The sequence below is a fragment of the Stegodyphus dumicola genome, chromosome 2 (genome assembly GCF_044657685.1).
Source record: "Stegodyphus dumicola isolate Sdum_Otavi_A_Nest chromosome 2, ASM4465768v1".
NCBI lineage: Eukaryota > Metazoa > Arthropoda > Arachnida > Araneae > Eresidae > Stegodyphus > Stegodyphus dumicola.
Genome location: NC_140769.1, coordinates 178,643,135 through 178,787,313, shown reverse-complemented (window position 1 = coordinate 178,787,313; position 144,179 = coordinate 178,643,135).

Genomic DNA, 144,179 nt, shown 5'->3' with positions numbered 1-144,179 from the left:
CAAGGACATTAGTTAAAAGCGTTTGATTTTAGGTCTTTTAGTTTAGCTTCAGGAAGGGCAATTAATGCCCGTCAGACAATTCATTCCGTCAAGAGTTATCTTTCTTAGGAAAAACATCTTCGCGAAGAAGATTTAAAGAGAACTGGTTCGTATTTTCGTTACACCTGGCGAAAAACGTCAAAACACTCAAATGAGCAGATCATTCAAACGCTCAAAGCTGGATCTAAGACACATATCGAGGAATACAGAAGCCAACCGTTGGTTAGTTTATCCATTTTGCTACCACAAACACCAAATTTATCTTTTAAAATGAATACTTATTAGTGCTTAAGTTTTATTGGAGCCACTAAAGTCCTGCTGGTGTAACTTCTAGTTTTCTGATAGAAAGTGCACCAGATAAAATAATCTCCGATGATTTAAGATAACTGAACCGTAATATTAATATGAAAATTCTGTTATTGATGCAGTATTTCTTTTAGCAGTAAGTAAAACTGGTAAGGATATTAGCTATATATATATCCTCTTTCAGCAAACTAAGCAGGAATCTTTAGGTAAAATCCTATGTCGATATGCGATCTTTTAAGGAATTGGAATATTTAGCGTCTGTATTCCTGCTGTCAAGAAAACTTTAAACAAATTAGAAGCGATGATAAAAGGAATAACTTTATCAAATCGCGAAGAAAATGTAACGCACAAAACATTAAAAAAAGTCCCTTTGGGCGTAATATAAAATGTGAAAGCTTTCAGATATTTTTCCATTTTTTTTATTCCCTTTCATTTGTTTTATTATTTAAGTTTTAAAGGTATTTTAATTTAATTTATGATCCGAATATGTGTCATTAATTTAACTTGCCTTAAAAATATTTTTATCCATCTCTTTAGGTTTTATTAATTGCTTATTTTTTATTTGTATATTATTAGTTTTACTCATGTAATTTGGTTACTATTTCTCGCAGGTTTTCATCCGACTTCAGTATTTCTGCTTTTACAAATTAAAGCTGGATGTTTCTAAATATTCCTCTTCTTATAACTATATATTCTCTATCTTCCTAAACGTAAACCAATAATAAATATAACTCTTTCAAAGAGTATATTAAAAAGCACTCTAAGGTACTTAGAAGTTACTGCTGCTAACTGTCGATCATTGCATGAAAAGGAAAGGTGCAACAGACTGGCAACAATCAGAATTCTGCAAGTAAGATCAACAGCCAGAAGTAGCCAAAATCGCAAGAAGCCTGGAAAAATGGCAACCCTTCGCGTATTGTTGTGAGTCTATAGGCGAAGCACATGATACGTTATGGAGCCGCTCAGTAAAGGGTCGAAGAGAATTCTATCTCCAGACCAAAGGGGAGGAGAAGAGATAAAAAAGGAAGGAATTTTTCACCTCACACTTTCTTGATGTTCTCGATAGCAATCAAAAGGATGTAGCTTTCATTGTTGTGAGGAAAAACCCATTTCTTTCCATCAGTCGTTGGGCAATATACCAGAAAGTAAGCTTCTTCGACGTTACTCTAGTATCCCAAAGGAACTCAGAAATGAAAAAGTCCCAGTAAGCATTTCTGGTACGATTTCCTTCTATTTCTTCAATGACACATCGATAAAATGTTTCAACTGATAGCATTCGTTATTTGACATTAATTGCTTCCGGGTACACAAATCCCAAGACAGAACTAATAATGAACGAAGCTTTTCTATAGGAACTGAAAGATAGACCGTTGTGAATGATCGTAATGGATAATTCAAAAGCAAATAAATGTGAAATTCTTTATTCGTAGTACAAAGAATAAAACATGTATTTTAATAACTCAATGCTTACCATCTTGTATCAATGCTTGGTATGTTTACCTGTATCTTGTTTCTTCGATATTTAATTAACATTTTTAACATGAAACAATTTCTCGAATATTAGAAAGTTACCTAAACAACAGAGTAGCTGCAATGTTACAAACATCGTTAAAATAGCATTTTAATAAATACTAAAAAAATCTGAAAACTTTCAGATTTTATATTACGTCCCAAAATGGCATTTTTTAACGTTTTGTGTGTTACCTTTATTTGTTAAATATAATGTAAATTATAATAATATAAACCATAAAATTCAATTCAACAGGAATATCACACAATAATTTATAAAGAGTATACCTTTAGAATTTCTGATACATAGTCTCTTGCGCTGGAGATACAAATGCTTTTCTTTTCGTGCAGTGTTGCCACTGCTCGCTTTGAAATAGTTGAGTTTGTTAATCAAAAATTCGATAAAGGTTTACAAAGTATTAAATAGATAACAAAACAAATTCTAAATTTGGGTTTCCAGATGCCCATATTCGAGCGGAGGACTTCGTTATTCAAAATTTGATGGCTCTGGGTACCGTTGCTGTACAGTGCGAGAAAGATTCAGACATTCATGCAGATCCTTCATTATTTACCGCATTTGCCGGAGTATAAGACGCACCCCCTATTTATACGCATTTCTGAAAGATAAAACTTTATTACTGATCATTATAATGAATTTACAATATTTTAAATATAAAGTAATACAAATACAAAGTAATACGTTTTGTAAATACCCAATCTATGAGTTGCTTTTTTAGATCTTCTTTCTGATTCCACTAAGTTCTTATCATCTTCTCAGTTGAGAGTGGCTCGAAATGGCTTCTTTGCAGCCCTGTTACCATGTTCTTTAGCATACGCAATCACAAGTAGCTTGTATGTTACGTTATAGGAATGCCGAAGTTGTTTCTGAGCCATAACTTGCCAACAAATTTAAGAAAAACTGAGCAGTAGAAATTTCACACACTTAAAAGTCGTTCACAAAAACTGGAAAGTTTAAAGGAACTCATTTGTGATCGTCCATTACAGCGCATGCGCATTCACTAAACTCTACATAACTGTAATATTCCCACACTCTGCAAGGAAAAAATAAAAAAAATCGCGTATAATAAAAAACTGAGTATCGACGCATAATAAGACTCATCCCGGTTTTAAGACTTATTTTCAAAGGAAAAAAGTGCGTCTTATACGCCGGCAAATACGGTAATTCAAGGCTCTAATATTTGGTGGCAACAATTTGAAAACTGAAACATCATTTATAGTGAATCAACGAAAAATGCCAAAAACGAAATTAATAGCCCTTCTGAGTAAATTGCCCCTTTGGGCTAAAAATATTTTCAACGCATATAATGAAACATGATTTCTGCTATAACTATTGCTGATTCGAAACATAGAGTTCCTTAATCGAAAGCGAGATAAAAATTCTACAGAAGCAATTCAACTACCACTAAATATTTCAAAAAGAGAAAAAAATAGTTGTGAATATATATATAGGCATACTAGTTTAAGAATAAGTCTCCTAACAATTGAAATATGTAGAATACAAAATCTTACATTTAAAATGAACTAGTTCAAAATCATAAAACCAAATGATAGGAAAAAACTGGTATGATATTATTTCGTCACGCATTAACGACACGTAAAGACTTGTTAAATAAAGAAAAGCTTATTTATTCAAAACTTAAGTATATATTTATTTCTCTGGAAATGCCAATTTTTGTGCATATCAAAAGAATGAAAATAGATTTCTTGAAAACACAATGTTAGTATGATATCCTAAGATAGAAAATGGTATTTCACACACCTCTGCGAAGCATTGAGAGAATCATTTGAACACACAACCTTCTGATCTGGAGTAAAATCCGTTAGATTGATCTGGATCACGTCCATGTTGATCTGGATTGCGTCCGTGTCACCAATTTTGTGGTCACCAAATAATGATGACACACAAAATATAAAACAATGTTGATACTAATGGAACAATTTTATTAAAGTAAATATCTACAATTATTTACTGTTTTCGAGGAATTTAACATATTTTAAATCCATCCATGAACTACGCTTCTTATAAACAATGTCGTTCTTTTTTTTTAATTGTCACCACAGCAACCGTTTGAAACTAAAATTAAGATAATGATATTTTCGTTTAGTTAAATTTTAAATATGATTTTTTACGAGGGTTGGGGCAAAAGTCATGGCAACTACTTTTTTCTTGTAGATATGTGAACGGATCACAAAACGTATATGTGTCGTGTGGAAGTTCCGCAGGCATAGTGTGTATGTAAAACAAAAGATGGCTCTGTGGTAGCGAGGGCTCTAAAATCAGTCAGTTAGTGAGTGTCGTGCGAGATGGAAGTAACCCGTGTTGAGCAGTGCTCTTACATCAAAATAGCCGTTCTCCGAGGGAGAAATGCGTGCGATGGAATGTCACAGTGAATTAGTAGAACCCCTTGGGAATTGTTAAGTCATTAAGACTATTTAACTGTAAGATTACGTCATTTTTCTCTTCTTGGCGCCTTGCATGGCGCAGATGTTCATTACAGCAACCCTGTAAACGCTTACTCAGTTTTATTTTTTATTGCTGTTGTTGTTAGTAGTAAGTCATCGCTTGAAAGATGGCACGCATTTGATTAAAGTTGTCGAATAAAATATTTAGTACAGTCCACTTCTAGTTAATTTGAAATTGTTGTATAACAACACACGCATCGCATGAACACTTTATGGCCCGTCGAGCCACAGGTAAAAGACATTGTTGCTAAAATTAACTTTTTACAACATTTAGAATACTTTCGTTTGGTTGTATTACGCATAACTTCATATAGAGTGTTTGGAATGCTTTCGTTTTCGTGTGGATTACGCAATTAAGATTGAATACTGTGTCATCGTTCATTTCCGGTGTTGCTGTCGAGAAATCTGCAATCACGGTAAGTGATAAATTATTTATTTGTTCATGATGAGTGAATTGAAAGCAATTAAAGCTAACAAAAAGAGTTTAAAATGCAGTATCAGAAAGTTTGAAAATAAGGTAAATTCTACAGTGGATGAAGCAGATATTTCCTTATTGGAGTTATACGAATCAAAAATATTAGAATTTAAAAAGGAATTAAGTAACATTTTCGATTCTTTATTTGCACATTGTGAAGAAAAGGACACTGACGAATTCATTAAGGAAAAGGAAAATGTAGTAGATAATCTCGATGAAATTCATTTGAAAATTAAAAGAAAAATTTCTGAGATCCGTTCTCAAAGGAATAGCTGCTCAAATGAAAACGGTTCGAGTAAAGACATAATTGTTTCGGATATAAAATTGCCTAAATTGTCTCTTCCAATATTTAGTGGGAAAATCGAAGAATGGATTGAATTTGAGGATTTATTTTCCGCAGCTGTGCATAAAAATAGCAAATTAACTAATGCGCAAAAATTGCAATATTTAAAGAGTTCGTGTAAGGCAGACGCTTTAAATATTATTCAGTCCATTCCAATTTCAGATTCGAATTATGACATAGCATGGAATCTGTTGGTTGAGCGCTATAGCAACAAAAAAGATTTGATCAATTCTATCATAAAGAAATTAATTTCTATACCTCAAACGAGTGATTCTACTTCGTCGCTTTTAAAATTTATCGATAAGGTGCATGAATGTTTACGATCCTTGGAAGCATTGGAGCAAAAGGTGGAAGAATTTTCAGACACGTTAATTGTTTATTTATTAGTTGAAAAGTTGGATAGAAATACTCGGTGTTGGTGGGAAAGGTCACTTAAAAAAGACGAGATAGGAACGGTTAAACAACTGACATGTTTTTTGAAGGAACACGCTCGCACCCTATCACATTACAAACCTCCGCATGGGGAATCGAAACGTTCATTTAATACCAAGGCTCTTACATCACTTTCTGAAAATTCAAAAAATTGTCCTTATTGTAAAGCTGATCATTTATTGTTGAAATGTGCGCAATTCTTAAATCTAACAGTCAAGAAACGATTTGAATTTGTAAAGACAAAAAAACTATCTTCGGTCCACACAATCAAGGACTGTAAAAGTTCTAATACATGTAGAAAATGTCAGAAATTTCACAATTCGCTCTTACATTTTGATCGAAATGAAGAAAATTTCGATAGAGCAAACGGCACATCGAATCAAATCACAAACAAGACTAATAAATTTAGCAGTAATCTTTCTCCAAATGCTGATACATTTACTCCAATGGCAAGCAGCCAAAAGGTTAGTGACACTAATGAAACCAACCAAACAAAGTCCATTAACGGTACTGCGCTGAATATTTCCAGTTCTTTTAATAAACAAGTTCTACTTTCAACTGCAATTATTTTCGTTAAGGGTAATGATGGAAAATTTATCTCGTTGAGAGCCTTGCTGGATTCCGGTTCTCAAAATAATTTCATTACTAAAGAAGGTGCTGAGTTATTGAATTTGAAGAAAAGAAAAATAAACGCTTCTATTTCAGGTATCAATGGTACAGTTATGGGTGTTAAGGAAAAAGCTATAGCAACCATCGCTAACGCTACTAGAGATTTTATTCGTACCTTACAATTTTTTTTTGTTCCAAAAATAACTCGGGTAACGCCTGCTAGATATATAAACATTTCTGATGTTAAGCAGTTGCAACTCATTGGTTTAGCTGATCCAGAGTTTTATAAACCTGGTGAAATACATGTTTTATTATCTAACGAAATATTTTTTGATTTACTGGGAACAAATAGAATAAATATGCAAGACCTGATTCTCCATCAGTCAGTTTTTGGATACATCGTTAGCGGGTCAGTGCGCATGCCGCAGCAAGGCAGTGTTGATAATTTTTGTGGGTTTGTGGAAAATGGGGATAATTTATCTGACAACATGAGAAGGTTTTGGGAGATTGAAGGTATTAATGAAGCAAAAAAAGTGAAAAGTCAGGAAGAGGAATTTTGTGAACAGCACTTTCTTCGTACACACGCGAGGCAAGATGATGGCAGATATGTAGTGGAAATGCCAATTAAGGAGGAAGGACTTAGCCTTTTAGGGGAATCGAGAGAAAACGCTAGCAAAAGACTGAATTATCTACTTAAACGCTTCACTCGCAATCCCGCAATGAAACACTTATACGAAGATTTCATTAAGGAATATAATAAATTAGGCCATTCCGAAGAAATTGATGAAGGGGATAGCTCTAGTTTCTCATATTATCTTCCTCACCATGGGGTTTTCAGACCCGAGAAACCTAGCACTAAACTTAGGGTAGTGTTCGATGCCACTGCTCCTACGACTACTGGAATTTCGTTAAACGATATTCTGCTGAATGGAGGGTTAGTTCAAGACGAACTATTTGATATTATTTGCAGATTTCGAACGCATAAAATTGCCTTCACAGCAGACATTGTAAAAATGTATCGTCAGATTTTGATTAAAGAACATCAAAGAGATTTATTACGCATCTTATGGAAGAGTAGTGAAGAAGAACCAGTTAAGGTCTATAGACTGAAGACTATAACTTACGGTACTTCCAACGCACCATATCTAGCAACACGCACACTTAATCAATTAGCAGAAGACGAGAAAAATAATTTTTCGTTAGCAGCGCCAATAGTACAAAGGGATTTTTATGTCGATGACGTACTCACAGGAGCCCATACTCTAATAGAGGCTAAAGAATTACAGTCGCAATTGATTAACCTATTATCACGTGGAGGAATGCGTCTGCACAGATGGTGTGCTAATCATCCTGATCTTTTGCAGTTTCCGGATGGACAAGAGGAATATTCTTTCAGTAATTTCGATGACGATCAGAGCATCAAAACTTTAGGATTATTATGGAATCCAAAGATAGATTGTTTTTCGTACAAATCAACCATCAAGAAACCAAATACTTACACAAAGAGAACAGTGTTGTCTGATATTGCTCGCATTTATGATCCATTAGGACTGCTTGGTCCAGGGATAACAAAAGCAAAAATCTTCATCCAAAGACTTTGGTTATTGAAGCTTGATTGGAACGATCCGCTACCCGAAAGGATAATTAAGGATTGGCAACTTTTTATTGATTCAATGCAATCTATCAACAATTTGAAAGTCAGTAGATATGTTTTACAGGATAGTTTTTCTGATATACAAATTCATGGATTTTCAGATGCATCAGAACACGCATACGGAGTAGCCATCTATTTACGCTGTAGAAGTGACAATAATTTATCTTCACATTTGCTTTGCAACAAGTCCAGAGTAGCTCCACTAAAACCGCTGACAGTACCTCGACTGGAACTCTGCGCAGCTGTACTGCTAGCACAGCTTGTTGCAAAGGTGGTGCCTTTATTGAAATTGGACATCAGTAAAATATGTCTGTGGTGTGACTCAACCATAGTGTTAGCATGGCTTCAGAATACCCCGCATGTACTAAAAACTTTTGTTGCTAATCGAGTGTTGCAGATCCAAGAGCTAACACATACACGCCAGTGGAATTATGTGCGTTCAGAGGAGAACCCAGCAGACCTTATTTCCCGAGGACTGAGTTTTGACAAGCTGCATGATGCTGATCTGTGGTGGAAAGGTCCTCCATTCTTGAGTGAGGGTGTCATACCTAACAAGAACATTGACTTTGAACAATTAGAAAAAACAGAGACATTTTCTAATGAACTGAGAAAAAGAACTGACATTGCTTGTTTATGCACTTTGCCTTCAAAATTTATTGATAATGTCCTAGATATCACTAACAATTATTTAAAATTATTACGTATTGTTAGTTATATTTTCAGGTTCATTTGGAACTCTAGGTGTGCAAAACAGAAAAGAGCACAGAGAAGAACAGGAGGAGTAAGTTCAAAGGAGTTAAATGAGGCAGAATCCTTTTTAGTAAGAGAGGTTCAAAAATGTAGTTTTTATTCAGATTATAACTCCCTCGCACAAGGTAAACTCATTAATAATAAAAGTAATTTACTTTCTTTGAACCCTTTTTTAGATGCAAATAATGTAATGAGAGTAGGAGGCCGATTACAAGGGGCCAATGTAATGTTTTCACAAAAACATCAAATAATTTTGCCTGTTAAAGGCAAACTAACTAAGCTGATTGCTGAGCATTATCATCAGAAATATTTACACGTAGGTTCGCAAGCATTATTGTGTTTTATGAGACAGAAATTTTGGCCATTACAAGGTAGGAATTTAACTAGAAAGATTACCCATGAATGTATAATTTGTAGTAAAAATAAACCAGTCACTATCGAACAAATTATGGGGTCATTACCTGCAGAACGCGTAAATCCAAGCTCACCCTTTAATCATGTCGGCACCGATTTTTGCGGTCCATTTTTTATTAGGTACAAGGGACAGAGGAAAGGAACTCTTCATAAGGTATATTTAGCTCTTTTCATTTGCCTTATAACAAAGGCAGTGCATCTCGAACTAGTGAGTGATCTCACCACTGACGCATTTATTGCCACCTTAAAGAGATTTATTGCTAGGCGCGGAAAATGCTCAATCATTTTCTCAGACAACGCAAAAAACTTCGTTGGCGCAAATGCCGAATTGCAAAGAATTAACAATTTAATTAGAAATCCTGACAAAAAATTAGCAGATTATTTAGGTGAAGAAGGAATAGTATGGAAGTTTATTCCCCCACGGACACCTAATTTTGGTGGACTATGGGAATCTGGAATAAAATCTGTGAAATATCACTTAAAGCGGATTGTAGGTAATGCAAGGTTGACTTTCGAGGAGTTATTAACTGTAGTAACTCAGATAGAGTCTGTTTTAAATTCTCGCCCTATTACTACCTTATCTTCCGATGTAAATGATTTAGAGGCATTAACACCAGGCCATTTTCTCATTGGAAGACCCTTGAATGCTATAGTAGAACCCGAATTAATTGATATACCTGAAAACAGACTCTCAAGATGGAAACGAACTACCAGATTTGTCCAGTTGATATGGAATCGTTGGCATAGGGACTATTTAAACACACTACAACAGCGTTCAAAATGGAAGGTAGAACAAACGAATATTAAAATAGGTATGCTAGTACTAGTTAAGGAGGATGAGCTTCCTGTCTGTAGATGGGTGTTAGGGCGCATTACAAGAATTTTTCCTGGAGTTGACGGTAAGGTTAGAGTAGTAGAAATACAGACAGCAAAGGGCATCATTAAGCGTGGAATTACAAAAATTGCAATTTTACCCCAAGAAGAAGCTTCCTAAGTTAGTTAAGTGTTAGCTTATTATTATAAAACTTGTATTGTAAATTGTATTGTGTATAAAATTTTGTATTGAAAATTGAATATTATTATATTGAATTAAGAGATGTTATTCGTATTGCATTATTGTATAAGGTAGTAATTGTACAATTTTGTAGGTTATTATGAGTATTATCGTACGAAATTATTGAAGTAACCCTTCAATGCCGGGGGGTATGTTAAGTCATTAAGACTATTTAACTGTAAGATTACGTCATTTTTTCTCTTCTTGGCGCCTTGCATGGCGCAGATGTTCATTACAGCAACCCTGTAAACGCTTACTCAGTTTTATTTTTTATTGCTGTTGTTGTTAGTAGTAAGTCATCGCTTGAAAGATGGCACGCATTTGATTAAAGTTGTCGAATAAAATATTTAGTACAGTCCACTTCTACTTAATTTGAAATTGTTGTATAACAACGCACGCATCGCATGAACAGGAATAATGCCCTACCATATTGTACAGTAGCACGGTGAGTAGGAAAGCTTCAGCAAGGACGTGTGTCAACCAGTGATGAGCAACGTTCGAGACGACCGGTGAGTGTGTAGACCGACTTGCACCTGCCGTCATCGAGCACCTCATGGATGAAGACAGACTATGGACGTTACTGGAATTAGAGAGGGCAAGTGGCATCGAAGAACGCACCGTCCGCAGGATATTGCGTAATGAGCTAGCGTCAGTATCCTTCCCCAGTCAAATTGATGGTGATCGTCGCGTATGACGTCAGGGGTGTCATTGTTTGCCACTTTGTTCCTCATGGCAGAACAGTGACCGCAGAGTACTACAAGGACTTCCTGGTGCGACAGGTACGACGTGGCGTTCGGGATAAACGTCCGGATCTTGTGAACAGTGCAATAATTCTGCGCGACAATGCAAGACCACATAAAGCAGAGTGCGTATGGCAGCTACTCCGACGTTGGGAATGGGAAGAATTGAAGCACCCATCGGTACTCTCCTGACCTTTCGCCCTGTGACTTTGATCTCATTCCCAAGATTAAAGAACTAATACGAGGTAGGCGGTTTGCAACACGAGAGGACATTGCTCATGCTGTGCGCCAACAGATGACCGATTCACACATGGTGCGGCAAATGCTAAGGTTGATGCTATTCAACGCCTCCCACATCATTGGCAGCGTGTGGTGACAATAGAAGAAAACTACATTAAGGGTCTTTAGGCCCAGATTTGTCATGTCAACTTTATGTGTATTGTGTTATCATTCTTTTGCACGGTGAAGGCCATATTGCCCTGTATACTACCGTAATAAATTCGTGTGTTACGATATTTCAGTGCTATTCACTGTCCTCACATATAGTTAAGACCTTGTCCTTTCGTCTGTATATGTCACATTTTCCAACCGGACTGGTATCTTCAAGAAAAAAAATAGTTGCCATGAGTTTTGCCCCAACCTACGTAAGTAAGTATAAATTTAAATGATTGTTTTTAATATTACTGTTAGATAATATTATTAATATTTACTACACATCTATATGAGTTTTCTCTCCTTGCAAACGATAAAAGCTACGAATCTGATGAAGGCTTGTTAGTCAGACATCAGATTAATCAATAAAAAACATAGAATGTATGATGGCCTTCTTTTCTCCAACTAAATCACCATACGATAGTATTACCTTTATTCCTGTATTAATATAGTTCATAGGAAAACATGCAACCCGCGTGAAACTTTCAAAGCAGTTAGCGTACTCTGCACTGAAAAAAGTATGAAGTAACACCATCTGAGGAAAGTATGAAGAAACACCATCTAGGAGAAGTATGAAAGAACACCATCTGAGAAAAGTACTGTCTGTCTACGAGAAGAACAGCTTCCGCCACAACGTCTGGTTAGTGGCTGTCGCTATAGCAACATGGCTAGTATATTTCAAATAGGAAGGAACCAAGAGTTGCCAATTCATCTTTAAATGCAGCAAGATGGCAAACTGAAAAGTGAATCTTCAAGACACTCCTACGGAAAATGGGCCAAGGCTCATTTCTATGGCAACAGACAGCAGCAGACTAACAGGCGAGAGCTTTTCACTCCTACGAAAAATGGACCAAGGCTCATTTCTATGGCAACAGACAGCAGCAGACTAACAGGCGAGGGCTTTTCTTATGATAGACAGACTGTATGAAGTAACACTATCTGAGAAAAGTATGAAGGAACACCATCTGAAAAAATGCAGTATTAGTTCTGTCAGGTGTGAATGGACTTAATGACTTTTATGCCTTAAATCACAAAGTTTTATTACGACTAAAGGTCGTCTGAAGGGATCCTTTGAGGAAAGATTCAAAATGTAAGAAATTGGTACTATCACTCAGTTAAGTATAGTTAGCTCTCTCTAAAATGTCCACTCACGATTGTAAATAATTTTGATCTTCTGTAGAGACGGTTGTTGACTTCCTTATGCGAGGTAAAGGCAATATTCTAATAGCGAAAAAGTTCGGGTATCATATTTTAAGGGAAATTTATTCCATGTTGACCGATCCTGAATTTGTTTGGACGAATTGTTTGAGTGACTTCTTATTCACATAATAAAGCACTTTTGTTTTTCAAAATGAATTATAATGCATTCAAAGGGGATTTTTTTCGTATACGTATGTATGTATATATATCTCGCATAACTCAATTAACCGAAGAACGCTGCAAATTTGTATTGATGACATCGAATCAGGGCAAACAAGAAACTTGAAACAATTGGCGGAATGTTCAAAAATCTATTCAGTATTAATTTTTAAGATATAAAAATGGATGTGTTTCACTGCAGTTGTAAGACATCTAAAAAAAGTGAGTTTCATAACACGAAATGGGGAACAAATTTTTATCAAATCGAAATCCCCTTGTGTTGCCGATGATGAAAAAAATAAAATGCAGCCATACCAATGATGAAAAGTAAAATGCAGTACACATTTCCAAAGCTTTATTCCTGTAAGCTTTGACGCTGTGAAAAAGGAATCCTTTTCCCCCGCTGCATATCGCATATAAAAAAATAGAGCAGATCCTTCTTAAGAAATATTGTCCTGTTCTTCCAAAACTTTACATTGCACACACATACGCACACAAAATATGATTAATGACATCCAGAAGAAAAATGACACCCGGGTCCAACAAGATGAAGGGGTAAATAAAAGCATGTCTCGGGGAGCGGAACTGACACTTTTGTCGAAAGCGACATCCCCCCTTTCTTACGGCCTCCCCCCACTTTTTTTTTACCGCCTTTTTCTCTTTTTCTCTTTTTTTTTTTTTTTTTTCTCTCTTTTTTTTTTTTTTTTTTTGTCATCGTGTACTTCGGCGGAGGTTTCTTTTCATAATATTTACTGCTAGTGTCCTTTTCAAGCGCTTAAATATATTTCGCAAATAATAGCTTTTCACTTAGCGGTTGATGATGAAATGATTCCAGCATTGGGAAAAAAAAATAATTTTTTTCCCTTTTTTGGTTCAAAATTACTTTAAAGCAAAACAAACAATTTGAAGGCTATAAGGGTGATAAAGAATTAAAATTTTTAGTGAAAAAATTATTATTCTTGTTAGACCAAAGGGGCTTTGTCCCTGAAGGGCTATTGTTTTCGTTTTGCGATTTTACGTTGAAAACTTTAAAAGGCTGTATCACTTTTTAAATCGTTGCCACCAAATACTATCGCCCTGTATTATATTTCAAGAAATTAGATAATGAAGAATGTGCATAAATGTATGTAGGTTTCTCGTATTGTGATAAAACAACGGTACCTAGGGCCATCCAGTTTTGAAAGATGTAATCTCCTGCGAATATGGGCATCTGAAAGCCCAAATTTGAAATTTGGAATTTGCTTTATTATGGAGATCATATTTTGTTAAACTTTAACAAATTTTTGATTAACAAAGTCAATGATTTAAAAGCGATCAATGGCAACACTCTACGGAGGAAAAAAAAAAAAAAAAAACCTTTTTATCTCAAGCGCGCGGAACTGTGCCTCGGAAATTCTAAAGATATGCTCCTTTTAAAATTATTTTGCGATATTGCTATTGAACTGAATTTTATGGTTTAAGTGCAAAGAACATGAAATTTAATAAATAAAGGTAACACACAAAACGTTAAAAAACGCCCCTTTGGACGTAATTTAAAATCTGAAACTTTCAGATTTTTTATTTATCTCTTTATTTATTTATTTTTCAAACTGAGGGCAACAAGCTCATACAAGTCCTAGATAGTTTAAAAGGTCATAATCAGTAAAAGCTTGGAAAGAAATATGAATAGTAAGACATGCACTCCATTCAAACATACTATTCAAAGATGGAATAAGCTATCTTCACAAAAACTACTATAAAAATAAAAAATCCATGAATCGATCTGTTTAAAATAAATACCTGCAATAAAGTTTACGAAAGCTAAACTGAAATTTTCATTTTTATATTTTATATCAGCATGAAGGAAAAAAGGACGTGAAACTTGTTCAGAGTTTTTAATCAATTCACAGATATAAGCTACAAGAATACTCTTTATATCAAGTTTAAATTTGAAAAATCATACAGGAGTTTTTTAATGAAAAGAAAATTAGAATCTGTACATTGGCGGATTTAATGAAGTGAAGGCCCGATGTGACCTACACTTTTGGGACTCCTTGGACATTTTAACTAGTCTAAATTAATTAATAATTTGGAGGCTAGTTTTGAACACAAGAGTCCTCTCGAATGCGGTTTCGTATCGACTCTGAGTGTATACCGTTTATTTGTAATACAAGTATAAGAAAAGTATAAAAGTGAATTTGAGAAAAATATACAACATTCATGTTTGATTTCCATCTTTTCCATTTGAGATTCGAACCTGGCGGAAAATACATCTAATTTCGAATCTCAGACGGAAACTCCCTTAGCGAATGGGTACAAACTGAGCTATTTTAAGACACTGAAAAACAGGTTTTTGTGAATTTCTATTTAACTGTGAGTCTTGCAAAATTTCACCACGCTGGAAGTGATTTGATTACAAATTTCTCAGCTGTGTCCTTGAAGAAAACCCTGCCTCTTTATTCGCGACAGGACATATTCCAATAAAGTTCGACTACGAAGAAGGGACTCCTCCATTCTTCAAGAGGTTTTTTTTTTTTTTTTTTTTTGCCTAAATGGGGGCCACTGCAATGATAGGAACTTCGAGCTGGGACTCGAATCCAGAACTTCCTCTCAACAAAAAGTGCTTTTGCCTTGTGAGCTACAGTAGTGATTAATCAGTCAAGTATATTCAGTAGTTTATTAGTTAAGTAATATGAGTTTGTAGAGTGATTAGTCTACTGATTTGTTTGTAGAGTCTCCGGGATTCGAACCTGGACCCATCGAATACTCGCCGAGTAAGCTACCGTTACACTACGAAGACATGCACAAAGGAGGAAGAAAATACCTTTATATTCTTCGCCTTTTAAAGGGCGACTAGTGATTAGGGGACCCAATCGCTAATCCTGGTATTTGAAGAATCATCATCCGCCCCCTTTTGGTTCGGGAGCCACTGTAAAGTTGTTAGGTTATTTTAAACCACGAAAGGTGAAAAATGAGCAATGTCCTCGCCGAGACTCGAACTTGGACCTCTTGAATATGCACCAAATGCGCTACCGTTACACCACGAAGACATGCAGAAAAGAGGGAGAAAATACCTTATAACTTGACTGACTCCTTTGATCACAGTATGATAGGATGTGCCTTTCATACGTTGATTAAAATCAAATTTCAATTTTACAAAATCGAAAAGGCCTATTGCATCGCTTTATAACCGGATTCGCTTTGTAGCGGATCGTATTATAAAAGGTTTAAGCTCTAACCTTGAATATCTCTCACACTGAAACAGAATTTAGGCAAACAAAATCTCAGAACCAAAAAGCGAAACAGAAACGGAAACACCAGCAGCTCAGAAACTCATCACTGACGCATCCATCAACTGAATGAAAACTGATCAATCCTTCTCCTGCAAGAAGATCCCTTACGCGGGCCTCTAATTGCAAACGCTGCTCAGTAGATGACTACAGAATGCGAGTTAAGTTCCTTGTTACCATGAAAAGCATTTAAATAAAATCTTTCGCCCAGAAAAAAAGGTAAAAGGCCATAATGAGATCGCAGCATCCTCCACGGTAGCAACCTCTCTTCTCTAAAGAACTTCCCCATTACCACACACACTGCTCTTTAATGGTTGCGGTCCCCTGTAATTCCTCTAGCAGACGATATTTCACGGAGGACAAAATATCGTCTGCACTTTTAACTGCTGTCACCGCTCTTTTTATTCTCATTTGTCGCTTGCCGCTTTTCTCTTCTAATCCGAAAGTTAAGAATCCGTCTTTCAGCAATATTTTTTTATGTTGTTATTATTATTATTCCGCTTATTTGTTCGTAATATCGAATGTGCGTGGACCGACTCTTCGCTAATGGCGGTCACAGTGATGAGTCGCAGAAAGAGAAAAACAAACTAAACGATTCGTGATTTCGAAAAGTGGGAAGACAGGGGGAGGAGAAGGGAAGCAGAACCACCCGGACTTCTTTTTAATGAGCGAAACAAGCGCCGCAGCAAAGAGGGCTTGACGAATGTTCGAGACTTCGTTTCTTAATTCTTGGGTATGGACATAGATTTTTCTTCTTTGGAATTTCAACAAAAGGCTTTTTTGGCGACCGAAAAGGAAAATCGCACATTAGGCTGAGCTTTAAAGTAACAGAAGAGGAATAGTCTCTTAAAGTATAATTATGATAAATTAAAAGCAACACTATAAAATGCCATTATTTTCGATGAAAACTTGATGAATTAAGTTTCTTTGAAAGTTTTCGTAGTAAAAATCTCCCTCATTAGAAATTGATTTAAATTTCAATCCAACGATTAAAATTTTTAAGTGCTTCAATTTTTTATTTACCCTGACACGAGGCATTCAGTATTATCTCCATCATTTTTGGCGTCTTGATTTCCCTGCATTTCTACTGAACAAATATTAGTTTCTCTTCCGAAACCTGAAGCAGGTCTATCAGTTTTTATGACGTGACGTTTTCGATGTTCGAAATGTCCTTATCGAAGTTTATTCAAAATTTTTAGGCCGTCATATTACCATGGATATAACAGCCAGTTACCCTGGGAAATGTTGCCACCGAGAGAAACATAATAAGATTCTTTATTTATCGAATTTAATCAACCTTAATTAATAAATTGAGAAATTAGAAATCAATAAACAGACTTCTTAAATGCATAAAACTTTAATTTATTGGCATTAGAAACGTCTTTAGTAGAGCAATTCTAAATTTTTTTAAGCGTTAAGTTATGCTAACAAGTGAAGTTACGATAATCCACTGCTTCGGTATTTCCACAACAGCAACATAACACCCAGATTCTCCAATTTAATTTTAATTTAATACTGTATCCAAATTTACCGCCCCATACTGGTGATCCGCTGGTTGAATCTAAGTGACTCTGAACTTGAAGGTCATCGGCTACTTCGATAGGCATTGGTGAACCACAACCATTACGGGCACCAGTGTCCTTCGATTTCATTTTAATTGAAATATCTGTTTGAGTTGCCCAATAAATGTCACCTATAGGTTGACCCCAGCTGAATCTCTACCTATATGTCACAGTGACCAATAACCTTAAAAAGCATTAATATTCTCCTATTTAATTTTAAGATATATCCAAATTTGTTGCAGAGTTGCTGGCCCACTGGATGACTCTAGGTACTCCTCAAGCTGCAGGTCACCATATAAGGTATTTATGTCAATTAAGCAATTTTTTACGATTTAAATATTTACTATAATTTCTCCTTACCGTTAATCGTTGCCAGGATGCAAACGAGGTTTTGAAAAGGTGAAGATTTTGAATGTTTTGGATATAGAACTTTCGGCAGTGGCTATTGCAGCTCTATTTCCTACCCCCCCCAGTTCTGCCTATGAATATTTCGGAGTTAGTCACTTTGGCAGCCGACGTTAAAATGCACCATAAAAGTTCTGAGCCAGCTTAGGCCAAATTGGTGTAGTCTCTGGCTACAGTACTTTTAATTTGTAATTTCAACTTCGTTATTTTACTATCCCAAGTGCTGGAGTTTTGTTTGTATGTACGAGGGATGCCTTCGGCTAAATAAAAAAACGTTATTTAAAATCTTCATAGGACTTCATAGGAGTTACATTCACATTAGATGGAGTGATAAATCCATTGTCAGTCTACCAGGGTTTGAATAACATTTTAATTAATATTACATAATTAAGACCCTTTAACCAATGACCAATCCCACCACTTGATCAACAGCATTGATGTATAGAGATATGTATCGATTTAATTTTAAATTTGAATTAATTTATCATATTGCCCTATATTGGTGATGTACGAATAGTGGCACATTAATAAATACCAAGATTGCAAATGCTAATTGAAGTTTATGTGCCTTTCGGGAAATATTTATCAGAGTACAACTTGAAAGATAATGAGAAATGCTTTACAAGGAAAGCGATGAATGAGATAATAACAAATACTTTAATACTAATAAAAACTAATCGTGTTGCTTACTTACGTGCACATGGCAAATGATGTCAAAAAATTCTTATTACTTACCTAGAAGAGAAAAAAAACAAAAAATATTAATTTATTCATTTTAAACATTTAGAGTAGAATAAATATTTTCTTGGAAGAAGTAATGTTTACCGTATTATCAAATTAAAGTTTGCTTTATTATTCAACATAAAATAAAATTCAAAAAATAAGAAGGTATCAAAATTTAAGTTCACAAGAGCACATATTGTTGAAAGTTCAATGTATAATAATTCAACTGGGAAAGCAGAAAATCGTTGCGTTTCAAATCTATTTCGAAAATTAATCAGCAAATTTGTATTTAAAATGCAATTTTGCTTATTTATATCTTATTTACACTGGAAATTAGCTTGATTCGAACATCAAAACCTCCGTTCTCTTTTTCAACAGTTCGCATCCTGCTTTCCACTTAATGCCGCTTCTCGAAAATAAATCGTAGAAAAAAGAAAAGCAGGCTTTCGCAAGCAAGCGCTCGCATCATATATCATCAAATTGCGACCAGTAACATAACAGAAATATTCGTTCGAGTACCGTTTTCCATTTCCGAATATCAACAACAGAAGCCAAAAGCCAAATATTGTCCGGATGAAATAAAATCAAGTAATATAATTGATTTGGTTAATAAACTAATAATTAATAATTCCATTTAATGAATACAATATTTCATTAGAAGAGAACTGTTAACATTTTAGAAACAGAATAATTTATAAACTCATTCGAAATATTATCATCTTATTTTCGATTTCTTAAGCTGCATACCATGAAAGTGTAACAATATTATTAATTCCTGCCTAGTTTGATTTCGTATGCACGTTTACTCGAGGAGAAGTAAGTTAGCTATGAAGAAGAAAAGGTTAAAAAGGGCTATAAATACAACAAGTTTAAATAAGAAATAAAATAAAACCTGAAAGCTTTCAGATTTTACATTACGCCCGAAGGGGCATTTTTATTTAACGTTTTCTGTGTTACCTTGATTTATTAAATATCATGTTCTTCGCACGAAAAACCATAAAATTCAATTCAACAGAAATATCGCAAACTAATTTTAAAATGAGCTTATGTTTAGAATTTCCGATTACACAGTCTAGCGCGCTGGAGATAATTTTTTAAATTTTTTTCCCCCTCGTACAGTGTTGCCATTGCTCGCTTTGAAATCGTTAGTTTGTTAATCAAAAATTCGTTAAAGGTTTATAAAATATGAAAAAGATAATAAAACAAATTGCAAATTCCAAATTTGGGCTTCCAGATGCCCATATTCGCAGTAGGATTACCTCCTTCAAAACTGGATGGCTCTAGGTACCCCTTGTTTTATCACAATGCGAGAAACATGCACACATTTATGCAGATTCTTCATTATTTAATTTCTTCAAATGTAATACAGGGGGATAATATTTGGTGGCAACAGTCTGAAAAGTGAAACGGACATTCAGAGTGATTCGACGCAAAATCGCAAAACGAAAACAATAGTCCCTCATGGACAAAGCCCCTTTGGAACTAACAAAGAAATTTTATGCCCCTGAATGAAAATAAATCTCTGGGGCACAAAAGTTTTGACCTTGCACACAATTTTTTCCATATCTGATGCATTAAAATGCATTTTCTTTTGGACTTTTACATGAATAATGAAAGCTGTTTTCCTTACTTGAATGGCATTACTAAGGCGAAACAAAAAACTGCACATATCTCCGCGCCCTCTCTCACTCGAGCGTTAGTTGTTTACGCACGCTTTTGAACAAACAGTCTCGTGGAATATTCGTTTAGTCCCTTGAAATGTAAAGAACATATCATGCCCTCTTTGTACATCCGAGTCTCCAACAGAAACGGAACTCCCAACGATCTTGCAGCAGTCACGCCCTTTTTAAACAGGCATTAGAACTTTCAAACTGGAATATTTGACAAAGGGAATTAATACATTTGGAATAGGTTTATCACATTTGACATCTTCACTCCTTGGTCTTGTGTCAAGCAGGAGGGGCTTGATATAAGAGTAAGGAATCAAGATAAATGCAACGACAGGATTCAACAGCCGAGAAGTTAAACCAAGCTGACCGGACACCCCCTCCCCACTGGTGCAAAGTTATGCTAAATTCTGTTAAGTTTTGTAGTCAGAAGTCACGGTGATAAAGAATTAGTTGGTTAGTAATTGCTAATCAACTAATTCTTTAATTAATTAACTATGTTCTTAAATTCTTACTTTAATTAGCTTGCAGAGACATTAGGTTTATTTTGATGCAGGAGAGTTGAAAAACTGGCAATGCCCTCGCCGGGACTCGAGTGAGTGAGTGAGTGAGAGATTATGGCGCAAAACCAAAGATGATTATAGTGCGCCATCGCCGGGACTCGAACCACGGACCTCTGGAATACACGCCGAGTGTGCTGATCACAACACCACAAAGACATGCTAAGAAGGCGAGAGGAGTACCTTACCAGGCAATATTTCAAAGACTTTGCTTATAACTTGTCATTACAGGCCGTTACGTTCAAATTATTTGGCCATTACGTTTATGCAATTTAAATCTGGATGTTATAAAGCTATCAGACATTCATTTAAATTAGTTTTAAGAACTAGAAAACTGTGCTTATTTGTAACTGTTTTTAGAATTTAATTATTTAATTGCGAAACCGGGAATTTAAATTGAAGATTCCTTTGGAACCCCGTAGACAGAATTTGTGCAACATTATCCCTCTTTAAAGGTAAAGAATGGCATCGATTTCAAATAAAAATTCTTCACGCATTTATCCGCAACAATATTTCTTTGCTTTGCCGGAAGACTTTTCTGCCAAGACGGCAGAGAAAAAAAAAAGAAAGCCTCTTATGAGAGGCAATCTCGTGAGTTTTTAAAGGGATTTCTAGGCGATATTTAGTGTTTAAAAGTTTCAAACATGTGGTGCCTATAAGAAAAAAAAAAAAAATAAATAAAGAAGAAGAAGAAGAAAAGAAAAAGAAGTATTGCAGGCACACACAGAGTAGAAAAGGAAAACAAGTAAATAACTCTGCCCAAAAATAAAAATAAATAAATAAAAAGCGCGAAAAAGCAGCATATCCCTAAAAAAATAAACAAAAAGAAAGAAAACGAAAACCCAACATTCTGTTCACGTGGTCAATTCTAGCGAGGAAAAGATTTATCATTGCACGTGTGAACATCGAACTTAAGAACCTGCGATGCTGTTCTTCATTTCTTATTTTTTAGCCGCCTTCCACCGCAGACGAATTTTAGACATTTTTTTTTCTTTCGCTTTGGTTATATTTTTGGAGTTATTATCGTTATCATTCGAGAGCGTTTCGAGTTTGGGTCTTCCCCCCCTTTTTAGTTCTACCTGTGGTTGCGACGTTTTTTGCTCGATAAGCCTTTAATTGTCGGCCTATATTTATTCCGTCTAGCGAGGCACGTGGAATTGCAACTCACCCAGAGTTCGATTCCTAATAAGCACCTTGGCCTCTATTAATACGCAAGACGCGTGTTGAAGTATTTCTATTTAATATCAGGGTGTGAAAGGGAATAACATATCAATGCGTTTTAAAGAGGAAACCGATACATTTTCTTTTCGACCCATCATCAAATTCGATTTGAATAGACTACTATTACACTCTGCACGTATATCTGATATCGCTGAACCGTGACATTCTCTGAATGGTTCAAATCGTCATTGAAATCAGCAGCCCGATTTCGTTTGCCAACAAAATGTAAGATGTTAATAGATAACAGGGGATTCATAAAAATTTTAATAGTTTTTGCTTGGTATATGACGTAGTTGAGCTAAGACATACGTCATCATTTCTCGAAATAACTGCGTAGGGTTCCGCGCTTTAATTAGTTTAATTTGGTCTCTGTTTAGACTGTCGGTGACTTTTCACCCCGTTTATGGAAATAAAAATTGAATTAGAAGATTTTAACAACATTTAATTTAACAGATACATGGCTTACTTTTTAAATCTCAGCAGCTTGTTTGATTTTAGGTGAAATACAATGTGAATTAAACTCAAAGAAAAATTAATCCTTGTGATTCAAAGTGCAAACGGCTAATAAGCATTGGCTCAGTTCTACCTAATGCATGACTCATGAAATGCAGCCAAAAATGTGTATAGTGTAATAGGCCGTACAAGGAAGCCAATGCAGTGTCCACGTCAGATATTTTATAATCATAATATATAAATAATTTCTCATAAATAACTTAAAGATAAAATTTGGAATAAGAATATGAGAAAAATTATTTTTAAATTTAAATGAAATATTACAGTAAAGTTATAGAAAAGATTGAAATTATAAATAACTGATTAATTAACATAAAATTCGCTACAAATGGAATCCTGTTGAAAAAATGGTTTGTTAGATTTATGTTTAATTATCTACTGTATTATTAATTTTTTAATTTTAAAAATATTAACAAATTTTCAGGAAAAATTATATATTCTAATTTCACAGAATTTCGATTTTCATTAATGTGATGGCTGCGCTTGACGTGTTGATGTAATTATTTTAATACTTTGTATAAAACTGCTTAATTTTTAAATGAATGTCGCTCAAAAATATTCAGCCTTTTCTTATTTTCCATTCCAGTTTTGCGTTCTCGTATTTTTTCATTGTGCGTTTTTGTGTTTTAACACTTTCATTTTTTATAATGTACTTACTGCATAAAGCATTTATATTCTTTTAAATATATTTATATATTTATAAAATATAATTTTCAAATCTATTAAATAATTTTAATGTATTTTTCTCTTATATTTATTTTTATATTATTGATTTTTTTCCTTCCCATATGATACAGCATTATATCAATCACCAATTAGTTATTAGTTTTTTAATATTCTTTTCTGTAAGCAAAGCATAAGGGTTTACTTGATCTGGCAATGCTAATTAATCCAAAAACCCTAACAGACGTGAAGCGAATTATCGCTACGTCTGAAACAACTACAGAAATAATTAAAAATAACCCTTTTATTTTAATTTTAAGCGAATTATCGCTACGTCTGAAACAACTACAGAAATAATTAAAAATAACCCTTTTATTTAAACAAAATTTAGAATACAAAGGCTGTCTCTTGAGCCACAATATAACCATAGCTCATGGTGATACAACTGCACAGAACAGTCAAATTTAAGTTAAACGTGGAACAGTAGTCAAAGGCTACAATTTCAGTTACTGTGCTAGAAGCTGGTTCATTACACTGCTAGAGCGTCAAAATTAAAATGTCAGCAGCGACAAAACGCAAAACCGAATAACTGCAACTATCAGAGCTGGCAGGAAACTAACACGTAGCGTGCGCGCACGATGCCAGAAAACACGCTCTTTCTCAAAATCCAAAAACCTGAGCTAGCTACTCATTTGAATTTTAGTGAGAAATATTACAGTAAAGTTATAGAAAAGATTGAAATTATAAATAACTGATTAATTAACATAAAATTCGCTACAAATGGAAATCTGTTGCTGACAATTGATTGCCAATGCATATGCAGCTTTCGAACCTCAATCGACCGCTAAATCATCAATGACTCCCCTCAAAATTTCATCGACCCGGATCAATACCAACCCCGGAATCCCTATTTTATACCCTTGATTACATTTTCCTACTTATACTTACCCTGTTTTATTACTCTGTTACCTATTTAGATTTACTTAATATTCTAAGCGTTGATAATGTGTATTATAGTGTTTATAATGTGTGTTATAGTGTATATTTATAATGTGTGTTTTAAGTGTTGATAGTGTGTGTTATACTGTTTATAATGTGTGTTATAGTGTATATTTATAATATGTAATAGGACACAACAACAACAAGTGTTTATAGTTTTCTTGTATTACAGTGTTTTATAGAATTTCATTTAATCCACAGTAAAAGGTAGGACAGTAAGTCTAGGCGTTTAAATAAGTGTTTAGTTTAAATCAAACTGAGTTTAATCTTATACAAACTATAATGTCTTATGGCATTATGACATAATTATATTATTAATTCAAACTATAATGTCTTATAGCATATTGTTATGTCTCCTATAATCCCAAACTTAGCAGTAATCCTGTCTTATAAAACACTGCTATTGCCATACATGTCACACATGAAGTACTGCCTATGTTGCACGATAAAGAACAAAGTATTAACGACACATTGTAAGTAAAAGGCCGGAATCATGAAATAAACACATAAACAAAATTGTTTATTTTGCTATCACGAAGCCTAAAGTAAGAAATTTTTAGTTTCCCTATTTCAGTGCTACTATGCGTATTCTTATTTACTGTGGTTTTGGGAAAGCTTCATTTAAGCAATTACAAAACCGGAAAATGAAAAATACAATGATGCAAAATTTCACATCATTGCCACCTTATTTCATTATTTTTAGTCCAAAGGGATTTGAGTCCTGAAGGACTATTACTTTCATTTTGGCATGTTGCGTCGGACTCGTATAAATGTCGGCGCACTTTTCAAACTGTTGCCATAAAATGGTAGAGTTCTGCATTATATTTCAAGAAATTAAATAATGAAAAATCTGCATAAATGTATGTTTATTTCTCGTATTGTGATAAAACAACGGTATCTGGAGCCATCCAATTTTGAATGACGTAATCTTACTGCGAATATGGGCATCTGAAATCCCAAATTTGAAATTTGTTTTATTATCGATTTCATATTTTGTAAAACTGTAAAGAATTTTTGAGTAACAAACTCAACGATTTAAAAGCGAGCAATGGCAACACTCTACGGGTGGGGGAACCTTTTTATCTCCAGGGCGTCGAACTGTGTATCGGAAATTCTAAAGATATGCTCATTTTAAAATTATTTTGTGACATTGCTATTGAATTAAATCTTGTAGTCTAAGTGCAAAGAACATGATATTTAATAAATAAAGGTAACACACATAACGTTAAAAAAACGCCCCTTTGGACGTAATTTAAAATCTGAAACATTTCAGTTTTTTTGTTTTTGTTAATAATTTTAGTATCCTTTTCCTTCCAAAGCCTATCATTCCTTAGCTTAGCCGCTCAGATAACACTGAATATCGGTTCGATCAGGTAAATCCGAAATAATGATACGGGTTTTAATTTAGATCTTCAACACAATATAAAATATCTTATCTACTTCTTTCAACAACAATTCAAAACATTCTTCATATTGATGCCATTCTCTGCTAGCTAAATTTTTACAAAGCAGTCTCTTAATCATTACAGTTTTGTTCTACTCAGTAATTTTACCCCACAAGCAAAAATGGGTAATTGTGTAACAGTTTGATTTTTCAAAAATCTTTGTCTTTGCACAAAATACTAATCATGCCCATTACAATACAAATCTAAATACCTAATTATACGATTCCCTTTGTCGTTTATATTTTAACTGAAGTTACCTTCGCCGTCTTCATACACAGTGGTTCATTGTTAACAACGTATTCAGCGACGGGTGTTCTAAAAATGTGCGAGGATGGTATATTTCGTTCTTTTTTTATTTATTTATTTATTTATTTTTAATGGAACTGTTGATTCGAAGGACGTAATCTTCTCTTCTATCTCCCTGCTTTCCCCATCTTCTGTCCGTGAAGATTTATGATCCTCCATGATGATCATTCAGGTAGACCTCTAAAGAAGGGTTACCACATTTGGCAACAATCGCACCAGAGATTCAAGTTGTACTCGTTTCGAAGAGCAAAGAGAGGGCACAGACAAAGGATGGCATGAATGGAATGAAATGTATATAATTAAATTTAAATCTTTCTAAATTCTTTGCTAGGTTCAAAACTGGCAAAATGTGGCACTTTACAAAAAATTTAACAATTTACGCGGACATATGACTCTGGCGTATGTTGATGGCTCAAAAGGTAAACCACTAGAAAGGATGAAAACATATTAATTCATCAAGAAATGTATGCCATTTTGAATTTTTTAATAAAATCTCCGCATTTTGCTAATACTCTCCCGACATGTATATTCTTTAAAATCAACAACTACTCAGTTATGTTAAATTTTGTTTAATTTGAAAAGAAACTGATATTTGAAAGCAAAAATGTATTAAATGAACTACGGGCAACTGTCATTTGTCCTTGATATCAAGCGAGCCTTCATGTATTTTGAGCCTAGCTTCATGAGCCTAGCTTTGATTTAACTCATCAGAAGTAAATAATAAATACATTTTACTGAGCAAAGCTGGAAAGGAAGAAATAAAAATAGAAAAAGAAATCAATTTACGAAATAAGTGTGCAAGAGTTACTTGAATATCACGGATTGGAATTTAAATTATTTGCTTCACTACTTAGCTTCTAGATGCCCATGGAATTTATAAGCAATAAAGTCAAAACGCGTGCACATAACTGCTTGTTAATGAACAAAGAAATCATATTTCTGTTTCTGAAAATGCATCGAATCTTTATAATTGACATTTTTATTTAGATTTAGATAACTTAACTGCACCAATTTACTTCAATGTCATATTGCATAAATACCATTATCCAACTACAACTTAGATTTTAACAAATACTCAAAAGGATTTGTTAAGGTTTTTTACACTTTCGCTGAGCTCGCAGTCTACCAGTTTGCTATTCCACTCACTCCCGCTAACCCATTTCTTTTTATAATTTTACTTTAATATTAAGCATCACTTTTTATTCGCACTTACGCCGTATACAATTCAAAGGCAAAATTTAAAAAAAATCTAAAAGCAGCATAGCAGCATAATGATTGGAATCACCTATATTTTTCACTTCCCCCCCCTTCCAGTCTTTTTCAGTTCATCATATCAATGCTCAGTTTTCATAGCAAGATAGCTTGTAAAATTACTTTTTGTAATTTTATTATTAACGTTTTGAATGATAACTTTATTTACTAAATATCGTCATTCGCACTTACGTCATAAATTTCAGTTTAACAGTAAAATGACAAAATATTTCAAAACAGCATATCTTTGAAATTTTCCTTAGACAGATTCGCGCCCTGGAGATAAAAGTGTTTGTTCCGAACAATGCTGCTACTCCTCGCTTTCAGGTCATTGAGCATGATAATAAAAAATTCAAAGTTTTAAAAAATTTGAAATATAAAATTCGAAATTTTAGGGCTTCGGGGCACAGGTTCGGGTGGAGGACCACGTTATTCAGAATTGAATGGCTGTAGATACCGTCGCTTTTTCACAAAAGGAGAAACATATATATATATAGAGAGAGAGAGAGAGAGATGCAGATTCTTCATTATTTAATTTCTTAAAAAATAATACAGGGCGATCACATTTGGTGGCAAAAATATGAAAAGTGATACACCCGTTTATAGTGGACTACGCAAAATCCCGTTTCCAGATTTAGAGACCCATTCGCGCTAACGCTCTTTTGGGCTAAGAAAAAGATAAAATATATTTCGTAAATCAAAACTCAGTAAATGTTACAATAAAGAAAAATAAATAAAATAGTAAACGGAATAGTATTTCAACATACGTGAAATGCAATTAAAAAATTCAATCTCACAAAACATAGATTCTTGAGATTAAGTAATAAGGAAATAATGAGAAAAAGGCATTAAATTAAGCATTAAGAAAATAAACTAAATCAAAATATTTTCAAACTGTCAATTTTAGATCCATACCTCCCAGGAGGGTCCAAAAAGAGTAATTAAGATTAAAAGGTCAACCAAATAGTACCATCTGTTAATGTAAGAAAGAATACAGTGTTCAACGATAATGCTTAAATAAACACATATAATGTGTAATGGTAATTTATCAACCATCATCTTTACATTATTTTTTAAATTTAAATATCGATTTCAATCTTTATTGAATTTCTGTGTGATTAATTAATTAATTATTAAAGTTTAAATACAGATTTCAAAAATGAATATCCTAATTTTGGATCTAAACAGACTCTGGTCATAGTACGCTGTGTGAATAATCATCATATACACAAGAATTATTTGATATAAAAATATGCTAGCTTAGAAAGTAAAATATCTCTTCAGAATAGTTTAAAACAAAAGTACGGAGCAGAACAGACAGACGAATAACATAATTTATGCCACAATATTGTTAATTTATTACTCTTACTCACGCGATTAACTATTACTGAGATCAGTAATTTACGCATCACATAAAAATTACATTTAATGAGTGTATATTTTTAGACGTTTATTAAATTTGAATTTATATTTCCTGTAATATAATTTTCATTCGTATAAAAATTTTTGATTTTTTTCTCTTTTTCAAACCGTTTTATAACAACTGAAAAGAATTTGACATTTCATCTGTTATATTATATATATAACAGACATATATCACTGAAAATCTAGACAGGAAATTCTATGATTTCTTCTCAGGTATGATCTGCTGCACTGTTGCAAATTCTGTAATTTCATCTGGATACTAATCATGATCGAGAGAGCGGGAGGGGGTGGCGGGAGAATCTTCCATGTTGCATTATTTTCTGCGCATTCGGCCCCAGTAACAATTTTCTAGAATTTTCTCATAGAAATTAAAAAATAACATTCGCTATCGAACTAGTTGAAAATATAAGGCGCGTTTAAAATTATAGACTGAAAATCAAATCAAAAATAATCTCGGTTCATAAGTTTACAGAAGCTATGCTATCATTAGATGAATAGAAAGTTAAAATATACAGCACATGCACGATAAAAACTGGTTTGCTAATCTATATGATGGTGATGAAGCTATCTAAATAGCTTCACTGAAAGCAAGCTAGCAAGATGCTATCTAAATAACGAATGCGATAGAGGTCTGTATCTCCTTGCAATTTGAAACTTTTAAAGCCATTCAGAAAATGAAATCGAATTTGTCCTCATTATGTAAGTACTAATTCATATTCAAATATATATAAAATATATAGGGTGGATCTAAGAATCTAATAAGAATTTTGAATCCTAAGAATCAAACTTTTCTGAAAGGCAAATCGTCAGAACACCGCACGTTCGTAGATTGTTAGTAGATTGTAGTTCGTAGATTGTAGTCATCACATGTTGCATATCTTTTTAAAACGGTACTTTGAGAGCTTCCATGATTCTGGTAAACTGAAATGCGAGTTACATTGCTATACAGAAAGGAACTTAATTCCGACTTAGTAACAGAAATAACCATGCAAAGGATTTGCTTCTTATTTTTTTACGGAAAGATGGTATGGAAAACTGAACCCTACTAACCACTAAAGCCTAATAAAACCGAATCTTTTTTGATCTTGTTAATCGAAAACGAAACTGGCATCCTGTTACCACCAACAAAATAGGACTGGAAGATGAAATATTTTCAATGATATTGTATAAAAGTATTTTTAAACCATGACTCAAAAATAAAATCTGAAAATGAAATATAGCGCGATTATTAAATATTCATTCAAATGTAATTCAGTTTATACTTACCCAATGTAATAATGATTAATATCAACCAGACAATTAATGTGGCTACTTTTCGACTTTCTATGTGTGCCATATTCTATCCTTCTCCTTTCAGGCAGCAAGTTTTCTCTAAATAATCTTGTTGCCATAAAAATATTAAAATCTATATTATTAAAATATGTGCGCGTCTGTCTGTTTGTTTGCTTGTGGTATCATCTCCTCCGGAACGGCGGGCACTTAAAGTTCCGAGAGTTCCCCCGGATTCCAAAAATTCGATGAAGCCATTTCGACCATTCACATCTTCGCGCGACTTTAATCGGCCGAGATATTAATTAGAAACTCAGAAAACGCTCATTTTCGCACTCATTTTTCTGAGTGGCAACAGTCTCGGGAGCCGATGCAGATAAAAATGCTTATTTCGAAAAGTGTTGCTACTGCTCGCTTTCAAATCATAGAGTTTGTTAATAAAAATTTTGTAAGTTTTACAATATATGAAATAAAAATAGCATTGCCAAACGTTAAATATATTATTATTGTATAATGTTATATTCTGACGTTGAAGAAAGCACGCGATAGCTTGTGACGTCATTGTATGTCAAAAATATTTCCTAGTCGTTCTATTTTAAATAAATAGCTGCTGCTGGCAACTTTTGTGTTTCTTGACACGGTATGTTATTGCCACGTTAATTCTTTCATTAATATTGAGAAAAAGGTGTTATACCACCAATACTAATAATACGCATACATATTTTACCTTAAATGTCAAAAGTTTTTGTTTCGTGGTCTGGCAACAAAAAAAAAAAAAAAAAAAACATCTTCGAATTGGTTGTTGCTTGGAAAGAATGAACTGATTTCATTCATATTGAAATGTTTTATGCAATTTCTTTTCAGGCGTACATAGAACATATAACATTGCCCGCTAGTATTACAAAAAATGTGTCGTTTCATTGCTACGTTGAAAAGCAATGAGCTTTTAGAATTTGGAACTACGTAAATTGGCAATGAGTTGTCAGATTATCGCTGCAATTTTCTCCATAAAACAAAAAACGAGCGCTTTGTATTGTACATTAATAATAAAAAAATTATTTTAAATAAAAAAATAAACTAACAAAAGTCGTCCCAAAAGTAAACATCGATTATACTAAAAAAACACCAAACATTATAAAAAGCGTTATAAATAAGAAAACAAATCAGCACGTCCGGGTCAATCAATTTTTAGAATTTTTTTTTCATCTTTCGTGCTTGAAAATGCAGGTGCCTTGAACTCGATTATAACAAGCGGTAGGATGCCAAAATTTTGACACTTTACGAAAACAATCACCAAAACTTGGATGCGCTGGAGCCTCATTGGCGAATTTATAAGACATTCACGCTGTAACCCTGACAAGAAAACGAGCATCGGTAGGTGGCAAAAGTCTGACACCCTTCGCAGATAGCACAACAAAAAAGAAAACAAAAAAAGCAATAAGCAAAATAAAAATCGAGGCCTCATGCTGTTGCAATTTTACGAGAGGTGGGAAGGGGAACGACACCCCAGCCGCATAAATAGGTTGTTCGATTCATGATCCACCTTATTTCTAGTAGAACATTGCGGTTAAAAATAAAATTTTCAAAGCGCCAGTATGGTGAACGCGTAAGATTCTTGGTAATTTTAAAAACTGGTTAAATTCAGCCCTAGCCTAGCTTTGATTTCAAGTGGCAGAATAGTTTGACTTGCAGGAAAAGGGATCACTCATTTGCCTTTAGGAATGTTTCCGGCCTTCTCTCTGAAGACCAATACCAGACAAAATTTTAATTTTGCCAACGAATAAAATACAGTTCAATTATTATCATTATTCTCTTTGAAAAGCAGTCCTGAAAACAGACAACAAGTTAATCTGTGAGCTATACACACAGCATATGGTACTAGAAACAAAAGTAAAAATAGCAGTGATAGGAAAGATGGGGCTGACATGTCTTCGTGGAGGACTTCCTAAGGAAAATGGCTCGTATTCAAATTAAACATGGGAAAAACCTTGAAAATTCCGCATGGTCTAGTCAAGATTTTGCCTTCTTGCCGTTTGCCATGATTCGAGCCAGGACAGAATTCCCAGTATTCAGTGATCTTACCCGTTTGGACACTGGTGGGCACTATGTATTGAACTTTTACCCAATTTTTCATGTAATGGATGCTTTTTTTTTTATTCTAAAAGAGACACCACTTTACATCATAATTTCTTGAAATGCCCGGTGACATTTTATAGAATATCAATGCAAAATTCCCAATGAAATTTTGCTTGATTTTAAATTAGCGTGTTTCCTTTGCACTTTTGATGCTCTCTAATTTTCTCTTACTTAGTGATACAAGGTATTTTAAAAAGTTCTGTTAGTTGAAAGTACAGCTTAAAAATAGCAAAAATAGTAACAGTTTAATGTTAATAATAAGAAAGGATGATATATCTTAATAATACGCGCAAAGAGCAGCACAGAACTTAGAAATTACAAAAAATACAAAATTTAATATAACTGTTGAAATACAGTTCAGAGTTATAACCTATTTTTCTTCTTCTTCTGTTCGAAGAAAATACCGTCTGAAATTTATATTTCTTTGAAAAGTCACACAAGAAAAATGTAAGTTTCCAAAGAAATATAAATTTTTTGTCGATAAAAGGAACTGCAAAAGTTATGTAATACGGAAAAATTTTTCATCAAATAGTTTTTTCTTCGCTATCAAAGTATTTTCAGATTTGTTCAGCAGGCTACGAAAATTTATCCATTTAAAACAAATTTTTCATAACTTTTTTTAAAGTTAAGACTAAAATTTTTCGGCCGCGAACCTACATTATTTTAGAACAACTCTCAGGAATTTCGTTCTGTAGTAACTAAATGAAGCCGGGCAAAATGAAAGATTAAATCCAGCTTTTCGTTTCTCAAGGCCATTTATACACTCAAGCGACGAAAAAGTGTCATTCCTTAAAAATAAATATTTCCTTATTACATATCAAATGGAAGAGGAATCTTTTCTGTATCATAATAAATATGTGCTATAGAAATTTGCGTCGTATATCTTAGCCATTATATACGTTCGGATGCAGTAAAACAAGAAAAAGAGCTTGAAATTTTGAAATTTGAAAACATCCGATTACTATATATATTATTTAAAAGAAAAGTTTACTTTTAAAAAGTTGAAAAAAAATAAAATATGAAAGACCTTATAACTGCTACTTCTCATCTCAAATAAAAATAATTTTTACTGCTGCCAACTCATAAAAACTAAATTTTTACGGCTGCATAAAATTAAAGTTCAGCTCAAAATAACTGCGACTGTATAAATACCATCGACTTTTGCACTTTTTTATATGGAAATCTATTTTATTTTTGACAGTCATGGTATAAAAGCAACTACTATAAAATATTATAAAGAAGTAAAATGACTTTTTAAATGATTAATTTCACACTATATTGAGTAAAACATTTTTGTAATGTTCGAGATAAAAATTATTTTATGCATATCAGCTGTCAACAGCACATATTTATCGTGGACATAATTTTATGACAAAATGAAAATAATAAACTCCTAGCACAGACTAAAATTTTAGTAAGTCGAAATACTATGAAACATGCTAAAAGTAAGGTGAAAAATCTTGGGAATAGTGTTTAAAAAAATAACTTGCAATATTTTCAGAAATTTTCAAGGTTAGTTTAGGTTATTTGAATTCGGCAAACCACACAAAAGCTATCTCACTAATAAGAGTGATGCCTTCATGGAGCTCTAGCTTGCTTTGCTATACTAATTTAACGAATCCAAAATCAAAATAATCCACACCTTATTGCAAAATGAAAAGAAAACACAACTCATGTGTTCTTTTAGTTTAATTAAAAAAATTCCTAGATAAAAGTATACAGAGAAGAAATATTATTATTGTACTGTTCAGTACCGTTTCGTTCCACCTTTTGCGCGGATAATAGTAAGTAGTACTAGGACAGTAGTACTAGGTCCGACAGATGATTTGTTAAAGCACTTAAAGCCAGATAGTAGCACTGTAGCCCAACAATCCTGCATTTCCAACCGTAAATCCATCGCAGAGCGTAATAGTGAATACAGAGAGTGTAGAGACCGTAGCAAGTCGCCCTATAGATGATTGAGAAGATTCGAGGGACCCTGAAAATCAGATTATTAGTCCAACGTCACTGCTATGTACACTGAATCACTTCTATGCAACTTGTGACCGATCGAATGGTGCTTCAAAGAACGTATCATTCAGTGGGACCAACAAGCACAAGAAGGAGTCTAGATAATCGGTTAGCATTTCAGCGTAATTTAACATGAAGATGCCCAAGACTGTTAGACTGCCATTGGTTTCTGCAACTGCTGTCTCACCCAAGAAATGCAGTGCTTCATGGAGTTTAAATCCCATACACGAACTTTGCCAGCCGCCTGCACACAATGACTGTAGTACTGCCCCCTTGGGCGTTCATCATGATTGAATGGGTTCCAGTGGTCAGATTGTTAATCAATGCTACTACATTGAAGTATTAAAACGACTTCGTGAAAAAAATTAGGAAAAAAAAGGCCACAGTTGTGGAGTGATGGATGGCTGTTGCACCCGGACAATGCACCCCTTCACACGTCCCTATCTGTCAAGCAGTTTCTGACCAGCAAAACTGTGATGCGGCATCCTCCATATTCACCTCATTTGGCTCCATGTGACTTTTTTATTTTCTAAAGTTAAATCTTACTTAAATGGAACCCATTTTAGGTCAACTGAAGAGGTTCAGGCAAACACGGAGAATCTCTTGAAGGGCTTTCCAAAAACGTCGTTCCAGAACTGTTACCAGCAATGGCAGCACCGAATGCAGAAGTGTGTGAATGCTGAAAGGTAGTAATGTCACTTTGAAGGTAATAATGTCACGGAGAACTAACTGATTCTGTAAGTAGAATGATTTACTGGATCATTCTCGTTTTTTTTTTTTTTTTTTTTTTTTTAAAGTGTGTGTGACACCTTTTATGTACTGTAGATAGGATTTCTGCACACACTGAGTGCGTAGCTGCCATGTCTACGCAGAATGTAAATTTCAACTAGTTCCCGATGTGTAATGAAAAGTCTTGTAAGGCACCGGGGATTGCCGTTTTAGACAACTCCGAGCAACACCCGATCTATGTAAATCCCCTGGGTGTTCGGAACTGCTCTCATCTGTTCATCTGCAGTAGCTGGAATCTCGATTCATGGAACTAGATGGTACGTTTCCAATCTCCTACCGCTCAGTAGCAGTACGATCTGGCAAACTTTAGCGCCGCAGCAACAAATGTTTCGCGTTAGAAATATAACCCAAGATAGCCGTCGCCTGTTATAACCGATTTGAGACAATTGCCCACAAACATTCCTTACGCAGATACTGGAGGAAGCACTAACATTAAATTATGTCTTAATATGATGTAAGATTGCGCTTCTTGCTGTTAACAATATCAGTACTAAGACCAACTAAGTCTCCCAGTATGTTTCCGTCATTCGTTGGTACAGAACTACATTTTGCATGATTCACACCAATTTATCCCTGATACACCTATAACAAAGCACTGCTACGACATGCCGCGCAGCTTGGTGGTTGAGGATATACTCTACACGAAGCTAATGGGAATATCTATCTTACTGGGGTATTTTTTAAATTGAAACATTCCCTATATTTTTATCATACATAGATCACGAATGTTCAGCATGTCCAGCAGTCCAACGTGTGTGGAGTAAACAAAACCACTTGTGTAACTTCACAGAAATGAGTACATCATCGTGCATGCTTTCGTTATGAAAGTTATCCAACTAAATTGTTATTGTTCTAAAATTGATCTAAAATTTCTCTTAGAACTTATTCATCGCCTTTGGATGGTTGTTTTGATTGAAAGAAATTGTACTAGGTTCTTACGAAGTTTTCAAAATCAATAAAACTACGTCGCGAAGCACCCTATAAGAAATCGCTTAATTTGATAGAATAATCAAGTGCTAAGTTGAGAAACGCAAAGTTGTGAAATGGGCTATGATAAAACTCTCAGTTGTTGTCTTTTAATAAAAAGCTCATCCTGAATGTGCTGCACCTAAATGACCACAATTACCCGTATATAATATCTTCTATTTTCGCTTCACTGTAATTAAAATCTTCATGGTTAATAGTAGATTTAAACTCGCTTTCTACTGTTTGCATAAAGCTGTATTTGATTAGAAACCTTTTAGTCCTCAACGGACTTCTTTAAGATATGCTGTGAACACATTTTTACCCATTCCAACATTCATCTTCAGAAGAATCGTTACAGTAGTTTTCTAATTTCATATAAAACCTTTTTAAATTTTTAACATATCATCAGATTTTTATTTCTTTCTGCATTGCATTACATGTTTCAGCAGGGTTAGTTAGATTGTATCTATAACTTCCAAAAATTATTCTGAGTGCTCATTTGAGCGCAGGATATTTTGATATATATATACATATACGTCTCTCCCAAACTCAGAAGTTTAGTCGTTTGGTAGGTTTATTTTTTTCAACAAAATATATTATCTCTAATGACTTCACTGCCATGCGAAGAGAGAGCTTTTTAATTTACTTTCTTCAGTTTTCTTCTTAATATTTCTGATCATATTTAAATAGGCGTAGAAACTAGTTTTCTTTCAGTATGAGTTGATCGAAAATTTTCTTTTCCTTTCGCTGCGTTTGCATGTATCATGGTTTTAATGAGCGCAAATAGTAGTTATAAACGACTCTTACCATTCGTAAGATTATATTGCGTAAGAACTGTGTTTGGAACGTGTAGGGCATATGGTGGTAACTCCGTTGGCTAACAAGAGCGTCCAAGGCGGGCAAATTGCAGTGTTTCTGCTTTATAGACTGCAAAAAATGTTAAACCAATGAATGTTCTCTTTCGTTTATGACACGTGAAATGTAGTAAAAAAAAAAGAGTAAAAGGGTCATTCTAAATGCAAGCTGCGCGTTATGATGTTCTTTAGTTCTTGAATGAGAAACTAGACGTTAAATGGAACTATGCAGTTCAGATTTCTCGCTGTAAGACATTTTCCATCATTGCACCAAAGATGAAAAAATACTTAAACTATTCAATTTTAACGATATTATAAGGATAGTGTATCCGATATTTTTATGCGTAAATAACAGACTTCTAAAGAAACGGCATCTTTAAACTGGTTCTTTACCAGACCATCCGCTTAAAAGCCGTCTTCATTTTCTTGGAAATACATTAAGCTAATGCAACCATCGTGCGAAAACGTTTTGAAGATCCTTTACACATGATGCTCATGCAATCTGAAGTATGCAAAACTTCTCCTTAATTAAATAATTTTCTGTTAATCGACTTAACTCGTAACGGAATTTAATATTCTTTTATACGCAGTTTCCGTAATTTTTTTCCCTACAAACGTTAAAGTGGAGAAAGCTTCGTTTTGTTTTATTTATACGGAAAATAAAAGTGAGCTCCGCTTCCTATGATTGCTTGCTATTATTCTTAGGTGCCGCAGTAATTTTTTCTGCGCCTTGGAACTCCAATGATACAACCAAAACGATAGTTCGCCAAAAATGGGACCACCTAAAGCGATAGTAATCAGCCCACCGATCATTAAGGCAACCCTTTCGCTGATTGGATAAAATTTCGACAGTGCGCCGCAGCAGCTACTGGGGAAAAGCACTTTTAAAACTCGGGACAACTAACTATAAGGGAACTACAACTGCTTTTGTGCTCTCTTTATTGGCGGAAGCGAAGACTTTAGTGAAAACGAAATCGAAATCGACGCGACTTCGATTGAACGGATGACGGTCACGTCAGAAGGAACCAAATGGAAAGGAAGAGAGAATAGTAGGGGGTGGATAATACCCAAGCCAGGTGCAGTTGCTGAGTTTTAGAATACCCTAGCCAAATAAAGAGGATGATTAATTAATTTCTAGACATTTCATTCACCAAAATTCCACGCTGCAGTTGCGAAAAGCTTTTAGAAATGGCACAATTTAACAATATGTTACAATAATGAACAGTAAATTGGACTTAAATAGTAATACAGTAACTGTCTATTCCTCGGATAAAATCCAGCAGTCATTACACAATACAAAGACAGCTGAATGATGTTGTAAATGTATTTTTATTAGCTACTTTCAGGCCATTTATTATAAGAGAGGGAAAATTAATCCATTAATTCATTAAATTATTCCTTTAAGTAGGGAGAATTAATGTTACATTTACATGGAACGCAATAAAAGCCAAAATAAAATATATACCAACTCCTATCAGAATTAAAGGCTCAAAATAAAGTACTATATCAGTACCATAATCTGAAGGAACAGCCATTTGTATGAATAATAACTAACTATATAACATTAACGTATAACGCTATAATTAATTTTAACACATGCAGTAATAGAATGATTTGAATGGATCTTTTTTCCACGAATATGGCCCGATCGGTTTAAGAAATAGCCGGGTATGGCCGAACCCATCGGTCATTTAACTAACCCGTCATCAGCAGCTTTGCCCAGGATGCACTACATCGGACGACTGATATTAACCCATGAAGTGGGAGGAAAGTATACATCCAAGCTTACCAAGTATACATCCAAGTCACTTAACTATCAGTTCCTCTCGCCGCAGTAAAGTTTTCTCCATATGGTTAGTGAATTAACCAATAAATTATGCCACAGCACTCAAGGATATTAATGCAAGGGTAAAGATGTATTCGTGGAGAAATGTCTGAGATAAACTAATAGTAGCGAAAAAAAACACGCCATTTATAAATTACAACCAGGAGTATATTTTCTTAAGATTCCGCTTTTCTATAGAAAGCAGTGTATTTAATGTATTTTGAAAGATACTTTTTGTTGCTGGAATAATTTTAAATAACATTTAGAGTGGTTTTCATGTACATTTTATTAAAGCAGTGCTTTTCCATCTTTGTCGATTGAAGGAATACTTAAAAATACACACCATTTTTGCGCTGCTCCTACATTTTTATGAAAATAAATGTTACAAAGCATTGAGAAAATATATAGGTATGGCTAAGAGTTTCCAATCTAATATACTATCTAATAAAAATAGATAATGTAATATACTATCTAATAATAATATCTAATAAAAATAGAAAAAAAAATATTTTCGTCTTTTTTTGTTGTTGTTTTTTGTTGTTCGTGTGTTTAAAAACCTGATTTCCTTGAACATCGATACACTTTTCACATCCTTTGATGAACAACTCAGTGCCTCTGAAAAAGTAATCTGAAGCTTTGCTCACAAATGCTCCAAAACTTCTCTTCCAAATCCCCATATACATTAAATCTTTTTCATCGGTCGTCATTTTTCAATTTGGAGGTCAGATAACAATCACTTGGGGCTAGATCTGGTTATAAATAGGGTGGTGAAGTTCCTTATACCTACATTACTGTTGCCGCCCAGCCGCTATAAGGTTTCGTGTCGCTGACTGCTGTTCCGAAGGGCCCGGTTTCGTACCCCAGAGAAGGCATAGATGTTTGTAAATGTATAGTGTAGGTGGGGCATGGCGGCACTCTAAATATGCAGCGAGCCGAAAGTTCTCTCGAGTGGTTTGGTGGAAGGGAAGAGTGGCGGGAGAACCTCGAACCCATCCCCCCCAGGGTGTCCTCCATCAAAATTGGGGGTGGAACTCAGCAAAATCGCACTGTCACCTGAATGGTGCTCAGTTCTGTTGCCAACGGCAGGCGTAATCTAGCGCTCCTTGCCACGAGGATTTTCGTGGGCTTCGACTGACTACGCCAGACAAGTAAGCATAAGCAACAGCAACAACTCATTACTGTTTCTAAATTACACTGTCCTGTTGCTGCTTTTGAAATGCTGAAAGAAGTCGGAGTACTCACCCTGCAAAGACCTTTATTCATGTGAAAATATTTATGAAGAATGCGCAAAACAATGTTTTGACGGTGCGGAACACTTCTAAGCCTTTGGAAAAAGTTATTTTAGATTCGAAAAGTTTTTAATTAAAAGAATAGAATTCAAACAAATGTTTTTCGAAACATTAATTTTGTAATTATTTTTGAAAAGGCACGTAGTTAATTCTAAATTTAGCGTTCATATTGCTAATAATAAATCAGATGTCACATGCTCTGTGAAGACTGGATTTAAATTAGGATGTGAAAGTGGATATATCGCCCTTTATTATATTTAAAGAAATGAAATAACGAAGAATCTGCATAAATGTATGTAGTTTCTCGCACTGTGATAAAACAACGGTACCTAAAACCATCCAATTTTTAATGACGTGATCTTACTTCGAATATGGACATCTGAAAGCCCAAATTTGTAATTTAATCTATTATCGATTTCAAATTTTGTAAAACTTTAAAGAATTTTTGATTAGCAAACTCTACGATTTGAAAGCGAGCAATGGCAACACTCTACGGGGAAAGAAAACCTTTTTTATCTCCAGCGCACGGAAGTCTATCGGAAATTCTAAAGATACGCTCATTTTAAAATTATTTTGCGACATTGCTGTTGAACTGAATTTTATGGTAAGTGCGAAGAACATGATATTTAATAAATAAAGGTAACACGCAAATTGTTAAACAAACGCCCCTTGGGACGTAATTTAATTTAATTTTTTATTTTTAACAATTATTTATTATTTTACACTTTTACTCCGAAAAACGATAATATGAAAATCCACACAACATTTCATTATTTTATTATTTTATTTATTATGCAGTTTCAAAGCTGCTATATTTAGTTATTTCTTAATTCAATAAAATTATTATAATAATAATTATGATGATACTTTTCTAAAAGCTGCAAATAAAAAAAAAAATTTAAAAATTTCCTTGAAATTTACAAAGTGCATGACAACTTTCGCGTGCATTTTCGCCTGATACGGAAATCCCTCTGAATTTTTCGCGAATATTTCATTTCTAGGAAGTTTATAAATTGGAAACAAAGAAAATAAATTGTTCTCTTTTTATTGAAATGATACATCAAAACGATATCGAATGAAAGAACCATTTGGTGCTTTTGACTGTAACTGTTAATGCAAACGATCTTAACAACCATTTCCGAGAACAGAAATCAACTCTCGAATGTCGAACACGTACTCCCCCAACGTCCCCCACGCATCGTTAATCAACTTGAATATGTTCCAGCGTCTTCCCTCCCACTCCCATGAACCCCCTCTTTTACTCTTACTTTGCGTAATGAAAGCGTTCACTGTATTGTTCCACTTTAAGTGGTTTCTCCTAATAGAGGAGGGATGCGATGACGATTAAATGGCCGCACAGGAACCAATATTCCTATCGCCTTCATACAGCAGAAGACTTAGTATAATTTCCTTTTTTCCCGCCACGGGATAAAATTTACTCGCGAAATTGGGTCAAAAGACAAAATGATAGGAAAAGGACAAACGTTTTCATCCAGGAATACGGCGTAATCATCACTGAATTTAACAGCCATTAAAACAAATATAAATCGCTAATGCGTTACTACGATTACTTCGATTAGAAACGCATGATACGGTTTGGCATACTTAATAAAATCATTCTGTTTTACTTCAATCAGCTGCTGTTCACAAGAATTTAATATAACATTCAACTCGCCCAATCATTTGCTTTAACATTTCAGACAGGATTTAGTCATTTAATCGGATTAGAATACTTCATCACGTGAACAAATACATCTCAGCGCCGTTATACACGATACACTCGGCTTTCAAAGAATCGTACCATTTTGATCGTGCCAGATCGTGACAGCCATTCCAGTTTGCTTTCACTAGATTGTACGCTTCTAGTTTTTGCACGCCATGATTTACGAATCGTAAATAAGTATTAAATCATGCTGTAGTCTTTTATTGACGCATACTGGTATGTTACAGAATTATTTAAGATACCAGAAATTGTACAGTAAGTTGTAGATTCATTGAAGCAGGAGATGTGAAAAATACGCAGTGCCCTCGCCAGGACTCAAACCCTGGACCTCTCGAATACTTGTCGAGTATGCTTCCAATTATACCACAAGGGCATGCGGAAAGGAGAAAGAAAATACCTTACATATTCCTCCTTTAAAGGGCAACTGGGGGTTAGCAGACCCGGTCGACAAATAGTTCGCTTTAAGTTCGGGCGCCATTGTTAAGTTATTAGCTTTTTTATGCTGGGACGGGAAAAACGTGCATTGCCCTCGCCGAGACTCGAACCCTGAATATCTGGAATACGCCTTGAGTATGCTCCCAATTACACTACGAAGGCAAGCGGAAAGGAGGGAGAAGAAATACCTTATAAAGTTGTTACGAAAGCACAAATTTTACTAATAGATTAAAAATAAGACAGCTAAAATAGTTTTATCCGTATGCTTTTTATACAAAGGTTTGAAAATTATATTGGGGTATTTAAAAATCATTGCGTATCTAAAATATAATACACTGCGTATTTTTTGTTGTTCCAAGGAAATAAAGCGAGAACAGGTAATGTGTATTCGTTATAAGATGAAATTCTGTATAAGAAAAATCCACGTTTTTTTTTTTTTAAAGTTTACACTATTAATTAAATCTGAAGTAGCAGCTCACCGATATGAACATGTCGAACGAATTTTCTTCTCGTCTGAGTTCGTAACTAGATTATCCCAACCAGACTAAATTCTAAACTAAAATATTTATCAAAAGATCTACCTGATGGTTATATAAACTGAAATTAAACTTTCGCTAATTTTCAAGTAGACTAACAGCTTCTTAGTGTAAATCCAAAATAAACGGAACGCAGTTTAATATATCAGCAAACCCTAACTTAAGCCTTTGTTCCCTTTGACTATTATAGCCATTATGTAATATTTTCTGCATAAGCTCATAATCTACATTGATCGTACAACCATATAATCACTTGCGGAGAATTACAGGAGAGAAATCTCTGTCGGCGACTTAATGTAAACGACAAGGAGGATTTAGCAGTCAGCTTTAGTTGGCGAGCCAGAAATTGTGGATATTACCAAACGCTATATAAGCATGACATTCATGCAACACATATAAATAATAATATGAAAACTTTAAAATATATCAATAGTAAAGTGCGCTACATGTTGAGATGTATATTTATAGTATACACGTTCTCTCTATTGTATGTTTGAAGGCAAGTGTTAACATTTCCCTTTAATCTGCAAAAGACGATATAAAAAGTAGGAAAAAGAAAACTATACAGTGCGTACGGGTTCGTATTATATTGAATGCGCACAGGTCCGAAGGTAGGTCAATAAAATTTATCTCTTAATTTATCAAGAAAAACACTTCAAAGTTCTGGAACTTTCCACAAAAACACTGGTACAGTTCTTCACAGCATCACTGAGAACAATCATTAGTGACACTTCAGGCGCCCACCAGCGGCCGAGCGGTAAAGTCGCTGAACACTGGTAGTCCCGCGAATGGGCGGGCTGCATGAGCTTTTCGTGGTTTTCCCCATCTGTAACGTGTATACGAGCCAGTTACCTTTAGAAAGTCCTCCACGAAGGCCTCCCTCCCCTTAGGCAGATAGCTCTAGTGTGCTTTGCCCTAATTAAATAAACCAAACCAAGTGACACTTTAAACTACTAAGCAAGTTAAACAAAACACAATGCAAAGCGCAACTAAAGAGCGAAGCTAAACTGGAAATAGTACTCGGAACTCACGCTGAGCTAATGGCTAAGAACAACAACTGACAGCAGATGCTCTCTCTGGCTTTATATAGGTTTCACCCGGCCACCGAGATATTTCTAGCACTTTCTGCTTCTCGAAATTAATGGAAGGTAATATGAAGGTTGAACGGCTAATATAGTGATCAATTAAATTTATTCAATTACAATATCTATTACGGTAAGACAGAGACTGGACTAAAATGTCATCAAATGACCGCCAAGTTTGGCGATTTCTCGTCAAGACAAAAATTAGTCGCCAAAACAGTTGCCAGCTTGGCGATATCTTTCGAAGTTACCGAGATACCCATTTAGTCAAAGTTAAATGGACTCGCCCCTGTATTCTTACTTTTTCGGCATAGCGTTTCTCTCTAGATTTTTTTCAGGTTACAGTAAACAGAAAAATACAACGATTTCACATATAGCTGAACTAAAATCATTTATATATGTACGAAATTTGTAACAGGAGTAAACACAAAGCAGACAAGTCCAGCCCGAAACCATCAAAATCCGTTCATACGGCTTGTGTGGTATAAAGGAAACTTTATCAGGAAAGGAAAATCGATTGAAGAGCTTTTAATGGGTATTGCTTACTTAAATGAGCTGCACGTCTTTAAGCCCAGAAAATCAACTACTACACGTTATTTTATAGAATGACAGGATTCGAAATTAAACGTAAAACTCGGTAGTTTTGTATTAACAGCAGCGAATTTAGTATAGATCTTTATCTCAACAAACTCGGAGACTTTTTAATTGATTACCAATAGTTTTCATTTCAATATATCGTATTTACTCGACTATAAAAACTCTTTATACGCTAGGATAAATTTAAAAATAAATAAATAAAAATGAAATGAAAATTTGATGAGAGCTTACTTTTAAGTAAAATTCATTTGCTTTTGATTACAGTGAAAAGCAAGCTACCTAATTAAATATAACGTTTTACTATGCTACACAAAGAGAAAAATTAGAGGAAAACAATGAAACATTATTAACTATCCGTTTCTTACGCATATCAGTAACTAGTATATTAATAAGTGCAACTTTAAATTGAAATTTCCTCAACTAGACTTGGCATATTATTAAAGCGGTAGTTAAACAATTCGTATATATGGTAATTAGCTGTGCTGTTTAACTATTATTTAAACATTGTAATTATTTTATAATGCATGATAATTAAACTCCTTTCTCCCACTCTACAGTTTCATTATGCCTCAGTTATAACACCAGTATATTTTACAAAGTTCTTAATGACATTATTATTTTCTTTGGAATGTTTTACCGTAACGTATCAGGCAATGAAAACTCAAGAACTGATAACCATTACACTATTTCCCATTGATATATCAAAATTAATTATTTTTATAAAACTCTTACTCAGTTTATTATCATATTGAGAAGAATTATTTAAAAAGGCATACGGTGCAAAATTTCGATTGTATCGTTTAGAGAAAGTAAACCTAAATACATAAAAAAGGTTGCTTTTTACTTCCTTGTACGAAGTAAAGGAAGTATTGTAATCGCAAAAATTTCGGATATCATGTTTTAACGGAAATATCCACTTTGACCTTTCCCGAATCTATTTCGGCGATTTCTTTGTATGCCGAGAACTGTTCATAAGCACTTATGAACTCATAAAAATTCTAAATTCATCACAGCAGCTATTACAGAACTCTTGCGTTAGTTTTAATTAATTTTTATGTATATGTTAAAATTTTTCTCATGTAATGGGGCTTTCTCCCTGAAGGACTATTGTTTTCATTTTGCGATTTTGCGTTGAAACACTATGAATGTCTGTTTCACTTTTCAAACTGTTGCCACCAAATGTTAGAGTCCTGCATTATATTTGAAGAAATTAAATAACGAAAAATCTGCATAAATGTATGTCTATTTCTCGCATTGTGATAAAACGACGGTACCTAGAGCCATCGAATTTTGAATGACGAAATCCTACTGCGAATACGGGCATGTGGAAGACCAAATTTGAAATTTTCAATTTATTTTACTATTGATTTTATATTTTGTAAAACTTTAACGAAATTTCGATTAACGAAGTCAAGGATTTCAAAGCGAGCAATGGCAACGTTGTACAGAAAAAACATTTTTATCTCCAACGCGCAAGACTGTATCGGAAATTCTAAAGATATGCTCAATTTAAAACTATTTTGCGATATTGCTCTTGGACTGCATTTTATGGTTTAAGTGCAAAGAACGTGATATTTAATAAATAAAGGTAACAGCCAAAATGTTAAAAAAAAAAAAAAAAAAAAAAAAAAAAAAACCCTTTGGACGAATTTAAAATTTGAAACCTCTCAGATTTTTTTTTTTTAATGTAGTATATTCTGGATTTTCTGCCATAGTGAATTAATGCCGATGTTCAAGTATACAATTATATTATCAGCTAAAAGCTTGAAAACATTTTAGTTAGTTTTGATCTTAAGTAGAGTTTATGAAATCTCATGATGATTCCATGTATATATCCAAATTTCATATATTGTATACATTATAAACTTTAAACCCACTGAATGAGCAAAAAATCTGTACATACGGAAAGAATAATTTTTTTGTGATATCTGTACATAAGTACATATGTATCTCGCATATCTCAAAAACGATTAGACGTGGAACGTTGAAATTTTGTATATGGGACTGCTGTAACATCTAGTTATGCACCTCCCTTTTTTTATTGTAATCGACAGTATCAAATATATATATATATATATATATTTCTTACATGTAAATTTTCGGACACCCTGCACTTATGAGTCAGACACGAAGAGAACACTTTGCCAACTCCCTCACTAGAAAGAATGTAAGTTACTTAATACCTTTTCTGGCCTTTATATCTTCATGTACATTCACTGATCTTATTTATATTATTTTCTATATTATTTTTATATTATTTTTATATTGTCTTTGATTTGTTTTTACAAAGTTTGCATTGTTTATCTTATTTTGTAATCTTCTATGTTTATTTCAACTTTACTTTGAATTCGATTTCATAATGACAATTTCCAATGTTTAATTTCTAATAATAATATAGTACTCAAATGCATAAACATAAAAGTGTCGGGAACGGTTACTCGAGTTAAATAGGATTTCTCTACAGTAATTGATTTTTACTCCAAATTGAATTGACTAAAATGCTTCATGAGAATAAGTTCTTTGAGTAGCAACTATTCGCGGAAATATTTGGCCTGACTAGAATTGCCGGTTTGGCTTTAACTTATAACTCGAGTAAAGACGAAACACTTTCGTATTTACGTATTTTTATCAATTATTGTTTGTTGAACGGGAGTTGGTTTGTTCCCCTTGAAAAGTCAACTAATTTCCGATCAATGACAATGATTACATGTTTTAATTTTTCATGATGATTTAACTCCAGTCCCCGTTAAAACATTATTAACATTTTGCTTTCAAATTACTTCAAAACATCTTTCAAAATATAACTTACCAGTATGGATTCACACTTTTAAAATAATTCTACTTTAATTAAACTTAGGAGATAATATAATCAATTAATCAATACTGTTTAGGAAATAAATTATATATATATATATATATATATATATATAATCAAGCAAAGCAGTAATAACAATTTTTGAAAAACCGATTTTGGTCAAAAAAACATCTTGCGCAATATGCTGCAAAATAAGTAAAAAATAAAAATTGTAGAAAGCTCGCCTAAAAGTTACCAAGAGCTGCTGCTCCAAAAGGTTTAAGACGTTTTCAAAAATTAATACACATGAAAAGCAAATCATTAGACATGTAAAACATAAATACAATAAAATTAAAAAACAGAAAAAGTTAAAAAGTAAGCGGAAAATGGTAAATTAGCCCAATTCGACATCCAAACAGGCTTTTCAAGGGAAATTTCATTTATTTGAACGTCGAATCAAGCTAACCCCATTACGCGTTTCGCCGAAACAGACAATTGAAACTTTTTCGCTAAAAAATGTTTTTGACAAAGTGTCTTGGAAATTTTAATAGTCTCAATTCTCTGTTCCAATTTCCCGACGCGTCCGCTCAGAATGACACATTAAGGTGTTAAAATATGTAAATCAAAATCAAACTTTCTAAATCTAGTCTAAAATTAAAATCAAAACGAAAATAAATAGCGATGAGCTATTAGTCCTAAAAATGCAAATACATTCGGGCTGGGCCTGCAAGCTTAAAGATTAACAATTTTATTTTTAAAAAATAGATTTTATAAAACTGTAAGAAAACCTGTAGTTAATAATCAATATAAAATAAAAAATTGAGAAAAGAACAAACTCAGTGGGTCTTGCTAAGACCAAGAAAAAGTTGTAACTAAACGCCCACAACACTTCGCTCCCCCCTACGTACGTCATCCAAAATAAGACGCTAGAAGTTAGCAGCCATTTTTCCTAGCCTATTGGCTAAACGCCGAAGTGTTGGCCGGCCTATTGGCCGAAGTGTTGTGGGCGTTAGCCTATTGGCTAAACGCCCACAACACTTCGCTCCCCCCTACGTACGTCATCCAAAATAAGACGCTAGAAGTTAGCAGCCATTTTTCTGCATGTTTTCAGAGGGACAGCTTTACATCGCCAAAAGTCAGTTTTTTGTTTCTTTTGTTACAACTTTTTCTTGGTCTTAGCAAGACCCACTGAGTTTGTTCTTTTCTCAATTTTTTATTTTATATTGATTATTAACTACAGGTTTTCTTACAGTTTTATAAAATCTATTTTTTTAAAAATAAAATTGTTAATCTTTAAGCTTGCAGGCCCAGCCCGAATGTATTTGTATTTTTAGGACTAATAGCTCATCGCTATTTATTTTCGTTTTGATTTTAATTTTAGACTAGATTTAGAAAGTTTGATTTTGATTAACATATTTTAACACCTTAATGTGTCATTCTGAGCGGACGCGTCGGGAAATTGGAACAGAGAATTGAGACTATTAAAATTTCCAAGACACTTTGTCAAAAACATTTTTTAGCGAAAAAGTTTCAATTGTCTGTTTCGGCGAAACGCGTAATGGGGTTAGCTTGATTCGACGTTCAAATAAATGAAATTTCCCTTGAAAAGCCTGTTTGGATGTCGAATTGGGCTAATTTACCATTTTCCGCTTACTTTTTAACTTTTTCTGTTTTTTAATTTTATTGTATTTATGTTTTACATGTCTAATGATTTGCTTTTCATGTGTATTAATTTTTGAAAACGTCTTAAACCTTTTGGAGCAGCAGCTCTTGGTAACTTTTAGGCGAGCTTTCTACAATTTTTATATATATATATATATATATACATGTAAGAAAAATAAAGAATATGTAAAAGATTAAATTAGCAGCGTAAATTAATTTCCCTTCTCTATTCTAAAAATAGTAACCTCTATTTGCACTGCATCATTCCGAGAAAAATCTATGTCATATGACTTCTAATTAATAATAATTCTATTATTAATTAGAAGGTAATTGTGGTGTAAAACTTAAGCAGCCAATAATAATTTTACAGCAATATTAACTATCCAATCAAAATGCTTTGAGAACCAAAACTAGCTCAGTTTGATTTAAGATTTCATTCTGAACATTACTCACCTTTTCTACGCTTTGCCTTAACTGGAATGCAGTCTGTCTGCTTCTTTTTTGCTGCAAATCTATCAAAAATGTAAGCCCTTTGGAAGAAGCACATTTAATGTGTCGACTTGTGTGTAGTCGCAACATATTGCTGAAAATAAAACTAAAGATTTAATCTGCCTTCGCCTCCAATTTCCTAGTCATTATGGATCAACACTTCTACGCCATCAAAATTCCGGCTCCTGAATATATTACATATATGTATACTCACACCTTACCCGGTTTATAAGTCCTTACCGAGAATTTATTTTCTCAGTCGTTGGTCGTAGACATATACTTCCAGTTACATAAGAGTTTTAACCGACGTTTGGTTTGGCTTATGCGATTACGGAAACGCCTCCAGGGCTATCTTTCTAAGAGGAGGGGTGCCTCCGGGGAGGGCTTTCTAAGGGGAACTGTCTATTATACACGTTACACATGGGGAAAATCACGAAGACGCCCATGGAGCCAGCTCGTTAGCGGGATTCGAACCTTGGACCGAACTACCAGTGTTCAGTGACTTTACCGTTCGGCCGCCGGTGGGCCTTTAATTGACGAAAATATTCATGTTTAAGCAATATGAAATTTAAAAAAATTAATACTGGACAAAAAGCAAAATTTAATTTTTATTCCGGTTCCTACACTTATATTTGGAAAAAGTTTTATACTTGTTATGAAAAAATAAAATTGTAAGAAGTTTGACTTCAGTACGATGAAAATTGACTGACCGCGATATTTAATTTCACAGTTTGCTATTTTCGGTATCATTTTCAACTTGCCTTGAATTAAGTTATAATAATAAGTTTTTTCCAACTTGCCGGTTAATTAAGTTAGAATAATTCAAGAAAATAAGTTTACATGAAGTGCAGCAAAAAATGTACATAATTTAATAGCCCGTACGAAGAAAATCATGCGATATCCGCATCAGATTTTTTTTTTTTTTTTTTTCTGAAAAGCAACGAAAGTATATAAATTTAAGTATATAACAAAACATATATTATAACGAAACTATATGTCAGTATATAAATTTAAGTATATAACAAAACATACATTATAACGAAACTATATGTCAGTATATAAATTTCTAAAAGAACGTAAAATGAAGTACGGAAAAAATCTATGATAGAACAGATAATAAATTTAGAGTATTTAAAAATCCAAAGACATATCAGCTTGTCTCACTAATTTAAAAAAAGTTAATGCCTATATTTTAAGCAACTAATCATATTAGGCACCAGCATACGGGCGGTAAAGTCGCTGAACTCTAGTAGTTAGGTCCGTGGTTCGAAACCCGCGAACGGGCTGCCTGCACGGGCATTTTCGTGTTTTTCACCATGTGGTAATGCGTATATGAGCCACTTTCCCTTAGACATTCCTCCAAGAAGGCATTCTTCCCTTTAGGCAGTTAGCGCTCGAGGCTTTGCAGTAATCGCATAAACCAAACTAAATTAAATCAAATTATTTATTAAGGGTAAAAGAAGCGTACCTTTGTAGGAATCTTCCTAAAACTGAAATCGGTTCACATTCACATTGCACAAGAGGAAAAACACGAAACTCTCAAGCAAACGTCTTCTTCTGTCTCTTCGGTTTGAACTTGGAGAGAACTACCAATCTTTTCAGTTATTGATGTGTCACACATATTTCAAGAATAAATATTTAGGGCACATTTTATTGAATATGGCCTACAGAACGGACTAACTCAAGAACATCTAAGTCCTGTGCATTGAAGCTTACGAATTTTTAAAAAAATAAACCTAGAATATTTTAGCATTGGAGAAATATACATATTTTGAAAACTAGACAAATCGAATACCCAGATGAATGGGAAAAAAATAAAATAAACATGAGATAAACATATTTTTTGAATAGCAGCGTGTTTCGAAGCAAAACTCGAGCAAGTTTTAGATCAAAATGTTTTACAAAATACACTTCTTCCATTAGTCTGTCAGAACTTTTACTTCCCACCCCTTCCCAGAGCACAAATATCAGGATCAATACAAGTGCGGAATGGATTCTTTGCTAAAAATCCTCATTTCCCCTCGGTGGAAATAACCGTTCTTTGGTACCGTGTTTCGTGCTGCAAATCCCCTTGAAACGCCCTCTTTACTTACGAAAGAAAGTTCGAACGATATGAAATGGAGGATTTTTGAGAAAGCATATGAACTATTGACACAGCTCTCATGATTACCATTTCCATTTGAGGGTGTACTGGATGCAAAAGCAACGAAGAAGATATGAAATGGAACGGACTGAAACATTACAAGATGTTTCAAAACTACACGACGGTCTAAATAATTTAGATAAGTATATGATATTTTACCTACTACGGTATGTCTTCAGTTTTTGTAAAATTACATGGTTGCATCCAAAGAATTCAGAATGAGTTACAAAGAAGAAAACTGCCATGGATGGAGTTCTAAATGCTGTAGTGTATTCCTGGGGGGGGGGCCAAATTTAAGGAGGGAGGAGATTATGATGTAGTTGACGGTTTATTATTAAATAGAAGATATGTAACATTGTAGTCTAATTTTTCAGAGCTGTATTTGTTTATTAAATACACTCTTTTGAGATACTCATAGAGTTCATAATTAAATAACAGAATATATTTTTGAATTTTTATTGAACTGGCTGAACTTGCTGGCTGAAGGATGTCTCTTGCTTGGATGCTTTTGTTAAAAATGTAATGCGCCATCATCAAAATTGTGGGGTGCAGATTAGTTTCCATTGTGAAGTGCAACAAGTAATAAAGATTACCTGGAATATCAAGTGATTTTTGTAATTTTTTGTAATAAAAGTCCCGACTGCAAAATTATATATATATATATACATATAAATACACCCACTCTGTTACTTGGCTTACCACTCATTTTTTTTATTCTTATATGTTAGTAAATTGTTCATTTTTTGCTTTAAAAACGATTGAATTATGTTGTTAAGGTATATGTTCCGGTTAAGGTTTTTATGCCTTTAGTTACTCTTCATGCAAAAGTTGCAGAATTATCAACAATTTAAAAGTTATATATGTGCGGCTAAACCTAACGGAGCAGCCTTAATTGTTTGTTTACATTTGAAACTTAGCAGAATAGTGAATTTAGTTTCTGCACCTTCAGTGTCTTTTTGCCGCGTGGGCCCAAAAGAAAACTTTCAGTTTTGAGCACCGTAAAACCTGCCTTCTTGCACGTTGGCTGAATTGCTTGTTTTTGAGTAGAAACTCTAATTTGAATTTCAACAATTTTTTTAACTGTTTTAAATGTATTTCGTGTTTTAGGTTGTTTTATATTTTTCAATTTTTAATGAAGATGTTTTGATTTTTTATGTATTTTTGCTTTGCCGCAAAGTGCGATTTGAATTAATTGGGTGAGAAATATAAATCTAATGAAATCTGAGGAAATAAGTTTAAATGAAATGAAAAAAAAATGTATACAGTTTAATAGGCCGTAGAAGGAAGTCATGTAGTGCTTACATTAGATTTTTCAAAATTGGCAACGCGAGAGAATTTTTAAAAAATGTAACAATCAACGATATTTGTATTTTTCGTGCATTGGTGAAACGTAACGTAGTTATGCTTATTTATGGGTATATATATATATATATATATATATATATATATATATATATTTTTGCGTGAAAATGTTTATTCATTGTATCAACTCAAGCAGGCGTCGAACTTATTTAAATTGCTTATAAAAAATTTCAACAGTTTTTACTATATTTTTTTGACGGTTCAATGCGTGAGCCTTTAAAAATGCTTTCGATTATATTTCTACAACTATAAAAATTCCAAAAAGAGTTTCGCTCAGTTATTTTTAAAATTTATAACAAAAATTAAGCTCTGAAAAATATATCATATCAACGATTACAGTTTTCAGATGAACTTTGGTTTTCAACCTCTCGAATAAAAGCGATACCTGCATATGTTGAATGAGATATCTTTCTTTATGCAGTTACTAAGTGATAAAACGCACGATTTTACATTAAATAATAAATAATTATGAGATGCATCGAGCACAAAACACATGCGACATTGTTTCGCTAAGAAAACATTCATTAAGTAATAAAACTTAAAAAAAATACTACCAAAAATCGTCACTTATTTAATAATAATAAATGAAATCTAAAGATCTAATACCACGCGAACTGAAACAGTAACAAAATAATCATGTTATAATTAAAAAATTATATGAGTATCATTTCTAAGAAAATAATTATATTTCTTTGAGGTGGGAAGGGAAGTAAACAGTTACAATCTGTAACTTTCCAAATCATAATATAATATTAGAAAACTGACATTTGTAGCTTCATTGTCTGAAATGTATACATTCCATATACGGAGTGCAACTACAACTTAACCTTCTTTTTAATGAACAGAAATATTTTCTTTTACATTTATGTAATATAAAGATACATATGAAGCAAAATTCTAACTTAGGTAGGTGCAGTAGGCTCTTAACTCTGTATTTCTCATTTCTGTCCTAAAAATAGTAGTTGCTTATAATAGATCACTAAACTGCGTCATTTCCAAATTAATCCATGTCATATGAGACTTTCATAATGCTAATGACGCAGGTAACTTAAATAAGGCTTCAGCCAATAACTTTAGAAGTTAAACATTAATCAATCAAGATAAAGCAAATCGAAACTAACTCATTTGGGAACGATAAAGTTTCACTCCTGTCCCAAGCTTTGACTTTGAAGGCGACGCTTTCCTGCTCTTGCTTGCTTGTCCTACAAACATTTTGCCTTTTACTTAGCTCTTTTTTTTTTTTTTTTCTCATCCATCGTATTGTTATAATATGTAGAATAAGCAAATACATAATCAAGACAGCGCAAATTAAGATGTGCAATTCGTTTTAAAATTGTGCTTCTCAAGGAAAAAAAAGAAAAATATGTTAAATCGGCCATGACAAAGCAAACATCTGAATCTTTTCTTCACAAGTTGGTAATTATGAATAATGCACTATAATAATCGATCAGCTGAAAAGGGTCTACTTAGAGATATTATGGAGCTTAGGTATCATTCTTTATATCATTTCTATTTCAACTGGACATAGCAAAATAAGCAGTATTTATTTGTTTAAACTAGGATACCTTCGTATGGGATTTTTTTAAAGAAAATGGGTCATATTTATATTAGATATGTGAGCACGTAAACATCCACACAGCCAGCTTCTTTGAACCTAGGTCGGGTTACTAGCATTCAAATGGGCAATGTTTTAACCACCTGACCGTGGCAACTGCATGGCAACACAATCTGCTACTACATGTTAACACTATCTGTTCTTGCAGGGCAACACTATCTATTTTGAAGTGATTATCTTTGCGTAATGAAATAAGTAAACCTTTCTTTCAAATATCAAAGCGGGGAAGTCATTGAACACTGATCAGTCGACTCAGGCTCCAATTCTAGCGCAAACGGGCTGCATGAGAATTTTCATGGTTTTCTCTATTTAGAGCGTGAATGAATACATGCTTCTTGTATTTGCGTCAATTCAAATCAATTCAAATTACACATGTATTCTAGTAACCTAAGCCCAGTTTGTCCAAAAATTTTCTCCCTTTCCTTAAGCATATAACTCTCACGTGCTTTGCTGAGATGCAAAACATTATATCCAATTCACGTATGATATGTAAATACATAAAATTAAGTCCCCTCATTTAAAAATAATAATTTTTATCGGCGCGACAGCCTCACATATTTAAACTCGATAATTTAGAGGTGATGCTACATAAGAAACACGATTAAATGGTTTAAACACTATTTTGAAGCTAACTAATAATAATAATAATAATAATAATAATAAAGAGATCTGAAAGATTTGCACGCACATACACGTTTCGAGAACATTTGGGTTAAAAATATTTGAAAACAGTGTAGGGTTTATATTTATTTTAACTAACATTTATTTTAAGTTTAAACTATCTTTCCAGTCAAGCCTTACTTTCCCCTGGAACTGCCAATGCCAGAATATGTAAATTTGAGTAGAACGCGCAAGGATTCAAATTATCAGCGGAAGTATTCTGATTTAAATAGAAGGAAACGAGTTCGGTGTGATATTCTTACTTAGCGAGCGCGGAGGTAGTTAGCGAGAATTGAAGAACCCCGCGTTGCGGCCTATGTGCTTGGCGGGAAGTAGTGTTAATCGTTCCAGTGAGCTTCAAATCTGCTGAATTAGCAGCGGTATTGTAAAACGCGGTGAGTTAGTTATTTTAGAGAACCTCGTAGTTAGAATCTTGTCTTTAGTTTCTTTTCAGGTTATTATTTTTATTTGACTGCCGAGTTGGCACCGTCTGTAAGCGTTAAGAGAACGCAATTGTAATTTATTACGTTGAATAAAAAGGGACTTAAACCCTTCACAAGGCTCTATCTTTTATACAAGTTTTCACAGTCACCTCTTGGTTGCGTGCAAGTTGGAGGCGCGCAACGTTATAACAGCATATCTTAAGAATTTCCGATAGACAGTCTTTCGCACTGGAAATAAAAATGTTTTATTCTGTACAGTGTTGCCACTGCTCGCTTCGAAATCGTTGAGTCTTTTAATTAAAAGTTTTACAAAATGTGAAATAGATAATAAAACAAATTCGAAATTCGAGCTTCTAAGTGCCCATATTCGGGTGGAGCACTGCGCTATTCAAACTTTGACGGCTCTAGGTACCTTTTTTTGCACAATGCGAGAAACATACATACACTCATGCGGATTTTTCATTATTTCATTTCTTTAAACATAATACAAGGCGATAATATTTGGTGGCGACAATTTGAAAAGTTATTTAACGCTCTTGGTAATTCGATGCAAAGGGCCATTTCGAGACTAATAGCCCTTCTGGGCTAATGTCCCTTTGGGATAATAAATATAAACTGAGGAATTAAGAATAATGTATCTGAATGCAAATTTTAAATATATATATATATAAAACAGGTATGATTTTCGAAACGGCATTTTAGGAACAGAAGTGTACAATTTAATAGTTCAGCAAATATGCTATTACTTATTGATGTTTATAACATAAAAATACAATTGCTGAAATAAACGGTACAGAAAAAAAGTACAGCTCGATATATTATTAAGCAGAATTTTAATGAGACTATCATTTGAAAAAACGCAGAAAGAAAGAAAGTTACATTATACATAAATTTTATTTCAACGTCGTTATATTAGTTCTACTGTAAGGATAATAACTGACATAATATTATGCCTCTTAAAGACGAATACTTAGTTTAATGACTATTGATTATGGATTATACCGAATATTTCTTCAAAGAAAATGTTGTATTTGTAAAATAATATATACCTCGCGTTGTCTCTGATGTTGTTCCATTTCATTTTTGTTATCGTTAGGGCATCCGTAGAAATGGCGAAAAAAATAAAACAATATCGAAGGCAATCAAAAGCTTTTAAGAAAAACTGCAGCAACCTCCTCCTTCCGTCCCCCTATTCCTATTTCCCGTTTTACTATCTATCTATCTCTCTATCTGTATGGAACACGCAACAAATCCCCGCATGATTGGTTGAGGCGGGATGAAATATGTATCTCTAATGAAAGAGAACGGGAATAAAAAAATAATAAGTAAGTTAAAGGCAAAAAATATTCGGAAAAAGATCGTTTTTCGAACCACTCGTAAACTTTTCTGCGCTCAAGGGTTGCCGAAGGAAGGAAAGAAAGGTGCCTGGCCACCGACCCAAAACAAAAGAAGGAAAGATATTTTTCACGCACAAAAATATTCGCCCTGTTTCAGTTGTCGCCTGTCACCAGAATAGAGGCATAATCGTTACGACGTTTCATATCTCGAAAAGACGACGATTGCAATTTCTGTTGAAATTTCCTTGCTCTTTTGTTGAAGAAGAAAGAAGAGTTTGGAAAATATGTCGGTTGATCTGTCTTCAGTCTCTCATTTCTTCCTTGATATGAAATTCAAATCGGCTAAAACTCAGATTGAAAAAAAGTTCAGAGTCAAAACTTTTTGTAAAATATGATGTCTGATTTCACTTTCAGCTTTAGGAATTTAAATCTTTTTTAGCATATTTCATAACGTTCAAGGAAAATATCGAAAAATAGTTTGACTCTCCAAGGATGGATGCCACTTTAAAAGAAAAAAAAAAGTTATTCAAAACAAATGTAAAATATTCCATATAAGCCGTGTGCTTAAATATCGTTTCCTTCTATTTGGTAAAAAAGTTTAACGAAAATATTTTATAATGAAAATATATAAAAGAACTTGGATTATAAAATATTTCGGTACTTTTTTTAGATCATGCAAGACCATTTTTAAGATCCATTGTTTAATAAATTTAATGCCATGAAGAAAATTGCATAATTCCCAATTATTTTTGTGGTACACTATTTTAATATATAACTAATACATACAACTGTTTTAGCATAAAAATCCGTACTGTTCTATTTACATTTTATTATAAAAGTTTGTCTCAAATTTTGAAATTAAAAATTAATAATAATAATAATAAATAAATAAATAAAATTAAATTAAAAAATGAAAGGTTTCAGACTTAATGACGCAAAAAAAAAAAAAAAAAGAAATAACGAAAGGTTTCAGATTTTAATGGTATCCCAAAACGTTTTGTTAAGGTTTTCACGCTCTTGCTGATGTCGCAGTGTAGCAGTCTGCTATTGCATTTACTCCTGGTAACCCATTTTTTTCATCTGTCTTAGCTTTATTATTAAACATCGTTTTCTACGTATTTACGCCATATGGAATTCAATAATAAAATCACAAAAATTTTTAAAGCAGCATATGTTTAGAATTCCCGATGCAGTGTTAAGTGTTGGCAGAACATTTTTCTACATTTTTCAGCCTTTTCTCACCTTATCATATCGATGTTTCGTTTTCTTAGTAAGATCGCTCGCAAAACTTTTAGCCCAGAAGGGCTACTAGTCTCAAAATGACATTTTGAATCGAATCACTATAAGCATTGGATGTTTTTCAAACTATTGCCACCAAGTATTATCACACTGTATTACATTTAAAGAAATTAAATGCTGAAGAATATGCATGAATTTCTGCGTGCCTCTTGCACTGTGAAAAAACAACGATACCTGGAGCCATTAAATTCTGAATAACATAGTCCTCCACCCGAACATGGACACATGGAAAATCGAATTTTGAATTTCGAATTCGTTTTATTACCTATTTCATATTTTGTAAAACTTTAACGAATTTTTATTAAAAACTAAACGATTTCAAAGTGAGCAGTGGCAACACTTTTATCTCCAGCGCGCGAGTCTTTCTAACGAAAATTCTAAAGATATGCTGTTTTTAAATAATTTTAGACCAAAGGGGAATCAATTCAAATGCTCTCGAAACGTTTTTTTTTTTTTTTTTTTTTTTTTTTCTCATTGGCTAGGCGCTTTATTTAGTAGTCATTATTAGCCTTACCCCACTGCAAAGGCCGGAAGTAGTGGGCATTTCATTATGGAAACACGTAATAGGTGGCCAATGTTGCTCCCTATGAAGGGACGGACGGTTACTAACATGCTTTCTCCGGGATTCGAATCCAAGACCATTGCTACGGCCGTCAGATCACCAACCACCATAATTATTAACTTTTTTGTATTTTAATTTTTTTTATTAAATATCATGTTCTTCGCACTTACGGCGCATAAAATTCAATTTAACAGCAAAATTTGCTAAATATTTAACAACAACATAGCTTTAGAATTTGCGACAGACAATTTCGCGACTCTGGAGGTAAAAAAGTGTTATCCCGTAGAGTGTTGCCACTGCTCGCTTTGAAATCGTTGAGTTTGTTAACCAAAAATTTATTAAAGTTTCACAAAATGTTAAATAGATAATAAGAAAATATATAACATTAAATGTAAGTATTGAATGTTTTTAATTAGATAGATCATGAATGAAATACATTTTTATTATTACAAACAATTCGATTCAAAATTAAGATACATATATTCTTAAGAACGGTAACTAATGTTTTCAAATACCTTAGTTTGTTAATCCATAACTGATATATTCAATATGAATGATAAATACCTCAAATTTTGCCGAACAGGAAAAGACTCGAATCAAAAGTGAAACGACGCATTTCATAATGATTCGAGGCTAAATTCCATTTCGAGACTAATAGCTCTTTTTGGGCTAGTTAAAAAAACAATGGAAATAAATCATTTTAAAATAATTTTTTGCATCCGATATTTTTCAAAATATCCTCTTCCGAACCATGAATTCCGTGACCTACAGAACCATGAATTCAGTCTCAATGAAATTATGACCAGACTGTGTTCCAAGCAAAGATTCTGAATTTTTCTTTGCCTCCACTTTTTAAATCGCAAAATGAAAACAACAGCCCCTCAGGGCCCCTTTAGACTAAAAAACTGTTTCAGATGGACAGTGCCTCGAGTTACGAACATTTAAGTTGGTAATAAATGACTTGGTGCCAAATGAATATTTAAAGATTTCTGGAAACATCATTTTAATATTTCCATAGCTTGATTTTCATAAACAAAGCCTGGCAGCAAGTGAGCTACAGAACCATGAATTTAGCCTCGAAGAAAGTATGACCAGACTGTGCTCCAAGCAAAGATTCTGAGTTTTTAAATCTCTATGACGTTATGGTCCTGAACGATGAAGACCACAGACCTTAACGATGAAGACATAGAAGCAAAACCATGGACCTCAACGATGAAGACATAGAAAAGTATTAGATGACCGTAGCACAATTTTGGGAAGCAGGCAGCAAAAGGTGCTTGTGGAATAATTGTGGAGAAAGATAGAAAAGATAAACCTAGATCCACGAAAGTTGTGCAAAATGGGATAAAATAAAACGTTTCCTGCAACCATATCACCTTGGCAAAGTAATAGCAAGCTACAGCATAAGAGTTTTCAATGGTCACCGCATTTTTGTAAAACGTAGACAACAAATCAAATTGTCCAAATTTTAAGCAGTGACCTAGTGAGTTCAAGCAAAATCGAGTGACGCTGATAGAAACTAAGAAAAGAAAACGAAATGTTCCAGAAAAACAGTTACCTGATATTTCGTGAAAGAAGTCTCCTCATACAAATAATAACATCTTTTCCTTACCTCTTCCTCTTCACTTTCAACTTGTGTCATCAACAATACAGGTACCGTAAAACTGTCTTAACGTTTCTTCTACATTATCTGTGCAATAAAGTATTTACTATTTTTGTGTGTATGCGTGCTTTAGGTTCAATGATTTCCACTGGTTTTGTGTTATGAATGTGAACACAAGGTACTGTATTAAATTTTAAATAAGCAATTATCTATGGTACAGGAACGGATTAATCCGTTTTACATTAATTCCGACGGGGAAAACAATTGTTTACAAGCATTTCGGACGATGAATGGCTTTCAGGAACTAAGGCTTTACTGTATTCACAGCAATACTTATTAGAAAAAAAAAATAGCGTATTACAAGTTCGACTACGATAGTACAAAACTTCCGTTAACTGGGGTTCGCATAATCAGGATATTACTATATATATATCTGATATAGAAGTGGCGTATTATAGCGTCTTAATATATCACTGACATATGTAAATAATGGTAGACGCAGATTAATGCTTCATTAATTGTTGTTTCTAATGCTCACTTGTCTGAACTATAGTCAGCCCATACCCACGAAATTCCTCGTGGCGAGAAGCGCAAGTTTAGGCCTGTCGTCGGCAACAGCCTTGAGCACCGTACAGGTGACAGTGCGATTTAGCTCAGTTCCGCCCCCCCCAATTTTAATGGAGAACACCCCAGGGGGGAACAGGTCCGAGAGTCTCCCAACCCTCTTCCCCTACCACCAACTTCTCGAGAGGACTTTCGGCACACCGCATATTTAGAGTGCCCTCATGCCGCATGAACATTAACAAACATCCATACCTTCACCGGGATTCGAACTCGGTCCCTTCGGCATGGCAGTCAGTGACGCTAACCACTATACTGGTTGGGTGGCCCTTCCTTATTAATATAAGCAATAAGCATACACGAAATGTATTACTGCAAATCAGTGGAAAGGCCGACCAGCGGCGGAATGCTAAAATCGCTAATAGCGAATGGGTTTTCTATATGAGAGTTTTCGTAGCTTTCCTGTGTGAGAGTTTTCGTAAATAAGAGCTAGCTGCTCTTAAAAGTCCTCTAAGCAAACAGCACCATGCACTTTGCCGCAATCCAAATAATGGAATTCACTTTAATTTATCTTGAGAGAAAACACTTTTGTGGAGAACTAAAATAACTGGTTCGTATTCGCGTTACATACTGGGAAAGCCAAGAAAATACCCCGCAGTTACACCATCGAAGTTTGCAAATCAGACCCGGGACGAACTGCTAGCGTTCAGTGATGTTATTCACTCGGTTATTGTTGAAATATGTAAAGACAGAAATCGTAGTTTAAAGATACATATTAACTATGTCTATACATAGCCTACTCACATGTTTAACTCTTTAATTTAATTAAAATTTTCATTTAAAGTTTAAAACATCTGAATCTGAAGTTCCCTCAAGATTCGATTTGGATGACACAATGACTAGTTTTATAATTAGCACCAATGATATTATGATGCATATCTGCACCTCTGCAGCAGTATTAATGGGACTGAAAGTGTTAATTGAGCAACAAGTGTAAGGTTTCTCTAATTAATTACTCATCTGTACTATCTTTTCATTAAAAATTCAAAAAATTTTGAACTAAAAGTTTGCGATACAGTGCCTAAAATGGTGGCCCCCACCACCTCCTTAATGTTTTTTTCTCGGCCACAATCTTTTTTCTTTCCATGGATGGTATGCTGCGCCTCTCGTTAAAAGGCCATCCGCACGGAAACGCGAGTTGTTTGTGGAGCGGACCCGCTCTTAATGGAGTCGCCAGTATCTTTAATGGTCTATGAAATATTAAAGTGCGTAACGGACAGATGTTGGCGTTACGTTACGGAACAACCCCCCCCACCCGCCCATAAAACAAGTGAGTGCGCAGGTGGCGCGGGGAAATCGATAGACACACGATACGATTCCGATGACAGTGATCTACCAGAGACATCTTTAAAAGTATGGATATACAGCTGAGACCCGTTAAAAAGCGGGCCACAGAATTCCATTGCGATATAAGGGGAATGCGTTGGAAATTTTTTAGAATTTTTGTAACATCCAATTTTAATGTGTTTCACATGTTTCTTGTTTTTGCGCAAGATAATGGAAGCATTTCACAATATAATAGATTCCCGTATCAATCAGTCTGAATATAAGACGATACATATTTCTTCAAAACACTCTTAACTTCAACGCCCCACGTTTTTACCATTTAAAAAATATATATTAATTTAACTTACATTTTTTGTTTGGTGTGTGTGGGGGGTATTTTGCTAATATTTTACATGAGAAAAGTATGCGATTTCACCGATTTTCAGGTATGGTTCATATTTGTATTTTTTCCCTTGGAGCTATCGTGATTAGAAAAAATTAAGATTTTATAAAACAGATTTTTAATATCTTAAAATGCAGCATACTTATTCCGAAACATTTCAGAGAACGAGAATGCTATAACTAAGAATAAAAGTAAAATAACTATCAACTGTTGGTACCTAACAGAATGGAATAGAAAAAAATAAAATGACATAATTAATTCTGCTGTTTGTCAGTCATGATCCTTTTAATTTTAGAGTCTAATGTCTTGCTCGTCCTGCAATATTCATAAGCGAATTTAGATACAAATATATATTAACAGTTGGTTAAATAATGATTAGAACCAAGATTATTACACTACAAAGTTTGCTCTGATTTCTCTTTTATCAAGGTGCAGAGGTGCCGTAGAATAACGGCACAAAGGTGCCGGCACCATTGTAAAGTTCAATATCTTGAAGAGCGCAGCTTCTCATCAAAACTGTCGGGTATCCTATATAAAGGTCTTAATCTTTGGAAACAGTCGATAACTAGAGTAAATGTGTTGGCGTCTTTATAACATTTCACGAAACGATTCGGTGGCAAGTTATGAAAGTTCCTTGCTTTTATGCTATAAAAAATTAGATCCAACAATTGTGAACCTGCGACGGCTAACAGCGCCTCTCCCCTGGGTTAAGGCTTTGAGTTTCATACAGTAGTTTACCCTTCGTTTTTTTAAGTGTCATAAAATCTTTTCCTTATTATTATCGATTTTTGCTGCATGAATTTTACAATTATGATTAATGTAACAAAGGAGCGTCACAGGCACCGGCGCCTCAGGAAATTACCCAAATTCTCCATAGCTCCATCTACTCCTGCTTACTGAACAATAGAGCAGCAGCTGCATCAATGAAACATCTTCTGAGAATACCCTTAAGTATAAATTCGTAACCAGGAGTGCCGAGAACTTTAAGAAATGTCTCTGATATCGCCAAAATATAGCAGAAGCATAAACCTTTTCTCTGCATACGTGACTTTGAATCACACAGGAAAATCAAATTTACAGCATCAAAACTTAAAAAAACGATTTCGGCATAAGAAGCACGTGAGTGAGGTTGCACTGTGCTTTGTATTACTCTTTACCATAACCTTGTCTTGTTGTGACTTATGTCACTAGTCTGACAGTAACGTGAGATCAAGTTCATAAATTCGTTGTGGCTTTTATCGTTGATTTAGGCTGCGAGCACTTTATAGGTGACAGTAGGAATTTGTCCAGGGAGAGCATCTGAGGGTATCCACCTTTCTTCTACTTCCAGCAGCCTTTCAAAAGGACTTTACGCTCGACATATTCTCATTGGATTAGATTGGGTTGGATTATTTAATTATGGCAAAGCACACGAGGGCTATCTGCCTAAAGGGACGACATAGTCTGAAGTCTGTACACTTACAAATATGCATGTCTTCTTCGGTATTCAAATACGGGCTCAAGGCTATGACAGCTGGTTCTCTTACAACCGTGGCAACAAGGAGGCATCCAGTAATGTTTAATTATGAGCATAAATGAAGCCCCCATGCAACTTTAAATTGCATCATATTCATATCTTTATTCAATTTTATCGAATTAGCCTTATTTCTAATTTATAGTTGTCGAAGAGAAACATGCTCTGTCCGACGTAGGAAAGCAATACCATGAAAGTTTCGGTAGCATGTGATATTAATCGATACACAGACAGAGTATGCATATGTAAATAAGTGATGTAATTTATAGAAAGATAAATTTATACAGTGCTGAAATATGCAGGAAATCAGTAAGATGTATGATGTATGAACATCTCTTGCGGCAATATAAGCTACAAACCTCCGAGGTAAAGATTCAGTTAATGCGCGGATATAGTCCTGAAGCATGGAAGCCCATATGCTCTGATCCCTTCTCCAAAATTCGTCCTCCGATGACGGCTTGGCCATAGCAGACAAATGACAACCAATCACGTGCAGGATATGCTCAATCGAAGAAACATGAGAGGACATCGCAGGCCAAGAAAACAACGGGGCATGCTACAAGGCTTGTTATCTAATGAATGCACTGTGCGATTTCGCGTTGGCTGGAAATAACATTTCGCAGCCGCTGAAAGTAAGGTAGTACAACCGGCTGCAGCACCTCATCAACGTATCGTCGTGCAGTCAGTGTGCCTCTGTTGCATAACAGGGGCAATTTGCTATCACGACTGATGGTGCCCAAACCATTATGCCACTTTAACGAGCGCTGTGGCGTTTAGCAATAGCAATCGGATTGGCTCTATCGCCCTGATGCTCAATAGTAGACTGTGGGACTACCACTTCTCTTCGTACGTGTAGGTTTGTGCTTTTTGTAGTATGTCTAGATTTACCTGGTCTTTCACAACTATTTACATGTCCTTTATCGATCATTCTAGACCAAATTCTATGCATAGTGGATACACCAACGTGCGTTTCAGCGATACGAGGATAAGAACAACCAGCCGTACGTAAGCCTACAATTTGGCTCCTTGAGAAATCATCCGTTTGCTTAAACTGTCTACGGTGTCGTCGTCTAGTCATCTTTTCATTCATACGTGTCTTCGTTAACGCTTCGAAAGTTCTCGAAATTCTGGATTGCCTAAGCAGCAGAGAGTGATTATTCTTGGTTCGTCCACCGTTTCCTTCCCTTTTATCTCTCGTATAATTATGTCACCAACTTGAATCATCATCTGCATGACTTAGACCCCTATGCATTAAACAAAATTTGTATACTTATGCGGCCGAATCTTTGTGGTGTTGGGTTTTCTATGTCGGGCACAAGCAATTTTAGTATGAGCAAGCAAGTAAGACTGAATACTTAATATTAGCTTTAAGTATTGTATCGACATACCTAGTACTTTCGGAACTCTAAGATCAAATTTTAAGCTCAGAGGAATTCGATACTTGTTAGTTTGATGTTAAAACCGAAATAAGCAATCATACAAATCTAAATGGCAACACTTTTTGTATATTGTTACTCATTTTTACTACTCCTTAACTTTAACCACCGAATGCACTATATTTTTATGAAACCCAACGCTTTAACAACAGTTTTCTGTAATTAGATTTGGGACATTCGAAGCTTCGAATCTCATGCATCTTAAAAAAATGATTCAAGGTTAAAAACTTCCAGTTTTCGTATTTGAATGTTTTGAATCGTAGCCTTAAAACCTGTAAAACTTAGTCAAGATTGAAAAATTCTAATTTTCGTATTCGAATGTTTCGAATCGTAGCTTAAAAACCTGTGAAACATTTTAAATGAAAATTAAAGCTTAATCTTAGAGACTCAAATAAAATGGGGGGGGAGAAGGGGATCGTAGCAATGTTAGTTTCAGAAGTCCCCCCCCCCTCTGCGCTTGCTTTAATTTAAACAAATTCTAGAAAAATATAAAATTGAATTGTTATTCAAAATACACGAGAGAAAAATCATAGTTTCCAAAAAACGTTCATTTCCGTCAGACCCATTCCGTAAAATCATCATTTCAAAATTATTTTCGAAAATTCGAGAACTTTCCAGAATTCAGATTTGAGAAAATTTAGATTTCGTACAAGTTTTATCTGTGACTGTAATCGAACACCGATCAAGATGTATTTCTTAAAATACTTCAACGTATTTACTTAAAGAGGTTACAGAGTCATTAGGTTTCTTGAAGCAGGAGATGTGAAAAACGTGCAGTGGAACCGGGATTCGAACCCAGGACCTCTCGAATACCGTTACACCACGAAGGCATGCTGGAAGGAGGAAGAAAATACCTTTTAAGGTAGATAAATCCATTTGAGGAGATCTTCAAAGTGAAAATCCGACACATTTTTTTCTTAATACTCTGGGACCAGAACAAAAAGATTCCTACAGCCAGATGTAGGACTGGACTACCTGACTATGCAATTTTTTGTTTCGTTTGAAGTGTGACATTTACTATAAACGAATTCTACTTGTTTAAAATGCAAAGACAGATTTACAATTTGTACAGTCAATATCCTCCTTTCCTATGTAAAATTGATTCGGGATTAAAGTATTCATCCTGTCGATCAGGGATTTATGCGCGGATACTTCGAAAGAATCACATTTTTCACCTAGCGCCGATGAGGCTGCTGCATACAAAGAATTATAATACAATCTATGCATTTTGGTAAAAGATATATGATAAGTTATATGTCAAAGAAAGCGACAGTAACCTTTATCAAAAATCAATGTATGAAAAATTCGGAACCAAAAACTGATTTTTGTACAAAATTCGGAAATGAAATTCTTGTTGGCCAAGATTAATTTAATGTGGAGTGCCAATTTCCATTGGCAGTGGAAAAAAAATCGTGCTCATAAATTATATAGCACTACTTGTTTAAAACCCGCTGTCAAACGTTGTCAAAAATCACACGTTCTCTAACTCCCTAGTTCTTTTAACAACTCCTCGTTCGTGCAACTAACACATAAATCAGCTGACGTAAAACAAAACTGGAGTTTCGAAAGAAAAAATAACAATAGAAAAATATATCCCTGTAAAAACAATGTTCGGAATATAAACAGGCCACACTTTTCAAAACTTTTATTTTTTCGGCACACACCCTCGCACTGTTTATATTAGCGATCTGCTTCGAAATGGCGTGCGAGCCATCTCTCAGGCTCGCTAAACCAAACAACTCAACTCGTCTGGAACATCTGTCGCCACGTGACAGGATGACGTCACCAGAAGTTATCCCGACACGCGCTCGCGACGTTCCACGTGTGAACGAGAACAGCTGTCAATGAGGTTGACGGGGGCATTCCTTTCAAAGCGTGTATGCATGGATCGAAGACTAGGACTAGAACCTTTGGTCGGCTACTATTTGTTCTATCAACAAAGGCCAGCCAGCTAATGGGAAGGCCCCGTAAATTAACTCAAATTACACTGGAAAGCGTATGAGTGATTCATCAACGTTCTGCGAAAAAGCCCCATGAAATGTTTCTACAAAATGGACTTTGCAAACAACACTCAAACAAACAGGAGCTATATTTTCATATGGATTCCCTATAACGATTACCTTATACAGCTGAGCTTGGTTATAACGCAGCTTTTAGTGGGCAAAGCTGGTACAGAATACTACAGTGGAATCCCTCTTAACCGGCAGCAACGAGAGCTCACCGTTTCCGGATAAGAGTTCTTTTCAAATAATTCAATATATATTTCTGGAATTTATCTGTTCATATTTTGTGATGCCATGTATATAAATTAGAACATACAAAGTCCATTGGTTTTTCGACGGTACTATTATTAAATAAATAACCGTCGGTATTATTATTAAAATTATATATTTAATAATATATTATTATTATTATTATTAAAATAATATATTTAATATAGAATTAATGTATTAGTAAATATATTATTTTATATTATTATTATTAAATAAATAATATGGTCTGTCGGTACTGTTACTAAATAAATAATATAGAAAATCGTAGATATTATTTAAAATTAAAATACATACCCATGAATTTTATATTTCGGAAAAAACAAAAATAAACATTTTACAATTACTATATATAGCATTATAGGAAATCTATGAATTTCTTAGAGTGATGCCATCTAACTTCGAATGGCTGTTTGCTTACAAAATGTCACCGTGGTTTTAACTATTCGCTGTGTATACAATGTGCAGCTTCATAACATCATGTGCGGACAGAAATGAACATTTCTCGGCAAATTTTATGAACGTCTACAGTTCTTTGTCAGTTTCTTTCCGCGTAACTCTCTTGCTCTGCGAATAATCTTCATCTTCATTCTCCCCTTTTTCTTCATCATCCTTCTCCTTTTCCAGTACATGTCTGATTATTTCTTCGTCATCTTGAGAGAGTGGAAGATAACTGTCTACATGCATCCAAGCCTGCATCTCCTCTTCAGTAGCACTAATCTTCTCCAAACATGTAAATAAATCCAAGATGTCTGATGCGAGAGATAGACTGGTTTTAAAAGCACGAAAACCTGCATCACTCGATTCATCGTCTACGAATCTGATCATAGGTCATAATTTACACCGACAGCAACGTAAAGTAATGTCTTTCAAATTTTTCCACGTAGCAGTAACTATAGCCTCTTTCAAAGCGAATTATTTTTTAAAATCATGGTTACTATATTAAAGTTCACACATCGACGTATGAAAAAAACGACGTATGTAGTTCATCTTTATATTCTGGATGATGAAAGGTTTGGTACGGCTGGTTACGTTAGGCGGCAGAAAGATAACATATTAAAGCCTTCAAACTATTCCCTCACGATATATTCTTTATCTCATTACTATAAATTTCAGACTTAAATTTAGATTTATCAAAGAGCTATTTTGACATTAATTACAGCTATTTTGGCATTGCCGGTTTTACTGCACATTTTACGCTTCATAAAAGATCCATGAAAGTTCAAATAAATAAACGAAATAAAACTATAATAAACGAAATAAAACGAAATAAATAAACGAAATAAAATAAAGTACTAACGAAATGTATTTCTACATGTTCTTGAAAAGGCACTTTTTTGTAGTCATTAACAAATAAATTTAGTGTTATATATATTGAATTCATTGTGCATATTTCATGAACATTTTACAAACTCAGGAATAATTACTATTGTTTTCTTGCAAAATTAGCAATAAATAAATAAATCAATTAAAAAACACAGTTACATTAATGATTCAGCATATAATAGATAAGAATAGTGCAGAAACATGGCTTAAAAATAGGGAGCACAGCGCACTGAGGGAAATTCTTGGCCATTGTACCTAAAGCACATTTTCAGAATCTAAGGCAGCACGTAAAATTAGGCTTATCACAGAAGTTTTTGAAACTGCTGAAGCATTATCTAGAAAGCATGCCACTCAAAGGTCTTATCTCATAGAATTTTAATGGTACATTACCAAAGCAAAGGCAAATTTCTACCATTTGGTTGTTTTCTAGGCAGGCAACGTGAATAAGCTTCAGATATAGCCAATACCACCTAAGAAGCTTCTCATTTTCCGATTTGAGATGTTTAAAACAAATAGGTGGCAGGAAGCAGCTCCACAATGAGTATGGTCATAAGGTGGAGAATTAAACAAGTGTGGCATTCGATTCCATTCTAATGAGTGATAACTGACTTTTTGGCGAGAATCGCCAAACAGGTGTTAGCCTGTTGCTTTAAAATAAGCATCCCTTTCGGTCCCCGCCTATTCGTCACTGAGGCATGTGTCATCATCACCGCACAACACCTATTTTCTCCCCTTCATCTCAGGCTGTATTTAAATTAGTTTTAATTCATGAGATTTTTTAGCAGCAAAAACCCTAAACATTATTCAATGCATTGAAATCAAATGCTGTTTTTTCCCCCAAAACAAATAGTAAATAACTTACAATTGTTCTCAGTGGTTGCAGTTCCGTTACTGCTATTATGTGGATGCGTATAAAGTATGTTTAAACACTTGGCCTTGGAACGGACAACAGCCTTTCTTAGCAGGAACTATCTTATTTTAGCTACATGGGAAAAACTACAAAACTTCCATTCGGTTAGTTTTCCTTAACACGATTCAGAATGCAGAAGAAATTACAGCTGATTTGATCTACTCACTATGCAAAATCGGAAAAATAATTCCTCACAACTTTCAGACAGTTTTATGAAACAATAGATGTTTTTTGATGAGCTTCTTTATTGCTCATTCGCGTTAACCCGATCTTTAGTTAGCTATGACATGTGTATTCTACATTGCCATTTCTTCTGAATAATGTCGTGCTTGTGTCTGCTTGATAATGAATTTTAATTCTCAACGTCTTTTCTCGTTAACAGGTACAGGCTAAATGTCGTTACAACAAAACTTATTTACTTACCACCAGCTGAGTTGCTGTAGCGCCTGTTATATGACTATCAGCATTTGTACTCTATTGCTGGAGCATTCTATTGTCGCTAAGCCCAGCCAAAAATCTCTATAGGATATTAAAATTTGTAGCGGAATTTATGCAGTTACTTCGGAAGATGGGTATTTACAACAAAACTGCAACTGTCATTAACTACAGGTATTAAACAGTTGAATAAATGAGAATCCTGAACGACGAATATTATTTCGTCATATATGAATCACAACGTGATTAGGGTCTTTAAGTTGCTAGGGATAAAAGTTTAGTATCCTTTGCACACTAAATAAAAACTGGCTATTTTTCGTATGCAGCCGATGTTCATTACATGCCAAAGTCATTCTGATTTTAAATGCAACTTCCAATTCTGATTTTAAATGCAACTTTCAAAGATCATATTAAATCCAACTTCTCACAGCAACTTATGCTGTGAGAAGTTGGACTTAACTCCAAACTGCTGACGATCTGATGAAAGATGCAATAAGAAATGCTGACAGAATATTGCGCATTGCATCTTGCATTTTCTTCATCTACATTTCCTGCGCAAGAAGCCATACAAGACTTCTACTTCGATCAAATACTTCGATCTATACATTTTTGTGAGCCTAAGTGCAATTTAGTTGAAGAGAGTTAAACCGAAAATACTCTTCTGAATAAAGAATTTGAGAGATAAACATAGGAATAAATTACAAGTAGTGGTTCCCAAAGCATTTTCAACTAGGAAATATTCAGTAAACTGGTAGCTAGCGTTGTGAAGTATAATTTAATCGTCAGTTAAAGGAAAAGAAAAAATACATTAATTTCTGTCATCACATGAGTCTAACATTTGAGAAAGGACTCTTCTTTGTCGATACTTTACCCATCTGAAAGCAACGCAAACAACTATCTCAACAAGCGGTCCCTCGACACTCTTTAATTGGCATGCATTTACTTTCGAAATACCAAGCTTGAAGGATTGCGGAACAAAGCGCAAATCCTTCCTCAGTTACAAACCACATCGGCAAATAATAATCATCCAAAGTCTATCACACTTTGGTAATAATTCCCTCCTCCACAAATACGGGGAAGGGGGTACCGTAATCGTTAATTACTCCCCAGGGGTGGCAGACCAAGGAGTAAGGGTGTGGTCCACGTGAAAAGTTCCAATTGGGAGAACGACGAAAAATGATGAAGCACGGCTGTTTGAGAGAGGACACTGGAAGGGAGGAGAGGAGAGTCGCCTGGGGTTCAATTAAGGCTAAAATAACGATGAAGACATCGATGAAAATGGTTAAATATTCAAAAAGCAATGAAGAGGTTGACTTTTTTATTTTAAGCTATATGTTTGAAGTCCTTTTCTTAAGAAACAATATTCAGTCACAAGGGATATTAAAGGCATTTTCAATCATTTTGTAATCGAATTTTTCATATAACCTTACACTATAATCCAAAATAAGCAACTGTATTATCACAGAAAACAAAATCTTCCCAGTAAAGATCAACTGTCAAAATGCATTTTTTAGATTTTCTAATTCTTATGTTTGATTTCCAGATATATTTTCAGCCATGAGAATACTCGAACTCAGTTTTACAGATATCTTACAGGAATTAACATTCTTGAGTCACCAAATATTGGATAGTCAATTTCCATGTACATGAAAAAGCTCCTATATGTTATTAAACATAATATGTTCTATTTAATGCATCAACAGCGTGATAGGCAATAGCAATCGCTATGTTGTTGAATGTGTTTATACAGATGTAACACGCTGTTATTTACATTTAGAAGATACTGGCTACATTTAGTTATAGAAAAAACTGATAGGAGCACAAGTACTGAAGAAAAACTCTTAACGGACATAAACACATTTTTACATTATTTGACTTTTGCTGTTGACTTTTGTGAACTGAAACACATTGCATCGCTCGTAGTCCTGTCTCACTTGCTACCAATACTCGGATACTCGAATAAGACTTCGCATATCCTATCTCTATGATGTTCAATAATATAAATAAAGTACATACTTTATGATCCGTTTTAATTCACTTATCAGGGATAAGGAAACATTTTACACTGTCAGTCACTTATCGTCGTCAGTGCAGTACACATGTTCTATTTAAATTCAAAAATATTTGCATTGTATTTAATAACATTTTTTTCTATTCTCTGAATTTAAGATAATGAAGAGGATAAGAAATCGAAGTATTCAACATTAATTGCTAGAGATTTCGAATTTTTTTAAAGAAATCTAAATGCGGATATTCAAAATTACCACAGCATACACAAAACTCCACTAAAAGACGCTTAGAACCTAAAGCATTGAAATGAGAATTTGGAGGTAATATAACATTAATGGATTTTCACATGAAGAACACTTCTGTGCTTATTTTACAGTTTAGATATCTTCATTAACAATTCAATAACATTTTTTTTCTATTCTCTGAATTTAAGATAATGAAGAGGATAGAAAATCGAAGTATTCAACATTAATTGCTAGAGATTTCGAATTTTTTTAAAGAAATCTAAATGCGGATATTCAAAATTACCACAGCATACACAAAACTCCACTAAAAGACGCTTAGAACTTAAAGCATTGAAATGAGAATTTGGAGGTGATATAACATTAATGGATTTTCACATGAAGAACACTTCTGTGCTTATTTTACAGTTTAGATATCTTCTACTAGTTTTTTTTTACCTGGTTTGAGTAGCACTCGTTATACTTACCGTGATTCAGCAATTCCTAGAATGCAAATTTTCCTCAACTTAACTACTACATTTTTCATATTCCTTGGGTAATCTATTTTGTAACTGCAAATGCTTCACTTGATATCTCAACATTACTTCCATGAAACCAGTGGTAGATTTCTTTAATATTGCTTTCTATTTGATCATCAATACAAAATAATTATCACATATGCAAAACAAACTTTCCCTTTCGTATGGTTTGTTCTGACACAAACTCGATTGGTCAAATCGGTGCATTCATTCTCTTAGCTTTATCTTTTCTATTTATTTATTAAAAATAGCTTTTATAATTACGCTTAATTTATCGGTCTCATGTTGCATCAGTTTTAAGCGACTTTCTCCCAATCACTAACTTTACGTGGCTAAATAATACGAAAGCTGTTTTATTATCTTCCTCAACTTATTCCTCAAATAGCTTTGCGACGAAACTTAACAAAACATGCAGTCGTCAGAATCTATAATAGTGCATAAGAGAAAGAATAAAAAATTCGAAATACTGTCAGCCGTGGAACACGTATTGTTAAAAAGAAAGAAAAACATTTATAGAATTTAGAAAAGATTTAATAATAATTGAATATGATAATGATTTTATGATGATTCTAGTTTGTCAGTATTAATAGTTTGCAAACAACTTTGTTCATTGCCTTCTTAAGTAACAGCGGTTGTTAATACAGATCTGAATATTGTCTATGTCCTGTCTTAAAATACCATATTCTACGCAGACCGAAATTATCCAATAATTGCATCAAAAGAAAAAAAAAACAATTAAGTCTTTTTACCGTAAAGACTACGAAAGAAGATAATGATGTTGCCCCGAAATAATATCTAGGGCCCGAGACTGTCTTAATCTGGCCTTGCATAAATATAAGCAATTGAGACCGGTATATTTATCAAAGAAGCAGACGAATATACAACAACGCCTTTTTTATGTTTGTTTTCTTTTTTTATTTTATACAGTTTTCAAGAAGAAAACCACCAAAATAAGTGTTGAGTGTTAGAAAAATACCATAATCTTAGAACTTCTTCAAATCAACTGCTGAACTTTCTGCCTTTTGAACAACATTCATTCTGTCTAACACAGCATTCAGGCTTGTTTAAGTATTCAGGCATCGCTCTGTTTTAGCATGCCTATAGGATAGGCCTCATTGCTTAGACAGAATTCATTGAGTTTCCTGTGACTTGACAACAAATGCCTTTTTGTTTACATATGAGTACTTTTTGGTTTATTAAAAAGCAATAAAATAATGACGAAACTAATTTCTGTCTTAAGCTGAGCACAAGTTCAGCCAGAACCTAGCTCAGGAACTCCTCCGTTTCCGAATACAATCGTAACTGCAGCTGGAGGCCCAAATGTATGAGCTCCAGTGTTATATTCCCTAAATCAGGGTTTCTTATACTTTTTTCAGTCGCGACCTTTTGCTATCATTGAAAATTTTTTGCGACCCCAGGACCCCATAATATTTACAAAAAATTTGTGAGACCCCATAAGTATTGAGGAAATCCGACACACGCATGAGTGAAATTGTCAATTTTTTCAATTGTACTGTAATACACTATTGCAGTTTTAGGTCATTAATTTTAAGACATAGAACGATGTGAAAATTTTAAGTAAGTAAGAGACGAAATGACAGCGTCACGTGCGAAGCAAGGAAAATGAACGTTTATATTATAAAAAGAATCCGTCGAAACGTTTTTTTTTTTTTTTTTTTTTTTTGTCTGTATTGTCTTATCTTTATCTATTTTCAGATACATTTTGTGAAAATGTTTGGTAATTGTAAAATTATTATAATAAGTTAAAGAAATATCAAAAGTACTAAAATTTTTGGCGACCCCCTGCTGCAGGTCCCGCGAACCCCTTGGGGATCGCGACCCACAGTTTAAGAAACCTTGATTTAAATGAATCTCAGCAATAGTAAACGATTATTAGTTCAACATTTCTTTAGGAGTTAATAAAACTAACAATGATACTAGTTATTAAAATATACCTCTTATCCATCAGAAAAGTAAAATATAAGGGTATCTACACGGCCAGGAGGAAGTCCTCCATGTCGAGATACGACGTCTTCAGGAAGAGGAATAGTTATGGTACCGTTTAGGGATTTCTACCCGTTTCGGCCAAAAAGGCTTCAGATTTAGATGACAAAATAAGGATATGGTTAGATTAGATCGCGAAGAATGTAGCTGAAAATATCCATTACTTTATTTTCGTGGTTGTTATCCTTGCTGACATGCCTTGTTATCATTTATTTAATCACCTTTCATTTTTTTCAGTACTTCATTTAATATCTACAGTTCATTACTTTAAATTATTATTAATCTATATATTATTAATTTGTTAATTATTCGTTATTCACTAACATTTTTATTGTTATACTATTTCATTTCTGTTCGCCAGTCCCAATGGCCTTCCAGCTCCGGCACATCTGATTTTAAGAATCAATTAACCTTTGGTCACAAATACAATCTTTTGTTAAAAAAATTTTAAAAATTTTAAGAAACAAAAAACGAATAAAAAAATGTGAAAGCTTTCAGATTTTATATTACGCCCAAAAGGGCTTATGAAATATCATGTTCTTCGCACTTAAACTACAAAATTAAATTCAACAGCAATATCACAAAATATTTAAAAGACCATATCTTTAGAATTTCCAATGCACAAATTCGCGCAGTGGAGATAAAGATGTTTTTTTTTTTTTTTTTCCCCGTACAGTGTTGCCACTGCTCGCTTTGGAATTGTTGAGTTTCTTAATCAAAAACTCATAAATGCTTTACATAATAGGAAACAGATAATAAAACAAATTCCAAATTTGGGCTTCCATATGCCCATATTCGGATGGAGGCGCATGTTATTTCAAATTTGATGGCCCTAGGTACCTTTTTTTTATCATAATGCGTGAAACATACATACATTTATGCAGATTTTTAATTATTTAATTTCTTTAAATATAATATAGGGCTCCAATATTTGATGGCAACAATTTCAAAAGTGATTCGTCATTTATAGTGAATCAACGCAAAATGCCGAAACGAAATTAATAGCCCTTCTGTGCAAATCGCCCCTTTGGGCTTAAAAAGAAAGAAAACGGAGCCCCTTTTAAAATATCCCAAACATCTCGAGACAAATTCCTTCATACCAAACATGCAAGTGATTAAATTTTGAAGGCCAGTGGTTTTTAACTTTGGTTAAAGGTTGTTAACTGCGGAGCTAACATCGTATAGAACACGGAACAGTTCCGGACGGTTTATCTTTTTGTCGGCTTTGTAGTCCCCTGGAGATACAGCCAATAATGCCAGGTCAACCCTAGTCACCCTGAATAGGCTGGGGGGGAGTTGCGCTCACAGCGGCCTTTAAGACGTCTGCCTTTAATCTCACAACATCGAAAGAGTCATCTGGCCTGGTGGCGTAACCGATCATCATGGCTACCAGCCGACTGGCATCATACAGTGTTAAGCGACGAACACTATATGATGACAATTGTCTTGATATCAATCGGCTTCAGTCTTGGAGCAGATGATCATCGGTTCTGTGTTTGGAGAGACAAGACCAGTGTTACCAATCGGTCTTTGTTTCACAGAGGCGCACAGACATTGTGATTGTGTAGTGTGCTATCTCTTATGATAGTAGGTCGACCCTAATCATCCTGAATAGAACCTGAATAGTTCAACGATATGTAATGACATCTTGCGGACAGTTGCGTTACCCTTCATGGAATGCTATCCTGACAATATTTTCCAACAGGTAGACCTCTACGGCTCGAATATTTCTAGACTGTCTCCGAGCTGTTGATGCTCTTCCTTGCCCAATAAGGCCCCCTGGCTTTCGCCAATCGAATATGTAAGGGATATGGCAGGACACCACATTCGGGTACCATGAAATGTCGTAGATCCGGAGCAATAATTGACGAATGCCCGGCAGAATGCATCACAGGATAAGCTTAGGAATCTTAATGACTTCTTACCTCAACGTTAACAAGCAGGTATCGCCGTCAAACATATTTGAACATTCAGTGTACAATTGCTAGCCACTGATCGTTCGTATGGTCTTGAATCATTAATTAATTCAGTGCATGTGTATAAGCTTTACGAATATTTAATTTCAATAAAAGCAGTCTCTTTGTTCATGATGTATTTTTTGGGGGGGGGAGGCAAAAGAGTGTAGTGTTTTAATCAAGTGCGAATGATTAGACTATTATAGTTAGGGACGGCAAAGCACCCAAGGGCTATCTCATATTAACGTTACGCAGGGAAACTCAGCCCCCTTCCAAAAAAAAAAAAAAAAAAAAAAAAAAAAAAAAAAAAAAAAAACCTATTCGCCCATGACAGAGGCAAAGTAAGGAATACGTGTATCAAACATTTCGCTTCATATTGACTATTAATTGCTGAATGGTTGTTATTTATTGCTTTTTTTTAAAGATTAAATATTTGAAGAAAATCCCTTTTCTTTCAGTCAATTCTCTTCTAAAAATAGCTTTTTTGTGACCATTTTTTAGCGGCAGCCTTAATGATCGAAAAGCACCCCCGCCAGAAATAGGCACCACCCTCGTCCGGAAACACTGATCTAAATCGTATTTTAGCGTAATTTGTTCCCGTCTTGGTTACACACCACTCCCTTGAATTCTGTTAGAAGAATTAAGCTTAATTAACTCCACTGCATTTACTTTACCCCATTTCTTCCTCCAACAAAAGAGTTGTTTAAAATTCAAGAAGGTAAGAATAGAAAGCGGAAACGAAACCAGAATTTTTCAACTCCGCGGTTGTTGTTGACGGGCAAACGCAAGGAACACGCCAAGAATTAATTCTTCGCCAAACTTGGCGGTAGATTTAAGCAAGCAAGGACTTCCGTTCTTGTAACAAATGATAGGCGAAATTAAGCGCGTCAAATCCGAGCAGGGTAATTGCGGCTTAAAACACGCACTAATCTGATTAGAACAAGGGGAGGATGCAGCATACGAAGGTCGATCACGCCACCTATACGCAGCAAAAGGGAGGAACGATGTTCTTGCAAGTTTCATCTCAATAGTTCTAAGGGGACAGTAAAGTTTTCCAATTCGAAATTGAAAATTTTATTTATGCATTGCATAGAACGAATTTTAGTAATGATTTTGATAAATCTTCTGATGATTTTTAAGAAAATAATATTAATTTAGGGCTGCGAATGACTTCATGTATTACTGACGTCAAACTAGTGATGAAACACATTTTTATCATTTTTTTTTTTTTTTTCTATGCTCTTCTGTAAATATGTTTTATTTGTGATATCCATTCAGTGATGTCTTTTCTTAGGGTTTTCAGAATGTGGAAATCACTCCCAAAAATACGCTGGTACAGACAGTTTGCAGATAAAGAACCGAAAAATCGAGGATTCAGAGCTGTTTCGTCAAACCTGTGCTTAAATGCGCCCTCCTCGCTTTGACGATATCAATATTTTACATGAACAAAATTCGAAGCTAATGTACACCAGGTTATGCATTTCTATATACTTAGTCAAGTTGTTTCATATATCGTATGCACTTTATATAAAGCTATACAGTAAGAAAATATATATATTAGAATTTTAATTCCAAACTCATCGACCGCTGACGTCGACATGTCTTAAAATAACTAACAGTTTTTAGTTTGATTTCTCCACAGGTGGCAAGTGACTGCTTAAAAGCATGTGGATTCGGAATAAGTAATGATTTTGATGCAAACTATCGGTAGTTCAATGAACGTTAATTTTAATTTTTATATAAAAATAATCACAAATATGGCATAAAACTACTTCTAATTTATGTTTAAAAATGTATAAGAAACGTAAATAAATTTCGTGCTATGATATAGAAGCCATCTTTAATATATATCAGAAATTCATTTTTCTGAAATAAAAAAAAAAAAATGTATAAAACTTCCGCACTGTTAAACTCCAGTACGTTTCCGTTTTCAAGCATTTCTGATATTGTTAAGGAAATCCAATTTGCATTTAAAAACAGTAAACGAATTTTCATAATCTCAAGCAAAATGTCTGCCAGTTAACCGTCACATATTTCCCTTTTTTCTTCCCTAACAGCGGGAAAAAAGAAAGGAAGTTGTTACAGAGGTTTAATGGAGCATCTCCATGCGTGAGGCAGAAACAGAGCAAAAGTGTCTTAACTAGTTTCCATGAGTTACGTTGCTCATTAGCAGAGACTACAGAACTCGAAATCAAGATTACACAAAGCGACAAACCAAAACCAAAAATACAACATCGGAGTCACAGTAGCAATTATTTTTGTGCCGATTCACGATACGAAGAATATCCCGAGGGCCTGGTTTCAGTAATTTAGTGGACTCAAACATCTTAATTGTGCCGCGTCGCGTCACGAACCCATCCTAATCCGACAGTCGTTCTTACCGAATGTAAATTTCACGATTCCCTTCGTTAGCTGTTGCCGAAGGCTGGTGTGAACGCGGTTTTAGAAGCTTAAAAGCTTCTTAATTGTGGCCGCCCCGTCCTTATGCTAATTACGAAGCATCAAATCCTGAAGACGGCAAAGATATGTCATCCCTCGGGGTAGTTCTTAAATACAATCGGACCGAAAAAGTCATCCTGTTCAGCTGGATGATAACTCTCTGCCACTCCTTTCTTTTAAATCGCGATTGAAAACTATAATTAAAATAAGAATATGCTCGGAAATGTCCCTGAAACGTCGATTGCCATTTTATACCTTTCAGATTGATATGACAGCAAATTTGATGTATCTGCTAGCATTAGAAATGTCAATACATGCATGACAGCATATATGATGTATGTATTGGCATTAAAAATGTCCTTAGTAGGATATTCCTCCTCACTCACAAGATATGTTACGAAATTTAACAGCTCTCAAGCGCGAGAAACGATACACAAATGCTTTCTACTCCTTTGATAAACTATAGGAAACGTCTGAGCGCTGAGTTACGTTGCTAAATAAAATTTGAGTCCGCTTAATGTAGGGAAAAATCTGTGAAATCTATTAAAACTTTCGGTGCGAGAAACATGGAAAGTCATTTCTGGCCTCGCAGATTCGAATCACGGGTCTTCTAGCTTCTTGCTAGATGCGATAACCACTTGCACCAGGAGAGCACCTAGGGAGGATGCGATAATTCTTACATTCATCTCGCTTGACCTTTTCAAGGCCAAAACGCCCAAGAGAGCCTTTCATTCAAACGACCACAACCGCTCAAAACGACCGAGATTGTGATGTTGCTTCCGCTCCTCTCCCTAAAGAATGCATCAACATGTGCAGAATACCAAAATGCATTGTATCAGTTTATTGCAGACAGTGGTCCTGAAAGACTAATTAACGGAAGCTTCTTTCTTAGGAAGTAGAAAGGATGTCGAAATCTTCTCACTTCTTTGTGCATTAACGGACTAAGAAAGGAGGAAACTGCTGTGAATCTTGAAAGGAATTTCGGGCGTTTCAGTATTTTAAGCATACAGGATAGTGGAGGCTTAGGTTTTCTAAGGGTTAAAAGGCGACTGAAGAGCGGCAGGAAATCAGATAACTGAATACAAGTTGCAACAAATTATACTATTATGTTTTTGAAGCAAGAAACTTAATTGTGTTCTCTCCAAGGTTCGAACTGTGGATCTTTCACTTTGCTAGCCGGAAGTGCTAATTGCTTACATGCCGAAAGCATGCACAAAAGAATGCGATATTTCATTACATACTCATCTGCACTTTTTGAGAAATCTCCGGATCCCCCAGAGAAAAATGATATGGTTAACAAGCGACTTTTCTTTTCCATAGTCTTTTCCGACTTTTATTTTCGGTGGTTCAGTATAATCTCAATTCCCTACATACTGATTTATTTAGTAACACTGCGGCTATAATTAAAGCATTGAAAAGAGATCAGCATACAAGTGGGATTTAAAAGCAAACTACTGTCATGTTCTCTTCGCTTAACACACCAAAAGGAATTAAGTAAAAGAATGATTTAGAATCAGGAGGGACCCATTTGCTTAAGAGAGCAGAACGAGATGAGTATATTGAAAGTAAACATATATTTCAGTCATTGTAGTTTTTTCACGAATAGAGTTAACATTATAAAAGCAATGTGTAGACATAACTAATTCATACGCCTGGGGAACATCTACAGCAGGCAGCAGAGTTGCCTGAACTTTTGGTGAAGTTGAACTGTTTTTTCCAAACTGTCGTCGTCATTGCGATACACCATTATAAGAGAAAAATACGAAATATTAACTATGTAACCTGATCGAATCAAAATCAAATGGCGATCGACATGTTGACTCTCTGTGACCTAGAATGTGAAGGATAAATTGAAATACAACACTCTTCTAGCCACATTGAAAAACGGTTTCATGTTCTTCATCTTTTGGTGAGTTGACCGTTACCTTCGGTCACCAACGGAGGAAATGAAATGATACATATATATCTAACGGTTATAAAACTCCATAAACTACCTTTAGTTACAAAAATTTAAATCAGAAATATTTGCATCATTTATATTAAATCCTACTCTCAAAGCTTTTTCACGTGCTATAAAATACACAAGCTACCAACCAATAGTAGATCTCTTGTTGAAAACAGATCAGAAAAGGTCAGTTAATATTTTAGGGAGAAAGGAAGGTTTCTTAGATCTTTCCTCGTTCATCCCATGTGAAAATGGCGTTTTTTCTTTATCGTTTGCTGAAACATTCTGACTTTTTAATGCTCTTTTGGGTGTTTGTGTACTAGTATGTAACGAAGAACATTTGAAAACCGAGATAAAATAGACAGACTGCAGAAAGATCTCACCAAAATATGAAATAAACCAACGCATCTCGATAAAACTAATTAGCACTTTTTTAATGGATTGAATAGTTTCGCTCATGCGCAGAAACTTCGTAGGGATCAACTTAACATGGATAGATAGTATATACTCCACTATATATCGTGCGCACAATTTCCTTTATTTTCGCAACCGCTAGCAGTAGATATATTTCTAGTTATAGAACTACTTTAAATGATGCAAATAACGAAACTGGGTATTTTGAAATTTAAAAAAGTCAATTTTGTAAAAATTACCAAATTTAATCTTTCATACTCTTCTCCGATCCATATAGTTATTGGTTATAAAAGTTTATATACAGCCTAAAAAATAAAACAGAAAAGTCTGATTTCCGCACGATAAAACAAGAGTTTAGAAAAGGCACTTCAAGGCCACTTTAACACTCCCAGAACCGTGATTCATAACCATGGTAACGACTGCTGCGGAAAAAGAGGTCGAATCTTATAATTCTTTTTGTGGAGTGATGACGACACATGTTACAATTGAAAATGAGAGGAGAGTCGCTACCACATTGAAGCGCCTATTTTAAAATAAGAGGCTTACAGCTTTGTTCCTCAATTTGATTTTCAAAACTATGAATGTTTAGAGTCTTAATAAATTTTATTTTTGGCTTAATGGTTTCTTTAATAATAATAATAATAATAATAATTCGTTGAATAGCATAATCAGTGACATACAGTTATAAAGTCATTACCATTTGAAATGTTAAAAATTTTGGCAATCAGTGGGAATGCTGAAAAGTACTGAACAAATGAAACTAGAAATTATAGTCACAAATATACACTAATAATTATAACGCCGCGTTCAAGGTGACTGCAACAAAATATTTGACTTCAAAAGGCCTTACAATATTGTCACTAACCAAGTATTAAACTGTTTATTTCTAGTCTTGAATGATTTACGACCAATACAACAAAGCCCGTTTCGATCTTCAGTATTAGTCACTGCACCGAATTCTAAATCGCATCAGCGAACAATCCATTACTCACGTGTTAGTTTGTTTATTAAAATGTTTAACATAAAACTCACATGTCCCCAACGTTGAGTGAGCCCAAAATGAATCTTCCCGGCCATTTTCCTTACATTCCCTTCTAATTAAAAGCGTCTAAGGAACGTAATTAGAATTCATATTCGGCGACGCCGACGCACAAAAGCGCGCGACGGGATAAAATCCCTACGAAATGAGGAGATAAAACAAAACCGGGAGAAGATCTAACTGGATGAATCAATAGGGGGCGCCTGCTGTTCGCCAAGGGGGAGATGAAGGTGGAAAATTGCTCCGGATAAGAACTGGTAAACAGCTGTCGCATAAATAATAATCGAAAAGGCGGAACAATCAGTTGGATGTCTAAATGGAAAGGAGGGATTAAATTACAGCGTGCAAACAGCCGCTATTTATTAACTTTGCCAGTTTCGTATAAAACGCTTTAACTTTTGGCAGCGGTTCAAAAGAAAAGAACGCGGGTATGTTTTGCGTGGTGCCGGTCGCTATGGAGACCGGGTTGCTTTCTGCATGAGGGGGTGGCACGTTTTGAATGTAACAGATAACAACAAAGCGATGACGGAAGGTCTTACTATCTTCATACAGAATATGCAACATCGATCCATTTTCGGAAAGATCTTACGTAGTTTCATTCATTAACTTTTAAGTATATTAAACCCATTTTAATGCACTCAGCAGACACACACACACATACAGTCACAACAAAAAACAAAAACAACAACAAAAAAAAAAAAAAAAAAAAAAAAAAATCTTTACAGCTTACAATGCTTATGGAGAAAATGAAAAGAATTAATAGCAAACCTTCCCCTTCCAAATTAAAATATCTTATTAAAGTTTCAGAAACAACTGCCAATATAAAACACACTGCCGTCTAAAAACTTAAGATCACATTCTAACACCTCGAAGGTTTTTATCATTAAAATTTCAAAGAATTAAAAAAAAATTAAAAATTGTTTTTAAAAATGAAAATGAATAAAACTCAGATTAGAAAGAATAAAAATAAGATTAAAAAAACTGAAATATGATTTTGGTATGCAGACTCCAATTTAATTTTGAAAATAATTTTAAGCTAAGCTACGATAAGCTTACTGTTTAAGAATTAGTTTCATTTAATACACAGACAAATATAAAACGTGAAATGTTATATTTAAAATGACCTGTTCAAAATGGCAAAGCTAAATGGCGGAAAAACAATCTTGTGATATTATTCCGTTGTATATTTATTCTATTTGTGCACTTAACTTTTTTAAGGAAGAAAAGACTTAATTATTTAATGAATAGCTACGTATTTATTTACTGCATCTTTTTCGCACGAGGCTTGCAAAAAATAGTTTCCCTGAAGTGGCAAAAATTTTTATTTTGCCAGGATGCGAAATCAGCGAATGAAAAACGGTAAACATTACGAACATACTTCTCTTTGGGGAGGGGGGTATTTAAAAAAGCCAGCACTTAAAACTAAATCCAGGTTTAAATTCACAGAACATTGCTATAAACGTTGTCTTTCTCTCATCTTCCGCCCAATGCAGAAACAAACTAGTTTTTTTCTTATTGACTTTTTTCTTCCTATCACAGAAACATGACAAAGAAAACAATTTTTCATTAAAGTATTAGCACCTGTCTACCACCAACTAAGATGAATAAATCAGCCGAATCATGCTTTATCATGCTGATTTCAGCAATTATACTAAAAATTTCTTCAAAACGTTGCTTTACAGAAATACATCTAAGATGATGTTTTACAGCGCACTTATTCACATTGTTACGTTCTACAGGTTCATGGATTTGGAGTGACTGATGACAGCACTTGATGAAGAACCAAGTCAGAATGTATTCGTCAGTATTACACAGGACAGTTCCAGGCACGCGTTACAAACACGCTGAAAATATCAGCAACACAGTCTTCAGGTTATCAGGCTACAAAAGTAAAGACAGCTTCACAGCAAACACTAAAGTACAGCTCCCGACCCAGTCGACCGCTCTCGAGCTAATCTCTGAACTCAAGACAATACTACTGAACTCAGAAACAACTCCTACTCCACGTACAGGCAGAATATATATAGCTTTCCGCTTGCCTTTGAGAACATTCTCAGAAAAACCGGTAAGAATTCTTTTTAGAATGTTCTCGCTCCGACTATGGCATATCGCGGATTCTGTCGCCAAGGGCGATTTCGTGCCAAATCTTGTAACCCTGCCTATTCTTGCCGCTTTCTGGTAATCCTAAACCCGCTTTGCGGGGAAGCTATCTTATCACAGCTGCAGCAGTATCTTTATAAACAGTTTTGCATTTAAAAGAACACCGAGGCCAAATGCAGATTATACAAAGGAATTTAAAACGCGGAATAAAACCACAGGTTTCTTTTCTAATTACCAGGTGGATGTGCTATCACTTACACTGCAAAATCACGCATAGGAAAATGCGACAAATCTACTTACATTTCCGCTTGCTCCATGCCTAGAACCTTTAAAAAAGACTGCGTAATTAAATATGTTTCATATGATAGATCGTAGAATGGGCTGGCTTGGATACGGGATTTCTTTTAGTAAAAGTATTTTATATTATCGTTAGTTTTTCTCCGTGAAATCTCAGAATTTTACTTCTGATTATAGTCACTTCTGTTGATTGCCAGTGGGCGTTAAAAGTAAACAACAGAATTTTAAACGTCAATTCCCTGATTGCTGGGAGTTTTTCCTTTAAATAAATCTTAATATCCGAAATTTTTGCTGCCATGACTATTCTTAATGATTATATCTATTACAGCAACTATACTTAAAAAATAATACGATACACCATAATAAATTAATCAGCAACGTTTCTCTACAGTTATAAAGCCAATAAATAAATTCTTTATGAAATTCAAAGGCTTGATACAAAGCATGCTACATTTTGATACAAAATGGGAACAGTCAGTTCTCGGAATCCATCAATCTAAACTCTGATTAACATTAGACACTGGAAGGGCAAGAAAACTTCCCCCACATGACAGTCAAAGCAAGTAACAAAAAAAAAAAAAAAAAAAATAAACCAAGTCTTCTCGGCACTGGATGGTAAGTAAAGAAAAAGGATGCTAAAAACACAAAGCGAAATATTTCTCCTCATCATTTTATTGCATGCAGCTTTTGACATTTGCTTGTTTTCTTCTCTTTTTTTTAAACCAGGGGTGCATCTCTAACAATAGCGGGGTTGAAAGACATTCTAAAAGAGACTATGCGGACCTTGATTTTTTTTTAACTGAGCCACGCAATACATATGTATCAACAACCCATTCGCGAGGAGTTATAGTTATGGATAACTTCCGCAACAAAAACGGAAGCAAAGAATTCCTCTATCCCTTTTTTATTTTCTTTCCGGAGCTTTCCACGAATTCGGAAACAAAAAAGGAACAAGAAGCGGGGAGGGGATCTTCCGGAATATTCCTTGGTCACTGCGGTCAGATGGGAGGAAATTCCAGGCGCCTTCGAAACAAGGATTTTGCGTGCGAGGGATTAATGGACGTTGTCTAACAACATACGTTTTCGCTGAATTGAAAAGTTACCAGTCTTTTTCATCTTGGCAGATGAATAAAATGTTCGATTGTTAATCTCAAACCCCCTTGTTGTAAATCACGCGTAATTTGATTTCGGCATGCTGGGTACAAGGATAGGTATTTCACGATTCTTACGGGCAGCTAATGTTTAACTTACTCAGTCTATGATTGAAGAAATAATAGTATCACGTTTCCCCACGATGCGAAGATCATAATAATAACGTGAGCTGGCAAGTTCTGTATTGGTAGTTAATGTGCAGTAATCAAAATATAGAAAAAAATGTTATAAATAATTTAAGACCTGCACAGAGAAAATCTGAACAATAGAAATAAACAGTTACTTGCCCTAAAGAATACAAGAACATGTTTTGAAATTACGATTTGAAACACTGATTTTAAAACACTGATTTAAACTCATTTTGAAACATTCATTTAAATCATTACCGTGTCGTAAACATGCACAAATTTATATACTGGCTTACGGAATGATCTTATAAACCAAAGTTATATTGGCAAATCTTTTTCTTCCTTCAGAATGTGCTGTTAGTATAAAACTGTTTTCAGGTTGTACCGTAAATTAATGAGCAATACTTTGTGCAAACATTTAATTTAATTTACTATAAATTTTAATATTAATATTCATTTTGTTATTAATTTAAATCTAAAGCATAATTTTTTACTGAATTAATACTATTATTTTCAGTGATACTAATTTTTATTACTTTAGCTCACGGATGGTTTTTAATTTATAAATAATCGCCATAAACACTCTTAAATAAACGTTTATAAAAGGGGCTCTCAACCGATGGTACGCGTAGCACTGGTGGTACGCAAGAGAAAAATAGGTGGTACGCAAAGAAGCAAAGTATTTTTAACTATTAAATTCAAAAATTCCCCCAACATCCTGATTGAGTTTTTTCTCTAACACTCGTAAATTTATGCGATCTGAGCTTTGTTCCAGAGTGGTGGCGTAGTAGTACTTTGTACTGGAGGTACTAAAGGTTTTCAATTTTTGTTTAGATGGTACGAGTTAGTCAAAAGGTTGAGAACCGCTGGCTTATACTAAAGTGTATATTCTTTTTACTAGCAACAGAAAAGAATCCTTAAAGAAATGAAATATTTGAAGTTCTAAGTGTAAATATAAGCTCTAGAAAAAAGTGTTTTACATAACAAAATGAACTCGAAAAGAAATGCGCCTACTTCGCATTTACATTATATGGTTCAGACCGCAGGAAAAGAAATTTTTTCACAGTTTATGTACACTTGGGGATACTGTTTTCAGTGTTTTTAATGTCGAGCAACCTTATCTTCCGTCATTTCGTGATCTGAGAAGAAAATCTCTTTTTGCGCAGTTGCCTTTTTTAAGTTTATTATATATTATAAAAAAAAACTTCAATGAAACCTTCAATATATTAAAATTATATTAAAGGTTTCAAGGCTGTCCCATCGATTTCAGGCAGAGCTAAGAATGCCACGTAGCAACACGTTCTTGCGCATTTCCTGGAACAACAGCAAATGTTTCTTGAATAAATCTCGTTTTATCTTTCCCAGAGTTCTATTCAAATGAATTTGAGAATTTCTTTTTATAATAATCCCCATTCATCGTCATATAATGAGTTGGCAAAGTTGATATCAAAACATAGCTGATAACCTATTAGAATGAACTTTGTCGATACTCACGTGTCACAGCTTTGAAGAACGTACACATACTTAAGTTTCGCTAATTGTTTTATCATCATATGCACGCAGAAGCACTTCAAATGCTTTATAATCGCCCTTCTCAATTTGAACATATAAATCACTCACATCTCATCACAAATACATCTCTGTTATGTTCTTCAAACAGACGTCTTTCCAGTTTTCACGACAAAATACAGCGCAGCCGCTTCTTCTCACTGCAAGCAATGGCTTGTCCAGCTGCAGGTTCAGATATGCTGGTATTTTAATATTCACAAAATCTCATACAGGACCGCAACATATCTAATATCTGTAGTAGTGCAATCAATGTAATACTACTAATATATATAAAAAAGAAACAAAGGTACTTTAACTTTTTAATCCTGCCTTGAACAAAATGGTCTTTTTTTTTGTGTGTGTGTAAAAACTAATTGGCTGGTACATTAAGCTCAGGGTTTTTTCTCAATTGTACGAACTTGGCAGAAAAGTATTTTGTACTATTTTTTCTACTGCTGTCATAAAAAAACGTTGTTAAAGCAAAAAAAAAAAAAAAAAAAAACATGCAGTACTATGAAATTAATGCAGTGTGTAGTTAAAGACAACAGGGGGCAACAGAGAGGCATCCATTTCGGTTTTGTCAATGCAACAGTTCGATGTTGGTAAATATTTCTAAATTTATTTATTGTTGAAATTTTTTTAAGATTTATAGTTAAGACCATAGTGTAGCTTTAGCACCAAGATAGCTAAATGCATTATTATTATATTGTTACGGACTTTTTTTTTTTTTTATTATTTAAAGAAAAAGAAATCCTCGTGCACCACAAAGTATCACACGAGACTTACAAATCGTAAGTGAAAAAGGCAGAATAGTAAGTAATATCATCAGTTTTCAACAATACAATGAAATCATAACAAAGAAAAAAAAACACAAGTAAATACAAAAGTATAAAAATATGTAAAGAAATCATTAACAGTGTTTAAAATAAAAGTCAACAAAATCATTGAAAGCTCGGTAGGCCGTAATCGAGGATACAAAATCATAACTTTCGGCGGCCAATGTATTCCAATGAATTTCAATCTACATTTCAAAAGATTTCTTGCTTTATCAAGCAGTGGGCAATCAAAAAGCAGGTGGAAAACACTTTGCTGAACGCTAAGACTGCAATTACACAAATTGGAAGATGTCAGCTTAAATTGTTCAAGATAAACATTAAACTTACCATGTCCAGACAAAAATTGCGTAACTTTAAAATTGAGCAACAAGTCCTTACTTTTCAGTCTTTAAAAATAGTTGGGAAGAATGCTTTTGTAACAGATCCCTTATCAGAAGAGATATAATCACAGTTCCACCGCTCAATCATTTTAGCTTTGAATGTTTTTTTTAAATAAGATTTTGGAATATTTACATCAACGTTAATATCATTTTTAGTTGCATTCTTAGCAAGCCAATCAGCTCTCTCGTTTCCATAATTACCCGAATGACCACGGACAAATGTAAAAAACACTGAAATACCCCTCTTCTCCAGATCTCCGAGAGACTGCTGTATATTGACAATAATATCATTACATAAAGAGGTATTTTTAAGAGATTCCAGGGAAGAGAGTGAATCCGTACAGATTAAGTAGCTGGAACCACTTCCATTCTGGCTAATTATCCATTTGATTGCAAAATTAATACACAGAAGCTCAGAAATATATACAGTACATTCATTTCTAATGCGAAATTGGTGACACTCAATTTCAATATCATCTTCAAAAATAACATAAGCAAAACCAACTTTATCATCAATCCTACTACCATCCGTATACAGCACAAATGAGAATGAGTTAACATCAGTGTCCGTACTATTTAGAATCTGTACTGGTTGTCTTACAGAAGGATGTGGTAGAACAGACAAGGGTAATAAACGATCAAAGTGAGAATTGGAGTAATTTGCAAGACTATTCTTGTAATCTATAAAGGTCAGAATAAACAAATCCAGTGGTGGAAATCCGGCAAGAGAGAAAACAGCATTGTAACTAATAGTTCGGTAACCGCTTATAACTCGCAGCAAAATTCGTCTTTGAACTCGAAGCAGGCGTTTAGAGTTAATTTTCTTTTTTAGAGACAATCCCCAAGCTCTACATCCATATGAAATAAGGGGTACAATGCCTTGTTTATAAATAATTGCGCTAACATTCGATTTAACACCAAAACTATTACAAGCAATTCGATTCAGCCCACGCTGAAGTCTCTCACATTTATTAGAAATGTAGGACTTGGTACTTAATAGCTAATGTTAATAGAATTATAAATTAAATTCTTTTATTCCCCGGACAGTGCAGCGCGTCACAAATATTAAGAGAAAGCTAAGCCGGAAAATTAAAACTACAAGAGCATGTGCATTTAAACATTTAATAAATAAATATGTCTTTTAATTTACATTTAATTCGAATAAGTGTGACTGACCAGTGTATTTAACTGTAAACATAATTCTACTCTTTTTTCTTTCCAAAAATTATTAGAATTCACTCGTGCGACCGATTTAAAAAGCTATAAAAGCCAGAGAGAGAGCATCTCAGCTCAGTTTTGTTTGGAAAACTGTTGTTGTTTACTGTAGCGAATTCGCGGTGAAATCGGATTAGCTTTCTCTGTTTTGAAATAAGTTATATTGAACGTTATAGTAGTTTAAAAGATAACTACTGTGAGATATTGCATTATTGCACGAATATCTGAAGAAATTTAAGCATTTTGTTTTATTTTTTCTGATAATAGTAAATTTTGAGGGGGAGATATAAATTACGACTGAAAATTGGATCGCAAATTCTCAAAAGTTCAGAAGCCCTGCAATAATGATCTAACATCTCACTGAACACGTCAACTAAACTAATGTATTCAATAGACATATCAACTAATGTGTCGCAGAGATACATTGATGGAAAATGAAATCCCAACACCAAGAAGAAATCAGTTTAGAAGAATGAAATGTAGGCAAAACATTTGACTAGGTAATATATTTATTTGATTAAAGTTTCAGGGTCACAAGTTAAAGTATGCCCAAGAAGATTCATTTCAAAAGTGAAACGATGATACATTAATAACCGCTATAGTCGCCCGATGGTTAAATGCAAGTATATAAACGCGTATGCATTGTGTCGTGCCGGTGCCATATGCAAATGGGATGTTCCAAGCCAACTACATATGGCACCGGCATCAAGCCAATTATGGGATGTTCCAAGCCTGTTGCATTTAGTCTCTCAAATCAGCAACTGTCCATGCTGGTTGTGGATGACGCTGGATTTGTCATTCAATCATCTCCCATATGGGCTTGATGAGAAAAACATCGGGTAATTTCGCAAGCCCTAGGCAACATGTCGATACTCTAGGGCCTGTTCTGCGATAGCAACGGTAAAAGGAAGAGTGATATCCTTTTGAAAAATGCCTCCTGGAATATTGACCTTTGCAATCACCAGTCTGGCGTACAAATTTCTATCAAGATGAGTGGAATAACGATAAGTGTCCTCCTCCTGTCATAAACAGTTGCCTCCCAGACCAAATCTCCTGGTGTAGGTCCAATGTGTTTATGCCGCAAACAATTTAGTTTTACGCTCTCACTTGGCCTCCTTCTAACCAACATATGGCCATGATTAGCACCAAGATAGAAACTGATTTCATCTGAGAACGCAACAAATCTCCACTCGGTCCTCCAATGAGCCGTAACTTGACACCACTGAAGTTCAAGTTAGCAATGATTTGGAGTTAGTGGTATGGCCGCTACAAGGTGTCTGGCTCTGAGCAGTGTTCCAAAAAATCGATTTGTTACAATTCGCTGTGTCCTTCTGGTGCCAACAAGAGCTCGAATGTCTGTTGTAGATGCGGCACAGGCATTCGGCGAATACACGAATATCTGTGCCCCGAATGTCTGTGCGGCGAATAGACGAATGTCGTGTGCGGCTGGATCCTAGCTTTCTTAAGACAGAACCTTCTGATGACCATTGCTGCCAATGCACGGTGGATGCATCTCTACCAAGTACTGCAATATCGCCCCGATATTGCAGAAGAAAAACCACTTTCTCGTAGCCCTATTACATGGTCTCTTTTAAACTCAATAAACTGCTGATATTGCCTTCTTTGTTTCCTTTACGGCATTCTTGACTCAAATCTCGCTCACAGTGCTCAATCCATAAGATAAATAAAGCACAAGAAGCTTACACAAAACATGATTTGCATGTTCATATTGATGTTAATAAAACCACACTTATTCGTCTAGCACGAAATATGAATAGACGCCATCTTTCAGATGTACAAACACGCCTTCCAAATTTCGTTTTTCTAACACAACTCCTCGGTGTTGGGATTCCATTTTTTATCCGTGTACATGACAGTGCAAAGGCATCTAGACAGTTATAGTCACTAAAGAAATAACATATGCTTTAAAATAAATTTAAAACCGTAGTATGTCATTATTTCTTAACGCAGGTATAGACGAGAAGACAGTGTATTACTTAACAGTGCGTGGTGGAAAAAATCTTATAGCTAAGTTAAGAATATTTTACATCCGCATTTGGATAACTAAAGAAATGGATTGAAGCTTTCACCTCATCCTAATAAATTATTTCTATTGTTACTTAGCAAAATATGGCCTGTCACAAACACGCGTCTTCTGAGAACGAAAAGGTTTCATTCTTTACCTTCCTAGAGCCTATGAAACTGGTTAATACAAAAATCCTATGTATGAATCGATACTGCGTTAGAATCGATATAATTTTCTCTATTAAACTTCTCTCCGTTGTGTGATACGAGAAACAGTTAATTAAACAAAATTCAAATAAGCGCAATAGTTTGAAATTTTGACACGCAGTGCTTCTGCTTTAAAACTCTACAATTCTGATTTTACTATTTAAGTTATTCATTAATTATGTAATTAAAATGTTTTGATAATCATTGAATGATAAATTACTTTTATCTAATGCTGTTTTTCTTATTGTATAGAATTTTAAAAATATTGCACTGTTTTAGGAAAATGTCAGACTAAACTTTTATGTTATCAGAATTCAATTTTTAGCAAATTGCATTTAATAAATTAAGTAACGAATTTTAAGATATTTAAATTACTTTATTTTGGGAATGTTATTAAAAAGTACTCGATTAATAATTAGAAATTTGGATTATTGTTTAAAAATTTTGAATTATTTTTAAGAGTTTTGAAATTATTTTGAGAAGGAAATAAATAAAAATATAAACAATAATGAAATAATTTCGAATATAGTACAGAAAAATGTAATAAAAATTTTGCTTTTCAAACTTAACGTAAAATATGAAAACTGTAATACACAATATTGTTATAAGCAATCAATAATTGTATCCAGATATAGAATATATTAAGATAAACATTGATAGCTTCAACCTTATGAAAAAATACTGTTTTTTTCATATAATTTTTATTCTATTTTTTTACATAACGGAGTGAAGTTTTATTTTGTTGAATACAATGAAATGTTTCAGCTCAGTCAAAAAGACTCGTTACATTTAAACTAGGAAGAGAGCTCTTTAAAGTAAGTGACCGAGCGCCCATTAACCACTGGTGAATGAATACATCAATTTGTAATATGAGTTTCCCCATAAGATGAAAATGTTGGACCTTAAGAGATAGCTCTGAGGTCTTCCAGTTTTGTACAAAATATGTAAATTAGAAATATCTTCATAAAAAGCATAATTTCAGTAAAACATTTCAAATGAGGTTAACAGAAATGAAAATTAATTAAGTTATAAAATTTTAAATTTAATTGTGATTATCTACAACAATTAATGGATGTATTCAAAATTTTAATATTTTTAATACTGTATGGAAACGTTCTGAAAGGTCTTTCTTAAACAAATATGCTTACGAGAATTCTAATACCTTAATTGCGGCAAATTACTTCAAAAATTGATTTTCTCTTTTATCTAAAAAGTTTTTCTTAAAATTATGCAGTTTGTACTGTGGAGCAACGTAAAATTCTGTTTACCGTTAGTTTGAATTTTAATTTTTGTGTATTTATTTTTTTATTTCAATTACATATATGAAAACTTTTATGGCCACAAATCATATACAAAATCTTTGATATCTTTATACTCTTCTTAAAGCTACCTTGTATAAGGAGGCAGGTTTTTATATGTTATTATACTTAAACATCCCACAAGCATCAGTAATTCGTTACGCTGATTCGCTTGAACAGGACCTGCCAAGTTTTCATTAAAGTTTACTTTATTTTTGTACTTCATTATTTTATTCATTTCTGTGTATTAATTTCTGCGTTTTACATTGCTTTATAATAGGAAAATGTGATTCATCAATAAAAGTAATTTCAATAGCATTTCATGAATATGTAACAGAAATACGTTCATTTTATATTCAATATAAACTTTTTTATAAAAAACTTCGAAGAGAAGAATTGTAAGATTACATTAACGATACTGAAGCAAAGATTCTCAAGAACTGCGAACTCTTCTAATTATTTCATGTAAACATTTTGAATTAGACTCCAAAATTTGTCATTCAGTGGTCAAAAGTGTACTTAATATTTAGATAAAAATTTTATGATTTTTCCCAAAATTACATTATTCCTCTTGTGCTAACTCTATAATGCTGTATCTTGTGCTAAAAAGATTTTTCTATAGCCAAACTTTCTAGTCTTGAAGGAGGAGAATATATAAGATGTAAAATATGAAAGAAAATTACTATCTTTAGCAACAGTTCTTTTAATTCTTATTTTTATTATGTACCCATTCCTGTCTTTCAATCTAAAATACGTCATCTGAAAATTAATATATTTCATTTCTCTTATGTAATCGAACTGCACTGCGGGAGCTCTCAACCAATCAGATTAGAGAAGTAATTTACATATATATATATACCGCTTTTCTGTTGCGTACCCGTTTTCTTCTACTTCGCTCACTGCTGCTTAGACACATCCCTTAACCTCTGCTAGCCATTGCCATTTGTCGAAAAAATGGAATCTGTATAAAATTTTAGGGCGCAAAGCACACCCATAATGATGATGTGCAGTACAAAAGAATATTCGTCATAAGAATTAAGTCATCAAAGAATAAAATTTTGTCTTCAAATTACGCTGTCTTCGAGTGTCATCTTTCTAACCACGCAGTAAAGCCTCTCCAAGTTATTACAATGCAAAGAACCATCGTCCGTCCATTGCAGCTATTCTCCAATCATCCCTTTACACGTATATGTATATATAAGGATTGTTCTGCGATCATTTAGCAAAAAGTTTTTTCGCCAGACCTTCAGTATTAAGACTATTTTAAATAAATGCTAGAGTGAGTCACAGCAGATTTTTTTAAAAAAATTAATCGGGTAATATATCACTTTAAAAAAACTGTTTGTTTCATGAGCAGTCAGCAGGAAAATCTCAATTCCGAATAACTGATGAAAGTTCCCAACATTTAGCCATTTATTTCGTTAATTCAACTCTACCCTCAAACTACAGCCAATTTTCTACAGCGATGAAAAGCAATCTCTTACCCCGTGGTGTCAAAAATTATTTGGCACTTCATTTCGATTCTCCCTTCTAAAATAAAAAATTACGGGCACTTCAGGGAACGTCCGCTGCGAAATTGCGTATGGAATACGAGGGAGGAAAACACGTGTTTCATTCAGCATCGCCTCACAAAGCGTGGCACGTGCTACGTGAGACAAAGGCATGACGTGTTTCACACTGTACATTACAGCACCCCCTTCTATCCCCGATTCTGGAGCTTGGATCAAACAGTTGTGAATTTTTTGCCTTTTCCTCACCTGTGCTTTTTGGGAACGGTCGGAAAGGCCAACAATCGCATTACTTACTCGCAGTAGCCAGCCACTGCTGTTACCTTGCGAGTGATGAAAAATTCATTATTTTTGGAATGATTCGCCCACTCACGCAGGTAGTGGGTGGATGGAGAGAGATAGTCTTCGTGTGAAGAGTGATAAAATACACCCTCCCATTCCATTACAACATTTCCGGAACACTAAGAATTTGGTGGATGATGAGATCATGATAGAGGCGAAGGAGCATTCGCATTATTCATTTATTGCACATAGAAGGTGAACGAATAGCCAGATTATTTTTACAAATATTTACGTTATTATTACGTAAATATTACGTTTGAACTCATTTACAATAACAACAACAACGACCCATTAAAGTTTGAAAAAATGAAAAAAGTTTTTGAGGAATTAACGGAAGCATTAAATTGATAAACAAACAGGTTTGCGGTAAGGTTCATTAAATTTCAAAATTTAACTGTTACCATAACATTCCATATTACAGCCGAAATAAAAATTTTAAGTAACAACAAAGCTTCTTCCGAACATAAATATGACAGAAAAATTGAATTTGTCACTACTGATGGCATAAAAATACCTATCAGACTAAATAAGATTTTGACAGCTTTGGGATTGGAAGATAATTTTGAACAATTCTTCCCATTAAAAAGCAGCTTCTTATCATGAGGTAAGATGACTCGAATGCAATTGTACCGCTGCATCGATATTCTCTTGTTTGAGATTTACCTTAGGTATGTTTGTAAAGATGCAGAATATAAAAAATAAAAATGAACGGTAGTCTTTTAAAAGAAAGCGACGAATGAAAAACAAAATATAAGAATAATATTGAATGCTAATATGAAAAAGTTATTTTTAATACATAAAAAAATAATATTTTATATTAAAAAAGAAAAATATGATTAACTAGAACATTAACTTTAATTAAGTAATATTAATTAAAACATACTTTGGGCACGTGAGACATATATTAAACTGTAAATATATTTGATTAAAGAATTTCAGATACAGAAGTTTCTGCAAAATGGAGCCACATATTCATATTACAAGAGTAAAATTAACATAAAATCGAGAATTGGTGATCTTTAATTAGAAGCTCAAGAAAAAATTCTATGAGAGTCAAAATTTTGGTAAGATATTAAGTTTCCCAAACTTGCTCTCAATTAGCTCCGAATAAATTATCATGTTGACAAAATTCAAAGTTTATTTTGGCAATACAGTAATTTTATGTTAACTATTTTCTATACATTCTGTTCCTTCCGTCAACATTTACAAGAATGCCGATTGGTTACAATTTAAATTGTGAGCGAATTTCCAACTTAGAGTCTCGTGGCAGTCACACAGTACAGCGTATTTTATATTAGAAAAGGCAAAGAGAAAAAAAAATTTTGATTAATTTCATCAATTTATTTATATTCTTAATTTTACTGCTCATTGTTGGGTATAGTTTGGGTTACGTTGTAAAATAAAGCAATAAAATAATTGATCTACAGTTATTTAATCTGTGATACTATTTATTTATTACTTAATTTCGTTTAATCTTATCTCAAAGTGTCATTAATATACAACTCGGATTTACTCTTTTTTTTTAAATTCTGCCATTCTCGCTACTACGCAGTTTGCAATTTCACACCGTAACGAGTTTCATGTGTTCGCTTATTCCATTCGTTAGAGAATCGGGGACTTACTAGGTAGAGATCATAAGCCGTCCACCTGCCATAAGCTGTTTACCTGACCGACCTGTGGATATTTGTTAAAGAATCGGGCGTTACCAGTTAGCTAGAGATTATGAGTCGTCCATTTGGCCGGACTGTGGATATTTGTTAGAGAATCCGGGATTTACTAGTTAGCTAGAGATTATGAGCCGTCCACCTAGCCGACCTGTTGACATGTTAGAAAATCGAGAGCTTACTAGTTAGGTACAGACCATGAGCGGTTCGCTTGACCGATCAGTGGATATTCGTTAGAAAATTGAGGGCTTACTACTTAGCTAGACACTAGAAGCTGTCTACCTATCGTGTGGATTTTTGTCGGTGAATTTTGTATTTCTTAAAATCGCCATTTTCCGGAGGCAAGTTGGTAGTTCAACTTTAGAGTTTGTAATTTACTACTTTAAATACTTTTTCTTCATACATCTCAAATAGCGGAGGCTATTATTTGTAAATTTTTAGTTGTACTACAAGACATAATTTTTAATAAATATGTTACTTAGGTTATATCTCTTGACTTCTCTTTAGTTGCGGACCTGATGATTCTCCGAATCAAGAAAGGTTAATTATATGGAATTATCTAGTTAAATAATTATGTTTAACTTCACATGTTTACATTAGACCAATTTCAAAGTAGTATGATCCACATAACATAAAGATATTCTTGGGTATTCAACTATATTTGCAATATGTGTCAATGACGTTATCACTGGTTTATGACGTCAGCATTCCGAAGTAGCGCAAGACACTGAGAAGTACTGTAGTTTGAGCGTACTATCTTTACGAGAATTTACGCTCATACCTATTTTCAGCAATCCTTGTCAGAGTTACAAGTGCTGCTTACTATGTAAATATGCAAGGAGAATTTACTGACTTTTAAAAGACATTTTTAATCGACGCCTTTCAAAACGAAAATGAATATGCAAATGAAAATGACCGGGAAAAATGGAAATGCTAATGTCTGAAGTTTTCTTTCTTTTCTCTTGAGTTTAATGACACTCAAAGCATCTTTTTTCCTTATTGCAATAAATGGATTGCTGTATGCGTTCCTTCGCAGAAGTGTATCCCATGTATACATCTCAGCAATACGAAAAGCGTTACGAATGCAACGTAAAGTATTATAAAGTTACGTCACAAACAATTCTGACGTCATCGAGTAAATTTTAATGAGATCAAAATTGAAGCATACTTTGCAGGATAAGATGATTTAAAAAGAATATATGCCATTTGAAACACATCTTATTTTTAATAGTTTAATGTCGTAACAAAAACAGCATTCAAAACATAAGAGAGAGACATGGCAATGTAAAATTTATAATTACCCCCCCCCCCCAAAAAAAAAAGGTGCAATCTTAATTTGGAAGTGATTTTGGAGGGTGATCAGACGCAGATTAGGAGCTTCTGTCTCCTCCTCGAAATCGATTCCACAGAAATTCTACACCAAACCAAGACTTCGATTTCGCTTAATTTTAAATAATAGTAAAATATATCTACATGATTGTCTTCTCTCGTTTTTGTTAGCAATTCAAAATATATTCCTACATAATATTATTAATAATATTCAAGACTGTTACTTTAAATATGAACAGTTTTATATTAAAAAGTCATTACTTACCATAAATGATGATAATAATAAGGGTCTTGAGAATTACAAATTCATAATTGAGGTGTTAAGAAATGAACTATAGGAAGCGATTAAGTTAGAGCATTCAGTGGAAATCCAGTATAAATTTGGCATCCTCAGAACTCGAAGCATTAAATCTGAAACTAAGTTTATCTGATGTATTTCTAAAGTTACAAAAACTTCTGTGAAACTGCTGCATTTCCATAGAAAACGATGCGATTCTTAATATGAATTCTGCAACACTTGAAACTACCAAATATTGAGTTTTAATGAACACTTACCTGAAAAAAATAAAAGAAAAAATAAGTAAACAAAAATCTAAATAATAATAATAATAATAAATTTTCATTAAAAACTAACATAAAATTTTCATTAAAAACTAATAACAAATTTTCATTAAAACATACTGTCGAAAACAACATATAAAACAGTAGTAAGTACATTACGTGGCATTATACATTTGATTTCATATACGATGAGAATAAAGCCCTAAGAAGAGATATACAGCGTCGATTTATGAATTTCCCTTATTTCAGTTGAAGTTAAAATAGAACTCAAACTATCCAGACTAAGTCCACAATCCATCCAGACAACTGCTGTCCTTATTTTTGTTGTTCTTTGGCGAAATGCCTACTTTCTATAATCTAAGAAGGTTTTTAATTTTTCGTTTATGTCATTTTATTTCTATGAAGATTATACACTAAAAAATAAATTATTTTTACTTCTGTGAAATAAAACTGGAAAACTTGAACATGCTTCACAAAAAGATACCTGAGATCAAGGTTCTTTGGTCAGTTTTAGAAAAAGAACCTGCGTTATGACTAAGCATTGACTCACAGAATAAGCACAGAACAGTAGGTCTGTATATAGTGAACTGCTATTTCATTAAATCTTATATGCTACGCTTTTATAAAATAAATAGCCTGTTAAAGAAAAAAATGTACTGTATCCATATTGTCGAATTACCGATGATTTAAATCGACATAAATACTAAGAGAATGTAAATAACTTTAACAGTAAGCTAAACATTATCTGATTTAGAACGAACAAGTAATACAGATAATTTTAAATAACTGCAGTCTGGATAGTTACTATTTTATTGCATGTGGTTTGAAGAAAGATGTAAATCTCCGTTACAGCGATGTGCGCTAGAGCTCAAAAAATGCATTACAGTGTAACAGGATTCGAGTTACACTAATATTTAGCTGCATAATAATTAGCTTCAACTTAATATTAAAAAAAGAATATTCTCTGTGTAATTTGAATTGTTTTTCTTATTTAAATCTAATGATTGAAAAAATATTTTTCCAATAACATCGCAGAAAACTAAGAGAGAAAAAATTGCGGGGGATTTTTTTTTTTTTTTTTGAATCACGGAATCATTTTGGTATCACGTGATATGAAGGTGGATCCAGTGACTCAGCCCAATATCCTTGCCAAACGATTTCTCTATGGGAAAAGTATCTGTGGTGACCGGAGGGATGTACGCAGTAATTAATGAGCGGCAAATGCACCACAACTTATCCCCGGAGATTACAGGAAGGGAAGTACATTCTATAGCATTCGAGAACGCATAGTTCTTTCCCTCCCTCCCCCCGCCCTCAGGACATATGATTTAGAACGCAGTGTAACAAACGGATGAGTGTATATCAGATCTCTCTACTGTAAAAATAGTTTGACGGATTTAGAGATGAGAGTCTTTGGAATGATGGAAGAGTAGACTATTTCTCAACAAAATAACAAAATAAAGCTTATCTAAAGAAAATGCTTTTCCCCTACAGAATATTCACCATTCTGACGGAATATTTCTGACGTATTCTAAATTTTCCATGAGCAACATACATGTAGGAAATTCGTGGTTCGCGGGTGTCAATTCTAACAGCTTAAGTAGCACTTATCTTTGCATATCTTTTCTACCTTGACTAGTAGAGAAAACTAAAATGGTATATATGTTCTTCTTTTAAAATTTTATTTTCTCCAACCTATAGGAACAATGATCTAATAAACTTGAGCAAAGAATTAACATGAAATGAGTAAGTAATTTCCAGAATAGAAGCCTAGTAAAAGCACAAGTTATTTTTCCTATTTTGCTAACTTTAGTTCAGCCTGCTGATCGAAATCGATCGTTATTTTGCTAGATTTAGTTACTTTCGTTCACCGATTTAAACTTTTGAAATCAGAATCGTCTTTCCAAATTTTTAAGCCGTTTGAAAGTCGAACTTTCCAGATTTCCAAAGCCAAATGCTTTCTGAGTGAAGAAAAGAAAAGACCAAAGGGAGAAACCAGATTTTGACACGCATTTGGTCCTTTTAATACATATTGTCAATTATTGATGTATGCAGATATTACAATAAAAGTCATGTCCAACAGCTTTACGTCTGAATTTCTCACTGCTTAATTCTTCTTTCGCGACCTGCTTCTTGAAGTGCCTCTGCAGACCTGTTTCTTTAAAATTTTTTCCAAAATGGTACTTCCATAAACTTTTCTTTTTTCTTACCTTCAGCGTCTGTCGGATTCCACCTTTTCCAACCTTTGAGCTTTCTATGGATGGAAGCTTTAGTTCAAACATCCACTATTCTATTAATATCTTATTTAACCGTATAACATGATAATGCCTTAAGATATATATTAAGTTAATGTGGAAAACATCATTACATTATTCAGGCATTAGGAAAGTCTAACTGAATCCAGATAAATAAAAAGTCACTAAGAATGAATCGGCTTAAAGATTTGTACGAATATATTTTCTGTTTCTAATATTCAAGAATCATATTTACCAGATTAATTGACATTAGAAACACCAGGACAGAATTAGCTGAAATCAACTCTGGAAGTAGTATCTCCAGATGTCGTCCAACATTAATAATAGCAACAGCCAAATGGCGGCTCGGAGTCTTCCGGCAAGCCAACTGTTTACTATCGTCGGCGTCATTCTCATTTTATTCAATTAATTTAATCATTCAAATTAGCAGAAGTAGCGAATTTCATTCTTATATTTCACTGCGTCTTACAAATTGTTAAATAATAAATATTATCAAATTTCACATGTCTCCAAAGACTTCCTGCGTAACAAGGAACCTGCAAGAATATTAATGAATGATAGAAATTGAGTAAAGTGAATGTCATTGAGCTCATACTGAGTATAATACAAAAATGTGCATTTAATTTTTTTGAAATTACTTTCACAAGAATTTTTCCCATTTTTAACACTATCAGCTCTTAAACTATGATTTTATACAGAAGCTGTTTACACACTTTTTAGACGATTTTGCTTTGCTATAAAAAATCGTCTGCTTGGAAATTTTTTTAATTGCAACTATATTTTTGGAAGTATAAATTATCGTCTGCTACGTGACAGTTTTGTTTTCATGTAAAATGGCTCTTTTAAAGAAGCAATGGACAAAAGGATACATTTTTCCTCTTTATGAAGAAAGCTACTCGTATATAGTTATTTTAAAAACGCTTTGAAAGCCATGGTTTTCCGATATCTAAAACTATGATAGGTAATATTGTCAATAAGAAAGGAGAAAAAAGTCAAAGTTTGGCTTCAAGAGGAAAAACTGTTTCAAATACATATCCAAGGAGAAAATGAATGCTTCGAACGTTGCAAAGGTAAGATCTTTAATGTTAAAAGAAAATCCGCCAAGTCAAAGGACAGTTGCAAAATCCTTAAAATGCTCAATGCCAACTGTGATTAATGCTAATTTGAGCCTTAAAAAGATGAAAAACATAACGTGCATCTCTTTCTCCATGACATATCACCGAACGCAGAACACGCTGCAGAATTCTTTATGAGAAACATTTATCAGGATAAAAATGGAAAAATATGGTCACAATGGATGAATCTTGGGTATATTTAAATAACTATAATGAAAAGAGATACATTTATTATCATCAATGAGGAGAAAAATATCTTAAAGCACGGTTCAAAGAATCTAAAGAAAATTTTTCGAAAGGCATTTATGATTGTTCATAGTTTTTCATATAACGGCAAATTAAAAATAAAAGAAGCGGAGAAAATGTTAAGATCAACTCCACATATTATCAGAAACATATCTTATACCCAGTTTTCAATTATGAGGTACCATCTCTTTATCAATACCATCCATCAGTAGAACTGCATCAAGACAAAGGAAGCAGCCACACGTCAAAATCCACTGTTAATTTCCGGGAAAAAATAGAACAAGAAATGGGTGTCGAAGCCATATCCTTCACTCACATTCCTACTAAATCTCCTAATGTATCATCCATGGAATTTTGAGCTTTTGAACTTTGAAAAAGCGGATTGTCTAAACGTCGTCCTTGGACTTTCGAGAAATTTACGAGGAATGGGATAAAATACTTCTTCCGATACTACAAAAAGATTTGCTGTCTTGAACACGTTTGGATTGTTACAGTGTAGAAAGACAGTGAAGAATAAGGGCTATCAAACAGAAGATTTAAAACACAAAAAAATTTAGATAAACTATTTCTGTAAATACAATGAAAATCGTCTAAAAAATGTGCGAAAATCCTCTGTATCTAGCGTGATGACATTTGCAAGATGGAAGTTTTCTGTTGTGAGGTAATCAAATGGAAATCCAGAGAAAGAGTGACTGATGCATCGATGCTACGAGGCGTATTCGGAAACTAAGTACCGTTTTGAAAAAAAAAAAAAAAAAAAAAAAAATAGTAAAACAATTTTTTCGAATCCAATTTTATTTTTACATGAAAATAGATGTCTTAAACTATTTTTCAACATAGTTTCCGCCAATGATCAAACACTTGTCATAGCGGGTGACCAGTTTTTGTATACCATCGTCAAAGAAACTTCCCGCCAGTTTCGATAACCACGACTCCACAGCATTTTTCGTGTCATCGTCAGATCCAAAGCGTTTGCCACCAAGCTCGCGCTTCATGTGCAGGAACAAGTCATAGTCGGACGGCGCCAAGTCCGGGCTGTACGGCGGGTGATCGAACTGCTCCCAATGAAACTGTCGAATTAACGATTGAGTGACACCAGCAGTATGGGGCCGAGCATTGTCATGGAGCAACACTATTCCTTTACTGAGCTTTCCTTTTCGTTTGTTTTGAATGGCACGCCTTAGTTTTGTTAAAGTCACACAATATCGCGCCGCATTAATGGTTTCACCTCTGGGAAGAAATTCAGTAAGCCCAACGCCTTTCCTATCCCAGAAGACAGTGCACATGATCTTTTGTGATGACATTGTCACTTTGAACTTTTGTTTTTTCGGAGAATGAGTGTGTCTCCACTCCATCGATTGTTGTTTCGATTCTGGTGTGAAATGACACACCCAAGTTTCATCACCTGTACCAATTTGGTTTAAAAAGTTTTCTCCCTCATCACTGTACCGCGTGAGAAATGTCAGGGCACTGCCAAGTCGCTTTGTTTTGTGAACATCAGTGAGCATTTCTGGAACCCATCGGGAACACAGTTTGCGATAATTCAAGCGGTCAGACACAACTTCGAACAAAACAGTACGTAAAATTTGAGGAAATGCCTCTGAAAGAGTTGTCATTGTGAAGCGTCTGTTCTCATGAATTGCTTCATCAACTTTCCTTAACTAAATCATCGGTGACAACAGAAGACCGACCACTCCGAGCCTCGGCGTGGACATTTGTACGTCCTGCATTAAACATTCTTACCCACTTTCTCACCATTCCATCACTTATCGCGTATTCACCGTAAACTTCTGTCACTTGACGATAAATTTCGGCCGGTTTAACATTCCTCGCGTTCAAAAATTTAATCACGGCACGAATCTCACAGTCAGCAGGAGAACTAATTGTCTTAAACATTTTGAATGTGCACAGCAAACTGAAAATACAACATAGAGCAACCAAAATGGCGACAATTGAAAGTCAGTGAACAAGAAAGACTAGTGCGCATGCGCGGGACGCCTACCACAGCGCTGCGACGGCGCTAGAATGAAACGGTACTTAGTTTCCGAATACGCTACGTACATATTCTCAACATTAAAACGCGTGTAGTAGAGGAGGAATATATTTGTAAGAAATTTCACAAATCCTCTTCTTTACATTAAATGGCGTACCAAATTATCTGTGAAGAACTATATTAATAAAATTTGTATCTGAAGGTATAACAGGAGACATTGGAGTAAAGTATAAAAAATTAAATCTAAACCTCTATTGGTAAACTGGACCATTTGCTGTCTCTCGATCAATTTTAATTGGTCATCACTGATCTGGAGTTTTAATTCCTTCACAAATAGGAAGAGTATGCGCATATTACATTTCATACTGTATTGCTGAACAAGGTGTAAACTGTTTAAATATTAATATAACTATCCACATACAAATGTGATGTATGTACATATATATATATATATATATATATATATATGCAAAGAATTCGTTTAAGTGTAAAGTGTGAAAAATATGCGAAAACACGTTTATTTGAAACGCAGTTTCAAAACCATGCATACAATATATGTATGTAAAAAATATATAGTACAATATATGTATGTCATATAATATATGTATGTAAGAAAAATAAAGAATATGTAAAAGATTAAATTAGCAGCGATAGTAATAAGCAGTCTGACGAAAAACGCCACGAACACTTTATTTATACTAGTAGTTACATAACATACCAGAATGTTCTCGAAAGTACTGGTATTCGTAGAAGTAACTCTCGAAAGTACTCGTAGAAGCGTTGATCCATAATGAATAGGAAACTGGATACAAAGGCAGATTAAATCTTTATTTTTACTTCCTTGTACGAAGTAAAAAGGAAGTATTGTAATCGCGAAAAGTTTCAGGCAACATATTTCAACGAAAATATCCATTTTGACCGCTATCGAATGCAATTTAACGATGTTTTTGCGTGATATCTGTACGTAAGGAAAGAATAAAATACTCATTTCCTCCAAAAAAATTATAAAACTGCTTTAAAATGAATTCTGAAGAGACTTTTCATTGGCGTCTGTACGAACGTACATACGTATCTCGCATAACTCAAAAACGAGTAGCCTCAGAACGCTGAAATTTTGTGTATAGGACTGCTATAACATGTAGATGCGCACCTCGTATTTTGGTTGCAATCGGCCGCACCAAACGTATATAAATATATTTATATATATATCCACTCTGTTACCCGGCTCAGTGATCTCAGTTTCTTTACTCTTATATGTTTGTAAAGTGTACATTTTTTGCTTTAAAAATGATTGAATTATGTTGCTTTTATCTTCCGGTTAAGGTTTTCATGCCTTTAGTAAATCTGTATGCAATATTTTTAGAATTATCAACAATTTTAAAGTTGTTTAAGTGCCGCTAAGCCTAATAATTTTTTTGATGGCAGCCATTGCTTGTTTACATTTGAAACAGCAGACTAGTAGATTTGTTTCCAATCTAGAGAAACTTAGCTTCGCAACAACAAAGATAACGCCTTCATTTGTTATTACCAATTAAATCATGTTTAATCCTTTCTGGAATTTTTCGAGGAAATAAGTGTTTAATATTTACTTCGTAATTTTTAATACAGATTTTTTGAGTTTTTACGTATTTCTGCCTTCTCGCGAAGTGAGAACTGAATTAATTGAATGAGAAATACTCAATCGTCTGTGAAAAATTGTTTCTTTTTTGTTTTGTTTGCTTAATTTCTTTTATACATCGTTCTAGCTTTATTATAGTATTTGAATAGAACATGTGGCAACGATTAGATAATTCTATTCTTTAAATGATATAAATTTTGTGCATTCTGAGTTATAATATGAACGAAATATAATACTGTTAAGTTAATCTAGCGCCAGAGTGTCGCTATGGTAAACAAATACTAGAGTGAATTTTAAAGAATGCATTTATGCTATTGTGGTTTATGAGCTGTCGGCGAGGTAGATTTAATTCAATCCAATATGTTTAAATGGAATGCAAGAAAAAATGCGTGTAATTTAATATTTCGCACAAGGAAGTCATGTGGTGTACACATCAGATTTTTTATTACTGTATTACATATCAGACATTTTTGCTCTTTTATATATTGCACGGTGTTTATAACACCATCCTTTACTGGTAGATTCATTCACGAATTTGCAACACGTTACTTTGCAATGACACACTCAGCTCTATGTATTGAAACATAAAACGTATTCGTCCATTTGTCCGTAAATCAAATGATACACTAACCTGGATAACACATATTCGTATTGGCCCGTAACAGGGACCAACCACTCGTAAATAAACGGTAGACAAGCCTACACTTTCCGTAAGACCCCAACACCCACAGCATCCCGGTCACGCCCACGCAGCAAATATTTATACCTTTTTCGATCCCTGGCAACGAGGGACTAAAGTAATACTTAATCCCAATCCTGTCGTGTCTCGAACCGATAAATAAAACATCCGGCACAATGGTCGCCGACATTTATGTCCTATGATAAATTAATCTGCGGGTCAGACCGGCGCCCCCACATTCGATCTGCCAACACACACAAGGGCACGAGGGAAAAAAATGCTCGACAGACAATTTGCACGCGGGGTGGAAAAACAAAGTTATAAAAAGAGCGCTTTCCCCGGAAAAATAGATCCCGTTCGAGATGGAGGTCATTATGAACAAGATCCCTCGTGCAGGGGCACGTGCCACCTGGAATACTATGGGCCCCATAAAGGTGGCGCGAGGCCACTGTATTTAATCGGAACATACATCGGTTTTCGCTTTCCAATGGAAATGGATTTTCCGAGGGGGATGGAAAGTAAGTACTGAGGGATGGAGAATTAACCCTCCTTTTGTAAGTCTGGAAAATGTGCCACACACTTTTTTGGAAAGAAAGCGAGACAGCCTTCCCCCTTTCCTCGCATTGCATTTCTGTTCGAAGTTGAAGGACTCTCGTTTTACACGCAGCATTGAGCGTAAAAAACAGCTTTACGTTATTTGGAAAATGAAAAGAAACAGGAGACCTGCGAGTTTAAGGAATTTTATTAATCCGTACTTAAATCCACATAAATGGTTCTTCTAGAGCGGTAGTTAAATATTTTATGAGGATGTATACCAAAGGCAAACATTCATGGAATTCAGTAATATCACATAAAACAATAAAAAAAGTCTGAAATAACACGAAAAATAAAAAATAACGATAAACGTGATACTTTTTTGAGTTCTTTTTAAAGAAAAGAAAAAAAAAATTAAACAGAAAGAATAATTACACATATTTTTATTTTTCCAGTAGCTCTTATGTACCGTGTTTTTTATTTTAAATTAAATTTCATCAAAACATAATATTTTATTAACATTAAGAAACTTAAAAATAATATATACTTTTTTTGTGTGTGCATAGCTGTTAAACACATCTTTTGAAAGCTCTATCCCTGACTTTAGTTCCGGATGAGTACAAAAATCAACTGCACAAAAATATAGTTATAATAATTTAACACTAATCACGCGCTTATATGATCGACATCAGCTTCTTTTCGGTTCATATAAAATAAAGCTAATATAGTATGTAATACATACACATATGCATAGTAGAATCTCGATGTATTGCTAACAAGCCGTTTTACCTGCATGATTCATTCGCTCTTTTTAATCCCGCATGACGTTCTACATACGTAACGCAATTCATTACCGATTCATCGCTCCCAAAATGAAAGTTATTCTACATCAAGCGTTTCTAAATCAGAATTTTTTGCAGTATTTTTCACAAGGATCATTAGAAAAAAATTTGAAGTTCTTATTTAGATTTTTGCTTGAACCTTTTGGACTATAAATCTGGCAATACTTTAATGTAATATAACGCTCCACACCAGGTTCTTTTCCGTTAGCTTTATTAGCTTCACTTCCAAACCTTATTTCTTTGCCACCTTGCAGTATTTATTTCTGCTAGTTGCAATTTACAGTACTTATTTCTGCCAGTTGCAAGTTGCAGTATTTATTTCTGCTTGTGTTCAGGATGAAATCTTAACTCAGAATGAGTTAGTTTCCTTTTTAATGCATTTGATTGGATATTTAATACAGTGTAAAATTATTATTGGTTTTTTGAGTCATAGTTCCATTTATATCACCAGCGTTATGTAAAAGACATACGATATGATTAGTCTCGAAATGATGCAGTTGAGAATTAGTTATTATTTTTAGAAAAGAGAGGGGAAATACCCAAATTAAAATTAAGCATTAAGGAACTATTTCTAATTTAAATTATAATTTACGTGTACATATTTTACGTTACATATACATGCATTTAATTATGATATGTTGATGAGTTACGGGGAAAAAAGTAAAGTACAAAGATTTATCCAAAAAATCTTGAACAGGATTAGAGGAATCATAAATTAATAGCATAATAAGTTCATAAAACGAAATGAATTCATAGATTAAGTAGAACAACAAAGTAAATACAAAGTATAAATTTCAAAACAGGATCGAAAGCAAAATATGATATGCAGATTTAAAAAATCTAGTCCAAAGTCTAACACAAAACTGGTAGTTAATCAAAATATAGCTAGAAGAATCTAATATATATATTTACATAAGTCCGTGATTGAACATTTATCTACCATTCTTTCTATCCTTTTCTTCTTTTTCTGTATTCAAAATTATTCACGTACCAACCAACAAGTCAGTTCTCATGTACCACTCGTTAATCATTGTTGCTTTTACATATCAGAAAACGAAACGCCTTTATCTACTTGCTGAAAGCGCGATAAATTCCTTTTAATTATGCATATCTAGAATTCGTGAAAAGTTTCTAACGACTTTAACTACATAGACAGTTTGCAGTTTTATATGACATTAGAAATGGTCATAAATTATCCCAATTATGTTCTCAGTCTCCGATAAACAGTGCCAACATTTTAAAAACATGGTAGAAGAACAATAAGATTTTGAATACACATCTGGAAATTATGATAAACGATCATAATTATTCTAACTCCGTTCTTGAATGGTGACGTTTGTGTGGTGTATCTAAAAGACATGACACATCTGTATATAACGTTAGTATTTCGATAATATGATCTTTAAAGACATCTCTGAAATAGCAATAAAAGATAGGTATAGTTCTTAAATAAAAGCAGGAATATTGACTAGAAAATGTGAAAAATGATCTTAGCTAATGATCTCCAAAACGACGTAAATAGTGTTAACTAAAAATAAAATGTCCATATTCTTTTGTTCATTTAAAATAGAAAGTAACTCAACTGTTGCAAACATCCACCATTAATCAAAACAATTGAATTTTGGAACTGTATGGTTTCTGCAGTGCAAAAAATTTAATTAGTAAAATGTTAATTGTCTTTTAGTGCATTAAATTCAAATTCTACGCATTTATGTACAGAATTCATGGAGTTTCTTAGCAATTATTAGATTCATGTTGTCACTCACTAGTGATGTCAAGTTAAAAACTAGTGCTACTTTATCGATAAAAATTGCATTAACTGAATTGTATCTCACTTTTTGTTTTATAGCCTCTTACTAATTATGTCATCATATCTAAGTTGCTTATTACTGGGCACTTAAAAATGATCCGAGTCAGTAAATCCGTTTTTGAACATCTCGCGGAATTTCTAAAAATAAGAAAGCTTTTATATTTAGCTTATTAGTAACACACTGAACAATTTATTTACTCGAATTTTAAATAAGGGAGAATGTTGGAATTTATATTTCCAGAAAGTTCCCATACTACCAGCGACTGTCTTTACGAAATTCTTTATCTTATTTTGTAATTAGAAGTAGACGTTTAAGATCTAATATTTAATGAAATAAAGAGTAAAGCTGTCCCTTTTAAAAAAGGAATGAGATTTCTAACAATGTAAATATGGTAAAAAGTGATAATTAGGCATGTCATTTTAAAAGAAAGGTTTTCTAAATTTATTTATTGCGTGCTCCGCTATTAGGCACTACATTGAAAGAGAAGGATGCCTTGCGGAGGACTTTTTAAGGGAAACTGGCTTGTATCTACGTTACACATGGGGAAAAAACCCCAAACCCCCATGCAGCCAGGACTCGAACCTCGGACCTAACTGCCAGTGTTCAACAGTTTTTACCGCTCGACACTGATCGGCAAAAGAAAGGTATATGATTTTAAAAAATAGTAAGAACTTCCCAGAATTTTCTATTTGAAGTAAACAGAAATTCTTCATGAAGCCAAGAGAACTGCGGTAATTGTTCTAAAGCTGAAAATATCAGTGAAAGACTTCACCATAAGTGGGACTTATGTTAAATAAAATTTAACTTTAGACTTAAAATAGGTTACAGATTTCAGGAATGACTAAGTATTTCCAAATTCAACCCAAGAACTTTTCTATAAAATTCCGACTAATCTAACGCTGATTTTACTTTACTTTGGTTGGCTTCCTTCTCATACATGAAACAAACTCACTATTTTTATGAGCCGAAATACCGAGTTATCTATATGAACATGGAAAATTGGGCACAGTCCCTGTACTGAAATTCTCCGAGTTGATTTATATTAAATTTTCTCTTTCTCCCTATATTCTGAAAAGAACAAAGATTTGAAACCAACGCCAAGTTAAAAAAAAAGTTTAATGCCGTCAATATAAAGATATAATACAATCAAACCTTCCGTCAGAACAAATGGGACAAAGAAGGGTATTAGTTTAATGTTTCGAGGATAAGGATTTGGGAATTCGGTAATTGCTTGTTAATGGGAAATATCAGCTAAACAGAAATGTTCATTAATGGAGGTTCGATTCAGTTCAACTACAACCAAAATTATGACTGATTGTTCTTTGGTTAATCCTATGTAAACGCGCAACTTAACTAGCCTTTGAGCGATCAAAACTCAGCTAAGGGAGATCGGAAACTAAAAGTACATGTAGACGAAAAGGTAGTAAAATTTGGAAAGGAACAAAATTTGGAAAGTACATTGGAAAGGAAAAAAGGGGCAAGGAGCACACTTTTTTTTTATGTAAGATCGAAATTGAAAAGAACTAGATATCTTTATTCTTGATAATTATATTGGGCACTGGAAACGAATAAATATCACGTGACAGAAGATTGATAGCAATAATTTGAGGTATTTCACTTTTTTTACTTTCCTGTACGATGTAAAGGATGTATTGTAATCACGGAAAATTCCGGGTACCATATTTCAACGAAAATATCCATTTTGACCGCTATCGAAAGCAATTTAACGATGTTTTTGCGTGATGTCTGTACGTAAGAACAGAATAAAGGACTCTTTTTCCCAAAACGAATTATAAAACTGATTTAAAATAGATTCAGAAGAGATTTTTTTCGTGGCGTCTGTACGTATGTACGTATGTATCTCGCATAACTCAAAAACGAATAGCTTCAGAATATATTTGTTACTTGGTTCCGTGAGCTCAGTTTTTTTTGTTTTTATATGTTGATAAATTGTGCATTTTTTGTATTAAAATGATTGAATTATGTTGTTCTTATCTCCCGGTTAAAGTTTTTAAGCCTTTAGTTAATCTGCATCCAATATTTGTAGAATTATCAACAATTTAAATGTTGTTTAAGCGCAGCTAAACCTTTTTTTTAACCATAGCAGCCATATTTGTCTACATTTGAAACTTAGCATAATAGTGAATTAATTTTTTCTGCACCTTCAGTGTCTTTTTGACAAGTGGGCCAAAAAGAAGCTTTTGGTTTCGGGCACCGAAAAATCTGCTTTCTTGCCTCATAGTCGAGCTGCTTGTTTTTGCTTAGAAACAGTAATTTTAATTGTAATAATTGTTTTTTAATTGTTTTAATTGTATTTGGTGTTTCATATTTTTCTATATCTTTCAATTTTTAATGAAAATATTTTGAGTTTTTACGTATTTTTTGCCTTGCCGCAAAGTGAGACCTGAATTAATAGAATGAGAAATATATCTCTAATGAAATTCAATTCAATAAGTTTAAATCAAATGCAGCAAAAAATGCGTATAATTTAATATTCCGTACAAGGAAGTCACGTGGTGTATACGTCAGCTTTTTTATTTTAATGGTAAGGAAATGGGGAATATCCGCTAAAGAGCAATGTTCACTAACAGAGGTTCGATTATATTCAAAAAGGAAAATTAAAATTAAAATTATGAGTGTTTTTGCTTTGTTTAATCTAATGGTAGTAATACTTGAGGTATTTCCTCTTTTTTATTTTAATGGCAAGAAAGAATCTAAAATTTAAACCCGATGACTGCAAAAGATTAAGCATGAACATATACATTTACTAATTTTAATGCATTCTAAGGTCAGATTGAAAGTTTTTAAAAGTTTCACATATAAATATTTATGGCGTAATAATAAATTGTATTAAACAAAACTATGACACCATTTTATTCAAGAACAGCAGAAATTTAACTATATCGAGAGTTTTAAGCAATGTAGCGATAATAAAATTTTAAGTAATTCTAAATATTTCCAAAAACATATTTAAAATATTTTTTCTTGTGACAGTTGCTTACAAATTACACGTTAATGCACTCAAAATTAAGAAAAGTCATGTTACAAATTAATGCGTAAAAGAATTTTTGAGAGGTACATAAAATGTTATTTTTAATTTTCTTCCATATCGGCATAGAACTCAGCATTTAATTTTAATATTCATCAATTTAAAGAGTTTCGCTCAAATAATCCTAACTCGAAATACACTGCAATAAAAAATATTGCCATTATTAATATATCCTGATACACGTTTGCAGAAAATCGGAACTTTTGAATATTTAATGATTTGGAACGGGCTCTCAAATCTTTCACTTGGGTAATATTCTCATTAATTGCTTTTACTCCATCCAGCTCTCTTTCACTGACGCAGATTATGAAACAAAAATAAATTATTTTCTTTCGTCTCTTATTTGGAGAATGTACAACCAATTCAGAAAAAAGTCTCAGTAAATTTTAAGGAGATGAACTTTACGCCGAATTCAATATTCATAAGAACTGAATGCAATTTGCAGTGTCTGGTAAATCTCGAAAAATTAGAGCATATTTTACAAGTCGCATTACTTGTAAAATAAGTTACTGGCAGACAAACGATTTTAAGAACCTTTTAAAATTTTCGTAATCATAATCTGCTTTGCAAGAGAAAGAATATTTATTTCTCAAGCTTATCTGGCAACATTACATTCAATTCATTTTAAATTCTAAGATATGAATTAACGTTATTTTGTGTATACTGTCAGTATAGATAGAAAAAGATGTTATAAAATTTGGTTGTAGCATATAACCGTGTATTTTGACAAACGCATTGCAGATTGCGAAACAAGGAGTTTAATTATCGTACTATAAAACGTAGTCACGTTGTTTAAATACTCAATAAATCACAAGAGAAATTACTTTAGATCTATATTTCAGTTTTTGCTTTAATTTAAACAATAATAGTTACTGTAAATTTAACTAAAAGTTGAAACAAACAAGACAAGTTTTTGCTTCCCTCCTTCTTATTATTCTCGTGTAAAAGATTCCAAAGATTCGAGATTCAAAGGATCTGGATTCTACATCGTGAAAGTTTAGAATCCGTTCCATCTCTATATAAAATCTAAAATAACATTAAAACACGAATGCAACATATCCGTATATATATGTAAGATATAACAAAATACGATGGCTACTTTGAGAAACGATTAGCAATCTCAAAATTAACTATTCTAAATTTAGGGTTCTTCCTCTAAATTCATCTGTTCTAGCAAATTCGAGATCTTTCCACGTTACATAACAACCTAAAATTAATCAATAGCAGTTTAGCTGCACCTACGCACCTACTTAGTATAAATATTCTTCGCAAGCAATTATGCCATTCCTTTTGCAGTCAAGATATTTTTTAATCCTAGTTGAATACAATAATTTCCATGTACACGGGTTTTAAAGTACGGCGTCATCTTAGATAAGTAAGCATAGCAGCACAGAGGTTTGCATGGCAGGACAATTTGAGAAGAAGCAGTATTTATACTAGGTAGATGCAGTACAGCTAAGCTGCGATTGGTTAATTTTAGGTTTTAGTTCCCTTTTCAAGCAATGATATGTAATTTGGAAAGATTTCGAATTTGGGAGAAAGGATAAACTTAGGGGACGAACATCAAATTTAGAATAGTCAATTTTGAGGTTGCCAATTATTTCTAAACATAGCCATCGTATTTTAAAAAATAAATATAAACGAAATTGTTAGTGTCTTTTCGGCATCGGAGACACTTAAAATACTGTCTAGTCGAAAATCTGGACAAACTGGTGTAGGAAAAGAAAGGGTATGAGATCTTCGAATCCTTCCCTCGAATGTTCTCCCCCATCCAAAAGTGGGACCGAGCCTCCCTTTTTCTGCAGATGCAGTTCTATCGCCCTCTGTGGTGCAGCTTGTGCAACTTCCGCAGTGATAGACAGCTAAATAACAGAAGGGTTTTCACGATTCTCGATGAATGTATTAAACTAAAGGTGTACGGCTATTTAGAACAACAACAAACGGTTAAATAATATGCATAGTATAGTTTTTATCTTTTAAAACTGAGACGACAGCTAGCACAACACATAAAATGGTGGCTGTAATGATGATGTTAAGCTGAGCCGTAGGAGATTACGTAGCGGAAGATGGAAGAGACTTGGATGAAAAACAACAAGAGGATCATTGCTTATATCCACGAGGTCACCGAGCTTACAGTGTCTTCGTCTATAAACTGTGTAGATTTGATGCCTGCAGCTGCTATGTGAAGAGCTAGCAGCTTCACATAGCAATTGCAGATTTGATTATTTAGACTGACATATTTTTCTAACATACAATTCTTCGCAGGCAATCAATCAAAGCATTCTAAAATACTGCCTCAAAACTACGTGCATTTGCATTATTAAAACTACATTTGCTTCCGTTATTGTATGACACAAATGCTGAACATTATTTTCGGTTTTCATCAACATTCTTTCCCGTTACAACAAAAAACATTATCAGATTTCTTTCGCAAGCCGAAAAAGCTAATAATTTAAGACTTTCGTAAAAGTGAAATGACCTAAGGCGAACATTCGTTAAACGGAGGATACCTGCAATTGGACGATCCTTGAATAAAAACTCTGCCGCTAAAATATTAACATGGACTACAGCGTAGATTGGCAAAGCATTTTACATTTAATAATGTTTTCGCGAGGTAAGTGCGATTTCTGAAACTTAATAAGACTATTGAAGTTTTTGGAAGAACTTCTTCCAAACCAAAAAGCAAAAAAAATGAGCTTCAGAGAAAAATTTTTCTTAATAATATTTTGATTCTCTTTGTTAAAGGCAAAAGCATTATAAATAGAATATCTAATATTTCAAAGATGACTTCAATGCAGTGACTTTTATAAACATTTATGCGTTTAAAAAACGAATAAAAGACGTTTCTAGCGCAATATATTATTTATTGCATTTTATTATTCATTTATTTCCAACTCTGCCATGCTTACATTTTATCTGCGTACTATCATTTATGCATTTTTGAATATGTAATAAAGTTGCCAAAATCACTCGCAATTTTTTTTTTTTTTTTTGTCTCTGAAACACTGAAAATGATAAATGCTTCTGGCACTGAAAAACGTCCATTTATTTAGTTGAATCCGTTTAAAAGGCAGCATCTAAACGGCATCAGGACCTGAAGTTCCCTCATAAATAAAGTGAAACGATCTATTTATTTTGTTAAAATAAGTCATGATGTCAATAATGTTTTATGACTAAGCAGCATTAGTAAATTTTTATTTAGTATTTTTCAATATTCAATACATGACAGTATTTTGGCAGTTCGGATGAGGATTGGTAGATATTTAAATTTTATGTTTTAAAGGTAATAATGAATAGTATCTGTGAACACAAACTGTGCATGAATAGCTTTATAATCACCGACAATTTCAAGAGATTAATTTATTCTTTTGTTTTATGAGATTTAAAACAGGTATTCCATCGACAAAGCATTTGAGGACCATGAGAGTCAAAACTGATACGTAACTAGATAATTTGTTAAGTAATTAAGTTAACAAACACCCAGTTTATTGATGAAAGTTTTCGCGCTTTATCTGAGATGTGATGTATCTTAGAAAAGGGCCCACAAAAGGTATTCTTTCTCGAGGTAGACAGATCATTCGCACTTTCCTCAGTTAAAAATTTAACTTTGTATGCAGTTTGCTGTTTATTATCATAATAATTATTATACGTCTTATAAACTGAAAGACAAACTATTACAAACGTCTGATAGTAAAATTAAAATCATCAATACTGCATCAATGCTATAAATATAGCAAATCTAATGAAGCACCGAGAAACAACTACAGATATGTAATTAATCATAAACGTACAGTAAATATGAAATTCTTTCCAGCTTATTAGATGTGCTGAACACTGAATTTACGTGTAAAATGCCATACGGTTTTTGCGTGATAAACACGATAGAACGCTGAATCAAAAGAGAAAATGCAGTGAAAAATGAACCAATTACTCTCGAGCTATTTTGGAACATTTAGAATAGCCGGATAGCAAACGTGCAATAGATCATATTGAAATCTATTGGGTCTTTCTAACGTATGACTATTGTACAATGACAGAAGCATGTTAATGCAAACATATTCATAGAGTGCCCTCTTGTTGATTGATACACATCGAAAGATTAGGCAATAGTTTGAAAAAGTCTATCATAATCGTAATGTGGAGGACAGATGACAGGTGAAAGCGAATATCCGGGCGGCTTCCATATACTATTTGGTTATTGTTTCCGGAGCCCACAACTGTCTAGGACAAGCAGCTCCTAACTCTCCAAAAGCACCGCATCGAGAGTTCATTTAGAGATATTTTATACAAATATGTACCAGACTTGACTCACGGAATTATGCTAATTCGTTCGTTAGGAAACGCATTGACGCGCTCAAGTAAATTGAAACACACCTGCATATGCAAGTAAAACATTTTTTTAAATACGACTGGTCGAATTCCTAAGTTATTATATCACTCATGCTGGTACACTGAAATACACGCTGAGTTACAAGAACATATTTCGTACATACAGATAAGACGTTAATATAGTTATACACTGTTCTGAGGGCGTTAATCCTATACAGAAAGGTGCAACGACCTGAATAAAGAGCATACCATGTGAAATGTATAGTCCAAATAAAATTAATAGTATTAATATTGGCTTGCAGAATTTGGCTTTGATTACGTACTTCTCTATATACACATATCTGAATGCAGCTACCTACATATGTCTTTTGAATACACTTAGAGTAAAAAACGACATTTACGAAATGGGCATGGCTAAGTTGAGCTGAACATTAATGTTTCTACAATTGTGCATGCTACTAAATAGGCACAGTACTACGTCTTGACGTGGAGGACAGAAAGCATATCATCTGCTTTCACAAATTACATTTTGACTGAGACCGAACAGTACTGACCTAACTGAGGCACAAAGTGTAAACATTCTTTCTGGTTAAAAAATTTCCTTCATAAACAAACTTTCATAAAAAAAATGTCACTGATTTCCTACAATACCATATTGCATGCTTTCCTAAGAACCATAAAGAACTATCTGGCAAGAGGATTATTAGTTTGAATTAACAATATTCGACTTTAACTCAAATGAAACTTTAAGATCTGTACTAAAATGCCATGAAACTTCATTTGAAACTCTGGCTGTTTTGCAAGTATTGGAAAAATTGGGCCATTGTACCCTTTTCTCCTTTCAGACACATCACTGGAGTATTTATTATTATAAAAACGCCTATCTAGAGAAGTTAGAGAAATTTTTATCGGTATCAGTCAAACGTATGTAATATTTTGTCTTTTCAAGGGATCAATCTGTAACTTCAGATAAATGGTGGATTTTAAATCCTTGAAATAAATCGTTAAGTTTATATATTTAGGGGAAACTTTTTTTCTTTCAAAATGTCAAACTGAACAGTATGACTAATTGTTAAGGTCTTGTTAAGTTCCATTATATATAGCTAATTTGAGTTTGCGTTGTTCTGAAACAAGTATCTTTTTCACGATTCACGGGCAAAGCAATAAATAAATAAAGAACAGATGAATAGTTTATGGCGTTCAAAACTGAACCTAAATTGCATTTCTTTAAAAGCGAATAGTAATAGTATTTTAAAAATAATCACTTGAAGAATTGTGCCTAATTATAACGTGTTCAAAATATACAACGTAAAATATTTCAGATTCCTATTTTCACAGACACATTTCTAAACATGGCTTATCATAATAAAAGTTGTTTCCAACAGTTTTAATTGTTTATTTTGGTATGAATATGATAATAAAATAACAAATATAATTTTTTAATCCATTTTCATTGATCAGATCTTCAAGACACGGTTCAAAAGATTTGACAGACTTTAGAAATTCCCCAAACCCATTGCAAGATTCCTGGCAATGTAAGAAGAACGAATCTGAGAAGGAGCTTCGGTGTCAGTTAAGTCGCAAGATCGTAAAACGTTAGACCGCCCCAGATTTCCTATGAACAAGCGATCTTCGTTCCTCCCTCTTCAAAACAGATCCGACCTTTGCGATAGAGGGCCAAACAACGACTAAGTGTATGTCGAACCGCCAAGGGCACCCGTGGGGTTTGTGGAAGAGAAGGAGCATAGATCTTTGAAACAAGAGGTAAGCTTGTCCTCCTCCTCCTTCTTCAAGAATGATGACGGACGAGAATGTTGGGGTGCAGCGGATCCCCCAACGCATGAATTCTGGATGAGTCAGCTCTACGAATGGGGTGAGCTTTTTTTCCATCTATTATTTCTCTGTTGATTGAAACGAAAGCAAGGAGGGATCTGTTACATCACGATACCATCTCCAAGAGTCTCTCTCCCAACTTTGCACAGCATTGCTAGACGATAACGAGAGGGGATTGCTCCGGGTTCAACAGTGGCATTGCAATAAAAACCGTATGTATAGAATACATACTCATATATCACACCAAACGCTAAAATGGATTTCTTGCAAGTTTCAGAGTGGCTTCCAAAGAGATTAATCATTTGGTTTAAATGCCAATATGCTCACTCATTCTTTTATAATGTTTACGCGGATACATCGTCAAGTGTAAAAGTTTACTTCAAAACGTCAATTTCATTAATTCAACGTTATTATGTGATAAAAATTAATACTTCGAGAAAAGGGATTCAAATACCATAAACGCAGAAACCAGACGGAGAACAAGAAAACAGAACAGCAGAAACAGAAGCTAAACAGAAGAAACAGAATGAAACAACCCAAATAACAGAATTTTAAAGACTCGGGCAAAAATACACCAACAAGCAATTTAAGATTTAGGAAAAATCAAATTTTAGCTTAGTACTGATTCCAACCTAAAAGGCAAAAATATAAAAGAAATTTGATTACGATGAAGATAAATCTTCATCAACCTGCCTTGCTTACTGAGATGTCAAAAAAACTTTTCATTTGAAATGAATGACAAATTAAGGGAGATGAAATACAGTAGAAAACAAGACGGCTAATATATATACATATAATATATATATGACGGCTATCTTCCCAGAATTTATCCCACATTTCCCTGGAAGCATCTCAGGAAGTAAAACTAAATTTTAATCTTTTTTCAAACACCGATTGTTTGGACACCTAATTAAATAAAATTTAATTAATTTAACTCATATTTTAATAATTATGAGTATCTTAGTTACCATCAATCGAAAATCGAACGTTTAGTCACTTCAAGATGAAGTATTATACTCTGCGAAGCTGATTGCATTACTATTTCAGCTGAGGATGTATCTTTCCTTTAATGTGTTTTCTGCTTTTTCAGACAATGCCACATTATTCTTGTTTATGTTACTGTTAAATCAAAATGAAAACATTCTTTTGCCACTGAAATAATTTGAAAATTATAAAGTTAAGATTTACTGTTAAATGTTTTCAAGAGACCTTATTAACGACGATTACAAAGATAAGTAATATGCTCGCAGCATATATTTTATTTAAATATTACATCTAAATTTTACCATGGCAAAATATTGTGAGGAATTTTCTTTAATATGAGATTCTTTTATCCCGGGAACTTACTCTCTGCATCATTACTTATGTTTGCTAGAAAGAAAGAAATTATTGCTGATCCAAAGACAAATTAAAGCGCAAAGAAAAAAATTTTTTAAGTTTCAAAGAAAATCTTAAAAGCAATTTAAGTTGACGGAAGAAATAAAAAAAATATTAGAAACGAACATTGAAAATAATTTAATAAGAATAAAATTGCTAATATTTCTTTCGCACGTTCCCATTCAAAATTTGCCATTCATAAATTCATAAATTATCTCAAATCAAATATAGGTTTTTTTTTCATATCACGCGTGAAAAAAGCGGTTATTTCGTAAGTGTGCTATAGCTCATGTGCTATAGCAGATCACAGTATGCAATGTATTAGAGATAGTAGAGATACCACCTCACGTGACATGACAGTAAAGAGCTAGTAGTAAAGGTTTCATAGCACTACTGCGGACATCTATTAAGATTCTGGAAGAACTGGAAACATTTTTCAGTGTTATTAATGGCTAATCAAGTGCTGCTCCCTTTCTTATTCTAAATGTAGAAATTGTTTATAATCATTTTACAGGACCGCGTCCTTCAACATTAATCCTTTTTATGTTATGTAATTAATCCTTTTCATGCTTAATTCTTCAAAGCGACAGATTTATGTAATAGGATTAAAAAAGCTTTTGACTATTTTTCTGGATGCGCACTTACTACTACGCTCTGCTGCTGCTACGTGCATCGTTTGCTCCCCCGCTTCGTCCATTGTCTTAAGATATGTATATACAACGAGTCACCATTGTATCTACGCAGCTATAATAAAGGCATTTACTTACACGCACACACATACACATACATATATATATATGTAATAGCATGACTTGGAGAAAGCTGCAACGGATTGGCGATGGCTCTTTGGGTTATAACTTTAGAAAGGCTTTACTGCGTAGTTAGAAAGATGACACTCGAAGACAGACGTAGTCGTGAATTCCACATATAATCTTGGATAACTAATTTTGAGAACACATATTCTTTTTCATTTCACATCATCATTGTGGATGCGTTCTGCATCCCACAATTTTATACAGATTATATTTTTAGAACAACGGACAATAGCTGAGTTGAGGTTAAGCAAGCGAATTAGCGCCCTAACGGCAACAGAGGTAAAAGCAAATGTGCGCAGTTATCCAATATGGAGGGTCACCAACAGAAGGTGTTGGTTTGGTTGATTATTAAGAGAAAAGTTTCAATTCTTGAAATTTTGAGTTCAGGTTCCAAATTAGCTACGTCATGACCGTTGCACAAGCCATGTGACACGGATTGATCTAGAAATGACGCAGCCGCAGAAGAGTTATTACTATTTTTTGAATACAGACAGAAAATACAAAATTCAAAATGAGAAATTAAAAAGCTATTCTAAATTAAATTATAAAGCTGCTTTATAAACTTTTCATCTTATATAATTAAGTTATAAAGCTGATTTACATATTTTTATCTTATGTATATATGAAACGTATCTACATTATTCATAAAAGGCAGTTTTAAAACTTTGAGAGTAGATATTGTGTTTTAGTTCTTCAAACAAACGCAAGTCTCACCGAAAAGTTAATTTTTACCCCGGACTGGAAAAATTAACATAAAAAAAAAAAAAAAAAAAAAAAAAAAAATTAACTTTCGCAACAAAACAACAGTATCGGAAAATAATTAGCAAATTCGATATTCCTATATTTTTGCAATTAATTCCGGTTTAGGACATTAATCCAATGTTAAATATATTCATCAGATTTTTTTTAAACGCCGAAAGCTGACAGATTATACTGCATCAAGCGCCGGATTACTTGCATTCTTTAGGGAATTTTGATGAACAAAGACATTAAAAAATGCAACTTTAAACGTTTACTTTCTTTCAAACCATTAAATATAAAAGTGGTTATTAATTTAGATTTCTTTATGGACGTAAAATAAATATATATTACTTAGTTAAATTTCAATTAATCACATAAAATAATAGAAATAGAATGGAGTATTTTTATTCCTAGAAAAAATATTCATAACTATACAAATTTAAAAAATGTATAATTATAAGATTACACCTAACAATTAAAGTGGTTTCCGACTTTATTATTACTTGAGTACATTTTCAATTGCATTAGATATTTTGATAAATACTAATTACATAAAGTCGTTACCTATTTAAATAAAGCTTTATAGTTAAATATGAGAATAACAGATATAAATATCTACAAATGTTGTTGGAAATAAAACCTAAAATTGCTTTGTTAATATTTAATTAAAATAATAACACGTTAAATTCTGTACAGATTGTTCCGTAAATGTTGCGCGAAAGTTCTGGGGGAGGTAAGACGCATCATAAGGTTTAAGAATTGCCTAGGAACCAAAGTCCTGAAATGTCAGGGGTATATGGTAGCAGAGGTAGAAGATGGGAAAGGAAACAAGATAGTGATTAATTTTAAACATTTATCAGCCATGAATACAAATGGTGTACGACAGCTTGAATGCTAGTACAGATGCTCGAAGTTTGCACCATCAGACGCCAAATATGGACACCGACGGACCATAGATTGCTTGACATGTTCAAACACACCGGGAGTTTCTTTGACTGTAGCAGCTGCGCAGACGAGTCTTGCCTCGAAATCCATTTTAGGCACAACATAATCGTGATATACGATATTTTTGATGGCTCCCCACAAAAGAAATCAAGGCTCGATAAATCCGGTGAGCGTGAGGGTCTGGCAACCGGTCCACCAAACCCGATCCATCGTGGCGGGAATGATCTGTCCAAATGGCTACGAACATCCAATCCAAAATGGGCAGGCGCCCCATCATGTCGGAACTACATGTTACGCCTCAGATTTAACGGAACATCGACAAGCAACCCGAGAAGATCCTACTCCAGAAAGATCAGATAATTTGTGGCATTCAACCTAGATGGTAAAAGGTACGGCCCAACTAAACAGTCGCCGATCAAACCCGTCCACACATTAACTTTGAAGCGTTGTTGCGCCACGTGGTGCCGCACACCGTGGAAATTTTCTTGAGCCCACAAATGCGGATTGTGGTGATTGAATATGCCATCACTGTTGAATGTAGCCTCTTCCTTGAACAACACGTAAGCTGGGAAATTAACATCAAGGGCACTTTCTGGCAGAAACCATTGTGCGCAACGCACACGTTCAGGATGGTCATCGAGGAGCATTAACTGAACCCTTTGGAAACGAAAGGTGTAGAAGGACTCGGCGTTGAAGACACGCTGGACACTCGAGACATTCTTAGTTGAGAAGGAATGGCACGTATACTGGTCCTTGGATTACTCTCTACCGTATCTAACACACTGCTTCCCTGACGGCCGAGAGAGTCGATCGTTGCCTATCCTCACTTGTCCTGACACTTCTTAATGACCCGTAGTCGCACACATTTTTATGCAGACGTGGAAACAGATTGTGGTGTGGTTGATGCCTGTTGAGAAGCCTTCTCGATAAATACGTGCAGCGGCTCGTCCACTGCCCTCAGCTATTCCATACACTAAGTGCATGTCTGCAAGTTCTCTGTTCGCATAGCGTACCATGCCCTTCGTATGGTGCCTACCGCTCGAATGAGGCAATCCTCACTTTCCACTAACATCCTCCTGTACATCACCCCCTGGTGGCGTACAATGAGATTTCTGGGCATGGGTTCCTATCCAATTCTTAATCCTTATGATGTGCCCTACCTCCCCCAGAAATTTGTCGCAACATTTCCGGGACACTCTGTACATATGACTGGCAAAATTTAACTTTTGGTTTGCAATGAATAAGTCTTACCGTATTTTCACTCAACAGATGGCGCTAAATATAGTTTATATTTTAAATTTAAGGCAACTGAACAATTCACGTGAGCTGAATACTTTGCTGCTGAGGAAGAAAGCTTGTTTTTCTCCAAACTGCTAATGAAGACATTTTATTCCTGTTTCCTTTCCTTTTTTTTTTACAAATGTTCAAGTATAAAAGCAGCGGCAAATCTAAGTTTTGAACTGATGTTTAAACATAGTGGCAACTACTTCCTTAAAATAGCCACTTCTGAAATCGACCAATATTTTTTGACAGCATAAACAATCACTGGTATTAAATATCAGCACAGATAGTAAATTTTCTCCTGCAGAGGTTACGAAAATAACAGCTTAATGTTGAGAATTATTTCTTCTAACGTAATTAGTTAATAAAACAGTTATCACTGATCATCAGTTATCACTCTTAGATAACCTAAGAGAAAATGACTTCAAAGACGATTTGTTAAATATTCTGAACAAATGACAAAATTTCATGACGTAGATAAAAGTTTTCAGTTGTAAATATGGAAAACATTTACAGCATAAAAAGGTACATATGCATGAATTCTTTTTAAACGCAAACAGGAATTGCAACTAAAATATCAACACGGAAAATTACATTCTCTTTCGCAATTTGAACTTGAAAATAGTCATATTGTTTAAAATGGATAATGAAGTCACTTTTATAAATGATAATAAGAAATATAATTCGTCAAATTACAGAGACATAACTAGGCTGGCCATCTGGCTAGAATGAATGAAGATTGTTGCTGCAAGAAAATCTTTCTGACAAACCCATGGGAAATAGACCTCAAAGCAGACCCCCGTTGACATGCATTGAGTGTATGGAGAAAGATCATAATATTTTAAAGGTTAAAAACTAGAAAACAGTTGCCAAAAATAGAGATGCCTGAGAATTCCAGGGCCCACCCAGGGCTGTCGAGCCATTGAAGAAGAAGAAGAAATATAATTAGTTAATTAATATATAACAATTATATATGGAAATTATGAAGTCTGGAAGAATGTATTAAAATAATTATGTAATTACGCCTGGAAAGGAATTATATTTCAGCAAAATCTAAATTGCTGATGATAGATAGTTCTCATGGCCAGATATTCCGTCGCTAATATGTTCAGAGGAAGCACTAAAGCTGAATTGACTTCTCTTACCAAAGAGAAAACTGTTGAAGATGAATCTTAAATTGAATTCCAAATATATTTAACTTTAGCCATTGTGCGAGAAATGCACAGCATTCAATAACTTAATGCTAACCCAATAAACGGTCAGTGACTCAGTTTTCCCGAAATTCTCTCCCGTCATCACAACCGAATTTCATCTGAGTCGGAATTTTCCCGAAATTGTTTTCATAAAAATCGGATCAGGCAGCTAAATACCCTCATACCTTCCCTGCTTCTGACAGTCCGCATTATTAATAACTCAGATTTAGAAGTTCTGAATTGGCAGCGACTGCGTAATAAATACGGCAGCGAAGACGTCGTTTATTCCATCTGTCTCGAAGGAGAAGAATACTTGCTCCAAACAAAGACAGTCTCATCTTTCAAGATGTCGAGTAAGCAGACTAATTCGAATAAAAAGAAAAAGAACGAACTCTTTAGTAAACCGAAGTATCTCGAAGACTTTTAAAAGTTAAATTCCAATTGAAGGAGTTTTGAAAACCTTTAAACGTAGACCATCTGTGAGACACAAAATTATTTTAATGGACGTATGCAAAGCAATATGTAAATAGTTTATTAAATGGTGTCATATGCTTTCTAGTGTGAAAACAAATATCAGAAATGCAGTCTACATGATGTAGTCTTGAGTATCAGCAATGTTTGGATATGCTTTGTGGACATTATATGTGGACACGAAAGCCTAGCGCTGGCACTAAATACACTAAATAGTGCCGGCGCTAGGCTTTTCGGTTCAACCACTTCGATTCCTAGAATTTGCCGCCCAGCAACTCCCTAAATTTTACAATTTTGCCGCCCCTAAATTCTGCCGCCTGGTGCGGCTGCACCCTTTGCACATGCTGTAGCGCCTGCTGTGAGTGCATTCTTTTGTAAAAGGCATATGCAATGAATGTGTATGCGACATTTATTAGGCTATTGGTTACCATTTAAAGTGCACATCAGCAAACTGTCAGATCAAAGGAAAAATTTCTACTGTCCAGGAAATGCCGAAAGACTTACAGAGTCTCTGATAAAGAAACAAAATTTTGTAGAAATTTATATAGTTTATTCACGCATCAGTAATAACTTAGGTTAGGATGTTTAGCATGTTAGTTAACATATAATATATTAGAATAAAAACAAATGTATAATTGCTGCACAAACAAACTGCAAGCTACAAAGTCTACATAAACACAGCCATTATCAAAAAGTGTGAGAATAACTTAGAATAAAATGACGTGTTGGTTGCATTTAAAAGGGATAGATTATTATCATAGACATAACTATTTACAATTCCTCAAAATAGTCGCCTTCGCCGTGGTTATGGGAGCATACAGTGGTACCGAAGGTCCCGGATTGGAATCTCCGAGAAGGCATAGCTGTAATTGGAGGTAACGGTGGGCCCCCTGGCTTCCACAATAAAATGGCTATCACTTCCGGCCTCAGTAGTATATCTTTTAATTTAGAATTTGTCATCAAAGTTGATACGTCAACAACAGAGAATACCGCCAGTCAAATAATTTTTTTTTCCAGTTAGAACTTAGTTTGAGGGAAACAAAAGCGTTTTTGAAACACCGTTAAACAACAACTAACAAAAACATTTTCAACTGTAATTCATGAATTATCGATTCCTAATTAATAAATATCTTTAGAACAAGCGACATAAAAGCAAACAGCTGTTTTTAACAGCTCAAAATTCGTCAGCGACTTGATTCTGCTACACTTTTTTGCGCAAATGATAGAGAAGTTGTGGCTCCTAAAACTTTTGACTCGGATTCGGATCCTGGAGAAGGCACGGATTTTTGTAAATGCATAGTGATTTTGCGACAGGAGATAGTTTAGAAATACTATCGAGTTGGAAGAGGAGTGGGAGATCACCAAGTCCTCATGTAATTCTTCATCTGAACTGGGACGAAGTTGGATAAAAATCAAACTATCACCTCTAAGGTGTTGTACGCCGTGGATAACATCCCTTACAGTGGCTTACCGTCCCTTGGCAATAAGGAATTTATGGTTTTGATTGAGATCCTTTTAAATCAAGAAGATAAGAAAACAACACCAATATACTTCTTTGATGACAATGCATCGTCTAATACAATTGATGCTTGCTTTAAAGACCATTCCATTTCAAAGATTACGCCACAACTGATCAGGGTATATTAATTAGTTATAACAAGCATCCATTATAATAAATACTAAGAGTCTGACGAAGTACGGAGTTTTCAATTAGAACTCATTCAGCCAGTTCCTTATGAAAGAATAGATTTACCCAGAAAAATATATTCAAGAATTGATTTAACAGCTAAAATAAAATTCTGAAAACCTAATACAGATATCTTCATGACAGAAACAATCAAATTTCCGCTGGCTGTCAATTTTCCTGTTGAACCACCATCTGCAGCGAGACCAGAGGTCTCCTGAGAGGAGAATTCAGGAATTCTAGAAGGTTAATCCACTTTTGGAATAGATTTTCTATATATTTTTTCTCTCTGAACTTACTTTATTTATGGTGCTGTTAATATTGCACTTTCATTTTTTTTCTTCCTCTAGAACGGCTGCAAGATACCATTTGTGGCGTCATAACCCGTGTCTGTTATTATTACCTTGTCACGGTTTATCGCTTCGACGAAATGCTTTTTTCTTCCCTCTTACTTCAACAGACCCATGTGCACATATCTGTGCACTTTAAAACGTAAGATGAGACTCTGGGTCGTCGGGAAATTGCAGTCCCGTGTAATAGTTGGTCTCGGGGTGATGACTTTTCTGATGTCCCTCCCCATGGGCCTCGATATGAACTGGTATAGTGAGATATTAAAATGATCTCTAGACGCACTATTAAGGTAGAATCACTCGCCGGGTGAAAAGAAAAAAGGTGGGAGTAGGAAAAAAGTATATTATTCATACATTCAAAATGAGAAAAAATATTTAGAAATCATCTCTTTAAGAGCGAGCAAAAAAGTAAGCTGGCATTAAAAAAAAAGGTTTCGAGTTAAGATAACATAAACTTCTACAAGTTATGATAAGCCAGTACATTTATTCTTTGCCAAATTTTTTTAATGAAAATTGTGATGTTAAAATCACTTTCGTAGAGAATACTTAATAGTAGGGGAGGGGGGAGACCGTTTAACTCGAAGGTTGAAGCATATCATAAATATATGGATTGTTCATAATATTTGATTTTTAAATTAAAAAATCTGAACAGCGCAGGAAATAGCGGCTGGATGTTTTCGGAAACACTAGAGAAATTTCGATAAAAATTTTGCTTGCATTGTTTTGTATTTTATTTAACATTTCAAAGAAGAGTATTAGCTATATATTAATAATTCTACGAGAGTTTATGAAAAAAATTCATAACGGCAGAACTCAAGGTCAGCAGATAAACAAGGTTAGGCTCTTCTCACCGCTAACGTCATTTACAGAAGTAGGAGAAACAAAAGCACAAGGAAAGTAGTGAAAATGTTGCTTTTGAGCAGACTAGGCTTCAGCGATGTCTTAAAGAGCAAACACTATAGTAGAGCAACCTTGGCAGAACTTAAATGGCTGGCAACATAATGCAAAATATGTAAAGGCACTTAATCTAGCGATGGAACTTTCGGAAAGAGTCTTGAAAGATCATATCCGTAATGAGGTTGAACATGCTGAAGATACGAAGCTATATGAAAGTAGCTCTAAGTCAGTTTCTGAAAAAAATTTCATGATAATAAAACTCAAGGTCAGATCAAGGTCGTAATAAGACCGAACAGGGTGAAATACACGAAACGATTCATAAGCTTTGCCTTATTTTTCTACCGGCAGTGGTATTTCAGACGTAATGCTTTGAACATATTGAGACTTAAGCCAATCTACTACCGGTGAATTACTAAATTAACAATTAATGGATGAGCATAGTTAGGTAATGAGACTTACGAGATCAAAGATCCCGTGTAACCGATTAACACATCATTTGAACTTAGCTTGCGTAATTGGTTTTCTATGTTTCATGCTCACAAAAATATTCACAATTTTTTTATAATATTGCAATTAAAAATATAGGTTTAATATTTTGAATTTTGTCGTTAGGAGAGTTTATAGCTTAATTTTCCGTAGCATTACTCTGCCAGGGAATTCGTTACTCAGGCGATCTGGAAAGCCTTTTATTCCAATTTGGCACTTAGTTCTTCTTCAAGCTTGTAACCACTTACGACGTTTTACCCAACTCTTTGGAGGTAATCCCTAAGAGATGGAAAATACAAAATGCGAAGTATTCTCTTGAACTGGTGACACTGTGTATGATGGAAAATAATGAAATGTCTTTAAATGATACACATTTACTATTCGACTATACTCATCAGTAGATTTACACGAAAACACTACAACAGTCAAGTCCTTTATGCAAACACAAAGAAATCGTAATGTATAAGAAGATTTAGGAGTTCTATTCAGTTAGGTATAACATCTTTTATTCATTGTCAGTGCGGTCAGAAAAACTGCCAATTCTCAAACCAGCTCTTTAATCGTAATGTATAAGAAGATTTAGGAGTTCTATTCAGTTAGGTATAACATCTTTTATTTATTGTCAATGCGGTCAGAAAAACTGCCAATTCTCAAACCAGCTCTTTAATTTATCTTTTAAATTAAAGTAATACATATTTAACTCATTAAACGATTTAAAAGCAACATTATGTATTCCTTAGTAATTTAATCTTCACATTAATTTTGATATTAAGTATATTTATAGCACCGTGTTTCTCAAACTTGTGAACCGTTACGTTATTATGCATTTATCATGTACGCAACTTGTCAAGTGCTCTGATTTCACAAAACCTGTCCCCCACGCGGCATGGCAAATAGTCAATTTCAGAAGCGGCCATTTGATATAACGTAAGATCTTTAATTTACTTTTAAAATTAATTTGCCATGCTAATCGAAAGGTTTATAAACAATTAACGCTCTTTTTTGACAACTTAAATCATTACTTTGTTTTTAATTGTGCATCTAATAAATATAAATACATAGAGAAAACTTTGGAAAACAACTTAAGCAGACAACAACAAACCTATGCAGGCGAACGATTCACGGCGAATCGAACCCAGGTCGAAAACCCGCAGTCGGCGGTGTTAACCACTCAGCCGCTGATAGGACGTCTGATGCATTAAATGAGTAGTTTAAACTTTTTTTTATCACATACTAGGTTATAATGCAAAAGACCGTTTCTTTTAGATAGTACCAACTATTAAAAAAAAAGACGGTACTTACGGAAAATCCCGTCGACCGTAAGTGACGGCGCCAATCGCGCCAAACAAAAAAAAAAAAAAAAAAAAAAAAAAAACCATTTACTAAATACTATAAAAAACGTTCTATTCTTATTTTTCTTTCAAATTTATTATGTTATCATTTATTTGTATTTGCTTTTTCAATAAAAATGAATAATAATTCTCAGAATAATAACTAACACGTGTAATCCCGAAATTTAAGAACAATAACTAACACGTGTAATCAAGGTTACACCAAACCCAGGGTGTTTGAAGAATACTTTTCCATTTTTGGCGAAAAATCGCGTAGTTTGGCGTCTTTTCTTTAATAGGCCATAATGGTCGACCGGATTTTCCGTAAGTACCGTAAAGGTTGTAAAATAGTCCCACAGATGCTTTTAAAAATAATATTTTTCAAGAAATAAACAGGAATACACCAGTTAATAGATAATTACTCAATTTAAACGCATTTTCATCATGTAAAATACACTTAAAATATTACTTTCAAACGTATTAGTATAATTGAAGCACCGTATAACTTGCATAAAAAGAAAAAAAAAAGGGGGGCTGTTCTATATATCCCATTCTACTGACCGATTAACGAAATTTAACTTGTGTTTTTCATGTCCATTTCACTTTTTTTTTTTTTTTTTTTTTTTTTTTTTTTTGTGCGAAGTGTACATTTAAATTCGCATTTATAATGATCTTGATAACATTGAATATTTTTATTGTTCAACAGCAATTCAAAATGTTTTTAATATATTTTAAACTCAGAATTAATACATTTAAACCCGAAAAAAAAAACACGTTATTTATGCATTAAAGATTAAATTTTACCGGATATGCTGCCTTAACAGGAAAGAACAGTTCGAAATGGCAGTATAATGGCTTATATGTCTGATTTATCCATGACCGATTACTAGTCATCACAATATTGATTCTAGATTAACATTACTATTTCTTGAAAGAAAGTTCTGAAGTTGAGAAGAAGATTTTTAGTTGAAAGTTATTTGGGAATTGTAAGTGGAATTAAATGAGTTAAGTGCAGCTTAATGTAGTTTGGTACTCATCTAAGAAGTAAATTTAGATTTCGTTAAGTTCACGCGGATCACTTTTCGTGAGCTGAGCTAAATATTATTTAAATTACCCCGTTTCAGCGTTATCTATTTCAGTGCTATTATTTCATGCAAATGTTTTAGTTTTCCAGGTATCCAAAACTGGTTGCATGGAATTGAGAATTTCATAATTACAAATAAGTAGTGTCGACTTCCCGAAGTAATAGCGAAGCTCTGTATTAAAAGCTCTATCCTTTTTTCCTTACGATATTCCTCGTGGCAAGGAGACAAGATTGCGTCAGTTTTTGCAAAGAGCCTTGGGCATCATACAGGTGACAATACGACTTTGCTCAGAATACCCCCCCCCCCCAATTTTGAAGGAGAACACCCGGGATGAACAGGTCCGAAGGTCTCTCATTCCCTCTTCCTCTACCACTAACCTCTCCAGAAGACTTTCGGCTCGCCACATATTTAGAGTGCCCCATGCCGCACAGATACTATACATTTACAAACATCCATGCCTTCTTCAAGATTCGAACCCGAGCCCTTCGGTATGGCAGTCACTATCCGGTTTGGCGACTCAGAGGCTGTTACTTATTATCCTGATTTTATTTTATTTCATTTAATGGCAACGCATATATTTCACAAGGATCCTTGTAAAGCCTTTTATTGTTGTCGTTGTTGTTATTGTTGGAATTCAATTTAAACGCAAGATAATATTATGATTTATTTATATGTGCTGTAGGATTTAATTCAAGATGCACAAATAAAACTAATCTACAAAGCCGATCTCTCGCATACATCTTCTGTAAAATAAATGAAAATTTAAAGCCACAAGAGCAGTATTAAGTTCTTGAAACTTTTTGATAAGTCTCGATAAAGCATAACGGATTACTACGACAACGCATACTGTAACGAAAAATTTCTGTTATCACAAAGTCTGGTGATCAGGTTGAAACAACTTGATATATATTTCTCCTGCGCTTGCGTGAAAGAAACAAACCAAGAGAATTCACGTTTCGTATTGCATGAGAAGAAAGAATCTGTCTCTTGTCTAACATCTCGAATAGCTGGGAATTTTCTTTTACTTTTTCTGGTTTGTTACTTTTTCCCTCTTCATCACATGAATATGTAATACAAGAAAATTCCTGTCCTTTGAAGTAATGCTGCGTAAGACGAAGGAACACTGACTGCCATTTAAATTCCGAAGAGATGCCTTTTTTATATATCCTCATTATCAAAAGTACCTCATCTCCAAGTGCCATTCCATCAAGAGCCCTCAAGTCTGTCTAGAAGAAATAAAACTGCTATTCCTTTTCAATCAAAAGGTTCGAATTTTCACACTGACCAAAGCGGGGATGGAAAAGGGAAGGACAGGCGAGACTTGGAGGGGGGAGAAAAAAACTGGTTTCTCCGATATCTTTTCATTTATTTATTATAATCGTTGCGTGGCTTCCCCCACCAGGTCAGGAGGCACCGAAGAAGTGTTTCTGAGCAGAGACGAGGGAAAATTAGGGGGTTGGCCTGCTCGGATCACACCTGAGTTTGTGGCTACCCCCAGGCCATTCGAAGCATGGCCAGGCAAAACGGAATCCAATAGCTTCATGTTCTTTGTGCTGCGTTTTTCATGCTGCATTCAAAGAGAAGGCACTGGATTTCTCTAATAGCAATATTAATAAGAAAAATACCAGGTTATTTTACTGCAACAAGATCCAAAAGACGCAGATCAATATTATGGAATAAAAAGAATGCCAATAAATGAATAAATACGAGTACATTGAAGCCACTGCTAATTCTTTGAAGAAGAATATCGCGAAGAGAAAAGTTATACTCTACATCAGTGCTCCGCAACCGATGTGCCGCGGCACACTGGTGTGCCGCAATCAAATACATGTATTTAACATTTTGCAATTTTTATCATGTATTTAATTTTTAATTATTTTATCATTTATCATTAATTTAATAATGTCTATTTTAAATGTTTTTATATATTTCACTGTTGTGCGGTTGTGTGTGTGATTGTAAGTGTGTCAGCATTTGAATTTTTTCGGCACTTCCTTGATAACTCGGAACTCTTTGGTGTGCCAAGAAATTCCATAAAGATTGTGCGTCGCAGGTGAGAAAAGGTTGGGGAGCACTGCTCTACATAAACAGCCCAATATGCATGAAGTGTTTCACTATTTTAGCATAGCAAATGTTTTTATAAATTGTTGAGTGGGATCTATATTAATTTCAAATGGATTAATAAACAGAATTAGGTACAAAAGAATTAAAAACATGTAAAGAAAACTTTGTACTGTAAAATCACCGCTTTTCAGAAGCTTCCTTTTTATGCATATCATTAACAGAGTTTAAAAGTATCTAAAGAAAATTTTGTCAGAAGTGAAGGTAAACTCTACCTATTGTGAATGTCAAAATTAATTTCTCTCTAAAAAGATTTGCTCCTATTCACAAACTTCAGTTATTTTGAAAGCCATTTTTAATTAGTTTTGGAAATTTAAATTGCAAGCGCCTGAAGTATTAGAAAATGAATGAAATGTTTTCGCGCGTGATCCGTCGCAGCAGTTGCGAACAGAAACTTTTAATTAAAAAAAAAAAAAAAAATATCAACGCTCATTCAAGCTTTTGTACACTTTATCTAGGTAACTTCTTTCAACCTTGTCCCAGGCAAGATGGATATGCGTGTTTTTTCTCTTCTTTGAAAAAAGTTGCTTGCTAATCATTTAAAAATTATTTATGTGTCAGAATTTCATTATTTGATGCTTAGAAACGTTTTCCGGAAATAAAAATTTTTTAGCCAATCTCGGCGACTCTTAAAGGAGTGTGAATCATTTGACTTTTTATATTCCTTTTTGCTGGGTACTGAATTTCGGTGGGTTTATAATTTAGAAAAATGATAGGCTAAAGCGGCAAGTCAGATAGTGGCAATAGTGGCAAGTCAGATAGAACCAGCGATTAAACTTTGAAATAAAATTTATCCAAATATTGTACTGTTTAGATTCTTTGCGCAAGTCTTCTTTGCTGTCTTCCAAATCCCAATGACGATCTAAGGTTCAATCAAGAAGCCGAACCTAGCCGTTATTAAACCAAATTAAAAAATTAATCTCAGTAATAAAACTTACTTGTCTTCTACTTCGAAATGAACACTTGTTACTTGAATGCACCTTTTGATGCCGCATAATATAAGGTAGTAAAATTTGTTGATTCTTGCATTTAGAGACCTGGAGATCATATCTGTACGTGACTGCCATATTTGAATTTTCAGAATAACGCTACGACATACCAGCACAGCAATATATATTGGATCATAGCAGATTATAGCTCTCTGGAGCGCAAGCCTGGTTACTTGGGCATTTGTTGATCTTCTGGACTCACATTGTAGAAGTCAATAAACCTTGATTTACAGGAATAGTGTTTTGTAACAAAACACTTATCGACCTCCCAAACTGCCACTTTTAAAATGCCACACTTCCTGTCTCCTAGGTTAGATTTCTGGACAGCATCTTACTTAACATACTTGTTACTTAACATAGCACTTGATGTTCATGCTGTACTGCACGCTTTTTCGCTCGAAATTACAATCTCTTAAATCAAGAGGCGATGATCTCTCCAACGTCTCCTGCTAGATAACTGTCATTCGGGGATCGCGACCAATCAAAACTTAATAAGCGAAATAATTTTGCGGCATGCCAAGAATATTTAACAACGCTATATTTCAAAAGAATTAAAATCCTCTAAAATAATAGCTAATAATTCAGTACTGAATTACTAGCTTTTTTTTAATAGCAAAATTTTCTTTTGTCTTCTGTTAAAGATCGAAAATGAAACTTCACATATGGGCATTATTTCACTATTATCAGAAAAATGTAACATTGGGAACAAAAATATCTTTTAGGAATTCCAATTAGAAATATAAACGAATCCAGTAAGCTTTTCAGTAGTTTTATAGCCAGAATTTTGAAGTAGATCAATATTAAAAAAAATTAAAGAATCTGAATTAATATTTAAATTATAAAGCGGTCTTTGCGGCATGGGGCACTCTAAAATATATGACGAGCCAGAAGTCCTCTCTTGGTGGAAAGGGAGAGTGGTAGAAGACTTTCGGACCACCTCCCAGGGAGCTGTCCCTCAAAAGTGGCGTGGAAGTAGTAATCGAAACTCTTTGAGGCTCTGGCAGCCCTTCTTCCGTGAAATTCATGGACCAGACAACAACAAAACGGTAGTCTTACTTGTATTGCCAAGAACGGCGAGAGAAGTTATTACTTCTAACTTGAGTGTAAAAGAGAGTGAGCACTTTCCTTTCGCAAATTGCTAAAAAAGTAAGCCCTATCAATTATTGTATTTTAGTAAGATATTTGTAACCATTTTCCAGTTGAAGTAAATTAACTGGTTTATCCTCTTCAATGAACAGTTTAAAAAATAGAAATGTTATCACACAATGATGTATTTAATAGAAATCATAATTTAAGATCAAATGATCCCAACATTACCTTTGCATTCGATTACCTTATTAAGGGGACATTTGCTAAGTTGCAATTTAGGCTCAGCAAATTACAATCGAAGCAACTGTGGAATACAGTGATACTCTTGCATTAAATGCAAATGATTTGAATAGACAATCTGAACTTTAATACACTAAATTTTAATAAGTTATTTAATTTTGGCGAAAAAACACATGAAAGGTAAACAATGGAAGAGGTAATGGTTAAAATTTGAAACGTTTATGCTTCTGTTAAGAAGAAGTTCTGAGTAACTTTATATACTACAGTATTGTGCAAGCATTGATTGTATGTGAGTGGTAACATGAGCTTCTGTGTATGATTGCTGTGCTTTCATTTGCAATTTTATTAGTACATTTGCATCATACACTAAATGATCAGCAAGAATAACAGAAAAAAATAAACAGACAGTTTAGTAAAATGCGTAACATCATGATGGGGGCCATCAAAACTTGCAAATACCTTGTACAGACATTAGGATATTTTTGAAACAAGAGATGTGAAAAATGAGCAATGCCCTCCCCGGGACTCGAACCACGGACCTCTCGAATACGCGCCGAGTGTGATGACCACTGCGCCACGAAGGCATGCTAAGAAAGTGGGAGAAATGCCTTACATACTTCCCCTTTTAAAGGGCGACTGGGGATTAGGCGACCCAATCGTCGAACCCTGGTGGTGGAGAATCATCATCCACCACTTTTTTTTTTTTTTTTTTTTTGTTCCGGCGCCACTGTTGAGACATTCAGATTTTTTGGAAGGAGAAGAGATGAAAAACGAGAAAAGCGTTTGCCAGGATTCGAATCCCTCGAATACCTCCCGAGCGTACTGACTATTACACCATGAAAGCATGCTAACAAGTTCGAAATAATAACCTATAACCTGAATACTTGTTTATATTTTTTCCCAAACAGAATGCGGAAGGCTTGCTTTATAGTTGTTTAAAACCACTGGGAATAATAAGAAAGATACATACATTTTAATTACAAAACTGCAAACAAACAAACAAAATTTAACTACAAAAAATGAGTGAAATGATTACAAAGCTTGGAAATCATTTCATTCAATTCCAAGGGCAAAACGATTTTTTTACAGTGTACTTAAAATGTAAAAAAATGATATTCAATGAAAAATTTTCAAAAGTACTTAGATAATAGTACAAAATAACGTAATTGCCAACATTTGGATCATTCAAAGAAAGTTTTACAGGTCCGTTTTCGTTGAGGGTATCTCTTTTTTTTTTTTTTCTTTTTTTCTTTTTCTTATTACGTGCTCCGCCCTTAGGCACTACACGGAAAGCGAGGGAAGCCCCGTGGAGGTCTTTCCAAGGGAAAATGGCTCGTATCTACGTTACACATAAAGAAAACCACCACGCCCATACGACCAGCCCCGTTCCCCGAAACTCGAACCCTGAACCGAATTAACAGTGTAAGGGGATCAATTTAGGAATCTTTTTTTTTTTTTTTTTTTTTTTTTTTTTTTTTTTTTTTCCTAAATACATTGCCTTTTTCCCATACGCAAATAATTTTGAAATAACATTAGATTCCATATTTTACAATATGGTGGCTTTGACGACATTTGCTGAATTATCGCTGCATTGATGTTATTTCGAAATTTAGTTTATATGGCCACGGAGAACTGGAGCTTGTTTGGAAATTCATTTCCTATGTTGTTGCCTTATACGAAGAATGGGTTAGGTTAGGTTAAGTGCAGGGGCCAGCTATTATTCACTCTCAGTAAGTAGGTAAAGGCACCTTACACTATCTGTCCAAATTAACATCACCTTCCTGGGGTTAACGGCCCCGCTCTCTTGCCTAGGTGCTACTACTGTTACAAAGAATGGGCGCAGTAGCTCAACGAGCATCAAATTAATATTTAGCTTAATTTTTAATGTAGTCACTAATAATTTCACTTTTAAAAGGCGGTTTTATATTACTAACATTTTTCGAGTTCTTTTCATCGTTTCGTGACTTTTACTACTTACTTTAGAGCAAAATAAGAGCTTCCCACCTTCTGTTCCTTCGGAATAAACGTTTTCCTCCTTTATCGTACTTAGGCTACCTCAGGATGTATGAAGATTAGCTAAGTTAAGCCCATATGGCATAATGTCATGAAGGTAGACACAATTTAAAATACTAATATATATATGACTAAAAAAACAAAACTAAAAATATACAACAATAAAAAAAAAAATTCCGAAAGGTTTCAGATTTTATATTGTCCCCAAACGGGTATTTTTTTTTTTTTTTTTTAACTTTTCGTGTGTTACCTTTATTTATTAAATATCATGGTCTTCGCACTTAAACCCCATACAATCCAATTCAACAGCAATATCACAAAATACTTGAAAACAGCGCATCTTTATAATTTCGGATACACAGTCTCTTACGCTGGAGATAAAAGCGTTTTTCCGTACAGTTTTGCCATTGTTCAATTTGAAATCGTTGAGTTTGTTAGTCAAAATTCGTTAAAGTTTTACAAAATATGAAATAGATAATAAAATAAATTCGAAATTCAAAATTCGGGCTTACGGGTGCCCATGTTCGAGTGGAATAATACGTTATTCAAAATTGATGGCTCTAGATACCACCGTTTTTTCACAATGCGAGAATCATGCATACATTCATGCAGATTCTCCATTATTTAACTTTTTTAAATATAATACAGGGCGATAATACCTGATGGCAACAATTTAAAAAGTGATACGCCGGAACCGGCGAAGAATGCCATTTCGAGACTAATAGCCCTTCTGGACTAACGCTTCTTTGAGCTAATAAATTCTGTATCAGTGAATGTGCTGTTAAATCAAGTCAGTTTTCATATTAGGTAAAATAATTCTAATAAAGGTAACTAACTGTTCAAGGACAGGAGGGACATTTCTCCATTTTGTCTAATCATTGACCATTACGTCAAAATCGATACCCTCTGTAACAGGACAGCTTGGCTCAGGTTTTGGGCCTTTCCGTAATTTACCAAACTCCAAAAGGAACTGTTCGAATAGACACAAGACTGTTTATAAGTTTTCTTACTGAAAAAGTAAAAAAAAAAAAAAAAAAAAAAAAAAAAAAAGAGGAGTGAATACAAAATTAACTCGCGTTGACTGAATTGTAGTATTCCATGGCCCAAACGCAAATGAAATCGAAATCACTCGTATTTACCCCCCATCCAACAATCCTCATTTACAGAACATCCAAAGCTGCTTTTCTGAAACAAGACCCAATGGCAGTCGGATAATAGAGAAAAAAAAAAAAAAAAAAAAAAGAAAACGAAAATGCAAATGAAATAAAATAAAAAAACACACAGCAGCCAGCACACACCAATAGTGGAACAAGGCGAAGAATTTGCATTCTGGGCGCCAAAGGTGTGACATGACCAAAGGCGGAACCTTAAGAATATTTTCCGTGAGAAGTCTTTTTCTTTGGCGACCCATTGTCAAATCACCTGGCCTTTCTCACGCCGAAGCCACGATCGCTTTTTCTTTTTAGCCCATTTTTTTCCTGCACCACTATTCGAGTATTCTTTGGCTCCCCTTTATTTAATTTCGCCATTTTGATGCAGAGAAATGTGTCTTTCCCTCTCTTTCCACCACAGATGGACGGTTCTGTACATGCCTCATAGATCCAGAGAACAGTTTTCGGTAAGAAAAGAAATCTATCCAGAACTCAACGGGTATTGTTGCCGATAGAACACAGAAAAGAGAAAAAGAAGAAGCATCTTTGCGTAACGTTTACGATGTCAAGAACTTTTGCCTGCAGATGGGGACGTGAGGACCCTGTCACGACTATCAAAAGATCCAAAAGAGGAAAGAATTACTTATTTAAATAATGTCTTAGCTTTTTTTTTACCCTTTATTCTTCGCTTCGTTTTAAATGCATTTTTAATGTTTCAGCTGCAGTAGTTCGGTAGAGAATGTAAATTCCTTTCACATTTATGGTATTCAGTATTTTTTAACTAATTCTCCAAACTTTAAATGTTATGCATTATAAGGAATGGATCATTATGCAATTTCTGTAAAGGAAAGTTTACCAATTTCTAAAATGTGAAGACCAATAGGATGTATACTGGAGCCATAAGTTGTATAACAGACATTTTATAGACATTATTTAGGAACCTGTGTAAGGTTGGTTTTATTGATCTGGATACTTTTTTCCCCAATGGCGGCTCCTCAGCCAACTTCAGCTTGGCTACTACCAAGGCCAGAAAATGTGGTCACTATATTATGGAGGCACCTAACAGGTGGGCCCCCTTTGCCTCCTATGAAGGACGGATTTAGATAATCTTAAGTCGGAAGCTTACTCAGTGGTGCTATATGCCATATATACGAAGGATGGTCAGTTACAGCATGCCTTCTCCGGGATTCGAACACTGGGTCTTTAGTACCGCAGTCGGCTTCCCTAACCACTATACCATCTGGGCGGCGTTGATCTGGATACTGAACTTAAATCTTACAGCCTTAGTGGGTAGTTATCGCTACGTCTGAAATAGTAAGACAATGACTTTCGAAGGTTAAAATAAACTTTTCATTTAGTCTGAACTTCTAACCTAAAAGACATGGCTTGTTCTACAGATAAACCACTGCTTGTGGCGACGTAAATTAAGAAATAACCGCAGATACAGATAAAAATATGAGAAACACTAGCGATGTATCACGAGTCAACTGGTTATGCCTTGCCATATTAACTAACCCTTAAAACAATTGCAAGCTTTATATAAAAGTTTACTCTTTAAAAAAATAGGTAAGCTTATGAGGCATGAATATTCCACGATGAACATATAATACAGGCATTTACATTAACAAGTAGTACGTCACTAAGCATCATATAATTCAAATCCAGAGATCAATACTAAGCACTAAAATACTAATACAAACATTCTTACGAGTAGGATAAGCACTAATTATATATATATTATATGCATGCTGTGGGGTGTGACGCTAAAACATTTAAACAGACACATGTGCAGATTAAGAAATATCAGTAAACTCAATTTAAACGTTGATCAGAAGTCTAAGAATACACAGGCAATAAGCTATAGTGTGGCTCAACTAATTTTATTGGCCCGTAAGTTTAAAACAATCGGCTAGCGCAGAACGCTAAAGCCGGAATAATTACTTTTAGGTAGAGCTGGCAGAATTCTAACAGCGCTTACGCGAGTTGAGAAAGCTCTCTCTCTGTACGATTCGGAACTCCCGGTTTATGTATGCTTAAAGCTAATTTGCATTCTGGTGAAGAATACGGAAGAAAGAAGTCATAGTAAAATCAAAATCATAATATTTGTTTAAATGTAAAATTACGTATAATTAGAAGCATTTTTAATAGTTTGATAATTCAAATTAATTTACAAGAGAATGTAGGACATCTGCTTTAAAATTTATTCAAGTTCCCAATTAAGTATATTGTTTTCATGCCACATTTGGATGCTCCAGAATATAAATTTCACTAAAAAAAAGGGGGTGCCATTCGAAGACTGTCAATATTTATTAAGCTGGTGTGCATCGAAATTATGTTGATGGAATATTCATATTATTGAGAGTTGCCGTCATTTTTAACACTGCTACAGTGCTTAAAAATTTTACGTTTTGTTCCAAATTACTTTAAATAAAATGGATTAATACATGCAGTCTTTATTGTTTAGAAAATAGCTGCTGCACTATAATAGTCATTTGCTTCTCGAAATTTCTTTATCTATCTGCTAATAGTCATTTGCTTCTCGAAATTTGTTTATTTATCTGCTAATAGTCATTTGCTTCTCGAAACTTATTTATTTATCTGCTAATAGTCATTTGCTTCTCAAAATTTGTTTATTTATCTGCTAATAGTCATTTGCTTCTCCAGATTTGTTTATCTGCTAATAGTCATTTGCTTCACAACTGTCATTTGCTAATAGTCACGATGTTGCTAATAGTCATTTGCTTCACAACTGTCATTTGCTAATAGTCATTTGCTTCACGACTGTCATTTGCTAATAGTCATTTGCTTCACGAAATGTTGTCATTTTTTATATCATTTTCAAACAAAATTCAAGTTACATTCACGTATCTGTTGCATTAATTGCGTTGATAATAGTTTCTAAGTCTTAAACCGAAACAACTCACTAATAATCTTTTTAATAGGCAAAATCAGATGTGAGTTGTTCATTCTATTGATTACATGAAAGATCTTCTTAGAACTGGCCATCTCTTAGCAGCCAAGCGATACGACAGCTGACAACTAATAGTGCTAATCGAATACCAATTCCAACAAGCGGCTGCATGGGTATATTTTTAGTTTACCTTATGGTGTAACGGCAATGTCAAGCAACTTGCCTTAGAAAGTTCTTCACGAAAGTATCCTTCAAGGAGTTAGGGACTGTGTGCTTTGCCATATTCAGCTAAACAAACAAACATCTGTTGTTGAGTGTATTTTCGACGCACTCTAAGAGAACCTGAGCATTCCTTTGAATTCAGAAATGTTGCAAAAAATTTGACTAAAAAAAATCTGAAAGCTTTTAGATTTTTATATTACGCCCAAACGAATGGTTTTTTTTTTTTTTTTTTTTTTTTTTTTTTTTTTTTTTACTTTATTTACAAACACATACACGTTTCGAGAGTATTTGGGTTCACGCCACATTGTGCTAAAAATATTTACAAACAGCATACCTTTAGAATTTACGATAAACAGTCTAGCACGGTGGAGATAAAAATGGTTTATTACCTATAGGGTTGCCACTACTCATTGTGAAATCGTTTAGCTTTTTAATCAAAAATTCGTTAAAGTTTTACAAAATATGAAATAGACAATAAAACAAATTCCATATTCGGGCTTCCAGGTGCCCATGTTCGAGTAGAGGACTACGTTATTCAACATCTGATGACTCTAGGTGCCGCTGTTTTTTCACATTGCGATGCGGATTCTGAATTATTTAGTTTTTTTAAATATAATACAGGGCAATAAATTTAGTGGCAACAATTTAAAAAGGGATTCCACTCAAAATGCCATTTCGGAGCTAATTGCCCTTCTGGGCCCATTTGGGCTAAAAAAAAACTTTTTTGTATATGTCAAAACATATGAAGGTTATCTGTCTAGAAAAGTGATGCCTTCGAGGAGGACACTTTAAAAGAAATTCGCTCCTTGTTTACGCAAACGTACTACTATTAATCACTTTACGCAGTTCATCTGTTTAAAACAAAATGCTACTACTACTAATTTCTTGTTAAATTACGCAAAACTCCATAGATAAGTAGAGAAAAGAGTTTCTTTCTCCGTTCCACAGAAGGATATATGATATTACAAGCATTAATGTTATCGAAATCTACCTGAAGAAAAATTAAATCTCATTTTAATTTGAGAAAGATAACAAAAGAAAGATTTGCCGGAATGAAA